This window comes from Marmota flaviventris, chromosome 8 (assembly GCF_047511675.1).
Source record: "Marmota flaviventris isolate mMarFla1 chromosome 8, mMarFla1.hap1, whole genome shotgun sequence".
Taxonomy (NCBI): Eukaryota; Metazoa; Chordata; class Mammalia; order Rodentia; family Sciuridae; genus Marmota; species Marmota flaviventris.
Genome location: NC_092505.1, coordinates 2,604,835 through 2,722,194, shown reverse-complemented (window position 1 = coordinate 2,722,194; position 117,360 = coordinate 2,604,835). Strand labels below are relative to the sequence as shown.

Here is a 117,360-nt window from a genome sequence, read left to right as displayed (position 1 = left end):
TTGGAAATATGTTGCAGATGCAGAAACTGTGTTCTTTGATGTCTCAGGACATCCAGTGGCAGATGCTCATTTCAGCATCATGAGGAGGACAGGCAAGAAGTAAAAACCCTTTTTTCAGTTTGATGCTCCCTTTTGGGCAGACTGTGCCATGCTGGGCCCAGGAAGGTGGTGGGCCAGTCACCTCCCTCTCCCCTCAGGGTGTTTACCCTCAGCCTCCCCAGATGTGCCACGGCAGTCTGAGCCCCTGGAAAGGTCAGCTCTGGGCAAGGAGGTGGGCAGGGCCTTCAGCCAGGCGGTCACTCTTCCTCCCCTCCCTTCGTCCCTCCCTCTCCGCTCCATTCTCCCCACTGATGGCCCAGGCTGAGAGGAGCCTGAGCTCCTCCAGCTAAGGGTGTCTGCACCTGGGGCTCTGTGCTGGCAGAAGAGCCATGGTCCCGGTGACACTGCTGTGGCCAGAGAGGAGAGGAAATGGGAATCTGAAAGCATCCTTCTGTGGCTGGTCCTCAGCTGCACCATCCTTCAAGAAAGTCTGAGGGAGAGTGGCCAGCCAGGACCATGGGCCTTCCAGGGTCTTCCTATGGTGGCCTTGACCATCCAGAGGTCCAGGGAGAATGTGCAACAGACCTGTGAAGCCTGTGCTGCTTATCACCCAAGGGCCCCGCAGAGAGAGCACTGGGCCCTGGATTCTGCAGAGAGACGGAACCACCAGGACAGATGGCTGCAGCTCTATGTCTGTCTCTATCTATGGAGAGAGACGGATTTTAAGGAATTGGGGACTGGCACGTCTGCAGTTTTGTAGGGAGGTTCAGACTTGCCCTGTGCAGTTTTGGAAACTAAAGTGTGCTGAATCAGATGGACACAGACTGTCAGCAGCAGGAAGGATTTCTGCACGTTCACCTGTGCACAGGAGCCTCACTGAGTAGTAAGCTCAAAGGAGGGCCAGGGGTGAAGACCAAGCACCCTCTTCATGGAGTTGGGAAAGGGGGGCCTGGAGGCCGTTTTAGAGGGCAATGCTTTTTTAGAGAAATCAGTGGGTCTGAAGGACAGCAGCCTGAGACAGCGTTCCTCTGGGAGAGGAGGTAGCAACAAGTAGGAAGGGGAGGTGAGACTGTGCTAGAACAAAGGTGCTCTCCTGCAGGAGGAGGACCTGTGTGTCCCCAGGGAGATGACCAGCACAGGACAAACTGGTGTGCACCTCCTAGCCTCCTTTGCTGGGAGTTCAGGGAGGGAACTAGCCAATCACACTTTTTTGGAAGACCTTTCTTCAGTCAGCAAAAGAGGCTTCATGGAGCCTTCCCCATCCCTGTGCCAGAGTGGGGAAGTCCCTGGTTTCCTCTAGTTCTAAATGTTCTGAAGCATCATTTTCCAAGTTTGGACACAGGGCAAGCTGCAGGCGGGAATTCTAGCAAGATGTGAGGTTGCAGCGGGAGACCCAGGGCAGTCGCGAGGCAGGAGCCCTTCCTTACTGGGCCCTGGGGCTCTTCTCTGAGGCCTTAACATATGAAAGAGACCCCTCAACGTTGTGGAGGGTCATCTCCTTCACTCAGATCTCCTTATCAAAGTGTCAGCCTTGCTGGGCATGGTGGTGCCCAGCTGTAAGTAAGCCAGCTACTTGGGTGGCTGGGCAGGAAGATCTTAAGTTTAAGGCCAGCCTAGAAAACTTAGCAAGACCCCGTCTCAAAACAAACAAACAAATGGCTGAAGGTGTATCTCAGTGGTAAGGTATCCCTGATTCAATCTCCTGTACCAAAAAATAAAATAATTGAATTTTTAAAGTTCAAAATATAAAATGTTAGTCTTATCTAAAACTGCTCCTTCACAGAAACGTCTCATCTACCTTTCACCATTTAATTGGGCACCACGGCTAGCCTTGTTGACACCCATAACCAACTATTGTTACAGGGCAGTGAAAGGACACTCCCAGAGTCCTCACAAAGTCCAAGGACCACACCACACACCGGAATCCTACGCAAGAGATTTACTGTCGGTAACAGGAGGCAAACCGACAAGGCCGTCCCTGGGAGGAGAGCAGCAGCCTGTGGCACTCACAGAGCAGCTCCATAGCCCGCAGGAGGAATCTCGTAAACTGCTTAGGAGCCTAAGCTGGGAGGGGTCGATCCTTTAGCAGGCACACGTCTTATGGGAATTTGGAAGTCATGCAGTTTTGCCTCAGAATCCAAACTTTGGAACCTCTAGGTAAAATGGCTCCCAACCTCAGATGGTGAATCTGATGCCAATAGCCAGGCTATATGGACAAGGACCAAACCAACTCCATTTTTCCCCGAGACTCCACGTCATGTAAGAAATGCTTCTGCCATGGAAAGCCCACCTCTGTGCCCACCAACAGTTGCTTGGCACAGCAAGGTTGGCAACAGAAAATGGCGATCCTTATACAATGTGGAAGTGTTCTCTCTTTGGTTTCTGCTTCTCTTGGACAATGTATCCAATCTCTGAGTGTCTACATGTTAGTAACCATTCTGTAACTTACACACAACTAGGGACGTTTTGGCCCACTCTCTTTTCTGCTTATGATTTTAGATCTCATGACATTTGTGCTTTTGAATCAGCAACAGCCACTTGTGCTTTAATATGGTTTTGGACTATAAAAGGTGTACTCAACAGGAGGGGGTCAAAGGATGTAGACTTGCAGCCTCCCTCTTAGCCCACCAGCTGATGGATCTGGACCGCCAACTGGTGAATAAATTTGTCTCCTGTTTTAAGATCGACTCGGTGATTTATTGCTATCTTGCCTTAACACTGTCATAGGCACCTGTCCTTATGTAGCAGAGACAGTGCCTGGTGGGTGCACTGGTGACTTTCACAGTGTTTTCTCAATGAGCTTGCTCCTGCTGTGGTCTGTTACCTTCCTGGAAACAGAAAGCACACTGGGCTCAGGCACAGTCCACTGTCTGTCCAGGAGCCCATTTTTGACTGTAATCCTAGGTTTCCAGGAGGCTGAAGCCAGAATGTTGCTTGAGTCCAAGAGTCTGGGGCCAGCCTGGACAATGTGATGAGAAAAAAATTTTTTTAATTGAGCAAAGCAGGCTTGTCACTTCAACCATGATGTCATTTGCCATGAGGGATAGAATCAATGCTTTCAAGCTGAAGTTAGAATTCTGGAGAGCTTATGTTTGTCATTATAAACTTGACCATGTTCCAATACTAACTGATTTTTTTTCTGTGTCTGTGTCAGTGTGTGTGTACACTAAGGATTGAATCCAGGGGTGCTCTACCACTGAGCTATACCCCCAGTGCTTTCTGTTTTTTTGAGAACTTGCCTTAAAAAAACCTGCAACCCTCCTGCCTCAGCCTCCCTAGTAGCACAGATATGTGCCAGCATGCCCAGCACTTACTGACTTGTCTGATGAGGCTGAAAGTAATATTTTTATTTATTTATTTTTATTTTATTTCATTTTTTTGAGTTGTTGATAGACCTTTTATTTTATTTTACGTGGTGCTGAGAATTGAACCCAGTGCTTCACAATGCCAGGCAAGTGTGATACCGCTGAACCCCAGCCCCAGCCTCTGAAAGTAATATTATCAACTGTGATTTTTAAATTTTGTTTGGAGAAATGGACCAACATTTGGAAGAGCCACATAACTCAGTGAATTAATATTTCCCAAAAGGTCATGTTACAAAATCACTTGTGGGTAGTGACCCATTAGATGTGCCAGGAAGAACAATGGCTTTCGGTCTAAGAGAGCAACAGTTCATTGATGTGGAACCTGCATCCACACCAACAGTCCTGTAAGAAGGTCCATGTGTCCAGCTTAGCTAAGTACCACGTTACCTGCAAAGGCTGCAGGAAAGCCCCTCTGTTCTCCAAGTATAAACCTCCGCAAGTTCAAATTTTCTTCACACAACCTTTCATGTTGGGCGCAATATCACATGCCTATAAACCCAGTATTCCGGAGGCTGAAGCAGGAGGATTACAAGTTCCAGGCCAGCCTCAGCAATTTAACAAGACCATCTCAGAAAAAATAAAAAGAGATGGGGGTTGTGGCTCAGTGGTAAAGCATCCCTGGGTTCAATCCCTGGAACACCCTCCCCCCCCAAAAAAAAAAAAAAAACCCACAAAAGAAACGTTACAAGTCACTGAATTCAGAGACAGACAAAAGCACTCTAGTGTTCTTTGGTCCAGTCAGACGTAAAGGAGATTCCCAAAAACATAAAACAGTAACTCCCTTTTCATTCTTTTCCCCTTTTTTCTTTTGGGAAATAGTTATTTTTCACAAAACATGTAGTTCAGGTCATCACAGAATAACATGGAATAGGCTTCGTTTTCATAGGTTGATAACCTTTTAGAAAAGCCACTTGAGTTAGCGTCTAGTGTCACGTGCTTTCATCAGCTCAAAGGCTCCTGTGAAGGGACACCTCTCAGCCTCTGGCCAGGAGAGTTTGGACTGGTGTGAGCGGACCCACCCCAAAGGCTCTGTGGAATCTACATTCAGTCTTCTTAGTTCCTTTACACAAGTTAAACTTCTTGCACATTTGAGAAGATGAGAGGGGAGAGAGAGGGCATTAGAGAGATTTGGTAACAAAGGGACCTTAAAAATCATGATACCACCCATACCCATTAGCACAGCTACAACCAGAAAGCCAGAAAATGGGAAGCGTTGGTGAGACTGGAGAGAGCAGAGCTCTCCTGCAGGGCTGATGGGAAGGCAGAAGGGGTGGCCTCACAGAGAGCAAGGGGCTTCTCCTCGTGACCCGCAGCCCCTCCTAGGACTATGCCCCAAGCACTGAGAGCAGGGTCTGCAAGAGGTACCTGCACATCATGATCATAACAGCCTGTTTACAGCAGCACACAGAAGGACCCGCCCAAGCGTCCATCGACAGAAGAGGACAAGTACCAGGTGGCCATCTGTACCATGGAATTTTGGTCAACCTTGAAAAGAAGGACCTTTTGGCACCTGCTCCAACAGGAACCTAAGCCTGGGGCTCTGAGGAATGGTTAAAATGGATCAGAATTCATAGCAAACACAGACAGAAGCTCGACTACTTACTGATTCTGTTTCTCAGACCAGTGAGCCGGCCCACCAGGCTGCAGGCTGCAAGCAGAGGGTGACTTTGACCACCCTGACACTGGTGGCGGGAAACAGAGCAAAGTCTTGGTGGCCCTGTGAGCTGTGATTTCCATGAGAAAAACATCATCCACAATCTCCTTGACTATAGATCTAATTTAGAAATGGGCCCAGTCTTAAAAGAAATTGAAGCTACGGCCTGTTTCCCAAGGTTGCTGCTTTCTAGAAAGCAGAGGGGGCCCTTGGCAGTGGCCTGGGGAGACCTGCCCTGTCTGGCCCCAAATAAATCTCCACTCCTGCCTCACTTTCTCCACCAAGCATCAGAATGTCACAGCCCAGTTCCGGAGTCTGTCCTCTAGGGGAGGTTTGGACAGCCATGGTGGGTGTGATCTGGGGTTGAGGCCAGCAAGGTATGGGAGACCCAGAGAAGTTTCCAGCATCAGCGCAGATGTTCCAGGACAACAGTGGGACAAGGGCCTGGAAAGCTGTCCAAAGCCTCATGTCATCAAGGAAACACAGGGACTATAGAAGCAGAGCCATGTGTTGTCTGTGTGACTGGTTAAAATTCCAGGTAGGTAGGCCCTGAGACTAGTGGCCACCACAGGACTCTCGCCAGGGTGGACTTTCTGCACACTTTTAAGTGATGAACAGATTTTATGTAACCCACCAAGATGGGAAGGCATGCCCATGAGTAAGAAGTGTCACTGTGGTGCCAGGGTTGGAGCTCAATGTATGGTGGACCTTTGATGTGGACAGGTGTGATCAATTATGGCTGTGTGGTGTCCAGCCATGAAACAGGTGATGGGATCCTGCTGACCCATCAATAGTGAAGGGACGGGATGAGAACCTCACAGAGCAGGGTCTTGGTGCCACTGATGCAGCAGTCAGCGCTCAGGTCCCAGCCTCCCAACAGCTCTGCCTGGACAGGTTTGCAGGTTGGGGTTTCCTGATGGTGGGTGACATGTCCCGAGGAGAAAGAGCAGCACACAGCCACTGTTTGTCCTACCACACATGCTGGAAGCAGAGCACTTCCATGACCTTGCAAGTGGACTCTTCTCAGACAGCAGATCCCTGGTGGACAACTTAGCTTGGTTTTGACACTGTCCACCTGGAGACAGTATCAGATCCTATAAGTCAAGGGCTCAGTCCCTGAGACAACCCCTCCTCCGACACCAGTCTCAAGTTGATTGGGATCTGTGCTTCTGACTGACCTTCTGTGAACTGGAGTTTCCCCCATACCCCACCCACCTGCCCCAGACCAGGTTTGACCGTTTGTTAGCAAGACTCACAGAACTCTGAAAGACTCACAGAAACACTGTCCTCATGTTTACCCACTTTTATGAAGGGTACAACTTGGGTTGTGGCCAGCCCCCATCCAGGAGCCCACCAGGAACCACCTCACTGGGACAAAAGATGATCCTGTCACTCTGGAAACTCCCAGGGATTAGGCACTCTGGACTGAACAAGGGTCAAAGGACAAATATTAAGACAAAAGATGTTACCAACACCCCTATTGCTCAGGAAATAGCAAGGATTTTAAGGAGTTCGGTGCCAGTCACCAAAGACAAAGATCAAAGTGTATATTTTTTACTATGAATCACAATTTCACAAATTATGTCCCCCCCCAAATTCATAGGTTGATGTCCTAATCCGTGGTACCTGAGAATGTGTCCTCACTTGTAGATTTTTAAATTTACCAAGTTAAAATGAGGTTTTAGGTTGGGCTCTAATCCAACATGACAAAAATTGATACATATTTATGGGACACACAGACACAGGTGCAGGGAGAGGACTGTGTGACTGCACAGGGTAAGATTGTGGTGATACTTCTACAAACAAAGGGACATCAGAGATGGTCAACAAGCTACCAGAAGCTAGGTAATGCCAAATTCTGCCTCACAGTCTCTAGGGAATGTGGCACATCTTGAGACTGGACTTCTGGCCTCTTGCACTGTAAGAGAAAACATGTTTTGTCTGTTATTTAAGCCACTCAGTTTGCAGTACTTGGTGACAGCAGCCCTATGAAATGGACACTCCTGGTGTAAAGAGACTTGGAATCAGCAAAAGTAAAAAAATAACTAACCCCACTGGGAAACTACACATTCTGTCTAGCTCTCCCTTCTGGGTTACCCCAGGCTAGTTTTTTATTGCCTTTGGACGATTTTCAAGTTTGAGTTTTAGATGAGAAATGATAATAGAAATGACTTTTTTTTTTCCTTTGGTACTAGAGATTGAACCCAGGGGTTAAACTCTGAGCCATATCCCCATCCCTTTTTATATTTCAGAGACAGGGTCTTGCTGATTTGCTTAGGGCCTTGCTATGTTGCTTGGGCTGGCTTTGAACTCACAATCCTCCCTCCTCAGCCTCCTGAACTGCTGGGATTACAAGTGTGCACCACTGCACACCACTGGAAATGATTTTTGTCTGTGTACAAGCTAATGCATTCTGTGTAGTGGAGGGACAACCTTGAGTCCCCCAAACTGTTCCACTCAAAAGCACAATTTTGCACAATTTAAAGCTCATTTAAATATACCTAAACATTAAATGTGTATGTTCTTCATATTCTCCTTTGAACTGCTTCTAACATCTTACCAGTTCCCTATTCAATTAACAAATTCAAAAGCATATTTGCCACATGCCAGGGCATAGCTATATGACAATATGGTTCTTCTCCTTTTTTTGGTCAAAATTATTATTTTTTTTAACATTGGAAAGCCTCAAATTGGGCTGTGGCTGGCATTTCTCTGCTGCATTTTGCTGGGATCTTTGTGGGGGAAGCGAGTGGTGGGGACAGCAGCCCTACCCTGATCTCTTTAGGACTTCATTGTTGGAATTGCTTTCTTGAGAAAATGTGAGGCTTGGGAATGGAGAACTGAGGGTCCTCAGAGCCCCACTGCTCTTCATTCTTCTCAGCTCAGAGGCCTTACGATGCAGGAGGTGCTGGTTTCCTCTTCTGCACTCCAAGAGAGATCCACTGTTGTCCTGCTGGAAGATAGAGGGAACTGGTTCCCAGAAGTGGTTCACCCCGTTTAAACCACAAGGCAAGTGGCAAAGCCACTGAGCATCCAGGACTCCAAGGATAACACTATTCCTGCCTCCTGTGGGCAGGCCTGAGATCGTCTCCAAAGATCCCCTCTCCCCTTGAGTGTGGGCAGGACTTCAACTTGCTTCTGTTCTGCCAAGGGGATGGGATGTCACCATTTTCACGATTACATAAGATTGTAAGTTCTGTCTTCCAAGCAGAAGTTTTGACACCCCAGCTGCCATGGGTGAGCTGCCTATGGCAAGATCCACATGGCCAGAAATCAGGGGAACTCTAGCCAACACTCAGCAAGGAGCTGAGGCCTTCAGTCCATCCATCCACACAGAAGAACTTCAGCCTGCCAACATCCAGACCCTTCCCCAAGGGACCTTCAGATGAGACCCTGCCCTGGCTGATACTCCCACTGCAGAGAGAGGCAAGGAAGCAGAGGACACACTGTGCCATGCCCAGACTCCCGACTCACAGAAATGGAGAACATGATGGGCGCTGTTTTAAGCCACTATGTTTGAAATGATTTCTAGGCCAGCAGTAGATAGTGAAGCAGCATGCTCTAGAAACATTCACCCACCATTCACCATCTCAGGTGCGCGATGCACATCTATCTGTAAAAGAAATAGAGCAAAATTCCTGCTCTGATGGATCATGGATTCTAGAGTTGGATGTGTGTGTGTTAGGCAACAGACGTAAGAAATAAGTGATACAGGGCATTAGCCAGGGTTCTCCCCAGAGACAGAACCAACAGGCTACCCGGCTGGAGACAGGATGCACAGAGTGAATGTACTGGCTTGCATGAGTATGGCAGCAGTGAGAGCCTCACAGCAGGCTGAGTACAGGCTGGTGACTCTGGGATGGCTCCTCCATCCTCGTCCTAAGGCCTCCAAACCAGGGAAGCTGATGGTGTAATTTCCAGTTAAAGGACGAAGACCTGGGAACCTGGAGAAGGGCAAACCTGGAATTCTGGTGCCCAAGCAGGAGGTGGGCATGTCCCAGCTCTGTGGGGTGAGGGGACTCCATTTCGCCTTCTGTGTTTGTTCTCCTTGAGGGCCCTCGGCTGATTGGGTGGTGCTCACCCTGGTCCACATGCTAAACTCTGGAAACACCCCAGCATCCACACCCAAAGTAATGCCTTGCCAGATTTCTGGGGATTCCTTTGTCCAGCCAAGGTGGCATGTAAAATTGGCCATTACAAGTGTCCTAGTCTGTTCAGGCTGTTAGAATACCGCAGACCAGTGGCGTATCAACTCATTTTTTCCCTCATAGTTTTGGAGGTTGAGAGTCTGACATAAGCTGGCCAGCGTGGCTGGGTCCCTGGCGAGGGCTCTTCTGATCTGGGGATGGCTGCCTCCATGCTGTGTCCTCACATGGTGGCAACAGGGTGCTCTGGTTCCTTCCTCTCCTTGCAAGGGCACTAATCCCATCATGGGGCACACCCATGATCTCATCTAAGCCTAATCACCTTGGAGGCTGCATGTTGGTAGCAGGCCCGCCCTGGCCCCTGGGGACTCAACCCCCTGTTCTTTGTTATGCACGTCAATGTGGCCAGCTCACAAGGCTGTGACACGGGCTTGCGGTTCCCTGTTTATCTGCCTGGAGCACATGTGTCTCTCGGGAACATCTTGACCTGTTCGAGCCTCCTGATAGGGGACGGTGACGTGACGGTAACCCAAGGACGCAGTTATTACTCTTCCCTCCTCACTTTTGAGTAATTTCCCGCAGCTGTTAAAAAGATATACAAGGGGAACAAATTTGGCAATAAAGTGCGCACATGCTCACTCCTGGATGAAAAACCTTGGTGTCCTGTGTATTTTTAACCCCGCCGTCCCTCGCCGGACTCAGCTCTGTTAGCCGGACGCGGCATCTGGAGGTTCGCACCGAGATCCGGAAAGTAGGGGTAAGCGTACGGGGCTCACCTTCTAAAGGTAGAAGGGGGAGGATTGGTTTAAAGATAATTTAAAGAGACAGGGTACGTACCATGGGTAACTCAACAGCGAAGGTTCGTCTGGCCAACGAACTAAAAGAGCTGTTAAACACACAAGGAACAGGAATAAAAACTAAGACTGCAACCGAATTCGTTGAAGTTATCTCCCAGGCTTGTCCTTGGTTTCTGACAGGAGGCTTTCTCAATAACAATGATTGGGATTTAGTTTGGCAACAGCTTCCCAGGGCTGTGTTGTCCAGAGGGGATTTTTTGTTGTGGAAAAGTGAAAATCAAGAGAGGTGTCGCGAGCTAGCCCAAGTCAATCAGGACGCCGGCTTCCCACGGCGTAACCTCGAAATGTTAACAGGCTCGGGACAATATGCTGTCATAAATCAGCAAATTAATTATGATCCTGGGGCCTATGCTCAGATAGCCACAGCAGCCGTTCAGGCCTGGAAGGCTCTACCTGTTTCAAATGCTGAAACAAAAATTTCAAAAATTGCTCAAGGACCCTCTGAGCCTTATTCTGACTTCATAGCCCGATTGATGCAGATAGCGGGAAAGATATTCCCTAACTTGGAACAAGCCATGCCGGTCATTAAACAATTTGGAGCAGCAAGTGCCGTTCCAAGTTTGATGCTCAGGGACGCCCACTACAGCCGGGAAACGGGAACAGGGGCCCACCCCGGGCCCCGGAAGCCAAGGTGTATGGGGCAATCCAGGGACGGAATGGTGCCCCGGGGAGTGGGCAACTTCATCATCTTCCTCAGACCAACCCCTTTCTATCTGGGAGCTCCCAAGGGGAACGCCGGGAAGTGCAGGATTGGACCTCAGTTCCACCTCCCGAGCAGTACTGACTCTGCAGATGGGTCCCCAGACCCTGCCGACTGGAGCCTTTGGCCCTTTTGCCGGAGGGAATTGTGGGACTGATACTGGGAAGAGGCAGCACTCTACATAAAGGGCTCAGAATTCTTACAGGTGTGGTTGATGGTGATTACCACGGGGAGTTAAAAATTGTTGCCAAGGCTACCCAAGGGATCGTTATTATTCCTCCCGGAGAACGCATAGCACAATTATTGCTGCTGCCGGCGGCGTCCCTACCCAGCCGCGCCCTACAGGCAGCCCCGGGTAATGGCAGTTTTGGTTCCACCAGCACCCCTCAAACCTTTTGGGTAGCACACTTGGACTCCCGACCACAGTTAACCATTAAAATACAGGATAAAATCTTCAAGGGGATATTAGATTCAGGAGCTGATGTCTCTGTTATCTCTAAGAAACAATGGCCATCTGCTTGGCCTCTCCAAGATCCCTCAGCTGTATTACAGGGGATTGGGCAGACGAGACCAGAAAAAAAGTGCCTCCTTTCTAAAATGGAGAGATGAGGAAGGACACAGTGGTTATTTTCAGCCTTACGTAGTGGCTGGACTCCCCACAAATCTTTGGGGAAGGGACCTACTTCAACAAATGGGAGCTATCCTCACCACTCAGACCCTAAAAGGGAGTAATAAATTTGTCAATGACATGATGTTAGATATGGGATGGCTTCCCGGAAATGGACTGGGGAAAAGACATGAGGGAAGGGCAACGCCTGTGGACCCTACAGAAGAAATTACCAGAAGTGGAGGAGATCGGAGGGGGCTAGGAAATTTATCCTAGGGGCCACTGAAATGCGGCCACGTCCTCTATCTATTACTTGGTTATCAGATGACCCTGTGTGGATAGAACAGTGGCCCCTAACTAAGGACAAATTGCAGGCCGCGACCCTTCTGGTTCAGGAACAGCTTAGGGTGGGGCATATAGTGCCTTCCGCTTCCCCCTGGAACACTCCTATTTTTGTCATAAGAAAGGGGTCTGGAAAATGGAGGCTTCTCCAAGACCTGTGGGCTATTAATAATACCATGCAGCCCATGGGACCTTTACAGCCAGGACTACCCTTCCCCACGGCTATCCCTAAAGATTGGCATCTTATTATTTTGGACCTAAAAGATTGCTTCTTTTCTATTCCCCTGGCCCCCCAGGATTGTAAACGTTTTGCTTTCTCTTTACCTTCAATAAATTTTAGGGAACCCTATCAGCGGTTTGAATGGACTGTCTTACCTCAAGGAATGGCCAATAGCCCTACTATGTGTCAGTGCTTTATAGCAAAAATTCTGCAACCCTTTAGGCAACAATTCCCAAACTTTTACCTCATCCATTATATGGATGATATATTGTTGGCAGGCCCTGATAGGAAAGCACTTTTCCGGTCTTATGAAGTCCTCCAGTCCCTGTTAAAGGGGGCCCGGACTGATTATAGCCCCAGAGAAGGTGCAGATTCAGTATCCTTATAACTACCTAGGATATACTATTAACAAGGTAGGGATCACTCCCCAGAGGCCTCAATTTCAGGTTAACCAGCTCAAAACCCTGCACCAATGGCAGACATTTCTGGGGGAAATCCAATGGCTGTGGCCTTCCCTCCATGTCCCTACTGGTGAACTTAAACCCCTGTATGACCTTTTGAGAGGAGACCCCTCACCCATCTCCCCGCGAAAACCTACTCCAGAAGCCTTGAAGGCGCTTAGATTGATAGAGACAGCCTTAGGAGAGATGCAGGTGATGCAGGTGGACTACTCCCAGTCCTTGTTATTCATTGTTCTGCCATCAAAACTCACCCCGACTGGAGTCCTTTGGCAGACTGGTCCTATTTATTGGGTTCACTTACCTGCATCCCCCTCCCAGGTCTTGATACCTTTCCATGATCTGGTAATACAATTAGTTTGGAAAGCAAAATATCTAGGAGATGCCTTGTTTGGGAAAACCTTTGATGTTCTCATATTACCATATAATCAAGACATTCTTTCTAAATTAAGACAGGAACATGATCTCTGGTGTCTTTTCTTCTGTAGTTTCATGGGACAGGTTGACAATCACTACCCTAAAAGCAGGCTCCTTGAAAGTCTAAAGACATGTCCAATAATTTTCCCAAAGATCCTAAAAAAGGATCCTCTCCCGGGGGCACAAACCGTCTTCACTGACGGGGCCAAAAATGGGTTTGCTGTCGTTTCAGATGGGACCCAAGTCATCCGCAAGAGAGTGGCCGATTGTTCGGCCCAAAAAGCGGAGGTTGCAGCCTTAATATTGGCCTTACAGACCTATAGCTCGGTGCCCCTTAATGTTTTCACAGACAGTCTCTATATCGCCAGGCTTGCCTCCGCGATTGAGACGGCACCTTATATTGGAAAACAATCCACTATCATGGATCAACTACAAACAGTGCAGCTTCTTATATGGGCTAGGGCAGACCCCCTCTTCATAGGTCACATTAGAAGTCATTCCGGACTTCCAGGTCCTCTGGCGGTGGGCAACGCCATGGCAGACACTGCCACACATGCCACTAATTTTATATACAATAACTGAGTATGATAAGGCCCTACAACTTCATAATAAATTTCACCTAAACGCACAAACTTTGCGCTTCCGCTCAGGATGTTCCCGGGATCAAGCTTTAAAAATTGTCTCCCTATGTCCTACTTGTGCACCTTTTATCCATTCCCCTTCTCTGGGAGTCAACCCAAGGGGCCTTCAGCCAAACGACATCTGGCAAACTGATGTAACTCATATTCCTAGTTTTGGAAAACTGTCTTTTGTGCATGTCAGTATAGACACGTTCTCTGGTTTTATCTCCGCTACTTTACATTCAAGAGAAAAGGCTAAGGACGTGATACAGCACTATGTTAAAACCTTTTCCTTTATGGGAACCCCTCGATGTATAAAAACAGATAATGGCCCAGCTTATATTAGTCAAACCTTCCAAAAATTTTGCTCACAGTGGGATATTATACACAAAACAGGAATCCCATATAACCCCCAAGGACAGGCCATTGTTGAACGGGCCCATCAACATCTTAAAACCTATTTGCAAAAAACAAAAAGAGGGGGAGATATACCAGAATTGTCAGGGACCACATGCACTATTAAACATAACTCTATTCACTTTAAATTTTTTGCTCACTGAAGCCGAAGGCCGTACAGCGGCGCAGCGTCACTTTTCCCCTCCCACCATACAAAAAGCACAGATAAGATGAAAGGATCTGGCTACAGGGAAGTGGCAACCCCCTGCTCCACCCTTGGCTAGAGTGAGAGGAGCTGTATGTGTCTTCCCTCCAGGGACGGAAAAACCCATTTGGATCCCAGAGCGCTGCACCAGACCGGTGAATGAAAATTCAAGACAAAATGAAGTTCCCAAGATGGCTGATCCTGCCGCTGTTGTTCTCACCCCTTCAAGTGAGTGCCGAGACATACCTCATGAGCTGGACATCTCTTGTGGCATTCCTTCTGGACAGCCAATACAGGTTCACTACCAACGCCTGGAGATGGACGACTCCGCCCACGAGGTGTACTTACGACCCATCCAGAGATGAGATGTAACTGGACAGGAGCCAATACCCGAGCCCTCCTATGTATGCCTGCTTTTGCCCAGGTCCCTAATTACCCTGCCGACTTGGTGCCATCATCCCAGACCCTTACGTTCAGAAAGCTCCCTGGTCATAGCTATCCTACTGGCAAAGATGATGACTGGGATCCGCAGTTGTGTCCTGCTGGCCATGACATCCTAACTGAAAAGTGTCCGTTTACGTAGGACAAGAGCTGATCTTGTAGTACCCAGTGACGGGCAACTTCCATGCTTGCACTGCAACCTAAGCCAGGGGAATGGGGCCTCCCCAGAGACGGGTAAGCAGTGCAGGGGCGGTGGACGACCTAAGACAGGGGCTACTTGATTCCCATTGACATGCAAAAAACAAAAAAGGGGGACTTGCTGGTAGCAGGCCCGCCCTGGCCCCTGGGGACTCAACCCCCTGTTCTTTGTTATGCATGTCAATGTGGCCAGCTCACAAGGCCGTGACACGGGCTTGCGGTTCCCTGTTTATCTGCCTGGAGCACATGTGTCTCTCGGGAACATCTTGACCTGTTCGAGCCTCCTGATAGGGGACGGTGACATGACGGTAACCCAAGGACGCAGTTATTACTCTTCCCTCCTCACTTTTGAGTAATTTCCCGCAGCTGTTAAAAAGATATATAAGGGGAACAAATTTGGCAATAAAGGGCGCACATGCTCCCTCCTGGATGAAGAACCTTGGTGTCCTGTGTATTTTTAACCCCGCCGTCCCTCGCCGGACTCGGCTCTGTTAGCCGGACGCGGCAGCTGCACATTGGGGATTAGGGCTCAATATCACCAGTGCTACTTAACATAGCACATGCTATTGTTCAATGGTTACAAAGTGTGTTAGAAGTGCCTACACAACACAGGAAGGCAGTGTGAGGAAGGTGGGGAGTGGGCTGGGTGGGAGTCTGCTATTTTAAGCCTCTCCTGGGAGAGTGATTGGAGCAAAGACTGCAAGAGGGAGATGGCCATGCAGATACATTGGGGAGGAGCACTTCACGCAGAGGAACACTTCATACAAAGGCCCTGAGACTGACTCACCCCTGGAGTGACAGAGGAGAAGCCAGAGGCCCTGACTAGAGCAGATGAAGGGCAGGGTGGGTGGAGTGCAGGTCAGAGGTACAGGGGCAGAGGGAAGATCTTGCACGTCCTCAGGGGTCACTGCAAGAACTTTGCTTTTACCCTTGAAGGAGTGGCATGCTCTAACCACTAAATGCTGGTCACTTCACCTCCTGCCCACTCTTGCAAATTGGAGAATTTATAAATCAGCCAAACTGGGCACCTTAATAAGCAAGATACCTGCCCTGTTCTGAGATAGTTTGTTGATGAAGACTTTCCAGAATCCTAGACATCCTTTGAGGACACCCAAAGCCCTGCCTTCTCCCACCTCTTTTGGCTGTATTCTCAGATCCCAGCAGAGTGGGCTGCATCCATCTGGCTTTGTGCCCTGGGCAGGAAGATGTGCTGGGCAGGGCCTACATCCTACCTTTCTGTTAGGTCCCCTGCTGGTGTGTGCCCAGGAGCTCTCTCCTTCTGGCTTCTCAGCTTCTCTGTTTTGGCAGAGTTCTGCCATTCCTGTGGCTTTCCACCAAGTGCTGCTCCACCAGCCTGCCCTGCAGCTACCATACCTTTTCCTTGCTGCTCCAAGGAGCACAGTCCATGCTCAGTGCCTGTGACCATCTGGCCCTCCCCTTCCCTGTTTCCCCAATGGGGTTTATATATGCTGCAGCCATCAACACTCCAAGGATTAAAATGCCCTATTAATGAGAATGATAGATGAATTTTAAGGAAAGCAATGAGTAAGGGTGTTGGTTTTCTAAATAAGTTCATGTCCAAGTGAAAAAGAGAAAAGCAGATTGCATATTTAAATTCCAGTGTTCTTTTAACATTACAAGTTTTACCCAGTGTCCCTGGCAGTACAAGTGACCCAGTGTTGTGTTTCTATAAAGAATAACTGTATATGTGACTTTTAATTTTATATACCTAAACAATATCTTTCGAAAAATAGTAACAAATCTTTGGGAAACATACATAAATTCAGATTCTTTTCCTTAAGGAAGGTCTCCTAATGTATGAGTCTCAAGGCCCCTGATGTGTGGGCCCTCTTTGGAGGTGATAAGAGATGGAGATGAATTGGTGGCAGATCCCAGCAGGAAAGGAACAGTGGGACAGACAAAGAAGGCTCAGCTGCTGAGACCGGTTGGAAGGTGGGCAGGCCTCTCAGCTGCTTCTGGACTTTGGGACAGCAGCTTGTACTAGGGGGTGCCAGGTGACTCCTGTTGCCTCTCAGACTGGATGGGACCAAATGAAAGCTTCAGACAGAGGCCCAGTCTAGGTGAGGGTAGGAAGGCCGGGGGCCCTTCATGGGTGTGAACCAGTGTCAATTTCAGGGCCTGCTTAGAAGACCCAGTCTTGGTTCACTTTCTGCTGGTGTTGCCCAGGAAATTCTTGATAATTTTTAAGACCTTACACTTCCATTCTGCACTAGGCCCTGCAAATTTTGTAGTGGTCTTCATTACTGAACTTTCTGTGTCCCCTTGTAATTCTGCCAAGGCAAAAATACACTGGCCTCCCCCTAGTGCCTGCTGGAAGCCTTTCCACCCCAACTACCCTCCAGCCCTGAGTTCTGGCCCTAGGTCTGGTTTCCTCCTGGGGGAGCTTGGGGTCAGCAAAGCTGCCCTCCTTCAAGCTGTGTGTGGACTCAGAGCCCTGACCTCACGGGGTAAGCCACTGCATAAGTGAATGTCAGCAACTGCGTGTGACCTGTCAGACCAACCACGCGTTTCCTTGAGCGCTGTTCCTACATCTTTGAGTGAAACCACGGGTGGGACTCGTGGGTATACTGCGACAGATGATCTGATTAGGACGATTTTCTTAAGTGCAGCATGAAATGGAGACAATGTCCAACCCTCCTTAGGCTGACATTTCCTGGAGCTGGGGTCACCTGGGCAGGAGGGTGCACTCCAGGGGGACCAGGCGGACTAAAAGGCAGCCCACAGTCACAAGTGAACTTCACGCTTGGGGCGCGCCTTGGTGTGGAGTCCTCATACCAAGGGGAGAGAGGGCGCACGGGATTAGGTCCATGGGCAGAGACCCGGGCTTGGGGCACACCCGCCGCCGAAGATTGTTGTGCACATTTGCATCCCCGGCACTGCCCTAGCCCGCACCCACCTGGGCAGCAGAACTCCGGCAACAAGGCGGCGGGAAGGGCGGGAGTCTGCACCCAAAGAGCGTCTAACCGCGCGCGGATAGTCTGCGCCTGACGCCCTGCGCGGCCGGGGCCTCAGATGGTACATTCCTCATCCCCTGCCTAGACCACAGATGGTTCCGACCGGTTCCGCGCGCTTCTCCCCGGCCGCCGCGGAGCGCGCAGAGGGACGTGGCCACGCCTCGCTGAATAGTCATGAGGTGGGAAGCTCGGCCTCCGGGGCGGGGCAGGCCACTCCTCGCGCCCCTACGCGACCGGCCGGGGCGGGGCCCGGCTGCGGACGCGAGGGGCGGGGCCGGGGTCCGCTCCGCCCCCGCGCAGGCCCCACCCCGCGCCCGCCGCCGCGCAGGGCGGGGGCGGGGCCCGTCGCCAGCAGGCCCCGCCCCCGCGGTGAATATTGATGCGGCGCGCGTCGGCGTCGCCCTCCTCCCATTGAGCGAGGCTGTGTCGCGTGGCCCGGCGTCGGCGTGACGGTTGGACGCGGGCGCGGCACTGCGGGTCCCGATTGCTGCAGCCGCTTGTCAGTGTGATGAAGATTGGCACCCAGGTAAGCTGTCACTCAACCGCTCCGCCGCCGCCGCCGCCGCTCTCGCCGCCGCCGTCCCTATCAATCACACCGGCCGCGGCGGCCGCTGCCGCACCGCTGCGCCGCCTCGGGTCGGGCGGGCGGCGCCCGGGGCCCGCACTTGCCCCGCCGCCCGGGGCTGGGGGCGGGCGCGGGGGAGGGGAGCGCGGCGGGGGAGGGGGCGCCGTCCGCCCGCGGCGCGGGGGCGCGCCCGGCCTGTTTTCCTGTGTGGGCTCAGGGACGCGGAAATTTCTGGAAGGCGCCGCGGCCGCCGCGCAGGGCCCGCTCGAGGCGCGCGCTGCTAACCGTCCCTTTCGGAGTGCGGCGCGCGCCCCTGCGCGGGCGGCGGGGGTGGCGGGGGCGCGCCGAGCCGCGGGCGGGGTGCGGGCGGGGGCGCGCGGACCGGGCCGGGGCGGGCCGAGGGTCGGAGCGGGTGCGGCGGGCCGGACCTGGCCCGGGGACGCGGCGGAAGATGGCGGCGGGGTCCCGGCGCGGTGCGGGGTCCCGGCGCGGTGCGGGGTCCCGTTGCGGGGTCCCGGTGCGGGGTCCCGGTGCGGTGCGGGGTGTCGCGGCGAGGTCCCGGGCCGGTGCTGGGTGGCGGGGCCCGGGTCGCGGTGTCGGGCGGCGCGGGTGCCGGGCGCGGCGGAGGGGTCCCGCGGGCCGCCGGTGGGGTTCCGGGAGGGGTTCCAGTGTGCGCTTGACCCAGCCGGTCCGAGTAGCTCCTGGGGAAGAGTTTGGCACGGGTGCCCCCGCGGTGGACCGCACGTTCCTTGTGAGAGAACTCGCCTGCTTGGTTCCGCGGTGCCCTGCGATGCCCGGCTTGGAGAGTGGCCCCGGAGCGACCGCCGGGCCCCGCCTAGGACGCTCGGATCCTCTACCCCGTAGACGGTGCTGCGCGTCGAGCGGTACGAGCCCGGGAGCGGCGCCTGCACTTCGCTAAATTTGATCGCAGACTTGCAGCCGTTCAAGATGGATTTGTCATAGACCAGGGGCTCTAACGTCATCATTTAGGTAGCTTGTGAGAGTGGCTTATTGTAAAAGTAACCGATTTTTTCCTGAAGATGTTGGTACTTTTCGTCAAAGGATAGAAGAAGACCCCAGCTTTAGGCCTCATCTCATGATACTGAAAACAGGAGTGTTCGGTTGGTATTATAAAGATGAATTTAAGTGAACTGCCAACGTGTTCGCCAGTACGATTACTGGTGATGCAGTCGAACCTGGTTGACTTGGAAGGTGGCACACTGCCTCTCATCTTCTTCATCTCTTGTTCTTTAATGTATTTAGGGTGGAGAGTGATGTGTGGATCATCTCGCTGCAATAGTTGATGGATCTAAAATGTACCCTTGTGTTAGGGACCACTGCTCACAATTCCTATGGATGCACTGCTTTCTTAGTGGGCCAGTTGGAGTTGAAGTATTTAAGAGTTAAGTGTGCTTTAGAATTGAGTAAACTTGTCCCGTGGAGGATGGCCAGCTCTAAAAATTAACAATCTCTGTTTATAATTTTAAGTGTCAGCAAGTTACCTGGTTAATGATCTGAGGTTCCTGTTCTCTAGCTTACATTTAGTTACATTTCTGTGACAGTGTAACCTAATTTTAGGGAAGTCCTAATTGTGAATAGCAGAAATGGTCGTTACTTGAGTAGTAACATTCTGTTTACAATTTTCATTTTTGTTTCTAATTGTTAACTGCCTGAAACTTTAAAAGAAAAGCCTGAAGGTGAGAAAGTGATGCAGAGTGTAGACCTCAGGGACCTTGACTCTCCCAGGCCAAAATAAAAATTTCAAGAATAGAACCAATGATTTTGAAATAGTCATCAAAACATCGAACCAAATTATTGATAGAGTCCAATCTGAGCCTTCTGTTAACACAGTACATCACCCGTCAGTGGCTCTGGTAAGTCTTTGGAGTAGTAGTGAGATTTCCCTGATAACCTGTGCTTTGTGAACATGTCTGTCACTGACCTGCTGAAACTCCAGGGCTTATTATCTGCTTTCATCATTGAAGAAGTGCTAAATTTCAGCTAGAAGTTATTGCAGATAAATATTTTTTTTCCCTTAGGTTCACATAGCAAGTTCTTCAATAGAAGTTCATGTACGCTGAGCCCCTCCTTTATTAGGAATATGGATGGATGTGTTCTTTTTCCCACTTCCTGACACAGTTTTGTTGATGGCAGAGGTGACTAGGAATTCAAATAGCAGGACAAGGGAAACAGCTTAGCTGTGTAGGCTCATGGTGAGGCAAGTCTGTGAGGGTGAGAGAAGAAGCCACAGCTGCAGGAAAGGCTGTCTCCCACTGGTTGTACTGACTGAGCAGCTGTTATGGGTCTGTCCTCAGCTGTTTAAGAAGAAATGTAAAGTGGATGTATGGTGTGCAAAAAGTTCAGTCTGGAGATGGATGAACATTTGAGGACTAGAAGGCATGGTCATTTGTTGAGAAGTGTCTGTAGGCCTGGCCACCAAAGGTGGCCAAGTGTCCTGCAGATGCGAGTGAGTGCCAGTTACCTAGCTTGCTGCCTGCTCTCTGCAGGTGGGTGTCAGTCGCTGCCAGTTTATTGTTTCTGAAAAATTCACACAGAGAGCAAGCAGTGTGATATTATAGCAAATAAGTTGTTAAACCTGTATTTAAAAACTGTTGTTCCTTTGATGCCTTAGGGACTTGCGAAGAGGATGGAGCAGCCTCTTAATTCTAAGAAATTTTTGGGATAAAGGTCTACAGCTTAATCTTGAAAACTGCCAATCTGCCAGGTTGAGAGACTGAGGGTCTGTGAACTAGTACAGCATTTGGATTTATTGTGCCTGGGGTGTTGCTTGGTGGCAGAGTGCATGCTCAGCAGGCGCAAAGCCCCAGGTTTGATCCCACATACATACTCAAATGGGATTCATTTTACCATCTGAGGCCTTTCCCTAAAATGATGTGGGGTGATCATGCTGACAGGTCAAGCCATGAGGCTGTACCTTTCTTCCCTCCTTGGGTTAAGCTGCTCAGCATGAATTGTTAGTGTCCCTGCCTGAGGGAGATTATTTGTGCCCAGGGTGATATTGCTATTCTAAAGGTCTGTGTTCCTTAGCTTATCCTCTAGCAAGCATAAAGCTGTCTCTAGGTGAGGCTGCAGAGGGAGGTCTGCTGTGGTCACCAGGAGTAAGCATAAAGAAACCTAGTGGGACCCCTGGAATCAACATATTGCTGAATGTCTGGGCAAGTGGAGCCATGGTTCAGCTCTGTGTTAGCTTTTCATCACTGTGACCAAAATACCTTACGACAACTTAGAGGTGGAAAAGTATTTGGGGCTCACAGTTTCAGAGGTTTAGTCCATGGTTGGCAGATTCCTTTGTCCCGGACCTGAGGTGAGGCAGACCTTATGGTGAAAGAGTGTGGGAGGCAAGCTGCTTAACTCTTGACAGCCAGGAAACAGAGTTGTGGGGTGGGGAGAAGATATGCTAGGGACAAAATATAAACCCCAAAGGCACACCCCTACTTCCTCAAGCCATGTACCACCTATCTATAGTTGCCACCCTATTAGTCCATTCAAATTATTAATCCACCAGATAGATTAATCCACCAAAAGGATTAATCCACTGTTAGATTACAGCTTTCATAATTTAATCATTTCTCTGCTGAACATTCCTGCATTAACACAGCAGGAGCTTTGGGGAACACCTTATACAAGTCATAATAGGCTCTGATGGGATCCACCTGCCCACCAGGGATCTTGGCAGCCTTCAGGAAATTAGACTATTACTCTCAGCTCTGTCCTCCTTTCTGCACACTTGACTTCCTCTAGCTTGGGCCCCACCTAGCTCTACCTTGCAGCCTCTCAGTCCCCAGTGCTACCTGCCTGATCCTCTTCCCTTTCCCAGCACACCTCAGAGAGAGACTGACCAAGCTCTTTTCTCTAACATCCCACACTCAGGCGCTGACCTGTGAGCAGGGGGCTGCCTGGTGCAGTGAGGAATGTTGGGCTTCTGCATCTGCACAGTGCCCCTCCTTACAACAGGGCCTACAGTTGGGGTGGGTCGCTCAGGTTGTGGATTGCTAGGTACCATGATTGCAATTTCTAAAACAGTCTGATCAGATTTGTGCAAAAACAATGCCTTTATGAGAGCTTAGTAGACTCTCAATATATTTAGTTATATGTTCTCCAAGATGTTTTATTAAGATTTGCATTTTTGTGTGTGTGCTAGAATAAATTAAGGTTATAACTATAGGAAAAAGGAAAATTATAAACATTAAATTGTCAAACTTCACATTTAAAAAAATTCAGTTATATGTTTATGGGTACTTTCCCCAAACTTCTATTGTAGAGCTCTCTCTATTTGTATAGTTATATATACAGATTTTACTGTCTTAATTAATTTTAAGTGCACGGCTCAGTGGCATTTAGTTCATTCATGTTCTGCATCCATCTACCTCCAGAACTGTTTTCGTCTTCTTAAACTGAAACTCCTCATGGTTAAACAAACTCCTCTTTCACCCTCTCCCCAGCCCCTTGGCAACCACCATTCTACTGTCTCTCGGAATTTGCCTGTTGTAGGTACTTCAGATAAGTGTAATCACATAATACTTGTCTTTTTGTGAGTAACTGTTTCACTTAGCAAATGTTCATCCATATTTCAGCATGTGTCAGAATTTCCACATTTTAAAAAGCTGACCAATCTTCCATTATATGTACCACATTTTGTTTATTCATCCATTGTCTGGGTACTTGAGTTCTTCCACTGTTTGGTTATTGTGAATAATGTGGCTACAAACACAGGTGTGCAAATAACTAAGTTCCTCTGGGTGTAGATTAAGAATTAGAATTCTATATCATATATTAGTTATATGTTTAACTTATTCCCCGCCACGCCCTCCCCACACCCTCCCACCCCCAGTACTGGGGATTGAACCCAGGGTGTTCTACCACTGAGCTCCATCCCCACCCCTTTTTATTTTATTTCAAGACTGGGTCTTGCTAAGTTGCTGGGGCTGGCCTTGAACTTGGCTTTCTTACCTCAGTCTCCTGAGTTGCCAGAATTACAGGTATGTGCGACTACACATTGCTCTATTTAATTTTTTGAGGAACTACCATACTGTTTTCCTATAGTGTTTGTTCCATTTTATATTCTTATCAACAATGCATAGAGGTTCCAGTTTGTTCAGATCCTTGACATCACCATCACCCATCATCATCATTATTATTTATGGTGCTAGTGGTCAAACCTAGGTCTCCCGCAGTCTAAAGGCAGGTGATCTACTATTGAGCTACATCCCCAGCTCCAATTTTCTATTTTTTGATAGTAGCCACTAGTGGGTGTGAAATTGTTTTGATTTGCATTTCCCTATGATCAGTGTGATGTTGAGCATCAAGTCCTTTGTCCATTTTTGAAGCCAGTGGTTTATGTGCATACATTTTGCAAATTGATCTGTTAAGGTATTTCATGTTGTATTACTAGCCCACATTATGTTTTTCTGTGTATATTTACATAAATATTTCTCATTAAACATTTAAGATCTTAACAATTTTGCAATTGTTTTTATGTATGTGTATACACACACATATTTTATTTATAGTCATGTCCAGTATGTCAAAGTCTTTAGCATTCTCTGTTTTGCCGTCTGAAAGCTGACTTGCTGGTAGTCAGGTTGAAAGGGAGTGTGGATCTGAAGGGCAGCAACTGCTGGAAAGAGGGCCCGATAGGGCCATTTCTATACTACTGCATCCCTGAGCACAGGCAATGCAATGGGAGAAAGACTGCCTTTGAAGGGTTAAGGTTCCTATTTTCTTTCCTTTTTGGTGGTGGGGATTGAACTTAGGGCTTCATGCCTGCTAAGCACATGCTCTACCACTGAGCCATATCCCCAGCTCCCTAGTTCTCATAAAAAACTCATGCATTGATCCTTAATAATTAGGACGTATGAAAGTGTTGCATGTCAGTTTGTAATGATGTGAGAGTCAAAAGTTTTGATGTGAATGTAAATTTACCGTAATAGGTGTCATCTAAAACAAATTATAAAACCAATAAAATGTTTTTATTAAATTTTGCTTTGTCTTCACTGGACATATATGGACTTTTGGATTAGAGATACTTTTTTTGTGCAAGTTTTCAAACAATTTAATATCTGTGATTTTATTTGGTGTTAAATTTCAGGTGGGACCTCTCCAAGCCTTGTTTGAAAAATAAAGTGATTTCTTGGCAAATGTTTTTCCTTGAATGAATTATTTGATTGAACATCTCTCTGGGGTGGGAAATGAAGGGCTTTTGTGTTTTGAACCCTGATTGGCTAAAACTTGTGAAAGACATGAAAACTCCCTGAACTGTATGATGGATAATTAATGTCCCGAAAGGGAGGTTAGAGAAGGTGTCCTTTATGAGTATGGAATTTGGGCAATTTTCTTGGTGCCTTGATAGTTTCTGTAGGTTTGTTAATAGACAGGTTTAGTTTGGAAAAAGATCATCAATTAAGTGTTTTAGGGAAAAATAATGAGAAAAAAATCTAGAGAGGTAGCCCCAGAACTCTTGTCCTTGTTTCTAGTCCTTTTCTGGTTCCATAACTATCTGACTTAATAATCTCTGCAGATACTAGAACTGAGCTTACCCTAGAATCTCCAGTTCTTCTGTGTTGGGATTTTGCCTGCGGGCTTTCAACAGCAGCAGGGAGGTGCACTGCTAGAGTGGTAGTCCTTCCCTGGGTGTGGCAGCTGGAGAGGGGCACAGATGCTTGGACTTATCAGGTGGCAATGCTGACTATTGCAGTGCATGAGATATGTCATCAGAATGAGTCGAGAGCCTTTCCAAAGGGCTGAAAGAAGTCCATTTGATGGTTTGTTTTTGTTTTTTGTTTTTTTTAAAGACCTGTTTTTAAATAGCCATACTTGAGGCCAGGGATTGGCAGATGGCAGGCCTGTGGATTCAATCTCAGTGCTCTCTGGTTTTATATGCTTACAGCTGAGAATGGCTCATATGTTTTTAAAGAGCTATAAAGAAAGAGAAAGAGTATTTAATAGAAGTAGTATGTGGTCCACAGACTTACAATACTTACTGTCTAGCCCTAGTTCACAGGACTACTCCATGCCCCACCCCTACCCTGGCCATAGATCTCAATGGAAATACATCAAAGTTGTCTGGATCAAAATGAAATCAAATAGCATTATTGTTGGGGAAATATGAATTAACAAATGAGGAATAGGCAAGATGTTTCCCCTCACTGGACTCCTGACTTGATATGGTGGGTTTATAGGTCATCTGTAAAAAGAGAGCATAAAGAAATAGCCCTTAATTCATTTAGGATCATAAAAGTACATGTTACTAGGTGCTAGGACTTGACTCCAGAACTCTGCCTTAGTGACCAATTCCCTTTGAGCATGGAACACTTTGCTTATGTGTAGTTGATGATACACAGTTATGGAAACCAGTTGGGATGGGGTGTTCCTGTTGATTTGGGGTGGTATGAAAGTAGCTACTAGATGCCTGAAGATCGGATGTGTAACTCCCAAAGTGCAGAGGGGGAAAATACAACAAAGAAAAACCTTAACAAAAGATACTAAAGGGAAAAATCCCAAGAAAGCATGCTTGGGATATTTTTTAGAAAACAAAACTAAGATGATGTGAATATGCCAGATATATCAGGAACCACACCTAATGTTGAAAGGGTAAATCTCAGGTGATAAAATTCCAGATTTAGTACAAAAAAGATATCTAGCCAAGTTTTCTACATAAGTCAGACATCTAAAACTAACAAGTAGAAGAGAAATAAGGGATGGAGATGTATCAGTGCAATGAGAAAAGGAGTAGAGCACTGTCACCATCAGATGAGGCTAAGGTATGCACAGGAGAGAGGAGCAGTCGAGGGTTATTAACATCATAACAGAGACCTCACTGCACAGTTGATCCTGATGGGATGGGGGCTTGACAGCTCTGCACACAGGGAGGGACTTCTGTAACCCAGGGTTGAAATGGAGTTCTCAGCCTGGCACCAGGAACATGGGCCAGATCACGCTCCATCGAGATCACCCTCAGTAATCTCCAGAAATTCCTCCATCTGAGAACTGCTGATATGAGGGATTTAAGTAATATTAATATGGTGGCTGTGTGGAACTAATGGACATATGCAGAAATTTGTGCCCAGTAAACATAAAATGTCGATTCTCATCAGTCTCATAAGACACTGAACAAAATCGGCTGTATTTTAGACCATAAAGAAAAATTATCCCAAGTTTTCAAAAGTAAATCCTAGGTCAGAATCTCAGACTGCAGTGACACAAGCTGCTTGGAATTTCAGAGTAAAAGGATAGCTTGCAGCGTGCGGTGGCCATGCCTATTAAGAGACTCGGAGTCTGAGGCAGGCTGGCAACTTAGCAAGATCCTGTCTCAATAATTAAAAAGGGGCTGAGGATGTAGCCCAGTGGTAGAGCACACCTGGCTTCAATCCCCAGTACCACAAAGAGTGAACAGACATCTAAAGGTGTCTATTCTACCTGGACATTTTAAGATCGATCTATAGATTAAAGGGGGAACTATCACAAACTGTTTTCTGACTATAAGTGGATGACAGTAAAGGTTTTATATCCTGACCAGTGGGGTGAGGCACAAACGGCTTTCAGGGAAAGAAACTCTGGAGCCTAGAGTGCATTTATTAGAGAACAAGAAAGTAAGTGAATTTTTGAGTGTTCAGCATAAAACACTAGAAAAATAAAATCACCCCCCAAAGAAGACAGGCAAATAGATGAAGAAGGAGCAAGGACACAGTATTTTTAAAGGAATGTAATGGCAGATTGAAAGGTACACGTAAGAAGGTGCCGTGTATGGGCTGGGGCTGGGGCTCAGCAGTAGACCGTTCACCTAGCACCACATAAAAATAAAATAAAGGTATTGTGTCCAGTTAAAAATCAAAATATATAAAAAAGAAGTGCCTTGTACAGTTTGATGACTTAAGGAGTTCTGGGTAGTTTATGACTGGGCTATAATTAGTCAGAGTTGACCTTGAGGTAGAACACCTGTATAGACCAGAAGTTTGAGACAGAATTGAGAAGGGGGTCAAGACGTAGCTCCTCCAGAAGTCTCTAGGCACAGATGGGTGAGTGAGATTGAATTTTCATGAAACAGGCAATTCCTGTGTTGTACAGATTGTAGCAAGGATTTGCTAAACCAAAAATCTTGAGCACCTGCTAAATTTGAGCACCCCACATTGTGATAGTGGCTGGGTACAATGGTAAACAAAAACAGGGATAAGGTTTCTGCCTGGTCAGTGGTAGTAAAGGGCTCTCAGAGACCCCTCAGAACAATGGTTGTTCACAGCTGTGCTGAGGACTGAAAGGGAGGCCAGTTTGCAGTGAGCTGTGGGTCAGAGGTCAAGGATATTTCCTCCTTGGGATGGGGGGGAGTGAAGCCATTCCAGAGAGAGGTGGGAGCTGGAGCTCAGAGGGACCCCAAGAGGCTGGTGTGACTATGGTGCCGCAAGGGGCTGCTATTCCTGCATAGGGGACTGGCTAGGTAGACAGTGGTCAGTTTAGGTGCAGCTGAGCTCGCTGCAGCTCTAAGCAGGTGTGAAGGTGATCTCCACCTGCCAAGAGGCATCCATAGGCCAAGTGAGGAGATCAAGGCTCAGGGTGTAGGACTATGCCCTTTACCTAGAGGCCCCAGGCCAGTCAACACAAGGTCCTTGCAGAGGAGGCAGCTGGTGCTGGTTTTCCTCCTTCCCACTGTAGGATTATTGCTGGGTCCCCTGGAATCAAGAATAGCAAGAAAAAGGCACACAGTTTATTTGATCTAAGTTTTGTGTGACATGGGAACCTTCTCAAGGAAATGAAGACCCGGCGGAGTGTTTAAAACTGAGTGTTTTGGGCTAAGTTTGATTAAGAGTGGGAAGCTGTGGAGAAACACGAGAGGACCAAGGGACTAAATTGTGATCCACTGGGGGAACTGAGCAGGGGCGGTGTACCCAGGTTCCTCTCTGTGTCCCTGCTGTGGGGATAAGGCTGTGCTCTTCCTTCAGTATAGGCAGGGCACCACTCACTGCCCTAGGGGAGACGTGGGGAGGACAGTCAGTAGATTCCCTTACGTGCATTTTCTCAAAATTGCTCAGCTTAAAATAGTCAATATGCCAGGGTGCCACATTTAGGATAGCATAGTATGTCCTGAGCTCTATCAAAGCCATATGATATTTATGTATGGTTCTTTTTTAAAATATTTATTTATTTATTTTTAGATGTAGTTGGACACAATACTTTTATTTTATTTATTTTTATGTGGTGCTGAGAATCGAACCCAGGGCCTTGCACATGCTAGGTGAGCACTCTATCTCTGAGCCACAACTCCAGCCCTATGTATGTATGGTTCTTTAAAAGTTAGAACAAAAAGAACCTAGGCAGTTTTTTAGTACTTACATTTTTAGTAATAATGTTTGTTTTACTTTGAAATTATATATCATACGATAAATCATTATATTGCTGTCATTAGGAAATAAGAGTTCAAGGGTGGGAGAAAAGACATACAGATATGAAGTTGAAGCAAGAAAATAAATACCCTGTAATCCCAAGTTTGAATTGGAGATATCAGTGTTAACTAATTTTAAAGAATTTTTTATGAGAAATATTTTCTGTCTCTGTTCACTAGAAGCTACTCTAAAGGGGGATATGCTTGGGAATAGTGGCCACCCAGTAGCAAGGAGCACACACAGATGTGGATTGTGCTCTCTGTCTCACCCTGAGGAGTCAGCCTCTGGGGTCAGTGACAGCATCTAAGTTTGGTGCAAGATAAGCCTGGATTATCTCATTTATCTGAAAGCAAGAAAGTTATTAATTACTAGGATTGTGTTAAAGGCTATAGAGGCTGGCTGAAGGGGCTTGTGTTGGCTGTGAGGGGATAATTTGTAGGATTAAAAATTATGTATGTAGCTATGATCTCAGCCACTTGGGAGGCTGAAGCAGGAGGATCCCCAGTTTTAGGCCAGCCTGGGCAACTTGGCAAGATCCTGTCTCAAAATAAAATTAAAAGGGCTGAGGATGTAGCTCAGTGATAAGCACTTGCCTAACATGTATGTGAGGCCCTGAGTTCATCCCCAATACAAAAAGAAAAAAAGAAGAATGTATATATTAAGAAGTTCTATTCATTTAACAAAATGTTCAAAAACCATGAGATCATAACGTGCTAAAAACAGCCTCACTTGTCACTATTTGGAAACATAGGGAACCAGTATATTGTTCTGAAAATCAAAGGGAAATAAACAAGCATTTAAAGACTCCAGTATTGCTGGGCATGGTGGTGCAGGCCTGTAACACCAGCAATGTGGGAGGCTCAGTCATGAGGATTCCAAGTTCAAGACCAGCATCAGCAACTTAGTGAGACTCTGTCTCAAAAAATAGGAAGGGCTGGAGATGTAGCTCAGTGGTAGAGTGCCTCTGGGTTCAATCCCCAGTATTGAAACAAAAGGAACAAACGATCCAAGAAGTCCATTGTTGAGGCTGCCAAGTGGAGAATGGCCTTAGGGGTTGGTGGAGTGGCATGGAAGAAAGGCCAGCAGCTGATCTGGTGTTCAGAGATGGAGAGGTGGTGGGGAGCCTCACCTGCTCTGCAGTGAAGTGATGGGGTGACCAGTAAACTTGGTTATCAAGTCACAGCTGACTCTTCTCTAGAGTGTGAATCTAGAGAATACCCTGTAATTGCAGTCAGGGTCTTGGTCATCCAGAGCAAGCCTTTCTCTTCTCGTGAGCAGTGTCCAGTGTCCTTCGTGGCCATTGGTATTTGGTGCTGCACCTGTGTTTATTATGTGAGCGGGTTAGGTGGAAGGAATGCCCCTTCCTTTTCAGGAACTGTGTTCGGCTGTGGAGATGCCCTACCTCCCGGTTCCAACAGATGAGCCTGTTATTCTCCTCGGAGCAGAATCCCATGTGGGTGCAGCGCTGAAAATTCGTCCCGGTCCTGATGGAATCTGAGTCATGTTGTTTACCTGATGGGTCACCTTTAGCTGCTCCCTGTTTATAGATGGAACAGAAGTCAACAGGCACCGAAGTTGTGCTGATAGTTGAATATGCTCCTGATTTTCCCATGAGTCCCACATACTCTTAGAAGCAAGTCCATCTTATTCTCTGACACAGTGTCGTGTAGGAAAAAGACAGGGCTTTGGTGCTGGCAACCTGAGCTGAGACATCGCTCAGCCTTGGCGCCACTCTCCTCAGCAAAGTGAGTGTGTCTCGGAGCACCTTCTAGAGGGCCCGGTCCTTCCCACTGTGAAACCAATAACCCCATCAGTGGCATAAAACAGCCCTTTTATCTTGTGTGCCTGGAGAAAGGAAAGGATATGAGGAAGTAGCCTTTCTCTCCTCCACCATGTTTGGTTCCTTGGCTGGGAAGACAGGGGCCAGGGTGGCTTGAGGACTGAGGGACAGAATCTTTTTAATTTTTTTTTTTTTGTAGATGAACACAATGCCTTCATTTTATTTACTTATTTTTATGTGGTGGTAAGGATCGAACCCTGCCAGGCAAGCGCTCTGTGCCTGAGCTACAATGGAGCCCCGGGAGATTAAACCCAGGGGTGTTTAAGCACTAAGCCACATCCCCAGCCCTTTTTATTTCTTATTTTGAGACAGGGTCTTGGTAAGTTGTTTAGGGCCTTGCTAAGTTGCTGAGGCTGGCCTTGTACTTGAGATCGTCCTGCCTCACCCTCCTGAGATGCTAGGATTACAGGTGTGGGCCACTGTGCCCAACAAGGGACAGAATCTTTAACAGGCATTTTCTCAAGTTTGGCAGTTGATGGCTATAAGCTGGAAGATGAGTGGGCATGTTGAACAGAGCAACTACTTGTAGATGTTCCACGCGACTTGAGTTTCTCACAGCCTTGGGATCCTCCTTAAGCATTTGGGTATTCCTCAGGGCTTGGGGTCTCCCTCACAGCCTTGGGGGTCTGCTTCATAGCCTGGGGATCTCCCTCACAGCCAAGGGGGTCTCCCTCACAGCCTGGGGGTCTCCCTCATAGCCTGGGGGTCTCCCTTACAGCCTGGGGGGTCTCCTTCACAGCCTGGGGGGTCTCCCTCACAGCCTGGGGGTCTCCCTCACTGCCTGGGGATCTTCCTCATAGTCAAGGGCTCTCCCTTACAGCCTGGGGGTCTCCCTTACAGTCTGGGGGTCTCCCTTACAGCCTGGGGGTCTCCCTTACAGTCTGGGGGTCTCCCTCACAGCCTGGCGGTCTCCCTCACAGTCTGGGCGTCTCCCTCACAGCCTGGGGGTCTCCCTCACAGCCTGGGGGTCTCCCTCACAGCCTGGCGGTCTCCCTCACAGCCTGGGGGTCTCCCTCACAGCCTGGTGGGTCTCCCTCACAGCCTAGGGGTCTTCCTTACAGCCTAGTGGGTCTTCCTCACAGCCTGGGGGTCTCCCTCACAGCCTGGGGGTCTCTCTCCACAGCCTGGGGGTCTCTCTCACAGCCTGGGGGTCTCCCTCACAGCCTGGGGGTCTCTCTCACAGCCTGGGGGTCTTCCTTACAACCCTGTCTCCCTCACAGCATTCTGGGCGTCCTGGCAACTCGATGCCCTCCTCACACTGTACGGCCTGCGTGTGGTCAGCCTTCTTTCCAGGGGTCAAGAAGTGAGTCCTCTTGGTAATAAGGAGCTGCCTCCCCATGTGGCCCAGGTTGGAGTCTCGGCTTGGCCTGGCTTCTGCCGTAGCTGAGTGCCACTGAGCTGGTTTGGAGGAGTGATGTCCTCCAGGGTCCCACATTGACGACTTGGTGCTCAGTGCGTCTGGGCTCCTGGTGAGTCTTTGGGAATCATTGGATTGTGTGGATTCTGATCCCCTCGATGGAGTGCCGGAGAAAGGGGGCCTATACAGTAGGCACTCCAACACAGCTCTCCTCATGCTCCCTCCTCCACTCCCTTCACTAAGCCCCCTTCTCCTGACACAGGACACGAAGATGTGGCCTCTTGGGAAACTCCTCTCTGAGTCTGTCATCCACATGAGCTGTGTCACCAAGATTGTGCTGGAGGCCTTTGAGACACGTTCCTTCCGAGCCTCAGGAGTTCACTTCTCGGGCGCCTGTGCTGTGCACAGCCGAGGCCAGGACATGGCCGGTATCCATGATTAAAGAGAGGAAGTGGGCCTGGCCTGCTTGGTGCAGGTGCAGACAGCACCAGACCTGTCTCACCAGAGCCTTAGTTGTGCTGGAGTTGGTTGCATTCAATGGGATTTTTTCTAGGGGATGGGGTAGATTGGGGATTGAACTCAGGGCACTTGACCACTGAGCCCCATACCAGCCCTGTTTTGTATTTTATTTACAGACAGGGTCTCACTGAGTTGCTTACTGCCTTGGCATTGCTGAGGCTGGCTTTGAACTTGTGATCCTCCTGCCTCAGCCTACCAAGCTGCTGGGTCAATGGGATTTTTTATAAAAACAAAAATTTCAAAGTTGTGTGTATCTTAAATACTTATAAAAACTCTCCCAAGTCCAGTGTCTCATTTCTTCAGTTCTCTTGACTTTTTCTCTGTTCTTATGCTATTACTCTTTTTTGTTGTTACTATGGTCTTATGTTTTGAAATCTGGTATTTTTAAACTTCTTTTTTTAGCAATTTAGCTACTCATGGATCTTTGCTCTGTTTACATTTGAGAATAGTTGGAGTTTGTCAAATACAACAGGATTTTTGGGGTGGGGGAGCAGTGCTAGGATGGAGCCAGGGTCCTGGGCATCTTAGGCCAGCACTCTTAGCTCTGAGCTAGGCCCTGAGCCCAGCAGCAGGAGTGTTGATGGGAATCACATCTGCGTGACTTACAGATGATGATATCTACTGAGAAAAACCAGCGGAATGTGCACCTACTGTTAGAATTAAAGGAGAGTCCAAGTGCATTGTCCATCTGCCAAAAAGTGACTATCTCATTAGTAACCCACCAAAAAGTGTGATCTCACTGAGGTACTTAAGACAGCCACAAGAAAACTCATAGGTGTTGAGGGACTGAGCATCTCGAAGGCCTCCCTACAGAAGACCTTGGACTTCACAGTGGGGAGGTGGTGGCCCTGAGTAACAGAGAGGACTCTGCGCTCTTGGGGAAGATGACTGGGGTCAAAGACGCCTCTTCTCCCCATGACCCATAAGTAAGTCTCGCAGTGATGCTGTTTCTTGACAGCAGGGACTGCGTCTGTCTGCTGCTCCACGTCAGCACTAGGATGGACCCTGGCAAGGAGAGAGCTGCAAGAGAGCGGTGGCGTTGACGAGGGCACAGACATGCTCGTGGGGCTACGCACCTGCCTTTCACTTGCAGGCCACCACTTGCTTCTCGGTGCCGCCTGCGGGTCTGGCCCTTGCGTGTCATGATGGCGTGAAGATGGTCATTGCCGACTTCACTGTTCCCCCGAGGAGGAGGGTCTACAGGCTCTGGTTCCATTCTTTATTACTGTGAATTAAAAGATATCTGGCATCCAGCTTTTCTTGTCATGGTGTTTCTTGTTTTGCTTTTGGTGCTAAGGGTGGACCCCAGGGCTTCCAGTGAGCTAAGCACATGCTCTACCACCGAGCTCCATCCCAGCCTCTTGCCATGATTTTTAAATGCCCTTTGGAATGAGGCTTTTAAGCACAGAAAAGATTGCTCTACTTTCAAATCAGTATTTCTTAAGGGTACACTTACAGGCCTGGTTTTTCCCTATGTTTTTATGTAGGTTTTATAAATTTTATAATTTTTGCAAATTCAATAAGTTTGAACTTTTAAGATGACCTTTGAATAACTCAAGTTGATCATATTAGATACTCTCTTTAGAGTATCATTAGAAAATGATCAGTTCCCTTTGCAACTTGAACTTTACACATTTTTTTAATAGAGATTGAGAATTTTTTAATATTTATTTTTTTCTTAGTTTTTGGCGGACACAACATCTTTTTTTTTTGTATGTGGTGCTGAGGATCGAACCCCGACCGTATGCATACCAGGCGAGTGCGCTACTGCTTGAGCCACATCCCCAGCCTGAACTTTACACGTTTTGAACTATAGTTTTTTTTTGTTGTTGTTGTTTTGGTATCAGGAATTGAATTCAGGGGCACTTGACCACTGAGCCACATCCCCAGCCCTATTCTGTATTTTATTTAGAGACAGGGTCTCACTGAGTTGCTTAGTGCCTCGCCATTGCTGAGGCTGGTTTTGAATTCGCGATCCTCCTGCCTCAGGCTTCCCAAGCCACTGGGATTGTGCACCATGGTGCCCATCTTGAACTATAGTTTTAAGTTTAGTAGGCCTAATTGTTTAAAAAAAAAACACCTTAGTATCTGACTAAAGAAAAGTAGATATAATAATTTGGAAATACACGTACAGTGGATCTCAATTCTCAGACTTTGTAAACCCATTTACCAGAAAGTGAGCTCTGTAGAGCCACTTCCTGGCCCTGCCCACTGGGCACCCCCAAGAGAGGAGTGCTTGTCAGTCTTATCAGCTTGGAAAAGTGAGGGGAAGTAAGCAGTCTTAGTAAGTTTCTCTCAAATCTTTTGACTGAAAAAGCTAATTTCTAAAATTTAGTAATACAAGTTCTCTTAGTCTTTTTTTCTATTGCTAAAACAAAGTGCCTGAGATCAGGTAATTTATGAAGAATAGAGGGGTTTCTTTGCTTACAGTTCTGAAGGTTAGGAAGTCCAGAGTGTGGCACCTGCCTCAGCTGGGCACTGGCGGGCCCTTCTTGCTGCATCATGACATGGCAGAGGGCGTCACATGGGAGATAGCAGGTGTGCCAACTTGGGTCTCTTCCTCTTCCTATAGAGTCACTGACGACATTATGGTGCCACCTTCATGACCTCATCTAATCCTAATGGCCTCCCAAATTCCCTCTCCATATACCATGAAAATATGGATTAGGGATTACTTATAATACATGGACTTTGGGGGAACACATTCAAACCGGAGTGTACCTGCAATACCAAATACATTGACTATTCTGAAACTAAAGACTAAAATGTTAAAATTGAAACCTTCCATCAGAGTTAAAGACACCACTAAGATAATTACTAAATCATTCAGACAAGTAGAGGTTCCCCTCTGAGACTCCCAGCAGGCCCCGTGGTGTAGGGATGAGCAGGGATGGGGCACTGCCACGTCCAGCCTTCCCACCCGTGTTGGGCTTCATCTATCTGGGACTTTATTGCCGGACTTTATTGAGTCAAACCTGAGCAAAGGGTGGACCTCGTGGCTGGACTAAATCAGTCTGGTCACATTTCAGTTCTGGAAAACTTGCTGTGTGCTTCCAGTTGGCCAGACTAGCATGCTTAAAAACAGTAAATGGCAGCCTGCTAGAGCCGGCCCGCATTCCACGTTTCTGTCAGCCTTGAAGGTCACGACCCCAGAGCTCTGTTCTTGGGTGGATTATGAGACGTGCAACATTTTCCATGGCTAAGCATGTAGGTGGTCAGTCTGCTTTCCAAACCAGTGCACCATATGACCTGGGGCCAACTCCCTTGAGTTCCAGGTTTTACTTCAACTTTGCTTTAAGCATATTAATTGGCAGATGAAAAAGGACATGTCTGTATCTATATCTATAGCACTCTTCCACTGAACTGTATCCCCAGTCCCCAACTCATTCATATTATTCTCTTTCTCTTTTGGGGTACTGGGGATTGAACCCAGGGATGCTTCACCATTGAGCTTCATCCCTAGTCCTGTTTTTTGAGTCTGGGTCTCTCTAAGTTGCTGAGATCCTCCAGTCTCCCAAATCTCTGAGATTACAGATGTGTACCCCTGCACCTGGCCTCGATTGTCTCTTAATCTGAAATCAGCATTGAGTTTGTTTTTTTAAATAAACATGAGATACTCTTTATATATGTGGTGCTGAGGATCTAACCCAGCGCCTCATACATGCTAGGCAAGTGCGCTACAACTGAGCCACAACCCCAGCCCAGCATTGGGTTTTGACGTAATGCCTGATAGAATAGTTTTTGGTGAAGGTGAGCTGGCTTACCACCTTTGTAGGTTGAATGCTTTTAGTCCTTTCCCAGTTAATGATAGGTTTCACTTCATGACTCGGGTTCTGTGTTGGGCCCTGCCCTGAGTTGATGGACAGAGGTGATGGCCTGAGCTTAATTAAGATCACGGCCTCTTACAGACTAAGAAGGGGAGCTGCAGCAAGAACTGGGATTCTGCGGGAGCTGTTGGCGCCCGATTGGAGGATGGAGGAACAGGCAGCACTGCTACCAAAAGGTGGTGTGTCATTCTGCTGGGGAGTGGGGTTTAGTGAGCAGTTCCACAAATGATGAACAACTTTGCAAATGGCTTTTATGAGTGGGGCCATCTTGAGTGGGAGGTGCCATCTGCAGGCCCTTTCTCTCTGGCTTCCTTTCTTGGTGTCTAGCAGGAGTGTTGTCCATCTTCGTACTCTGCTCCTCTGTATTTACTCACAATATTTGTTATAAGGAGTTGCCTTTAAAAAAAAATTCTTTGCATGGTCTTCTGATGTAGGGAGAACACATACTTTCAGAGCTTTTGACACAAATTTCAAAATTTTGCTTTAGAATATTTTAATAACTATATCAAATTTAGAAGATTTTTTAAATATTTATTTTTTAGTTATAGTTGGACACAACATCTTTATTTTATTTATTTACTTTTATGTGGTGCTGAGAATTGAACCCAGGGCCTTGTACATGCTAGGCAAGCACTCTACCACTAAGCTACAATCCCAGCCCCAAATTTAGAAATTTTTAACCAGTTTTAAAAGAGAGGATCACAAATATTTAAGCTTTAGAAATAAAATTCTGACTTTCCCTTAATATTTAATATGAACATTTGGAAACAAAACGTTGAAAGAGAATAAGTGTGATTCCCTGCCGCCTGGAGCCCACCGTGGTTGATGACTGGCCCAAGTGTACTCAGTTATGTGTGTATTTTTGTTGACCCAGTTGAAATAAGTTGTGGCTATCATAACCTAAGTCGACATGCCCAGCCCAACCCCTCAGAGTTAGAGGATCATGCAGTGAATACACAGCATTATCAAACTGTCAAGGTAACACTCACTAATACCGACTTTATTTCATATCTCCCCAAATGTCCTTAAATTGTCTTTTACAGTATTTTCCTCTCCTTTCTTTTATTTTGTTATGGTGGGTTGTATGTTTTTGGATTTTTGAGACAGGGTCTTATTATGTTGCCCAGACTGTTGTCCAACTTCTGGACTCAAGTGATCCTCCTCCCTCGGCCTCCTGAGTAGCTGGGACAGGAGGCATGCACCACTGTTTCTGGTCAGCTTTTGTTTTGTTTCTTTAGTTTCTTTTAACCCCAGACACTTCCCATACCTTTTACAGAATTCTAAACTTTAAAAAGCTCTGTTTTGAATTTCAGACACACAAAGAAGTCGCAGAAATCATACAAAGATTTCCTGTATGCTTTCTCCAAATTGCAGCGTTACCAAACTCTGGCTTTATTGTGCTTGCTTTCTCCATCTCTGATATTCTCTCTCTCTGTATAAACACACTTTGTCTCTCCCTCTCCAACATTTGAGAAGGTGAGGCACAGGCATAATGCCCCTCTTGGCTACATACTTGACCATGCATCCCAAAACCAGAAGACTCCACTAACTGACTCTAGTACAGTGGTCAGGTAAGGAAAATAGCACTAATACAGTACTAAAATCCACTCTGACTTTGTTTGGGGATTCTGCCATTTGTTTTACTAATGAGCTTTACAGAAAGAAAAGGACATTGGGGGCCCAGACCCAGTTCAGAGTCACACTGTGGTGGTGTTTCTCTCTGACCTTTTGTGATCTTGACACTTCTCGGGCCACTGGCTGTCTACTTTGTAAAATGCCCTTGCTTTCATCAGCTTCTTCACTGCCACGACCAAGAGACCTGACAAGAACAGTTTTAAGGAGGAAAAGTACTTGGGGCCTGAGGTGGTGAGATGGATGTGGTGGAGGAAGGCAGTGAAGACAGGGTGCTGGGAGGAAGAGAGACTAAGCTCAGCTCGCACAGTCGTGCCCAAAGGCACACCCCCAGTGACCCACTCCTCTAGGCACATCCCACCTGTCTGCAGCCACCTGTCAGTAACCCTGTCCTGCAGCTTGGGGTCCCAGGTGATGAGGGTCTCAGGGGTGACGCTGGGCTGGAGTCCACAGGGGTCAGAGGGGCAGGTGGAAGTGAAATTGGAGAGAAGACAGGATTTGAAGGAGGGCCAAGTTTTGATCAAGGAGAAACCGGTAAGAGACACTCAGGGACAAGTTTGCACATGTGTGGTGTCTCTGCCCTGAGAGTGGGATTGAGGGTGGGTGGAGCACAGCGTGGTGACCACACAGTCCGTGGTGCATGAGCCTTTCCCTGTGTCTTCACCGTTACACACACTGCTCCCTAGTGTGAGCGGCTCTTGCTGTTGGTAGGGTTGTTCCCAGGGGCAGAGTTTCAGGTGACAGCGCTTCTTCCCGTCCTGCTCCCGGGGGCTTTGCACTCACCAGCTGTGGTGCTCAGCCACCTTCTCCTTGACCCTCAGCTGTTCTTTGTGTGATTGGTACCCCGCCTCCATGGCTTCAGTGGCGCTGCCTAGTTCTTCTCTTGTCCCACTGGCTGCTGCTCCTCGTCCTCTGCTGCGTCCCGTCTTCCTGACCTCCAGACTGACCTGGCACAGCTGCCTGCTGACTCTTCCTGGTGGTCTTCTCTAGTCTGGGGGCTTTACACACTGCATTTGTTGGCAAGGGCAGCTGTGACAAACTGCCACAAACTGGAAGGCTGAGAGCAGTGTGCTCTCCTGGCAAATGTGAGGCCTCGGATGCCATCCCAGACCCTGTGAAACCAAACCAAACCAACCCAGGATACAGTTCTGGAGACCGGAAGTCAGGGCTTTGCTGCCCCTGCAGTCTCCAAGGGAGGGTCCTTCCTTCCCTCTTTGACCTTCTGGTGGCGCCAGTCATCTTTACGCTCGTGTTGCTTGCAGATGTCACCTCAGTCCCTGCTTCTGTCTTCTGTGGGGTCCCTGGGTGCCTCAGATCTCCTCCTCTCTTCTAAGGACGGCCAGTCCCTGGACTCTAAACCTGGGATGCTCTCACCTCGAGACCCAAAGTCATCCCATTTGTAGTTCATCTCTTTTTTTTAAATGTTTATTTTTTAGTTTTAGGTGGACACAATGTCTTTATTTTATTTTTATGTGGTGCTGAGGATCAAACCTAGTGCCTCACGCATGCCAGACGAATGCGCTACCACTTGAGCCACATCCCCAGCCCCCTATAGTTCATTTCTAAATCAGGTCCCACATGCAGTTCCTGGGCGTAGGGAGTTAGACATGTCCACACCTACTAGCTGTACTCTGATGGTGATGAAGTGTGTTTCCAGCCCAGATGCCTGTGTGGTTCTGAGAATCCTCTCCAACCTGAAATGTCTCATCTTGTTTTCCTTCCCAGGCTAAGAAGCTGCTCTTTACCTGTCTACTTGTCCTGGGACCTACATCTCTGCTCCTCCAGGTGCTCAGGTGGGAAGCTCAGCCTGTTCTGGTCCCTTCCTTCCACACTCCGGACTGCCCACAGCCCCCTTGGCTCACCTCTGTCTGGATTCCCAGTGCCTACACCCCAACCCCAGCTCTCCTGGGCTCCAAAGGTACACAGTCTGTTTTGCTCATGAAGTCAGAGCTTGAGTCACATCATCAGCTGTGTTTTCCATCCTGTGTGGGGCACCGGCATCCTCACTGTGGCCATAGTCACCTCTCATGCACCTCCCTGCTTCCTCCTCTGCTCTGTCCAGTCACCCTGTTTCCTGCCTTCCTTTGGCCCCGTCACTTCCTGAGTGTGCTTGCGTGCACATCAAGGCCTGTCTTGCCATCAGTTTGTGCCTGTGCCCCTGCCTGTGTCTTGTTGGCCTCTTTGTTTCTGTGCCCCAGTGCCCAGAACTGCCCAACACAACAAGCATTTGCTGAAGGAGGGAAGGAGTGGCCTCATGTGCCTCGTGGTTTTCATGAAGTCATGTCTTAGCCCTTCCACCCCCTAGCTCCTTAGCCTGGGACAAGCCCTGTCCCTGTGACAGCTGCAGTGCCATGCTGCTGAGGTTGAGACCAGCAAACCCGTGGCTAGCTCTGTGGGCCTGGCCACATTACTCGGCTGCTCAGCTGTAAGTGGGCATTATGTGAAGAATCCCTCCTGGGGTAGCATGTCAGGAGCTGGCCTGGCTGCAGCGTTAGTGGTCAGGAGACAGAGACACCTGTCAACTGTCTCCATTAAGGCTGCTGCTGATTCCTTCCCTGGCTTGCTTGGCTCACACTTAGCACCGTCCCTGGAGTGCTGCTGGACTTCCCCTGGTGACTTTGTGGTCCTGCTAGTGCAAGACAAGTGGCATGAGTATGCTTGACTTGTGTGTGGCCTTCTTGGCAAGCCCCAGCCCACCCGACTCTCAGTGGCCACACTGTACCCGAGCAGGTCTCACTGGCTGGTTGGACCCACACTCCTGCGCAGCTCTGCAGTGCCTCTCGCAGCCCCACTGCAGGTGTTCCTTACAGCCACACATCCTTCCAGCTCATCAGGGTGGAGGTTTTATGTATCTTGAGGCAAGTGGCCATTATTTAAATATTTGTGTTACATGTGCAGCTTTATAGCAGTGCCATTTTGGCCACCTTCATCCTGTCCTTTCATTCCTTGTTCACTTTCCTCCCTTTCTCGGTATATCAGGGCTGGTTTAAATGGCCTTCCCTGGGGCCTGCATGAGCACATGGCTGTGAGCCACTCCCTCCTCTGTGCTTCACCCTGTGCCCACGTGTTCTTGCTGCCCTCCTGTTGCTCTTCTCCTCCACACCTGTCTACTCCCAGAAGATAAGGGCTCTCGAGCCAACTTGCTCCTTGCTGCATCTCAGGCATCCTGTGTTAGTTGGCTTTTGGTCACTGTGACTGAAATACCTGATTAGGACAACTTAGAGGAGGAAACTTTATTTTGGCTCCCAGTTTCAGAGGTTCGCTCCTTAGCTCTGGACTCAAGATGAGGTAGCACATCATGACGGAAGGGCATGGTAGAGAAAAGCAACCCAGGACAGGGCGACCAAGAGGGAAGAGAGAGAGAGGGAGAAAGAAGGTGGGTGGGGGGAGGAGGGAGAAGAGAGAGAGACAGGGAGATTATAAACCCAAAGATATATCCCCAGGCTCTACCTGCCTACAGTTACTGCCCAGTTAATCTATCAGTGGATCAATCCTCTGATTAGGTCAAGCATCTCATAATCTAAGCATTTCACTTCTGAAAATTCCTGCATTATCTCACACATGAGCTTTTGGGGGACACCTCATATCTAAACCATAATAGCCCCCAACACTTGTGTTGCACACAAGGCAAGTGCTGTTATCTTTGGGTGGTGGGCCAGCTAGTTGACAATGCAAGGGCAAATCAGGGACCAGTGCAGGTGGTTGATGGCTCAGCAAGTGAAGTGCTATCCAGGAGGGTCTTGGTCATAGCAGGGTGTCAGGGTCAGGGTATTTTTTCTATATAAAAATACGTGTGCACAGGTGGTGTAGAATAAAGAATATTAGCTGAGTGTAGTGGCACATGCCTGAAATCCTAGCAGCTTTGGAGGCTGAGGCAGGAGGATCACAAGTTCAAAGCCAGCCTCAGCAAAAGTGAGGTGCTAAGCAACTCAGTGAGACCTTATTTCTAAATAAAATACAAAATAGAGCTGGGGATATGGCTCAGTGACCAACTGCCCCTGAGTTCAATCAATCCCTGGTACCAAAATCAAAAACAAAAACAAAAAAACATGTTGCATAACTGTTAATGCTCTTCTAATGCTCTTCTCCTTTTGTTTTCCCAGATATCATTTGCTTCTGTCTCAAGATGATTTGATGTCTTAAATAAAACTCTTTTGTCAACCATGATGGCCACACAGACGTTGAGTATAGACAGCTATCAAGATGGGCAGCAAGTGAGAGCTTGAGCTTCATTCTGCATTCTGATTGTTGCCAGTCATTCAGTTTCTGTGAGGTTGCACATTCAATCTTAAATATATTATGCATTTATTATGTATTGGTGTTCAGAAAGATAAGCCATAGAATTATTCACATTATATCCTTAAGTGATACATTTGGAGTCTCCCTCCATCATATGAATTCTTTGGGAATTTACTTTTTTAAGGTCAGAGTTAATTAGTTATGTGACTTTTAAAGAAAAGCTGGGTGCTTGCCTAGCATACGTGAGGCCTCCACTAGCTCCACAAAAATAAAAAGAGAGCTGGATGTGCTGGCATGTGCCTATAATCCCAGCCACTCAGGAGGCTGAGGTAGGAGGATTCCAAGTTCCAGGCCAGCTTCAGCAACTTAATGAGGCTGTGAGCAACTTAGTGAGACTCTGTCTCAAAATATATTAAAATAAAAGGGTGGGCTGGGGATGTGGCTCAAGCGGTAGCACGATCACCTGGCATGTGTGCGGGCCCGGGTTCGATCCTCAGCACCACATACAAAGATGTTGTGTCTGCAAAAAACTAGAAATAAATATTAAAAATTCTCTCTCTCTCTCTCTCAAAAAAAAAAAAAAAAAAAAGCCTATGGCTTAAGACTTTAAAAAATAAAATAAAATAAAAGGGCTAGAGATATGGCTCAGTGGCAAAATGCCCCTGGCTTCAATCCCTGGTACCAAAAAATAAAATAATATTAATTAAATAAAAAGAAAAAAGAAAACCCAGGTGTTTTTTTGTTGTTGTTTGTTTATAATTCTGGGGATCAAACCCAGGGTCTTCTGAATGTTAGGCAGCTGCTCTGCCATCAAGCTACAGATCCGTTTTGACAGCCAGATTCCTACATTGACAGTCACTAATCTGAGTCTCACTGGATTAACTTCCCTAGTTTCATCTCCCCACTTACAAGTATGGGAGGGCACTGACCCAGTAACCAGCCCTCCCAGCAGAGCTTCAGAGCAGACCCGTTTATCTGGTGCATGCTGCCACGGGCGCTTCTTGACTGTCCTCCCAGTTGGAGGAGTCTTCCCCCTTGGAGCTGCAGTATATGTGTTTGTGTATCTGGTGGTGTGTGCTCTGTGACCAGCAAGGGTTGGGGAGGGGAAGGAGGGCAGCTGAGGCATCGGCTGAGAACTTCCCAAGTGCCCTGCATGCTCCGCATCCTGCTGGGGTTTGGCGCATTCTCCATTGTGTTCCTGCCCATCAGAGGGGAAATGGAATACACGCCCTGGATGCCCCTGCTCCCGACTCCATGCAGCTGGGGAGGCTTCTGGTGGTGAGGCGAGTCGTGCCTCCCTTACCCTGGTGGCCAGTTTTGTACCATTCTTATTTGGTTCCTGTTGCAGAGACTTTTTTTTTTTTTTTTAAAGAGAGAGAATTTTTTAATATTTATTTTTCAGTTTTCGGTGGACACAACATCTTTATTTTATTTTATGTGGTGCTGAGGATCAAACCCAGTGCCCCGTGCACGCCAGGCGAGCTCGTTACCGCCTGAGCCACATCCCCAGCCCAAGAGACTTTGTTTTTTGTTGCATGTTTTTGCATCTTGCAGGCATCAAGAGAGGGTCATCCTGGATAGAGTTTCAGCCTGCTTAATCTTGACCTGGAAGTCCTTGGATATTTCCACTTGATTTTTTTCCCCCCTGAAGTGCAAATCTGACAATATGCCCCCTTCTTAACCCCTCCAGGGACTCCCCATGGATTTTAGGTAAAGTCCAAGCTGCCCCCGACCCACATGGCCTGGTTTCCGTGGACCCTCAGGTCACCCTCAGCCCCCCCTCAGCCCCTCATCCACACTCACCTCTGCCAGGCCCACCTTGGCACCTCTTGCCGGCTGGGGGGCTGGCCCTGGCTATTCCTGGCAGTCTTCCCCTCTCATTCTTCAGTTTGGGCTCAGATGAGCCTTGCCACCTGCCTCCCATTGTGTGTTCTGTCAGAAGGAGCAGTGATGGTCCCCTGACCTGGCCTGGGCACCCTGCTCCATCCTGCCACCACGTGTGGTGCTCTTTCAGTAGCTGAAAGTATCCCCAGGACTTGAAGGGCCTGTCATGAGCATTATTTTAAATAAACATTTCATTGTTTCTAGTATAGACATATTATAATTACTTAGCCATTTCTTTAAGGTCAAACTCTCAGATTTCTCTTTTTTCATTCATTAATAAGAAAATACTGAGGGCTGGGGTTGTGGTTTAGTGGTAGAGCACTTGCCCAGCATGTGTTGAGTGCTGGGTTTGATCCTCAGCACCACATAAAAATAAATAAATAAAATAAAGGTACTGTGTCCAACTACAACTAAAAAAAAAAAAAAAAAAGGGCTGGGGCTGGGGCTCAGTGGAATTGCACTTGCCTGGCATGTGTGAGGTTCCGGGTCTGATTCTCAGCACCAGTGTAAATAATAAAGGTCTATCAACAACTAAAAAAATTTAAAAAAAGAAAAAAATATTGAAATAAACCTTTTAAGGCTTTTTATACTACTGTGAGATTGCCCTCCAGAAGGATTGTATTTGATTGTACTTTAGTTGCTTTTTTTTTTTTTTTTTTAAGAGAGAAAAATACATTCTCAAGATGTAAACTTATCTTAAAGGCAGCAGAATGGACATCCTAGAGCACCTTTCTGGACTGAGAGAAGAGAGCAAAGGGCCAAAGGGAATTCCAAGGGGGTGGGCATGCCTGGCCACCTTGGAGGGGCAGAAGCCTGGCAGGCTCCTCAGAATTTCTCAGACCCCTGGTCCTGAAGAAGCTAGGTTGGGTAGTCCAAAGTTTACTGCAGCAATTTTGTTTTTTTGTAACGTGGAATTCTTTGAGGATTTAACTATATTTTACACAAGTGACAAACACATGGCTTGTCTAAAGCAATCTATGTCTCTAAGCTTTCAGTAAGCATGGCTGGTCTTTACTTTCTAAATGCATGACATTTTATAAATTTGCATCGTATGTGTGCGTGCGTGTGTGTGTGTGTGTGCGTGTGTATGTGTACGTACATACGTACGTGCTCAGGGATCAAGCATGTGCTCTACCACGGAGCTATACCCAGAGCTTGGGTTAAATTTTCATAGCTTATATATTCCTGAGGGATAGGGTGGACATGAGAAAATTTAGTCCTTTCACAAATATGTAGCATATTGAGTCTGAGTCATTCTTGTGAGAAGATAAGAACTTGTACTATTTGTTTATCCCTCTCATTATTTTACTAAATATGGAGATATATATAGTAAGAAGTTACAGAAGAGTAAGGTTGCATATGTACAATTACTTCAATTGTACATGGTCATTATGATTTTTTTAAATCCTAAGCTTTTCACAGATTTAGAAAATCTCAGTTCTTAGGCACTTTGGAAATTTGGCTTTTTATGTTATTCACTTTTAAAGCACTTTAAATTAAAAGGAGTTTTCTTGATGGTATTCTTTATGTATAATTTACCAGTCTGAAAGCATTCCTGTTTGACAATAGAATACTTGGTAGCAGTGTGTTTTGTGTTTGATAACAAAATTCTCCTTTTATAGATGCAAGTGGTAACAGAATTAAAAACGGAGCAAGATCCAAACTGCTCTGAACCCGATGCAGAAGGAGTGAGCCCTCCTCCTGTAGAGTCGCAGACCCCAATGGACGCAGACAAGCAGGCCATTTACAGGTAGCACCTGGGCGTGGAGGGGTAGGTTTCCAGAGGACTGAGAGAACACAAACCTGTGAGGTGGAACACCAGAAGTGGTAGCTGGGCAAAGTGGGGGGCTCCATCCTGATGCTATCACTGCATCAGGAGTGAAATCTTTTGAGTTTAAGATGTCATTTCTTAAAAGAGAACATTTTGTACTATAAATCATTTGGGGTAATCTTGCAAAAAGAAATCTTCAAGCCCAGATGATTTTTGGTAGTCTGTATATACCATATGTTGTTTATCTGTCAGTGGATATCTGGGTTGCACCTGTAGTTTGACTGTTATTTGGGGAGATTTTTGTTCTTTTATGGTGCTTGGGATGGAACCTAGAGCCTTACATGCCAGGCAAGCACTGTACCACTGAGCACATCCCCAGTTGCTAAACATAGGTGTACAAATAGCTGTTCAACTCTATGCTGATGTAAATAAGAGTCTTTATTCACAATTGTCAGAAACTATAAACAGCCTAGGAGTTTCTTGGCTGATGAACTGATAGACACACAATGATATATCCATACCATGGAATGTTATTGCAACTGGAAGGAAGGGATATGGGTATTGAACAGCTAAGTCAGTCTAGCTGCAGTGTGCTGAGTGAATGAAGCGTCAGAAGGTCACATACTGTATGATTTCATTTGCTTTTATATGGATATAACACTGGTGATGATGACCAGATCAGTCATCTGGGGGTAGGGGCTGGGCTGAATAAAATTATGTAACAGCCAGGTGTGGAGGATCACAGGGTTGAGTCCAGCCTCAGCAACTTAGCAAGACCCTGTCTCAAAAAATAAAAAGGTCTAGGGATGGGGATGTACCTCAGTGGTAGAGCATTCCTGAGTTCAATCCTTAGTATTCAAAAAAGAAAGAAAGAAGTAAATAAGAAGTTTGGAGAAAACGTAGAAAGGTATGGAGTAACCTTCAGTCCAGGATACCTTCTTAAATAAACACAAACTCAGAAGACACAGCAAAAAAGACTAATAAATTTAATCACCACAAATCAAACCCTGTATGTGAACAAAGATGGCATAATAAATAAGAAAAAGACAAACAACCGAAAGTAAAAATGACAAAGTAGGCAGATTCATAAAGGGGTCAGCAGATGATGAATGTGAAAACAGCCCAACAGTGAGATTTGTCTTTTGGCTCTTGGGTTTACAAATGAAAAGCTGAGTAGCCAGTGGTGACAGCAGGTCTGGGGCGCTGATGATGCCTTGTCACCCCTAGTGAGCAGGTAATTAGGATACTCCTTTTTGGAAGTTAGTTGGCCCTTGAATAACTTCTTTTTATGGTTAATTACTGACTTGACTTTTTAAGATTGTAGTTAAAAAAGAAACCAAATACATAACATACAATTCATTTGTTTTTTTGTGTGTGGTGCTGGGAATTGGACTCATACCAAGCACATGCTCTACCACTGAGCTTCGTCCTAAGCCCCTACAGTTTATTTATCATCTTAATTTTTAAGTGTATGGTTTGGTAGTGTGAAGTATATTTGCATTGTTGGGAAACAGATCTTCAGAAGTTTTTCATCTTCCAAATCTGAGACTCTACCCATTAAATAACAAATCATCTTTCCCCTGTCTTTGCTTTCAGTCTAGTGATCACCATTCTCCTTTGTTTTTATGAATTTACTTTTGTAAATAACTTACATAATGCTTGGTAAATAACTTACATAATGATGGTAATAGTAACTTTCACAGTGTTAGTGCAGTTCCATTCTAGGCAGCTTCCTAACAGGTGAATGCAAGTGTACCTTAAGGCTCTCCTACACTGCAGATACTGTCAACTGCAAACAACCTAAATGGCCAACTGGCGAGTGGCCACCCTGTTGAGATTTCATATTACAGGTTACCATCTATAATTTAAAGAATAACAAGATTACCATACACTGACATGGATGGTATCTCTTTTAATTTAATTTTAAAATTATTACTATTATTATTACTTTTTTGCAGGACTAGGAATGAAACCCAGGGCCTTGTTCACACTAGACAAGCACTCCACCACTGAGCTACATTCCCAGCCCAGTCCATGGACAGTCTCTTAAGCAACATTGGCTGCATAATTTTTGAGGCTCAGTAAAAAAGAAAACACAGGGCTCCTTGTGTTGGTCATCTTTTTGTCACTAATTGTAACACCTGACAAGGACAATTTAGATAGGAAGATTTATTTTGGCTCATAGTTTCAGAGGTTCAGTACATGGTGGGAAAACCTATTATTCTGGACCCAGGTGAGACAGAACATCATGGTGGAAGGTGTAGCGGAGGAGCCTTTCTCTATTCATGGTGGCCAGGAAGCAGAGAGAGACAGACAGACAGATGGCAAGAGGCCACAGGGAAGATGTGCCCTTCCAGGGTATGCCTGCAGTGATCCAGCCATGCCCCAACTACCTGTAGTTACCACCCTGTTAGCCCAGTGAAATCAGAAGGCACTGATCAGGCTACATCTCTCATAATCTCATAGTTCCACCTCGGTAGATTCCTGCGTTAACATAGGAGTTAGGGGGGCACCTCATATCCAAACCACAGCATTCCTTGTTCCAAACTAAGAGTTTTAATCTAGCACTAGCAGGGCATTGAACTAATGGGGCCCTGGGCAGCTGTCCAAACCATATACCCTTGTATCATTTCTGTTTGTATGACAGATTTCAGAGGTCAAAGCAAGTTCCGGAACCAGGTGAGGGTACAGTGTACTCTAAAGAAGGGTACACACCAAAATATCAACACCTTTGGGGAGAGCAAGGAAGGATCACAGTGTCGTATCCCAGAGGGCTACGGTTGATCAGGTGGTCTGAATTTTTTCCAATGGGTTGTATTTATTTATTTATTTAACTGGTATTTATTCAGTTATTATGTGATTAAAAATAAATACCAGAGATACACACTTTGCACCCATTAGGATGACTATGATTAAAAAGAAAAACAGAAACTAGAAGATGTTGATGAGAAGGTAGAGAAATTAGAATCCTCTTACGTTGCTGTCATGTATGGGATGCAGCCGCTTTGGAAAACTTCGGCAATTCCTCAGAATGTTGAACATAGAGTTCCATTTGACCCAGAAATTTCACTCCTGTGCATATACCCAAGAGAAATGACAGTGTATGTTCCCACAAAAACCTGTACATGAATGTTCATGGCAGCATTATCCATAATAGTCAAAAGGAAGAAACAACCAGATGTCCATCAGCTGGAAAAACTAAGTGTGGTATCACCTTACAATGGGATACTATTCAGCCGTGAAGGAATGAAGGACCGATACTTGTTACAACATTGGTAAGTCCTTGAAACATGCTAAGTGACAGATACCAGAGACTTCATGAGTCCCTTTATGTGAAATGTCTAGAATAATCATAGAGATAGAAAGTAGGTTTGTGGTGGGCTGAGGTTTGTAGAAATGGAGCGACTGCTAGTGGGCATCAGATTTCTTTTGGGGATGATGATGCTCTAAAATTGTGGTGATGGTTGTCCTACTCTAGAATATACTAAACCCCACTGAATGGTACACTTTAAATAGCAACTTCTGTGGCGTGTGGATTAGGCTCCCCAGAGTCACTCTCTGAGGCTGTGCACCCTGAGAGCCCGAGCATTCTTGTGGAGATGGAGAACGTACCTGTATTCTTTGTTCTTTTCTCCCCTAGGCATCCACTGTTTCCATTATTAGCTTTGTTGTTTGAAAAATGTGAGCAGTCCACACAGGGCTCAGAAGGCACAACTTCTGCCAGTTTTGATGTGGACATTGAGAACTTCGTCAGAAAGCAAGAGAAGGAAGGGAAACCCTTCTTTTGTGAAGATCCAGAAACTGACAACTTAGTAAGTAAAGTGACTGCTTTTTTAAAATTTATTTTTAATAATTTAAAATCAGATCATGAAGTTTTTAACTTATTATAGCTTTAAGCTGCTTGTGGTTCCGCTAAAGGGGAGAATGGTGTAACTGTGAGGTAGCTTGTCTTCCAGTGTGTGTAACTTGAATGTCCCCAGGTCTTCCCCTCTAGTTACATTTCCTTTAACAAGCCAGTGAAGCAATCCCTGCCTCTGTCCTAAATGCCTGGGGGCCTGTTCTCTCCTGAAGGTCTAAAGGCTCTCCAGAGCTAGGGTGTTCCCTGACATGTCTGTGCCCAACTTCGATTCTTGGCATACTCCTAATCATGGATACAGGACTTGGACTATATCCTTAAGACAACTTTGAGTCTTGAGGCTCATGCCAACTTCCTCCTGTTTCCAGGGCTCCAAAATCCAGGGATTTCCGTACTCTGTAGAGGAAGTGAAGAAGTTCTTGTGGCTAATGTCCCTGGTGCACCCACAGCCAGCCATCCCTTACAGGATTTGGGTGGTACTGGCAGTCTTTGTTAGGCTCTTGCTCCCTTTGCCTTCTCACCTTAGCATGCTACTTGTTTTCATCCCTCCCAGATTCAGATTGACATGGATCTGGCATCAGGGTACCATTGCTGGGTCACAGATGCCTTCTAGGACCTGTATCAAACCTTAGTCAGGCTCTGAGCATAGAAGGGTCTTTGGAAAACTGCTTCTTTCCTGGGTAAATTGCCCATTCATAGCTTTCCTAAGGTTTTCATTGTGTGTTTCCTCTTTACCACCTCATAGATTCTGTAAGTGGTCAGGCTTTGACCTTTGACCCTGCCTGCTCAACTCTGAAAGGAGACCCATGCCCTTATGGGTAAGGGTCACAGCTCTCTCTGCTCCTGGGACTGGGATGCAGTCATCTCTCTGGCCTGGCTCAGTGAGTGGGGAGTGGGCATCCTCCACACCCCCCTGGCTGCAGGGAACACAGTTTCCCACCCTGTCTTTAGCACTCGCAGAGCTTGTTGCTTGGTAATTACTGGTATTAGTTGATTGATTCTTTTGTTCCATGAATATGTATGAATTATTTTATGTTAGCTTAGCACTGAACTTTGGAGTTGTTGATTCACAGGCAGATAGTACTAATGAAAACAGATTCATTATTGGCATTAATGATCTATTGTTTTGGGGCAGATCCCCTCAAAACTTAGTGACTTCATATAAAACTACAAAACTCTTGGAAAAGTCACAAGAGGAAATCTTTGGGATTTAGGGCTAGGAAAGCATTCTTAGACTTGACCCCAGAAATATGATCCAGAAAAGATGGAGTTGATAAGTCTAACTTCAACAAAATTAAAAACTGCTGCTGGGTGTGGTGGCACATGTCTGTAACCCCAGTGACTCAGGAGGCTCAGGCAAGAGGATTGCAAGTTCAAGCCCAGCCTTGGTAACTTAGCAAGACCTTAAGCAACTTTATGAGACCCTGTCTTAAAATTGAAAAATAAGAAAGAAAAAGGGCTGGGGATGTGGCTCAGTGGTAAAGTGTCCCTGGGTTCAATCCCTAGTACCAAAAAAAGAAAAAGAAAAAAAATTAAGCCACCTGTATAGATTTGTCCCTACTTATAGAAATAGAGTGAGGGTAAGAAACCTCCTAGGCCACAGAGTGATCTGGTGGCTGTGAGACAGCCCAGCCATCTTCAGGCAGAGCTTCACTGCCAGCACAGCCTCACCAGCGCCGGTCCAGGGCTCCCTTGTCCCTATACACCAGGATGGCCAAAGCCCAGGTTAGCAGTGCTGTGGCAGTCACCTCTTTGTATGATTTCTGACGTCATTTCACTTCTCTTGCTGTCACTGAAGAGGTTTCTGATAACTAGGAACCAAATATGTATGATAATGATGACTATACTAGTACCTTTTTCTTATGTAAGTCTTCATTTTCTCTGTTTCTAGATGGTGAAAGCAATCCAGGTCTTGCGTATTCATCTTCTTGAGCTGGAAAAAGTTAATGAACTCTGCAAAGATTTCTGTAGTCGGTACATTGCTTGTTTGAAGACAAAAATGAACAGTGAGACTCTGTTGAGTGGAGAGCCTGGAAGTCCATACTCGCCCGTGCAATCCCAGGTACCTGCCTTTTGGGGGTCTTTATGCCTTTGGCATCAACCCCAAATCACCAACCCTTTCAGAATTGCTGGGGCTGTCTCGATGGCTGTCTTGCTTGAAGGACCTTCTAGGTCTCTGAAGCTGGCTTATTTTAGGAGTAAATTCAAGCCAGAGAAGAATCTTTCTGGACTTCATGTAGGGAATGGGTGAGTCCTCAGTCTGCATTCTGGCTCCCGCCAACCCCACCCCATGTTTATGGAGAGTAGAGTACCACTCATTCCTTTTTTTTTATTGGGGAAAAACACAGTATTTTTTTTTTTTTATAAGTTATAGATGGACACAATGCCTGTATTTTTGCTATATTTTGTTTTTATGTGGTACTGAGGATTGAACCCAGTGCCTCACATGTGCTAGGCAAGCTCTCTACCACTGAGCCACAACCCTAGCCCAACACATTCTTTTTTGGGGGGTGGGGATAACTGGAAATTGAACTCAGGGGCACTCGACCACTGAGTCATATCCCTAGCCCTATTTTGAATTAGTGACAGGGTCTCGCTGAGTTGCTTAGCACCTTGCTTTTGCTGAAGCTGGCTTTGAATTCACAACCCTCCTGTCTCAGCTTCCCGAGCCACTGGGATTATAGGCATGTACCACTGCACCTGGCTCAGCCCAATACACTTTTAAAAATTGAATAACGTATACATAAATTTTATCATCTTAACCATGTTTTTAATTGCAACCATTTTAAAATGCACATTACAGTGGTTTAGTTCATTCCATTGTTGTGCATCCCTCAGCACCATCCACCTCCAGAACTTCCTCATGTTCCCACCTGAGCTCTGTCCTCAGGAAACCTATCCCTCGTTCTCCTTCCTAGCCCTGGCACCCACCAGCCCACACTTTGTCTCCATGACTTAGACTCCTCTAGGGACCTTGTATCAGTAGAATCATGTAGTATTTTGTCCTTTGTGCCTGGCTCGTTCATTGGGCACAGTGCTCTGAAGGTCTGTTTGTGATGAAGCAGTGTTCTATTTCAGCCACTCTAATGACGTGTAGTGGTAATCCATTGGGGTTTTTATTTCGTGTCCCTGCTGACTAATGGTGTTGATCTGTGTATATCCACCACCTGTTTATCAGCTTTGGTGAAAATGTCTGTTCGTGTCTTTTGCCTATTTTCTAATTTGATTTTCTTTAAACTGCTGTGTTTTGAGAGTCCGGCCCTATTCTAGATACTAGTCCTTTTTTGGATATAGAGTTTGCAAATATATTTTCCAAATCTGTAGCTAAGTGTCCTCTTAACATCCTCTTAACATGTCTTTTGTAGAGCAAACATTTTTAATTTTGATGAAGTTTAATTTTTCAGTACTTCCTTGTATGGATTGTGCTTTGGGTATCAAGTCTAAGAACTCTGCCTACCTTTAGATCCCAAAGATGTTGTCTTTCTTTGTTTTTTTATTTCTGAATGTTTTGTAGTCTTATATTTTACATTTAAATTCATTATCAGTTTGGAGTTAGCTTGTGCAGAAAGTGGGAGATTTAATTGAGGTTTTTTTTGTCGATGATGTTTGTCGGCACCAGGACCTTTGGTTGTAAAGCTTTCCTACTTCCACTACATTGCTTTTTGCACCTGTGTCAAACATCAGTTGGGCATGTTGGGGGGCCTGTCTCCTGTGTTTTCTGTTCTGCTCCATTGATCTGTGTGTCAACTACTACATAGTTTTGATTGCCATATCATATGATAAATCTCCAACTTGAGTAGATAGTTTCCTTCCACTTCAGTGTTTCTTCTCAAGATTGTTTTAGTTGTTCTGGTTCCTTTGCCTTTTCATATAAACTTTAGAATGATTTTGTCTAGGTCCATTTTTTTAAAATCTTACTGGGATTTTGATAGGAATTTCATCAAATCTGTATATTGATTTGGGAAGAATTGACAGCTTTACTATGTTGAGTCCTCCAACCCACACATATGGTTATGTCTCTCCATTTATTTTACATCTTCTATTGTTGTTGGTTTTTTCCCACCAGTTTTCAAATACAGGTCTTGTGTGTGTGCTTTTGGAGTTACGTCTAAGTGTAACCATTTTTTGAGTGATTGTGAATAGATTATTTTTTTAGTTTTTGTTTCCATGTGTTTATTGCTGGTCTGCAGAAATACAGTTGATTTCTGTATGTTTATTGTATGTGCTGTGACCTTGCTGAACTCATTTATTAGTTCTAGGAGCTTTGCTTTTGTGGGCTATTTGGATTTTCTACCTGTTGAGCAAGTGGCACACCAGCGGGGACAGTGCTGTTTGCCTCCTTTCTGACCCCCTGCCTTTTACTTCCTGTTCTTGTGTCACTGCATTGACTGGACCATCCAGCGCTGTCTTTGGGAGTATGGAGAGCAGACTCCCCAGCCTTTCTCCAGCCTTAGGGAACCTGTCAGTCGGTACCTTGCTCATATTGGTTGAGGTATTTAAAGATGCTCTTACCTGTTGGAGGACACTCCCCTCTGAGAGTTGTTTGGCTTTTGTGGGGGATGGAATTCAGGGGAACTCGACCACTGAGCCACATCCCCAGTCCTATTTTATATTTTATTTAGAGACAGGATCTCACTGAGTTCCTTAGTGCCTCGCTGTACTGAGGCTGGCTTTGAACTCACGATCCTCCTGCCTCAGCCTCCCAAGCTGCTGGGATTTCAGGCGTGTACCACTATGCCTGGCTGTTTGTTTTTTTTTTTTCTTTCCCCAGTACTGGGGATTGAATCTAGGAGTGCTTAACCACTGAGCAACTTTCCCAGCCGTTTTTATTTTTTATTTTGAGACAGGGTCTTGCTAAGTTTCTTAAGGTCTCAGTAAGTTGCTGAGGATGTCTCCAACTTGTGATCCTCCTGCCTCAATCTCCTAAATTGCTGGAATTACAGGAATGTGCCACCTTGCCTGGCATTCTGAGAGTTTTTATTAGGTTGAACTTTGTCAGATGCTTTCTCTGTATCAGTTGGTATGGTCGTGTGGTTTTCCTTATTGGTCTTGTTGGGAGATTACATGGGTTGGTTTTTCTAATATTGAACAAGTCTTGCATTCTTGGAATAAATTCCATTGGCTGTGGCACATAATTATATATATTCCTCAATTGTGTTTGCTAGTATTTTGTAAAGCATTTTTGTGTCTATTCATAAGGGATTATGGTGTGAGTTTTGTTTCTGTGGTTTCTTTGGCTTTGGTGTCAGGAAAATACAGGGTTCATAAAATGGATTGGGGAGTGTTTGTGGCTCTTGTTTTCTGGGAGATTATAGAAGAGGTGTGGATTTTTCTTTAGATATTTGATAGATAAAAGTCCTTATTGAAAATGCACAAACCTCTAGAATTCTTTTCTGGGAGATTTAAATTACAAGTTTAGTTTCCTTAATAGGTGCAGGGCTGCTCAGAAGGTCCCATCCATGCTGGGTGAGCTGTGGTGGCTAAGCTTTGGGCTGCCGGTCTGCCTCCCTTGCACCAGGCTTAGGTGTGAGGCTGTGTTCACTTCTTCTGACCTCTGGCATCTGCAGGATTGTAGCTATCCCATCGTTGGGAATCTGGGTCTCCCCTCCCTTTCCCCCACCCCCTTCTCTCCTTCTCCCTCTCTCTTTTTGTGTCTTACTAAAGGTTTGTTTGCTCTTTTTAATAAGCAAGCATTTCATGTCTTTGATTTTTTTTTTTTTTTTTTTTTTTGGTGTAGGTGGGTGTCACGATGGCAAAAGGTGCAACTTACGCAGTCGAGGGGAGAGAGAAAGAATGTCTATGTGCTTCTGCCTTTGTCAATGCTCTATTCACTCAAATCACTCAATACAATTTCATTCTATAGGTTCTTAATCAAGAAAATGACAATCCTTAACTCTGGGCATGGCAATAGCCATAACCAGTTCACAGCAAACAATTCTGGATTAATTCCAAGCACTGCAAACACACTTAATCATGACAAGCTTATGACAGACATTCCCTCTGCATGCTAAGCTCCAGTGTCAGATCAGAAGTCTCAAGTCTTAGGCTCTGAGTCCAGCAGATGCACAGTCAGACCACGGTGATCAGGTCAGGCTTCTCCTGGGATGGAGCCAACTGCTGGTTAAGGAGAGGGTTGTGGGGAGAAGTTGTGTTCTCACAGGGTCAATATGTGGCTGTAGAGTTTGAGAGTGGTGAGGAAGATGCCGAGGATCAGGCAGATGGGAAGAGTTGGGATGTCAGTCCAGGTCCTTATCAGGCTCTCAGGCTTGTGTGCATCAGTGTCGACTGGCTGAATGTCTGTTCATCTGCTCCATCATTTATACTAAATTTGGGGGCTTTTGACCACCTTTCAGTCCCTATGAGCTGCTGCTCGGTTCTCAGTGAGGTCATTTACCCTGGGGTTAAAGCATCTGGTCTGGTGGTCCCCACCCTGATTTTTTTGCCTTTCCCCCTTATGGGGAGAGGTCAACATGCCAGAAACTTCACTCTGAGTTTGTCAGGGTGAGGAGAAGTGACTTGTTTGTGCCTGAGGGCCACAATGGAGGGCTCCACTAGGTGGTGAGACTGCAGGTTAAGGCCTAAGGCCATCCTTACAGGGGGGTGTGCCAGGGATTGAACTCAGGAGCACTCACCACTGAGCCACATCTCCAGCCCTATTTTGTGTTTTATTTAGAGATAGGATCTCACTGAGTTGCTTAGTGCCTCATTGTTGCTGAGGCTGGCCTTGAAATCTCGATCCTCCTGCCTCAGCCTCCTGAGCCTCTGGGATTACAGGTGTGTGCTATCTTGCCTGGTGGGAGCTTGGGTTATTGATTTTTTTTTTTTTTTAATATTTATTTGTTAGTTGTAGTTGGACACAATACCTTTATTTTATTTATTTTTAAGTGATGCTGAGGATTGAACCCAGGGCCTTACTCGTGCTAGACAAGTGCTCTACCGCTGAGCCACAACCCCAGCCCTTGTTTTTGTTTTTAATATTTATTTTTTAGTTTTTTAGGTGGATACAATATCTTTTTTTTTTTTTTTTAATGTGGTGCTGAGGATTGAACCCAGGGCCTCGCACGTGCTAGGCAAGCACTCTACCACTGAGCCACAACCCCAGCCCTAGGTTATTGATTTGGATGGCTTAACTTCTGTTATGACCAAATTAATGTGTCTAACTTTTAAATGTACCTACCAGTTGCTTCCAGTCACCTCTAAGCCCGTGGTATGATCTGATGTGTGCGTCCTGTCCAAGAGGCTTTAGTTTGTGGAGAACTCAGTTATCTTAGCAAGATCTAAGGAAAAAGGTGTGTGATTAGGTAGCAGGGTTTTCCTGGTCCCTCCTGGGGGAATTTAGGGAATGTAGATAAAGGTGATCTTTTGGAAAGCACATTGCTACCTAACGTCTCAGCCTCGGTCTTGTGTCCAACAGTCAGCCTTGCCTCTCTTGGTTTCTGTCTGTGAAAGCCTTGGCATCTGACTGTACTCTGGGCCCACCCTCCCTTTCCTTTCCCGAGATATCATCGTGCTGCTTGCTTTGAGGTTTTCACAGGGGTTCCCGTTTTCTAATAATTCCCACAACATGTGTGTTCTGATTTCAGCAGATTCAAAGTGCCATCACAGGCACACTCAGCCCACAGGGGATCGTGGTTCCTGCCTCCGCCCTGCAACAGGGAAATGTGACCATGGCGACGGTGGCAGGTAGGGCCATGGCAAAGCAGGTGCTTTCTACATGAGCTTGCGCAGAAAACAGGTCCTATTGTTTTAGAATGAGTATATAATTTTTGAATGTTTAATTTTGTTCTTGATCTCACAGTATTTTAACTAATGTTGGTTCCTGATTTGGTAGTGTCAGAATATAGAGCTTCTTGAATGCCTATTTCTTGTTAATTCTCCACAAATACATTATGCAAAATGTGCTTTGGAAAGGAAAAAGGTTTTATATCAGAGTTGGAAATATAAGGAAAAACCAATTATGATTTCCAGATAACATAGTTTTTAATTGTGCTTGTAGCAGCACCTGGAAAATCCTAAGTTATAGCATGAATTGATGACAGTCACGTGAAAATTTAGCCTTGATTCAGTATATTTGTATAACAAAAGCATTACAGGAGGGTGCAGATTCCAGCGTTCCCTGGTATGTGTAGGATATTAGAAAAACAAAACATCATAAACATGAAAAGGGCATATAGAAAGAGAGAGCATTGTACTCACAATGGCATTGTGAAAAACTTCACAGCGCCATTGGTGGGAACCTCCGGGGCAGAGCTAGGATGAAAATGTATTATCGGCACCTTTGGCCAAGTCCTTAATACGTGCAATTATAGGAGACGGCTGCCCGGCAGAGGGAAAGGGTGCCTAGCTGTTCGTCGGCCAGTGCTTCCCGACACTGCAGGACTCAAGGCACCTGAGTGTGGCCTGTCAGTGAACTTGGGTGATCATGTATAGTGACAAGTCAACTTGCAAAGTATTTTTGACTGTTTGGAATGATTACAACCTCCTCAAACTAAAGATTTTATTCCATAAGTTATATTCCATAAGCATATCAATAAAAATGTTTTAAATCCTTAAGACTTGAAAGTAGTTTAACTTTTAAATTTTCTTCTCCCTTTTGAGGAGGCACAGTGTACCAGCCTGTCACAGTCGTGACTCCACAAGGCCAAGTGGTCACACAGGCCTTGTCACCTGGGACAATTAGGATCCAGAACTCCCAGGTATGTCTGCCCTCCTCTGGAGGGTTTGGGGGTAGGTGCTGCCCTGTGTGCTGCATGGTACAGCAGGCTGCGCTGGCCCTTCTGGGTGAGCATCATCCTCCTGGAGCCCTCTCTAGTTGGTCTGCATGTCAGTGTTTCTTTTCATTCCTCATCTCCCTCAGAGGAAAATTTGCAGAACTCAGGAGTCTAAAGAAGCAAGAAAGTCATTCATGACCCCAGAAGCAGCCCGTGGCCCGTGCTGAGGCAGACTTGTGTGCGGGTTTACTTTGCATATCTATCTGGGGTCTGAGGCCCAGCAGGTGCATAAGAGCTGGGCAAGGTTTTCACCCCTACAGGGCGTGGCCTACACCTCCAGCAGGGGACCTCCAGTATGACGCTGCTCCTGTGGTCCCAAGCACAGGAGTTCTTCAGGCCTCCCTGTTGTACATCTTCAGTGTGTCTGATGAGAGATGGAGGGGGCTTCTCGGGTGGCTCTCAACCCCTGCTCTCTCAGGGCTCCTGCCTTCGGGTGTTCAGCTCCCAGAACACTGAAGGTGACTGTGCAAGCAGCGGGGTCAGAGCAGAGATGACTCTGACATAGTGTAACCTTGGGTCATGCTGCCTTTTCCTGTGCCTTTGTGGTAAAGTAAGGAGTTTAGATCTACTAGGCTGAAGTATCACTTTAAATTCTGCCGATGCATACACATTTTTTACTTTGATCAAGTTAGGTAATCAGAAAGGCCAAGTTTAATTTACAGTTCTGATTTTAAGAGCATTGATTCTTTTTTTGTGTTAGATCTTTGTCTGTGACCTGCATGGACATTTTCCACATCCTTGTTAAGAGCTATCTGTGTCTAGCCTTAGGGATGTTGGTGTTTTACTGAATGCACAAAAGCAAGTCCGAGCAGCCCTGGGCAGCACCCAGCAGCGTAGGCAGTCTGGGGCTGCCTTCTTGAACTTAACTGGTCTTGTTGGACAGAGTGGACTAGAGCCATAGGCCATGAGACAGGGACCACTGTGAGGCTGGGGGGCTTCAGGGACCATCTGGGCTGTGGGGGCTGCCCTGGCCCAGACCTGCCTAGGGGAGGAGCTAGATCCCACTGGGGCTGCTCCTTGATTCTCTGGCCAGTCCTCTTTCCCTCTGGTTTTCTTTAAGATGTCTGTGACAATAAAACTGTGTCTGTTTGCAGAATAGTTTCCTAGGATCACATTATTATTTTTTTTATTTGTAGATGGACACAATACCTTTATTTTATGTGTTTTTATGTGGTGCTGAGGATCAAACCCCGTGCCTCACACATGTTAAGCGAGCGCACTACCGTTGAGCCCCAGCCCCCTGGATCACATTATTTTTTAGAGGAAAACATTTCCAGGTCCAGTGCCTTGTCTTGTTATTTAAGAAGGATGTTTTCTATTTAACTGAGTTTTTTCAGCAACAATTTAAATAGCAAACTGCACAGTGTGTAGTGCTTCAGTAGAACTCTCCGATCTTTCAGCTAGACTTTGGGGACTGTGACTCCCTTTTAGTCCCAATTGCAGAGCCCCTCTGTCCATGACATTGCTTGTCCTCTACTTCTGCTTATACCCCCTTGTTAGTTTTCCACCACTGTGACCAAATACCCAATGAGATCAACTTGAAGGAGGAAAGGTTTATTTTGGTTCCTGGTTTCAGAGATTTTGGTCCATTGTTTGGGCCCCTCACTGAAGGGTTTGTGATGAGGCAGAACATCATGGCAGGGAGGGCGTTGAAGAGCTCAGCTGCTTATCTCCTGGCACAGGAAGTACAGAGAGAGACAGGAAGGGGCTGAGGACATAGCATAGTCATAAAAGGCGTGCCCCCCAGGACCCACTTCCTTCAGCTGGGCCCCGCCATCTGCCAGGAGTCCATTTGGTTACCAGTCCATCCATGGATTAATTCATTGATGAGCCTCAAGCCCTCATGATCCAGGCACTTCCCAAAAGCCCCACCTCTCAACATGGCTGCACTGGGGACTGGTCTTCAACATCTTTGGAGTCTTTGGGTTGGGGGACATTCCAGGTCAGAACTATAACATTCTAACCCTGACCCCAAGACTCATTCCTCTCATAATGCAGAATACATTTGATCCATCTCCAAGAGTCCTCAAGTCTCCAGAACAGTTCCAACATTTCTCAGAAAGTCCAAGTTTCAAATCTCCTCTAAGGCTTACAGCAACCTCTTAGCTGTGAACCCCTGTAAAAATCAAAAAGCCAGCTACATGCATCCAGTATACCATGTCACAGTGTAAACATTCTTATTCTGAAAAGTAGGAATAGAATACCTAGGAAACATCAGACCAAGGTAAGAGTGAAACGCAGCGGAACAAACATTAAATCCTCTAGTTCCATCCAGTAACCAGAGCATGTGTTGGTGTAATGTTCTCTCCAAAGGGCTTAGGTAGGCCTGCCCTGTGGACTTCCCTGGGCAGTTCACATGCTCTCTCTCTCTTGAATTGGGTCTGCTCACTGCCTGCCGCTTTCCTTGACAGATGCTGCATGCTCTTGGCGTTTTTTATCTTCTGGGGTCTCCATTGCAGCTCTGACTTTACTCTCATGGCTTTATGCACCATTCTCTCAGGAGCTTATTATAGGGATTCTTACCCTGCCACACATCACTTGTCCCCCAGACATCCCTTTAAAGTCTCAATGGAAGCCTCTGGGATCCCACAACTTGTATTTTATATGCCTGCAAATCCAGCACCACACGGACAGTGCCAAAGACTGCTGCCAGTGAGAGCAGTAGCCAGTCCCACTGGCCCGTAGCTGTAGTGGCCTCTGAGTGCCAGGATGGCTGAACAGAGGAGACAACTTCCTCTGTGGCTCTCTGAGAGCTGGATGCGTTGGCTGTCTCTTCTCAGAGGAAGGTCCTTCTGATCACTTTATACTTTCATGTCCTTTAGCCTGCAGTGGTTGGGGCCTGGCCAATTCTGAAATGCCTTCAAGGCTCTTTCCTACAGTCTCTGTGCACAGTACTTGATTTTTCTTTATGGTACTAATCTCTTTAATGGCAACCGCATCTTCCTTGGCTCCAATTTTTCATGGATTTTTTTTGGCTAAACTGTAAGTTTTCCACCTATTTCCACTCTGCTTCTTGTTCCTGATTCTTACTACAAACCTGGCTAAAAGCTGCCACCAATACATGTGCCACATCCTAGATGCTGTGCAGATGACCCTGGGACCCTCTTTCCACATTGCTGTCCACTGTCGTACAGGGCTCCCTGCCTGGGGCAGCATGTCCAAGCTTAGGTGGTCTAACATCCTTTGCTCATGTGAGGAGCTGGTGATGTGCGGTGCTGGTCCCCAGGAGGGAGTCATCGCCGTGCAGGACATGCTGGCCTGTTCACACAGGGCCTAGTAGGCAGGCTGCAGTGGATCTGTCCTTGGGTGGTGTGTTCACTGAAATCCTTCGATTATGCTGCTCACAAGGACCCACCTGAAGACATGCTTGATAAAGGGAGGAGTGGTCAGGATGAGGTTGTTGTCTGCCCTCCCTTTCTACCGCAGGGTTATTTGCACAGCTCCACTTATCTGCAGGGTTGCCCCTTGCCCTCTCGGTTACTTTCAGTGTTTCTGTGGGTCGCAGCTCAGGCCATCCACACCTGCCCCGTAGGTCACCTGCAAACCCTTTGTAGTTTCTTCTGCTGTTTTCTTCTGTTTCTAAGTAAAATCCTATCACGTAACATCCTTTCAAATGCCTGGCTTTGCCTTTCGTCCGGGAAGGGGGCCTCATTCTCATGCCCTCTTCCTCGCTCTGTCCTCGTGGTATTTGGCACTGTCCGTGTGGTGCTGGATTTGCAGGCATATAAAATACACGGTTGCCCAAGTCCATGTCAGGGTCAGTGTTGTCAGGAGTGGTCCTGCAGAGATAAGTTGGTGGCCATGGTCACAGTACTGCCATGGTCACAGGCTGTTTTGGTTTGTCCCATGAGTGTCTGGATCGGTGCTGCTAAGATCTCCCTGGAGCTCTCTGGCTGAGGGGCTGTCTTCCAGGCCTGGGCCTCTTCTGCCGTGTGGGCCATTGTGGCTCACCCTCTGCTCAGCCTGCACATTCCTCTCAAGTGGTGCTTTGTAGCATCCCTGTCCATTCTTATTGGTGGCCTGGAATCTCTCCTGGGCCAGGCAGTGGGGTGTTGTCGCTGTTCCCCTGCAGGAGGCACAGGTGGGAACAGGGGTTGGGTGTGGTAGCCCTGGGCTTCACCTACCTGAGGAACACTGGCTCAGGCTCGAAGGCCCCCTTAGCCTCTATCCCCTCTGCCTTCTCAGGCCAGGGGTCCCTGCTGAGCCGAGTCCCCACGTGGAGTGAGGATGTGGAGAACCACGTCCTGGAGACAGAGAAACCAGCTGCTTTCGCTCGGCACTCACACCACAGCAGTCGACAGAGAAGGTTCTGGGAGCTCGCAGCAGGGGGTCTTCTCCCCACCAGCAGGCAGTTGATGCCAGCTGGGCATCCTCTTATTCAGTGTAGCTCGGACACAGTCTACCTAGATAGTGGCATCAGATCCCACCGGTCCCCAAGATGGCCCCCACTTCGGAGGCCAGTCACAGGCCCCATGTTGTGACCTATGCTTCTGACCAAACAGCTGTAGATTGGGGTGCCCATGACCCCTCCTCAGATTGAATTACGTTGAGTGGCTCCCAGAACTCAGGGGAAAACCTGGGGGCTTATCAGATTATTATAAAGGCCATGAGGAGATGCCACAGATGAAGGCTTCCTGGTGCAGGCTGAGGGAGGGAGGAGCTCCCATGCCCTCTCGGGGTACAGCACCTTCCAGGAGCCTCCACACACCCAGCAACCTGGAAGGACGCAGAGCCCTGTCTTTGGGGTTTCTCGCAGGCCTCATTACATAGGCATAGTTGTTGAATCTCTGGCCATTGGCCATCAGCTTAACCTTCTGCCCAGCCCCTCCCCAGTGGTTGAGGCTGAAAGTCCCTGGGATCCTACCTTGGTCTTTCCCATGCCCTCCCCCATCCTGAAGTCCCCCAGGGGCTGCCAGCCAGCAGTCAGCTCACTAGTACACAGAAAGTCTTCACTTACCCCTTGGGAGATGCCAGGGAGGGAGATTACTTCACAACACCTCACAATCTCAGCGTGAATCCTGTTAGTGCGCCCCATCACACAACCTGGAAGACCTCAGCTGTCCCTCTAGCTGAAGTCATAGCGTAGCCTGCTTGCGTGTGTCATTGCTTGGTGTCTCTAACATCAGCTTTCAATTGTGCAAAAGCTTCAGTTACAGTTGAACCAAGACCTCAGCATCCTGCACCAAGATGATAGCTCATCCAAGAACAAGAGAGGTGTCCTGCCAAAGCACGCCACCAACGTGATGCGGTCCTGGCTCTTTCAGCACATAGGGGTAAGATCAGTGGGCTGGTGCTGTGGGCAGCTCTCTGAAGTCTTTCCTCCTGGCTGTGTGTCATGGAAAAATTCATGTATGTGTCTCGAAGGCCTGATCCTAAGTATTAGTGTTTTGTTGAGTGTCATAATGGGTTGAGCATAGGGCAGGGGGTTCCCAAAGGACAGGGGGTTCCCAAACAAATGGCTCCAAGAAACTTACAGTAAGGATCTCATAGGTGGACAGGAAGTCAAGTACACTTGGGCTGGTTATGTATGTGATATAGAACTCAACCCACGAGAGGGACGGAGGTGAATGGGTGGAGAAGTGGGCTGAGAAGAGATGCCAGTAGGCCAAACCTCTGGAAGTGGCAGTGCTTTTATGTTGGATTGGAAGGAGGGCAGACAAGGTTGAGGAGCACATGGGCTCCTACTAACAAGGCAGCAGCACACGGGCTCGTGTACCTGGATGTGAGTCTGACCCAGCAGGGAGCACAGCTTGTCCAGTGTTACGTGTGCACCTCATGGCCTCCGAGTCCCCAGGACATCTCAGGAAGCACAGTGACACACCTGTCCAGCTGGCAACATAGTGGGTTGTGGCCAGTCACCTAACCAGGGAGCAGCCAGAGTGACTCCCTGGTCGAGTGCCAGGGGCAGGAGTGATCAGGCTCGGCTCTCTGAGGAGAGTGCATGAGGCCCCCTGTCCTATGAGGGGTGCATATGGCCAGCGCACACAGGGAGGAGGGCCAGAGGCGCTGGACACATGGGGAACAGCAGCGAGTGAGGAAGCGCGCCCTGGGGTCCCCACAGCCAGGGTGCGGGCTTGCGACAGCAGCCACAGCTCGGCAGAAGTGGGGGTTGGCACCTTCTTTCCTCAGCACTTGCCCTGCTCCTGGGAGCCATTAGGGTGATGTTTTGGCTTGCACTGCCTTTCCTGTCCCTTGCCCCTGTTTCTATGGGACCCCTCCTCCCTTGAGCAGCAGCGGGTGCTGTTTGTTTATGGCTGTGTGCTCATGTTTTCTGCCTTATTTCTGTGTAATGAGCTTTTTAAAAACAGAAAGAATGTTTGTTTCCACAACCTTGAACTCAGAGCCACATACTCATCTGTTGAATCAGCTTGAATTATCCTACTGATCAGTTTCCCAGAAATAAGCTGGCTGCTGAGTGAGTCTGATGTGGATTCATTCCTACCTCAGTGTGCAGGGACTTTTGCAGATTTCATCAAGTGTTTAAAGTCAAACCACAGCAAATACCCGTCTCCTACTGTGAGTGCCATTCACGCCTGGGGACCCAGTGGTCCAAAATAAGGGATCTTTGCGTGCAGTTTTAGAAGAAAGTCTTCTTGGTCTCCATGCACAGACACCTATTGGCGAGAAGTACCAAAGGAGAGATTTTTCTCCTTTGGTACTTCTGGGAGTTCTGATATTTGCTCTGGTTTAACTCTGTTTTGTTTTGTCTAGTAAGTGGAGTGTTTCTATCATACCTAAGAGAGGGATGCTGCGTGCAGTGGACCCTCTCAGCCACAGCCCCAGATTTGGTTCTTCATGGACAGCATAGGTGTGTTAGTCAGCTTTCCCTCATTATAAAAGTATACCTGAGATAATCACCTTACAAAGAAGAAAAGGTTTATTCTGGCTCACAGAGGCAGAGGTTCTGAGGCACGACTGAGCAGACCAAGAGCTCTGGGTCTCTGGCAGGAGTGTTGGGTAGCAGACAAAGAATGACTGGCACAGCAAGTGCTCACCCCAGGGCCAGGAAGCAAAGAGAAAGAGCAGGGGGCCGAGGCCCCACAAGCCCCATAACCTTGAGGTTCTCTCCCAGAGGTCCAAAGACCTGCCAGGAGGCCCCATGTCCTGAAGGTTGCACCAGTTCCCAGTAGCACCAGCCTGCAACACACGGCCTTTGTCAACATAGTCTGTGGTGCCAGGTCAGTCCAGCAGGACTGGATCCTGAGAGAGCCTTAGATGACAGCACATCCCCAGTTCATTCTCCTGTCACCTGCCATGTGACAGGCCCTGGAGCAGCCTGCTTCCACCCATCCACAGCTGACGTGTGACAGTCTTTGTCTCAAAGGGTGCCGAGGGGCCTCCAGGAATGGCAGGGGACGTGCAGGGTCATAGAAGTGTGTGTGTGTGTGTGTGTGTGTGTGCTGTGGCAGGGGACTCATGGGCCCCACTGCCCACTCACCTCTTGTAGTGGATGTGGCTTATTGTTCATAAACAGAGCCTCAGTGGGCTCCCTGCAGGTCTGTGGCGGTGTCGTGTGCTCACCTGGGGTGGCACAGCACACCTCACAGCAGGGCTGCTGCTCCTGCTGCCTGGTCCTCCCCTGAGCACCCGAGGGCGTGTGGCTGGCCATATCTCCGGGCACTGACCAGCGTCTACAGCCCTGGATGTTCTTGAGCAGCAAGGAGAAATGATTCATTCTGTCCTGGGTTATTTCCAAAAAAAGTTATTTGTAAGTTAGGTTTTGGTTAAAAGCATTGTCAACACCATTTTTTTTTTTAAGAGAGAGAATTTTTTTATTTTTATTTTTTTTTTAGTTTTCAGTGGACACCAACATCTTTATTTTTATGTGGTGCTGAGGATCGAACCCAGCGCCCCGCTCATGCCAGGCGAGCACATTACCACTTGAGCCACATCCCCAGCCCGACCATTTTTTTTTTTAATACTTACTTGCATGCTTGTATTTTGCCTAGATAATCTTGGTTTCCTTTTCAAAAATCAAAGTCCATGGCAATCCTCTTTATTTTTAGCATCCTTACCCAACAGAAGATGAGAAGAAGCAGATTGCCGCTCAGACAAACTTGACACTACTCCAAGTCAACAACTGGTAAGACGCACCACTTTCTGAAATTGCCTTTACCACCAGAGGGCCTTGGAAGGGCTGGCACTGGTAAATGGGAAACTCTGCTGAACAAGTGTGCGTGCTCTTAACGGGCAGCAGTCTGTCAGCAGTGCTGCAGTCAGTGGCTGGTACCTGGGAATAAGCGAGCCCAGATTTCAACCCTGCTTGTAATTGTCACTTCTCACTGTGAGTACATCCCGCTCTCCTGATTAGAGGGTTTCTCTGTGGTGTTGCTGCCCAGCCCTACATTCCTTCAAAACTGGGATGTTTTAGTGGATGACTTCAATGGCAAGAGTGGTGACAGTGAGGTGTGCTAACCCTGGGGGACCCTCTGTTCTCCTTTTGGAAACTGCTGTCACTTTCCACCTGCAGCTTAAAGACACAGTCCCTCTGCTGTCTGTTCCTGCAGTTGTTCTACTGCACAGCAGAGCCTAGAGCTGTCCCCAGAGTCACACCCAGTGCAGGGTGGGATCTGTGTTAATGAAAGAAACGTCCCTTCTGATCCTGGGGTCACAGTTGTGGTGGGCAGTGGGGTCCTGGCCACGTTTCCCTCCACAAGAGCTGCCACTCATACCTCCAGGGCTCGCACAGGAGTGTCGCGCCACTCAGGGTCTACTCAGTGGTCTCATTTCTATTGTTCAGCTGTAGGAAGCCATGTCGGCCTCCTACATTTAACCCTATTGTAGCACAAGTGCTGCTTTTTAAAAAGTAGCAACACTACGATTTACTATTTACTTTATGCTGAAATGTAGACTTGTCTAAGTTCCAATATAAACAATTAAATTTTCCTGTTTGTACAATCATAGATGCAGAGGAATGCTTTGGTGTTGCGTTAAATATTTCTATTTTCTTGCGTTTGTGCTGTTGTTTTTATTTGAATAGTAATGTAGAACATACTGCTTGAGTCATTTCCTATGAAGTCTCTTAAACAGAGTGCTAACAAAACTGTAAAGGTTTCAAGTGTGTTATTGCTAAGACGCCTGTCACTCGCCAAGCCTGTCTTAGTCATGTCCACGCAGGCGTGCTGGAGTGTCAACCGTTGAGTCTTATCGCGGGTGATGGTAGGCAAACGATGCCAGAGGCACTGGGCCTGCCCTAGGGTATTCCCTGCTGTGTGCTCCCTGCTTTCACCCATTTGTGACTTTCTCATGTCCCCCAACATGCTACTGTTGAGTTCCAGGACTGTCCTATTTAGAAGGCCTTATATTAGCTTTTAGTTTTTAAAATTAGTAACATGACTTTTTTTAAATTCTAAAAATTCTAAAATCCTTTAATATTTGTAGCTATTTTTAGTTTCTGGAGCTTTCTTTCCTTTTATTTACAAAACTTACATTTTGAATGGATGGAACGTGGCCATTATTATCGTGGGCCTCTGCTAGTATCAGTATGAATAGGGAGACAGAAAGGAGGGCTGAGAAGCAACTGGGGGCCTTCCCGCCGAGGCAGGGTTCTAGGACCAAGTGGCACCCTTAGCCAGGTGCCACCCTCAAGTGCTGGTGATGCAGGGACCAGCCATTTCCCCGAGTGCAGTCCAACTCCTGGTGAGAGCATGTCCTCAGATCGTTTTGAGTTGTCCTCATCTTAAAGCCTCAAGTGGAGCAGCCTTGGAGCTGATGCTCTTCTGGCCCTGGTGTTTTACAGATGAGGGCATCTAAAGAGGGAAGCTGGGTCAAAAGCAGTGCTTTAGTTTCTGTGACACCTGCGAATGGCTGCCCCATCTATGACCAGGTCTAGCTCATAGAGGTGGCATGTGTGGATCTAGCAAGGGGTTAACTGCCTGTCCCTCATACCACTGAAACGGAAGCTCATTTACTTTAGCGTTTCTACATTAGATTAGAGACACTGTGTGAACCTGAAGTGCTGGGGAGTGACATTGGCCACATTGTAATTGTGTGCATGTATGAATGCGTAACAACAAATCCCATCATTACGTTCAATTATAATGCACCAATGAAAAAGTGGGGAAAAAAGAAATAGTGTGCGAACCTGAATAGGTTCCGTTTAATTGGGCGTCAATGGTTATCTTTACATTGCAGCTGGCTCTGTAGCCAAGCAGCTCTGTGAGCACTGGGAGCAGCACCAGGAGGGGGTTCAGGAAGGGTCATCTGTCCTCCTGCGCCAGCAGCCCAGGAGGAGGAGTGGTTTGGGGTGAGCTCCTTCTTGCCCTCCCCTTCTCAGATTTGAAGACATAGCTTGGTGCATTTGAGGATGCAGTGGGAAGCAGCAGCCCTTTCTCAGTCGTACTTGGCTTGAGGCCAGGCCCACTGCCTTGCCACCTTGTGGTTTTTGCTGAAGTCTCAGTGGGAGTCCAGCTCGGCTGTGAGGTCTGAGTCTTACAGAGCAGCCAGAGTCCATCAGGGATCGCCCCCCTACCCTGCACAGGTACCTGTCAGCTGGGGTTCAGGGTAGCTGATGAAGAGGGGCTCGTCATTTAGGGTCATTTAGAACGGGTCTTTTTGAGAAGATGAAGGTCTGACCTCAGGCTTCTGCTTTATGGACCAGGACACTTCCTGGAGGCTTGACTGGCGGCTGCCAGAGGTACCATGCTGGGAAGGGCAGGCAGATCAGGCTGCCTTGTAGCCTCAGGAGTAAGGAGATGTCAGTTCCTACTGCAGCCTGCAGCAGTCTTCCTCCTTAGAGAAAATAATGTCAATTATATCGGATTCACAGACACTAAGCAAAAAAACAAAAAAATGGCCTTCTTATTTAAATAAGAATAGTAATTTTTAAACCAGCAGGTTTTTTTTTTTTTTTCTGGAGATTTAAATAATGAATATGCTTGTCATTCCTCTGACATGTTTATTCAATTAGTGGGAGATTAGGAGTCAGTCTTTTTGGCATGGTTCATAAAGCTGTGTTTGATGTCAGGTGCAGAGGCCACACCTGTAATCCCAGTGACTTGGGAGGCTGAGGCAAGAGGATCACAGATTCAAGGCCAGTCTGTGCAACGTAGTGAGGCCCTAAGCAACTTAGATTCTGCCTCAAAATAAAAATATAAAAAGGGCTGTGGATGTAGCTGAGTGGTAAAGCAACCCGGGTTCAATCCTAGTACTCCCCACTCCCCAAAAGTACTTGTTGGTTCTGTACAGGTCTTTATAAAGGTCACTTTATCCTAAATTTCATTTTGTCTACACACAGGTTCATCAATGCCAGAAGACGAATTCTCCAGCCAATGTTGGATTCCAGTTGTTCAGAGACCCCCAAAACAAAGAAAAAAACTGCTCAGAACAGGCCAGTCCAAAGGTTCTGGCCCGACTCCATCGCGTCGGGAGTGGCACAGCCAGCGCCGAGCGAGCTCAGCATGTCAGAAGGTGGGCAGCGCCACGGGTAGAGTGAGAGTGCAGAGGGAGAGGCCGGGTGGGTGCCCTTGCTGTGAGGAGGCCACCACCCAGGGAGCTGCCTGCGGAGGTGTGAGGGAGCGGCTCCCGCAGGGCACTTTGGGACATTCGACTTACACATTTGAAACCATTGTGTCTCAAAGACACAGTCGTCGGCAAGGTGTCCTGTCCAAGACGCAGTCGGCAAGGTGCTCTGTCCTGTGCGTCCATCTTTGCTTCTCTTCTCAACTTCAGTGCAGATGGTGGAGTTGATCTTGTTCTCCTCACCAGCCATCTTACCTTTTAGGCCACGTGCCCACCTCTTGCTTCTGTTTATTCCCTTGGACCTCCATCCTCCTCTCCCTGTCACGGGCCACCATGCTCATGCATCATAATATCTTTCTGGTTACCTGAGCTCTTCAAGTTCAGAGTGCATTTATTATTATTATCATCATCGCTGTTTTCTTTCAGTATTGGGGATTGGACCCCGGTGCTGTACCCCTGAGCCACATCTTCAGCATCCCCGCTTCTTTTTTTTTTTTTTTTTCTTTTGAGTCAGAGACCCACTAAGTTGGTGAGGGTCTTCTTCAGTTGCTCACTTTGAACCTGAGATCCTCCCGCCTCAGCCTCTCAGATTGCTGGGACTACAGGTGTGCACTACCACCCTCAGCTCCATTTTTTCTTGAAGTATAAGAACATCAATTGCCCATGTATTAGGTAGTTTAAATTGATTCTCTCTTCAATTTCTTTATTTTATTTTGTACAGTTTTTACTGCTCTCCTTTTACTTCACTAATCTTTCTTCTCCAGTGCTTCATCTGACCTGAATCCCATACAGTTGGGTTATTAAGATGATGATGATGATCATCTTAGACACTGTACTTTTCATCTTTCCACAAGTTCTGCTTGAGCTTTGTGTGGTTTATGTGCCTCCTCACTTTTGAACACAGCACGCAGTTGTGGTGCGTGTCAGTGCCTGGTCTACTCCACGTCTGTCAGTTCTGGGTAAGTTTTCTGCCTGTCTGCCTGTCTGCCTCCTGCTCATCTCTCTGGGTCAGACATCATGCCTTGGTCTGTTTCCCTGTGAGTCTTCCTGAGCTTTGTTCTGGACTCCAGCTAGACTACTTGGGAACAGTTTGATCCTTCTGGGTCTGGCTCTCACGATTTCTATGGTGTCCACAGGAGTTCTCAGTGTAGGGCTGAGCTTCCGGAGTCTCCACCCAGGGCCTGTGGGTGGTTTTCCAGGCTGGGCTCTGTGAGCCCCAAGACTCTTTTCCAGTAATCCCTCAGGTGATTCTTCTGAGGAGTTCCCTGCTGAGTGCTCACAGGGGGTTCTGGTGGTGGTGTGCTAGTCCTGAGGTTAGGATTCCTAACATGTAAAGCTAAGTCTCCCAGATAAAGCTTTGGCTTCCTCATTTAGGTTTTCATGTATAGGAGTCTTATGTGCACACCTGAAGAATTTTCTATTTGCAGGTGGTTGTTTTTTTCGCCTTCAGCCCAGTAATTAGTTTGAAAGGTATTCTTGGACTAGTTAGCTTTCCATCACCATAATGAAGTACCTAAGGCAGTTAACTTACAAAGACAAAAAGTTGACATGGGTTCATGGTTCTACATCAGGTGGCCCCGTTGGTATAGCCTCTGGCAGTAGTGGCACATCATAGCAAGAGCATGTAATAGAGCCAACCACTGACAGCATGACCCAGGAATTGGAGAGAAAGGAAGAAGAAGAAGAGACCTGGGTCCCACAGTCCTTTTAAGGCATGCCCATGACGTCAGGACCTCCCACAAGGCCCCACCTGTCAAATGTTCTGCCACCTTCCAGTAGTGTCCCCTGGGGATCATTGAGCACATGGGCCTTTGGGGTGACTCAGCCACACCACAGCAATTATTATTTTTCTCCCCCTCCCCCCCCTCAGAAAAGGCAGCATCTGTCTACTGGGAAAGGCATTTAAATCAAGAATATCCAGTGAGGAGGAACCTCTTCCACCCTGGTGTCTGGTCTCCAGGATGGCCCGCCCTTCCCGTGCCCTCCAGTGCCTAGACAGGCAGGAACAGCACATCCTTACAGTGTCGCCCAGACATGGCGTAGCCATCTTGTCTTCTTTGTGTCGTTACTAGTACATCCTGGGTGCTCGCAGATCACTGAGTGGTGACTACTCGCAGCCCTGTGCCACGGCTGTGGGGCCAGGCGCCCCGGTTCCCTCTGCTGTGTTGGCTGCTTGGCGAGGATGTGCTTGTCCCAAGGTCCCTCCCTTCCCAGTCACCCTTTTGCTGCTCTGCTCTTCCCACTTGCCTCCTGTCTGTCGTCTCCTCTTGTACCTTTCTCCTCGTTTCCGGCTCCTGTTGCTCTCCTTCAATACATTTTTGCTGTGGAAATCTGCTCCCAATTGTCCTGAGCCCCACCGAGACCGTCTTCAGATCAACATCTTACTAGCAGCTGGGCATTAGTACTTGTAGATTCACTGTGGCATGGTTACCCACAGCCTCAGGTCCCACTGCTGAGTGTGTGTCATTTGGGTCCTATTCATGCATATTTGAGACTTGGGAGGCTAAGGCAGGAAGACCACCAGTTTGAGGCCAGCCTCAGCAACTTAGCGAGGCCCTAAGCAATTCAGCAAGACTTTGTCTCAAAATAAAAAAATAAATAAAAAGGGCTGGGGATGTGGCTCAGTGGTTAGGCATCCCCAGGTTCAATCCCTAGTACCAAAAAAAAAAAAAAAAAGGTTGTTCCTCCCCAGGTTTCTAAATTCCTGTGGAACTTTTCCTAAATATACATAGGTGTCTTAACTTTAGGTCATAAAGCTAGCAGCGCCCAACTAATTCATAAAGTGCTTCTCCCCGAGTGTGGGCTGGAACAGTGACACACTGTGCTCTGCCCCAGGTGCCGTTGTGACCATCACCACCCCTGTGAACATGAACGTGGACAGCCTCCAGTCCCTGTCCTCAGATGGGGCCACCCTGGCCGTGCAACAGGTCATGATGGCCGGGCAGAGTGAGGACGAGTCTGTGGACAGCACAGAGGACGACGGGGGTGCCCTGGCGCCCACCCACATCGGCGGGCTGGTGCTGGAGAACAGCGACTCCCTGCAGTAGGAGCAGGCGCACCAGCTGGGAGCCGGCACACCTGACTTTTTATAGTTTGCACAGCAAACATTTTACACAGTTTTATTCCTAATATGTTTTATATGTAGATATAGAAGAGTGCACTTTTGTATTTCATAGTAAGCTTAAAGAGCGTCTTTGCCAGTGCAGCGACTTCTTTCAGATGTGTGTGTGGGTTTTTAAAGAAATTCTTTAAAGGTTTAACGCTAGAAATGTGATGAATGACCCCCTGCCCCGAGTTTCTGATTAGATTAAGGAGTAGTGCTGCCATTTTCTAAAAGAATTCTTCAGTTGTAATTCCGTTCTGTGGTTAATAGCAGGTCTTGGGGGCTGCTCCGTTTGTGCAGCCCACGGACCTGAGAGAAGCTCTGCCTGAGACTGCCTTGTGCGGAGCAAGAACACTCAGCCGACTACGTGTGGTTTCATAGTGAGTGGATGGCAATTTCAGCAAGTTTAAGTTCTCTCATGGTCAGCGAGCCTGTTTCATTTGCTATATATAAAAAGAAACTCCTATTTTTACCTTGCTGGAATTATTGGATAAAAAGCTATTTTTATAAATTCGTTATGAATTGGATTATGACTATATTGAGGATAAAATTTCTAGAGAAGGAACAATATGTGATTATATTTCGATTTCGAATGTTCTGAATTGCCCAAATTTAATGACCTGCCCACAGCTAGCTACCGTTGCACGGTCTCCTGCTCCCCAGGGGGTTTACGTTTACTGCTGAAAAGAAACAGCTCTAGTGGGATTTTGATATCTCCAGATTTGTGCTGATATGTAATGCTCAGATTGCGTCTTACACTTGACCTACACAAGTGTCTAAAGGTGTGTGCTAAGTAGGACTTCAGGTAAGTGAGGTGGAGTGTAGCCCTAATCAGTTGAAAGCTCTCACCCACGTACTCCAGTCTGATTTGAATCTGACTTCAGTTACATGGTTCCTTTACTGTGTTAACTGTATTGTTTTAGAACTTTTTTAGTCAAAATATGTTATGCATAGAACGTGTAATGTAAACTAGTGTAAAAAGTGCTCGACCCCACGGCTCAGAGCTGGGGTGCATAGGAAACATCCAGGCCGCCTTATGCAATTGGCAACATCCGCAAAGCCATGCAGTGACCTGAATTGTGATGGGTCGGGACAGCGCACCCCGTGGCTCACACCTGTGGGCCTTGGTCCCTGTTGTTGGCATCCTGTCGTTGTGTGTTGCTTCAGAGTTCCCAGAGCCCTCCCACCTCACCTGATCACATGGGTGTGGGATGATTTGGGGACTTCCATTTCCTGGTGATGAGAAATTAAGAGTTGGTGGCTTTTGTTCTTTGGCATGATTTGGTTTGACTTAGAAATGGAGACTTTTCCTTAGAGAGAACCAGCCACCTGCTTCATGTAGTGTCTTCTTGTCATCCTAGATGGGTGCCCAGAGTGCATCTGCTGACCAGGGCAGCTGCAGCTGGCACCGCCTCCAGTTCTTGAGATCCAGCAATGTGATTGGTTAAGGACCAAGACTACACTGAGGACACTTTTAGCTAATGCAGATTTTCCTAGAACTGACCACCCCCACTCCGCCACCCAGTTGTGTTAGAGTCAGCCATGGGGGAGTATGTCCTGGACAACCTACGTCAGCAAGAAGCACAGAGGTTTCTTTAAAACTTAAAGAGCTTCAACTAAAAGAAAAACTTGATTATCAACTCTTTTGGGGAGAATAACATTTTAAAGCTGCCATGGAATTCTTTATTTTCCTTTTATAGTATTTTAAGTCAGGTCTGCACACACTTAGGAGATCATTTTAACTTTCCTTAAGTGCCAACTTTGTTGGACTTGGTACAACTTAGACCTGTGGGAACCACCAGCCTTTCTTCCTTCCTCCTGCCCTGACTCCCTGAGGCCCTCAGCTGCCCCGCTCTTTGGCAGAGCAGGGGACATATTCACAGAATGTGGACCCCTGCAGAGGGCATTGTTTCTTCCTCACAGAAATCATGGTCCCACACGTGGTGGGTTGTGTCTGGGGTGAGCCATGTCTGCGCGCGCGGAGGCCTCATGTCAGGCTGCTCTAGCTGAGGGCTGAATATCCCACTGAAGGACACCGTGTACATTCTGTCCAGCTGAAATTGGTTTTCTTAACCCCTAAGCTTCCACTTGCTAAGTTCAGAGGATTAGAAAGAGGGCACTTAAGGTTGTAACCTGGGTTTCCTTCACCCTTTTCATAAGAACTGAGGTTGTTTCGAGTAACTTCCACCTGGCAAGCTGTTCTGGTTCCTAAAATCACCACCCAGCTTTATGTGTTATCAGTTTGCACCTTAAAAACACTGGTTTCCTAGCCCTGGTTGGTGGAGAGTATCTGAAAGTGCATCCACTCGAGCTTTCATTTTAAATGGTCAGACTGGATCCCAACCTGGTTCTTGTTAAATTCCTCACTGTGGTGGAGCCTTTGGAATGTGCCCGAGACATGCAATAAGCCTGCCGATCCTGCTGTCGCTGCTGAGCAGAAGCTGGACTGGCTGCTGTACAGCAAGCTCCATCTGGCGGGCTCAGCGCTCCATTTTTAAGTCCCAGATGGTCAAATCAGTATGAGCACCTGTCCAGCACGCAGAGTGGCCATTATGGCCAAGGCCGCAGGGCGTTCTCTGGGTAACCCTGAGTGGGGGAGCAAGGGAGCTTCCTCCTATGGACAAGTGCGGCGTGCCAGCAGGTGTGCGCTGTCCCCAAGGACATCTCTGGCTGTCGGTGACACCACTAACTCAGCAACCTGCCTTTTTTAGTTATGTTCGGTCTTTGAAACTGACAATCTTTAAAATGTGAATACTGTAACAATATGTTTTCTTGGATTGTTGTCTTTAAAAAGGATTTTTGTGAAGCAATTGATTTATCAAAGCAAAAAATTAAAAATAGAAACATGCCTTATGGATGTTTTATTTTTATAGGGTTCATGTCACCAAGAGCTGCTTCTCACACATGGTCATGTGCTGTGTAGTGATGTTCAGGGTCCGTGGTGACGCCTGCACATCTTGAAACCCAGGCTGGCTCTGACGGCCCAGATCTGTTTACATTCGCAGGCATCTTTTCTCAAATTGCTTACTTCTGCCAACCATTGTTTTCCAGGAGAAAAGCAAATAGGTTTTTTGTTGTCATTTTCCAAATGCTATTTTGATGTTAATGAGGAGAAAATGATTTATCCAAGAGGCAGCATGTAGCCTTCAGTCACGCACGTTGTCAAACTTCACAGTGAGGCGGCTCCTGGCCACGTTCACAGGTGCGTAATGACACCTGATGGTTCTTCTCCCTTTTCCATAGTGTTGTGACTTCCAACAGCTGCTGTGCTTAGAAGCTAAAGCATGTCAGCAGATTGAGGGATTTTAAAAAGTGCATCCCCAATTGTGGTGTTGGTAGTGATCAAAGCAAGAGCTGAGTGTGTTGTTTCAGGAAATGTGTTGATGGATTTATAGGAAATGGAGGCACTGGGTGGCTCCGGCTCCCCAGGTGAGAGCAGGGGCATGACCACAGGCCAGCCCCACGCCCTCAGGCTGCACAGGCTTTGCTTATTAAGAAGGAGAGTTTGGCTTTTGAGGTTCATTGTAGCACTGAAATGATGTGGATGATTAATGAGACTCTGCCTGAGTAGACAGAGATGAGGAATGGTCTAGCAAATCCTAAGAATAAGAAATACATTTGGTTTAAAAGTTCAGTGCTTTGCATTTGGCTGCATTATGCAGACATCATAAACAACATATTAGGTTCAGCATGCGGCCCTTCTGTGTACTCCAAAGCACCTTTGCCCTCAGACAGTTAGGTCTTTCCGCCTGCACCAAGACCTGGGGTCAGTATGCCACCTATACTATGACATACACATCCACAGAGCGGGCACCCCGGCACTGTGCTGAGAGGAACATGCTGGCCTGAAGGCCAACTGCCCACTAGAGTCTAAGCTAATGTTTCTGCCTCCTCCACAGAGTGGCTCCAACTGCTCCTCCCGCCAGGCCTCTTCCAGCTCTGAGGGACAAGCTCAGCCTGGCTGTCCCCTGGTGAGTGCTTGGTGTACAGTGATCAGAATCTGTCCTCTGGCCATCATTACCACTCTCTGTCTTGTTCTTTGACTGGACCCAAGAATTCTGCCATGTACAAACCAACAGTGGCTTTAATATAAGTTAGAGATTCTTCCAGCATGTTTGGAGAGGACCATTTTAAGGGTAGTAATGGCTTTAATTGCTACTTTCAGAAAATGCTCATAGAAAAATCATGGTAATGGAAGAGGAACTTTACCATAGGTTGCTGGTGTTAACTCCGTTTTCTTCCGACCCAGAGATAAGCTGTGACCCTCTTCCTAGACTCTGCTGCCCCGTCTGTTAGTGGAGGCTGCCCTGTCAGTAGAGCTGGAGGAGGGCTCAGCTCGATTGTGCCCTGAAGCCAAGATAGGAGTGGCCCGCAGGAGGACCTGGGTACGGGCACTGTGCTGGGAGGCCAGAGAGGCGACTTAGGCTTAGGTCGAGCAGGTTCAGAGAAAGGGCTAGGGCAGAAGCCAGGTGCCATGGGTTCCCTGGGGAGTGACTGGAGCTAGTGGGAAATGATACGGGAGATCACCTCTGTTACCCAGGGCAAGGAAGACCTTCTTTAAGACCCCAGGTGCACATGTGCCAGGACAAGCCTTGGTAGTTGGGGCCAAATCAGATCTAAGGATTGTTCTGTGCACTGAAGGACTCCATGGGTTGACAGGTGAGAATCGAAAAAGGCATCTTTCTCTTCCTTCCTTTTTATTGTGCTTATTTTTTTTATTTGTTCTTTTTGGATCTCTTTCTTCCTTTTTTAATATGTAAATCTGGCAATTAGTTATGGGAGGATTCCCCCAAATCAATAAGCAGAAGATTAGAAATCGGTAGTAAAACAGCGGGCTGTTAATAGACGGCACTGAAGGGAAAGCGGATGGCAGCGTGCGGATGGCAGCGTGCAGAGTGCCCGTCCCCGCCAGCGCCCTGGACGCCCAGATGGGAACCACAGCACACCACGGCCTCTGTCAGGCAGCTTCTGGCCCAGCGCACGGGTGGAGCTTCGCCGAGGTGAGAACTGCAGCATGGGACAGCCAGAGGGGCTGCGCGCCGTGGTCCTAACCCTTGGCCGCGGTCATGCAGAGATCTGAGAGAGGCGCTGCTGCAGCCCTGGGTGACAGATGCGGCAGCCAGGCACCGTGCCCCACAGAGTGTAAGCAAAGTCGGTGCTGCTGCAGATGACCTTTGGCTTCTGGGTTGGGGCACCTGGGTGACAGGGCAGCTATTCTTGGGTCTAGTTCTGTTGGCGGCTCTATTCCTTGGTTGTGGGTCGACTTTTCTTTGTCACGTGCCTCATGCCTCTTGAGGGCTAGATATTTTTTTTTAGGATGGTGCAGAGACCAAGGTAAATGGTCCTCACGCCCAGCAGTGGTCACGCCCCTCTGGGCAGGCGCGAGTGGGTCTGTTTGCCGGTTGGTTGCTGGCTGTAGGTCTGGGTGTTGTTTTCCTCACTTGCAGCACCAGGTCCTCCAGTCCTCCAGCTGTGGCCACAACTGGCCTATGCTCAGTCTGGGGGCCCCAGGGGATTTTTCCATGTTGCTGCCCTGCTCCAGAAGGGCATACACGTGCCACCATGTGGCATCTCTGTTCTTGGCCCCACCCCAGCAGAAGGGTGACACAGTTCTGGGTTCTCTTTGGCCTCAGTCATAGACAGGCTTCGTCTCCGTGGGGGCGAAGCTCATGCCCACTCCTGCCTTTGCTCCCACAGCTTGCCTGACATCTGGGCAACACTAGAGCTGGGAAGTACCTGGGGCAGGACGGCCTGTGGGTCTGACAGGTGCTGTTCCTCCGGGGCGATGCACCCTGAGTGTTCCTGGGCCCCCGCGAGCTCCCCGCCTCACCCACAGCCACCACCACTCACTGTTGAGCATTTCTTGGTGTCTGAGGTGCCTGGGCTGTCTGCTGCCCAGCCCATGGCGCTGCCCCTTCCTCCCTTGTTCTGCCCTGCGGCAGCTGAGTCCCCTCTCTCCTAGGAGGAGCTCGTTCTCTCTGGGATTTAGTCCATCAGTGGTCTTGCAGCTGTGACTGGCCATGTCTGTCCTTGCTAAGGGGAGGTGGTGTTCTGGTGACCTTGTGCGTTACGGTGGAAGCGGAGCTGCAACAGTGGTAATTAGGTTTGAGCAGAGCAAAAAGCCGCAGGGACAGACAGCACCCTCCTGTGGAGCTGCCAAGGCTGGGCCAGCACAGGCTTCCTCCAGGATGCACAGAGCAGTGCAGGCTGGGGTCCCTGCAGGATGACTCTATAGTGGGGTGCAACCTTGGCCTGGACCCCAGGGCACACCTGGCTCTGTGCCTCATATCCAGGAACTGAGCCTCAGGAATGTGGAGGGCACAGGTGGGTTCAGAGGCCATTTTCCTCAGGAGGAGGGCAGTGCTCCCTGTCTCTGCCTGACGCCCAAGGCTGTGTGGTGAGTGCCTGCTGAGGTGGCATTCCCAGTGGTGGCCACAAACACAGCTCCAGCCCACACGCCCTTCAGGTGAAGCCCTGCTCTTGACCAGGGCCGTGGGCAGGACCAAGGAGCGTGTGCCCCTGTGGGACCGAGGGCTGAGGGATGCCCAAGCTCGGGCCCCAGCTGTCCAGCTGGCTTCCTTCTTGCTGGAAGGGAGCCCAGGCCAGGTAAGAGGCCGGGCCCCCCTGCCAGGCACACAGGAGTGAGCTTGCCGACCCTGGGTCTACAGCTGGCGGGAGTCGGGGTGGGGGTGGGGGTGGGGGTGGGGGTAAGCCGTTCAGAGATGGATGTGCCCTTCAGTTCTGGAAGAAAAAGCCTGATTACTGCTGAATCACAGAGGCCAGGTGGAGTCCTGAGAGGACTAACTCTCAAAAGACCCCAGCAGACTGGTGCTCTCATCAACGACCTTGGGAGCCAATTACAGACCAGAGTTCCCAAGGCCCCAGGTCTCCAGGGGCCTGATTTCAAGAAGGGCCCGTTTGTGGTGGTGGCCTGTGTGCCCTGCCGGGCTGCGCTGACACGTCTTCAAGGTCGTGGTGTCCGAGCAGGCTGTCGTGTTCTGGCACCACCGACTTCACTAGACCTGCGCTTGGCGGGCCTCTCATTTCTTTTTTAAACAAACAGCACAGATGCGGACCTTAGCTCAGCTCGTGCCATAACTGCTCATTCTGAACGTAGAGGAGTCGGTCTGGAGAAAGCAAACACAGTGCTAGACGGTGGCCCTGCAAAGCCCTGCCTTGTTTGACGTCACCCTTCCCTGGCTCCTGTCAACCCCAGGACCATTCCCAGGCTCAGAGGAGAGGCAGGGCCTCCCTGACATCTGAACTGGATAGTCCCCAGCTAGGGAGTGAGGCCTGGGTAATGGGGTGGGGTCCCACAGGACTGTGGGATCCTGCGCGATCCACAGCCCTCAGACCAAGGCAGGCAGTGCCCGGTGCCTCGCAGGCTGTCCTTGGTGTCTGTGGGCCTCTGAGTTTCTGGTCCTGCAGCATTGGCCCTCTGGATTCCAGCTGGCCTCCCGTCCTCCCCAGCGTGGAGGTGGGCAGTGTGTTGCTCCCTTTCCTGCTGCAGCTGCACGCCGTCCCTCTTTTATTCCTTCAGGTCAGGAACTACGGGTTCAGTAGAGCAGTGCTCCATCCTACCCACTAAGGCGGAAGACGCTGACCTGAGCCCAGTGCGGTGGCACACGCCTCAACGCCAGCTGCCGAAGCAGAAGGACCGCAGCTTAAGGCCAGCCTTGGCAACTTAGCCCCATCTTGTCTTGAAATAAAATGGTGGGCTGGGGACGCAGCTCCAGGGTAAAGTATCCTTGGGTTCCATCTCTAGTACTGCAACAAAACAAAGCAAAACTGACATGTATTTCTCTTTACATATTGCAGGGATTTTTACTTAATTCTAAAATTAAAAAATTAAAGAACTTAAAATAATCTTGAGGAAATAGCCAGCACCTAGCCCTCCACCCACTGTCCACCCTCCTGCAGTATTGGTCTCTGTAGGAGCTGGCCAGGTCCTGGGATGCCAGATGGGCTTGTGCACTGCAGGGCCCTGTTTGGCTACCTCCCAGGGAGCCTGGGGGTCCAGCAGTTCAGATAGAGCCTCCAGTTTTGATCCCATTTGAGACCAAACCTCCACCAGAGCTGGCTGTGTGCAGCCCCACCCTGCCTCCCGTAAGCCCTTCCAGAGCCAGGTACAGGCCTGACTCCTCCACTCCCAGCCCCCCACTGTCCTGGTCCCTGCTCTTGGGCACTGTCACAGAGTTGCTGCCAGTGTGCCTTTCTTCTCGGGATTTCAAGACTTGGTGACCCCATTCTGAAGGACCCTCGAAGCTCAGGAGATGGGTGTCCCTTCCCTCTTGATCAAGAGCCTGCCAACTGGTCCAGACCCCACTGGGCTGGCGTCTCTTTGGGAGGTATCCAGACTGGGTCCCTAGCTAGCAGCGTGCTCCTGCAGGGGCGCACCTAACTGAATGAGCACCTGCCCCTGGAAGGGATCGTCACCAGCCACAAGGATACTTACAGTGGATAAAGTGAAATTTAACTAGAGATTGGTCCTGAGGCTTCCTTCCCATGAACAATTGTTACGTTTTCTAAACCATCTAGTTATTACTTAACAGGGATACAGGAAGAGAGTGGTTTATTCAAGCCCAGATTTAAGTAAAGTCTCTGTTAACATTGGTTTTATGTTGTATTCAATAGGCATCAGGAGGCTTGTAGCAGAAATCCATAGAATGCTTTAATCTCCCACAAATTGAGAATTTAAATAAGTGACAGAAGTTTTATACTTTTGAATATACACCTGTGTAGCTTTTCTGCTTGGTTGAAAACAACAGCAAGGTGATTTCTGACTTGAAACATTGGACTTATTCCCTCATAGTTCATCAGCCCCAGTCTTTTCATGCAAAATAGCAAAGGGGGTGCTTCTAAAAAGTGGTGTCACTAAAAAATTTTCATTTCATTTTATTCATTCATTGATTGAGCCCAGGTTCTCATGCATGAGAGTTAAATGCTCTACCACTGAGCTCCAGGCCCAGCCCTATATATCTATTTTTAGATGGAATATCACCATTGTGGGGAGCCGCGCTGAAAGACCCCGCCTTCCAGCCCTAAGCACAAGGCTCTGACCAGTTACTACATTTCGTAGTGACTTGGGGCATTGTCCCCACTCGGATGACAGCAAGGCGTGTCTTCAGGTGTAGGCATCACTGCGGGGGGGGGGGGGGGGTGCTGAGCTACACTTATCTGTTCCTTTGTAACCCTACTTCTTTTCTCATTTGAATGACTTCTTCCCAGTAAAAGGGTTCAGCACGTGCACCTCTCTCTTTCCACGGACCCCTAAGGTCAGAGCAGCCGTTGTCACAGGACCCAAAGAAAAAGGTATTTCTCTGTCTCTGAGCGATTATTTTGTGCCAGCCCAGTTCACCTAGAGTGCCCTGAGTGTTTAGTCGTGGGACGCGACACACCGTGTTGCCCAGATTGGTCTCAAACTCTGGGGTACAAGTGATCTTCTTGCCTCAGTCTCCTGAGTAGCTAGACCTACCACCCAGCTCTAATTTTCATTTTCTTTTTCAGGGTGGTGCCAAAGGTCAATTATAGAGTTTTACAACCAGGTGGTGCAACGTAAGTAGTTGCAGAGGTTTGGGGAGGACACAGGCAGTGACCACCCTCCCCAATCGGGAATCAGCTGCTGTGAGTGGGTGGACAGGTTGTGGACTGCGCGATTCCATTCCTCCATGCCCATCAGAGTCCACACTTGGATGGGCACATGGATCGCCCTGTGGGAACTTTCTCGATTTCCCTTCACTTCAGTGTTCCCAGCTGACCAGGGCAAGCAGACCCTGCAGGCGGAGATCCTCCTCCCTGGGATCTGATGTTCCTGCTCCGCTCTGTACTCTTCACTTGGCCCCTGGGACTCCTTCCACCTGCCCTCCTGCCGTACTCCGGCCTAGGGCCTTTGCACAGCTGTGCCTTCAGCCTGGAACACGGCTAGCACTGGGCAGCTCCTGCTTCTGTCTGGTCTCTGCCCCAAGGTCGTTGTCTTGGTGAGCTCACCCTCACCTGCCTGAGGAAAACGGCTGCTCCACCCCCAGCACACATCCCCCTTTTATCTTATTTTGGGGATCTAACCCAGGGGTGTTTGTTCTTTTTAACCACTGAGCTACATCTCCAGTCCTTTGTTATTTTGTTTTGTTTTTTGAGATAGGGTCTTACTAAGTTGCTGAGGCTGGCCTCAAACTTGCCGTCCTACCGCCTCAGCTTCCCAAGTGGCTGGGATTACTGGCATGTGCCACTGCAGCCGGCAGCACTCAGCCATCTTCTAAGTGCACTGTTCAGCATTAAGTCATTCACGCTGTTGTGTGGCTGTCACCTCCAGCCAACTCCAGACCGTTCTCAGCTCCTCAGCCAAAGCTCTGTCCCTAAGCCCTGGCCCTCCGGCCCCTCCCCAGCCCTAGCTCCCACCTTCTACTTCTCGTCTCCATGCCTTGGCTACTCCAGGGACCTGGCAGCCTCTGTCTGGCTCATTTCACTCTGTGACCCTCGAGGTCCTCCATGTCAGGATCCCCTTCCTCCCCAGGGCTGAGCGACCCTGCTGTGGTCCTGCCCAGCGTCTTTTTCCTGCTGCCCCTTTGCCTTGCCTGCCAGCAGGCCACTCCACTTCCTGTTTTGCTCCACCCGCCTTTGTGGGTCTGTTCATCAGAGTACCAGGCCTGTCCCCAACGTGGCCTCAATGACTCGAGTGAGGGAGGAGTGCTTTAGGCCCTTTGTATGGCCAGACTTCCTTCCCCAAGGTGTGCCCACGTTCCTTTGCCAGGCTGAGGACAGCACTGGGGGATGCCTCCCAGGGCATGCGTGGTGTGGGTGCTCTCACTGCTGGGGGTCTCCTTCCTCCTCCTGGTCCTCATGCATGTGGTGGATAAGCAGCAGCTCGCTTTGGACTCGCGTGTCCTTGAGGACAGGTGTCAGGCAGCCTCCCAAGCAGTGAAGCTTTGCAAAGGCGCCTCAAGCCACGGCGGCAGTCGGCAGCCTGGGAGAGCTGTGGAGCAGGAGTCTTTCCAGCGTTTCCCCAGCTGCTGGTTCCCCTCCAGCAGACATGGCTCCTAGAAGACTGAGAACCTTCTGGAATCCCGGCTGCATTGGACTGTGACAGAGAATGGGGGAAGGGACTCAAAATGGTTGTCCAGACTATGTGGAGGAAGCGTGTCCACACTCCATCTGTGGCCCACTTTGCAATAATGGACCCTTGGGGAGGCCCTGGGGCAGACTGGATGGTCAGGGGACACCTAACCTGTGGTGGGGTCACCAGGAGGGGTGAAAGCCAGCTCTGCCATCAGCAGTGGACACAATAGTGCCACCTCTACGTGTGGTCCCTTCCTACAGAGACGTTGTCCATGTCGTCTTGGTGGCCAGGGTCTTTGGGGAGAGGGGAATGAGTGCCACCCAGACTGAGGTCGGGGTGACTCTCCCCCCAGGATGTGAACCAAGAGGTGAGGCACTCCCAACCTAGGGACAGTCCTCCCTACCGGGACCAGGGCCTACCCACCACCCCAGCTCAGAGGGAGGGCAACATCTGCCTGCTGTGTGGTCACCCCAGGCTGGACCTGAGGAGACCCCTGGCCTTCCCTGGGGATATTAGTCCTTAGCCACCTCCCTCGCTTGGGGTTGCATCAGGAAGGACGTCCGGGGCTGGTGGGCAGGCTGCCAGCAGAGCTTGGAACCAGCTCCTGAGTTAGGCTGGCTCCCAGCTTCTTGCAGCCGAGGGCATGTCCTGAGTTCAGGTGGAAGTGCTGGCGGCACCTGTGCCAAGTCTGGAAGTGGGTCTGGGAAGCGCAGGAAGCCAGACCTGAGCTCTGCTGGCCCCGCAGGTCCCTGACCCAGAGCTGCCCCTGGGGCCACCTGCAGGAGGGCAGCCGTGGCAAGCTGCACCAAGCCGGGGGCTCTCCTTCATACTCATGCAGAGACCCCCGGGGGCTGGCATCTGGGTCAGCCAGTGGGATCCTGAGTGACACCTGTGACTTCAGGAAGTGTCCACAGAGAAGGGGGCTCCTGTCCTTGATCCTGTCCTGTGTGGTGGAGGCCCTGCAGCTGGTCTCAACGCCCCCCCCCCCCCCATCACTGGTAGGATAGCTGTTGGAGGGAGAGATGGCCAGATAGAGAGGTGTCAGGTTTCTGCTGTGGTGGAGCTGCCTGTCGGCCTTGTCCTGCAGGCCTCTGGACTGTGACCAGAGAAATGCACTTCTCTAACAAAGGAAGTCCTTGCCCTCGGGGCCTTCTGTCACTTGCAGAGGAACCAAACAGTGTCCAGGCCAAGATGCTCTTGCACACTGAAGGCTCTGAGAGGTCCTGCAAGTAGGAGCCAAGGATGTTTCACCCAACTGGCAGAAGGAGTCGGCTAGACGGCCCACTGCACCGCTCTTTACTGCCTAGGGGGTCCCTTTGTTCAGAGGAGCAGTGTTGGGGGCAACAGCTTCACACAGAAGGAAATTGCTGCTCTTACCAATTATCACATCTCAAAGCACAATTTCTAAAGAACTTAGTTCATAATGGTTGATTGGAGATTTTCTGGCTTCCTAAACATATTAAATTGTCAGAAATAGATACTGTGAAATCTCACACCCAGTAGCTTTTTAGACAATCTACCTCAAATAGGAATGCTCCCTGCAGAGGTAAACTCTAGTCCAGTCGCAGGATGACTGTCCACGTGGTGCGTGGAGCCTGAGACGCTCGAACCCATGAGGAGGGGCAAGTAGGCAGAAACAGACGGCATGGCACTGCCAACTGAGGAACTGTCACAGGGCGGCTCCTGCTGTCCCTGTGGACATGGGAACTGGGGCAGCTTGCCTAAGAACCCCTGACTGTGGCCAAGGCAGGATTCAAATCCAGAGGAGACCGGGTCCGGAGTTGCAGCTTCTCTGGGCTATGCCCCAATGCTGGGGGTGGCACTGCTGAAGGAACTCAGATGCTGGGGTGGGCCTGGGGGTTGCTACTGGCTGAATTGTGCCCCTCAATTTGTATGTTGGATTACTAGCCCCGAGGACCTCAGAATGTGACTGACTCGGAGACAGGGTCTTGGGTGACTTGTGTTAACAGGCCGTCAAGAGTGGGTCCTGACAGTGAGCATCCTCGCCAAGAGGAGTAACTGGGACATGGTGGGAGCAGAGGGAGGTCCCCAGGTAAGACCAAAGCCAAGGTGGAGGAATGCCGGAGGCGGCCGGCAAGCCACCTGCAGCCGGGACAGGGTCTCCTGGCAGCCACAGGAGCCTGCCCTGCTCCCACCCGATGGTGGACTTCTTGGGATTCCTGTTGGCCGAGCCCCTGGGTTTGTGTGCGCTGCTGCTGCAGCAGCCCTAGCCAACTCGCGCGCAGAGAGCCCGCAGCGTGCTGGGGCAAGTGGAGAGCCTCCCCAGCCAGGGTCCTGTCTCTCACAGGCAAAGAGCTTTCCAAGGTAACCACAGGAATGGGACATGAGGCCCGGGGGGCCATTATCTGCAACCCCCACTGTTCTAATTGAATGCCCCACCCTCAGTCGAAGTGTCAAATAGCACCAATGAAACTGCACTTCTCAGGGGTTTTATACCCTTCTCCCCTCTCAGCAGGCCCTGGTTTGGGGTGAGGCCTGCTTTTTTCTGAGATCTGAAGAGCCTCTAGCCTTCAGGAGGCCAGGAACTGGGCAGGGACCTCTGCAACCCCCACAGCAGGTGGACACCAGGACCAGTGGGGCCTGCCCTGCCTGCAGGCCTCTGTTGAGACTGAGGGACAGCAGGGGCATGGCTGGTGCCAGGGAGTGGGAACGAAGTCATCAGGAAATGGCAGCGCTTCCTGGGTCTTGCTCTCATGAAGCAGATGAGACAGGAGACGGGAGAGAAGCCCAGGAACACGGTAGAGGCACGTGGTGACCCCAGGACCTGCACCATGGTCTGCCTAGCCAGGGGGCCTGTGGAGAGCCCCACTGTGTGCTGCCACAGGCTGTGGCCTCAGAGGTGGCGCTGTATGAATGAGGGCTTCCCAGGTCTGCAGCCTGCACGGGCAGAGGGGCAGCCCGTCCCCAAGATGCTCCAGGGCCCCAGGAAGGCTTGTCCTCCCAGCCTTCGTGTGCAAAACCTGAGGTGGAGCCCAGGCTCGGAGAGTGACTCTGGGTTGCCCGGTGACTACACCATCACGGGGACAGTGATCTCCACGGTGCCGAGGCTGGACCACAAAACTGTTAAGGATGTCAGATACCAGCATGACAGCCAGGCTGCTGGAGGTGCAGGACTGTGCGCTCCCAGGTCAGAGTGCTGCCACCACAGGGTCCTGTCCAGCCCCTGTCCCGTTTCCTCCATTTGGCCAGTGGCTCACGGGAACCTAATATCAATCCCTGAGCTTTCAAAAGTGTCACCAAGTCATTTCTACCCCATTCTCCATAGACTGTTTTACTGGGTTTGTGTAAACTACTACTTTCTTAGCTGTCAATGGGCCTTATTTACATGCAGTGCTGAGAACTGAACCCAGTGCCTCGTACATGCTGGGCCAGCGCTCCATCACTGATGCAAACTATTTTTAAAGATGGTCATACACAGTAGGTCGGAGTTCTAGATGGTCACAACACCACCCTCTGCCCCCGACTCTTCCTCCCAAAGGCAGCTCAGTCCTTCCAGCTGGATCTTGGGGAGTCTGCCCATATTTCCAAACACTTGCTTATGCTGCTTGTTTGAGGCACAGATGCGAAGGGGGCACACCCTTCCATGGGAGTGCAGATTCTCCCCCACGTGTAGGAATCCACTTCTACTCTGACCGCTCCAGTGTAGTAGCTTAAGCCAATCCTACAAGCTTGGGAAGCTGAGGCAGGAGGATTGTGAGTTCAAAGCCAGCCTCGCCAACTTAGCAAGGCCCTTAGCAAGTCTAAATAAAATATAAAAAAGGATGTGGCTCAGCGGTTAAGTGCCCCTGGGTTTAATCCCCAGTACCAAAAAAATATAATAATGTCCTGAGATAAATGGATCATCTTCAGAAGAATGATAACTCCCTCATTCTCTCATCTACAAAAGTAGATGGATCAGGGAGCTAAAGCCATAAAACTTGGTGAAAATTCACACCTGTTTTTTCCAAGAGTGACATCTTAGATGTCACAGTGTAACTCCAAAAGTAAGAGCAACAGGAAGAAACACCTTGGCTTTGCCAAAATTAAAAATCGTGCCTCAAAGAACTTCAGGAACTGTTTCAGTATTCAGAGTGTGTAAAGAATCTACAACTCAACAAAAAAGAAAACCGAGGTGCTAGAGCGCTTGCCTAATGGGTAAGGGCTTCCCAGAGCTGCCGGCTGACCAGCAAATACTGGACAGACGTCCAACGCCAGCAGTCATCAAATGCAGACCCAAACCAGTGAGGGGCTGGGGACGGATAGCATGGCTACGACTCAACTCGGCAGTGACAAGTGAAGACTACTGGCGCGGACCCTGCGCCCTGGGGGACAAGGAGCAGGGCGGCTCCTCCAGGTTAAGGCAAGGCTGCCCCACGACCCCACAGCTCTTCTCCTGGGCATGCACCCCAGAAAAGTGTGGGTGATGCTGGGACACGCACACCTGTGTCACAGGCGGAAACAAGCGTCCACGCCGTGTGGAGACCCATGCACACTGCTGGGGACTCGAGACACACCAGGAAGACAGGAGGCCAGACTGCAGTTCCACTTTTATGAATTGTCCAGACCAGGGGAATCTGCTTAGCATCTGGAAAAGCAGAGGGAGGGTGGGAGCAAGGCGCGGACTCGCAGGATCATTTCCCATCCTCCTCGCGAGCTGCCACGAAGTTCAACAGGTCAATGGCCGTGACAACCCCAAACACCATCTGCCGCTCGCTGGACTTGCCATTGCTGTGGTCTGGGGAAGAAGACAGGGCCCCTGGTCAGGAGGCACCTGGCACAAAGCGGATCTGAGGCAGCACGTCACCCCAGGGCTGCTGCAGGCCGGCCAGCAAGGAGGCTGTGCTAGCCCCTCCCCAGCCTCCTGTGCGTGGGGAGCACTGGGCAACCCAAACAGCCCAGGGCCACATTGTCTCCCTCCAACCGGAGCATGTGGGCAGAGCCAGGCTGCAGGCTGACCTAATCCAGGCCCCCAGAACGGATGGTCTGGGGGCAGCACTGTCTCACCACCTCAGGACAAGCCTTGGCCCTCTCTACGCCAAGGCACCCTAGCAGGAGGCTCAGGCCATTGGTGCCCTGAGCAACACCTGCTCAGCCTCTGCCTGATTCTGTCAGCAGACGCAGTCCTTTCTCTGGGGCTCAGTCTTCAAATCAGTGCCAGCTCAGCCCCACACCACAGAGCCAGCAGGCAGAGGGTGCTCCCGGTGGTTGGTGTTCATCATCGGCTTGGCTGGGTCCTCCGGAATCTCGAGGTCTGCCCAGATAGTACTGGGATGTGTCTGTGAGTGTTTTCGATGAGCTCAGCATCTGAGTTAAGAACCCTGGAGGGCAGATGCCCTAGCCGGTGTGGTGGGCCTTGTCCAGTAAGTGGAGGGTCTGGACCAGCAAGGCCCCATCTCCCAGAGGAAGGGGTCTCCTGATTTTGGACTTAACTGACACATCACCTCTCCTGGGCTCCAGGCTGCTCTGGGGATCGAAACCTCCAAGATCACAGGCCAGTTCCTCACGACTCCTCTCTTTCTACAGATACATGCCCTGTCAGCCCTGTTCTCTGGAGTCCCCTCATTCATTGGCAAGAGTCACCTCCAGGCACACAGAGGGCAGGCAGGGCAGAAGGGACGACTACCCAGACCCTGCTTCCTGCCTGCGGCAGTGCTGCCTCTTCTGTTTTCATGAGCAGAGACCCTCGGGACTAGAGAGGCCCACAGTGGGCAGGGACCTTGGTGCCCCAGTAGGAGCCTCAGAAAAATAGAATCCAGAACAGAACCGGTGACCTGTGCTGCCTTTGCCCTATGGACCCCCTAAAACCCGGCTCCACGGAGGACCAGTGGTCAGTATTTGAGGTCTGCAGATCATGCAGTCTATCAGAGCCATTCAACTCTTCCAATGTCACATGATGGAGCCCAGAATGGGGACAAGCAGGACAAGTTCCAACAAAGCCTTCTCTGTGGGGCTGGGGTGCGCTCAGTGCGGAACACTGGCTCCCATGCCCAAGGCCCTGGGTTCCAGCCCCAGCACCATAGGAAAAAATAAAAACACTTTGTGGACTCTGACGTTGGCACCCACTGTTTTCTGAGGTATTCAGATGTAAGTAAACGTGGGATCAGGGTGGGACCCTGGATGCCTGTTGCCTCAGGAGGCTCTGGTTCTGAGTGGAGGGCTATTTTTTCGAGGGGTGGGATGGACGTACATACCTGCAGGCCCCCCCACCACTCCTGACCAGGCCTGGTCCCGTGCTGCAGAGCCAAGGACGGGAGAGGGTTAGATTGTGGTCGCCCCAGGCCCTCACTGACCAGCCTTGGCTGGGCCCCAGGGCCCTCTGCTTCCCAGGCACTTAAATCCTGGGCTCTTAGAAGGCGAGGAGGACCCTGCTGGCCTTCCGATGCCCAGGAAGCAGCTGTGTGAGCAGGGACCACAGTGCCCCAGAGCTGGCTGGAAGCAGACACCAAGGTACGGCCACAAACAGTCCCTCAGGGCCAGCGCCCAAGGGCAGGAGGAGGCTGTCAGGTCAATGTGGCCTCTCCTGGGGACGCAGGACATTGCCAGCAGCCAAGATTGCAACTGTTCCAGGTTTTCCTGGGATTGTCCCTTACAGTCCCAGAGACAGGCTAGGTGTGGTGGCAGACCCCTGTAATCCTCACTACTCACAAGGTAAACTTGAGCTGGGGATGTGGCTCAGTGGTAGGGTCCTAGCATGAGGCCCTGGGCTCAATGGCCAGTACAGCAAAAAAACAAGCATCCCTGTGACTGCCTGCCACCTAGGGCCAAGGGCCCACTGAGCCTGAGCCCCTGCACTGCAGCAGAGGAGCCCCTGCCCAGGTGACAGCGGGGTTTGCCAAGCACCGCCTACCCTGCACATCCCTGGAGACAAGGCTGGGATCACGGGCTCCCATGGCCGAGAGCCTGGGGTGGGGAATACACAAGTCACTACCACCCACTCCCCGTCACCCGTGAAGGACGGGGTGTCTTCTGCACACAGCAGGACTGTGCACGTGGAGGCCCAGGCCAATCGGCACCCCACCCTGAGGACAGAGCGCTGTGTGGACCCACTTACACTGGATCTGCTCATGGACCACCAGGGCAAAGTGGTCAATCTCCAGGACGTGCGAGAGGGTGCCCAGCGTGTCCGTCAGGCGGATCTGGAAGGGAACCGTGGAGCACTCACTGGAGACAGAAGGCTGCTGCCTGCACCATAGCCACCCACAGTCCCTCCACGGAAAGGACGTGGGGTGGGGGGAGGGCTGGCAGGGCACTGCCACGCCAGTCAGAGGGTGGCACAGCACTCAAGAAACACACTCAGATGAGCTGCCAATCAGGGTAAGGGGGCCAGCAGATGCTGTTGGGAGGGGGTCAGCATGGCAGCCAGCTTTGTGAGCCCAGATCAGGGGTTGCGGGGCTGAGGAGGGAGGGATTGGTTCTGGGATTCCTAGGGCCATACACACTGGGGTCTGTGACACTGTGATGACTCCCACTGGAGGCAAGCTCACACCTTGGAGGCATCTGTGGGACACAGGTGCTGGGCCAGGAAGCCCCCTGTCCTCAGAAGGGCCCACCCTACAGCCCTCACACCCTTCCCAGGGCCTGGTGGGGAATTCTCATCTTTTCCCAGTCCCACAACACACTGGGCGCAGCCACCTGACCCCACCTCCAGTGGGAAAATGGGCAGCAGCCCAAACAGAGATGCAAGCCAGCCCGGGCGGAGGGCTAGCAGCAGAAGTGGCCCCCCTGCAGGCTGGAGAGCGCTCCCACGCCTGGCACAGACGAGAACATGCACAGGAGGCCAAAGAGCAATGGACACACTCCCCATGAGGAAGGAGTCGGAGGTTAGCGCGTGGCTTCCATGAACAGCCACAGGCAGGTCCGTCTTGCTGGTGGGGAGGCGAGTGGGGCAGGAAGAAGCGCTGGGGCTGATGGACGTGGGTGGGTGAGGGTTTCCCGGGGGCATTTTACATCAAATCATGGAACTACATGCTCAGCACCCACTGTGTGCAACCACACCTCACTTAGGAACAGAAGAGGTGTGAAGGAAGGAAACTTCCAGAACTAGTCGGCAATGGGGAAGGCTGATCAGGAGGTCAAAGCCAGCCTCCGCAACTTAGTGAGGCCGTGAACAACTCAGTGAGACCTTGTCTCCAAGTAAAATACCCCAGAGGGGCTGTGAATGTGGCTCGGTGGTTGAGTGCCCCGGGGCTCAGTCCACAGTGTTAAAAGAACAAGACAGACCAAGGCTGGGACAAACACCCACCCTCTGCAGAGGGGCCCGTGGTCAGGGAGGCCCAGGAGGCCATGTGAACAGCAGGAGAGCCAGGCTGGGAGGCCTCACCACGTGAGGGGACAGGGAGGGGCAGGGATTTCGGTTTTAACTCCAGGTAGGCTGGCTTTGTGGGGGTTAGAGGCCCAAGGGCCCTGTGAGGACCACAAAAGAGGCCGTGACAGGTGACGGGAAGGGGGAGGGCCGATCTGGCAGTGTCCGTGGGTATGCGAGACGCGGGAGAGGAGAGGTCAGGTCTGCGGCCTGCTCTGGGCGGAGCCCCTCAGCTCAGCAGCCTGCACAGCCAACACTCCCTGTTCCAGCTCATAGGGTCTGTGTGAGCCAGGCTCTGCCCGGGGCCAGCAGAAGCAACGCCAGGCGCTGCCCTGGCAGCCACGACCTGGCCAGCACAGGGCCTGCTCTGGCCTGTCCCTGAAGAGCTGGGTTCTTACGAGGGGACCAGGTACACTAGGTGTTCTCCCACGGAAGCAGACACAACAAAGATGAAGGGTTGAGAGAAAGACCACCTGCGGAGGCCCTTGGGACTGCATTGGTGGTCCCCAGGCTGCTGCTGACCCCAGGCCCCACCACACAGCACCTGAGGGGAAGCGACCCTGGCCAGAGCTGCCCTTCTTGGCTCTGCACTTGAACCCTGGGCTTTGATGGGGTACAGGTGGCACCTGAGTGTGGTTACAGCCAGGGACCTGGTCCCCTTCCCCAGGAAGCACTTGTGCCCTGCTCTGAGGACAAACCAAGGCTGGAATAAATACCCGCCCTCTGCAGGTGCCCTGGAGAGAGGCAGAGGGTCCTGTGGGCAGGGGCTGCTCTACTCAGGGCATACCAACCGGTTTGAACTGCTTGTAGAGGACTTTGCAGACTTGGTCTGACGGCTGCACCTTCCCAGCAAGCAGGGACGACAGCATGTTCCCAAGAGTCACCATCCCCAGGATGGCCCTGCAGGGGATAGAGAATGGGTGGGGGAAGGCAGGGGTCAGACTTGCCCACAGCTACACTGGGGGTCTCTGGCCTCCACCTGGCAGGAACACAGAGATCCCCCAGGACATGGTGAACTCAAGTCCTGGACTATTTCTGTTCTCACAGGTGTGGAGACTCCCAGGACTTTAAATGCTAGACGTGGGACAGCTGGTCACCTGGGCATAGCTGCCATGGACCTCTCCTGTGAGACACACCCCAAGGTGCCTGCCACCTGCCACCTGCCTCCTGGGCAGAGGCCCAGGGCAAAAGTGTGTACGTGAGCAATGAGGCAGGAGCTCGGAGGCCCCGGCCGGAAGAACCCCCCATCGCACCTGCTGCCGCTCCAGGGGCTGACCAGCGGGTAGCCAAGGTTCTGAACACGATGCACAGTGACCACACCCTAGCAGCATGGGCCTCAGCTACCTCGTCTGGTGACACCACACATAGGGGCCAGGGGCTGCTTGTAGGGCCCAGAGGACGGAGCTCTGCACTGGGGTGGGGGTGGGGGGAAGCGGGGACTGACCCCGACTCCTCAACCACAGGCGCCTGGTCGAAGCCCTTCTCGCGGAGGATGGTGATGGTGTGCTCACAGGTGACGGTGGGCAGCACAGTCAGCGGGGCCGACAGGCTCAGCTCCTGAACTCGCAGGTGCCACCACCTAGGGAAAGGGAAGGCCGGGGACCGGTGCTTCACAGCAGGCCTCACCGCAGGGGCTACGGGGACCATGCACCCTGCCCAGGCGCTGTGTCCCTGCTCAGGCGTCCTTACCACGGCCTCTTCACCAAGAGGTCCTCCTCCTTCAAAAAGCCCTTCTGCAGCATCCACTTGTCACTCAGGAACTTGGACCTGCAGGGATTGTGGTGTCACCAAGGCCAAGGCCCCCACCACAGCCTCTGCACACGCCAGGTGCACACCCTCTGCACTCAGGGACGTGGTTCCTGGACCTTACTAGTCCAGGGGACAGCGAGAGCCTGGCAGAAGGTCCAGGGTTCAGGAGGACCTGGGCCAGGAACTGCAGGAGGAAGGGGCATCTGGTCAGCCAGGGCACCATGCTTGGGCTGATGGGCTCAGAGCCTTGGGCGAGGCTGTTTTCTGGGGCCTCTGTGCTCACAGCCCCTCAGGGGCCCCTAGGTAGCCTCCTCCTTGGCCTCCAGGTCTGCCCCAACAGAGGAAGTCCACCCTGCTCAGTCAAAGGACAGCAGAGGAAGCCACACAGCTGCTGCCACCTCCTAAGAGGCAGCCAAGTACCACCACACACACACACACTGACCCCTCACACTTCCTGCCCCACGCACACACCGTTACCACTCTCACAGACCAGGCTGCTCGCCAGCTCACACGTAGGCACAGCAGCCCACCCAAGTGCTCAGGGAGACGCGCTGCCGGGGCAGGCAGGAGCCCTGCTTAGGGCAACCTGGCAGTGGGCACCCAGGTATGAATCATCCCACGTCTGGGAACCCACCTGGGGGTGCCCACCCACTATGCCTGCCCAGCAAGGGCAGCAGGGTCATGCAGAGGCTCAGGCCAGGAGGAAGCCCTGTGTATAAGAGAGGGAATGGGGGATGGACGGCCTGTCCCAGCCTTGCTGCTCCACTGATCACAAGGCCTGCTGCAGGGCAGCTTCCCCTGCTTCAGTGGGACCTGGGGTGAGGCACTGCCCCATCGAAAGGAGCTGGAAGCCGAATGGCCACTCAGGGGGGCCAGGTCTGTCCTGCAAGTCGAAGGCCATGGCAAGCCACAGCAAGTTCTCAGGCACCCCGCCAGGACTGGTCCTGCCCAGGCTCTCTCAGGTTCAGGTCAGCAGGCGCCTGGATGGCAGGGGCAGCAGGCTCTCCCTTAAGGACACTGGTGCCACACACTGGCCCATGGAGCTGAGGCCTTGAGCCGCGATAGGGACAGAGACGGGGCCCCAGAGCTCCTGGGGCCCGCCACCTCCAGGTTCCTGCCAGGTTCCTGCCGTCGGTTCCCTGGTGAGGCAGCAGGGCGGGGACAGCAGCCAGGTGGTGTCGAGGACAGGGGCAGGGCTGGAGGACAAGGGAGCAGGGCTCACATGTAGTTCCGCACAGAGTCGGGCAGGATGACCACACAGCGCTGACCCTCCTGCAGATCCTGGGCCGCCTTCACAGCCACAGCCATGGCGCTGCCGGAGCTGCCACCTGCCAAGGACCACGCAGCTGGCCATCTACACGCCTGGGTACGTGCACACCCACACGCATGCCCAGGTACCCTCAGAGGCCCTGTGGGACGCTGGCACCGTGTGTGTGCTCCCTGCCCGTGAGTGCCTGTAGCACACCTGACCTACTCTGGGCAGAGCTGTGGGCAGAGGAGCAGGGCCTGCAAGGACCCACACATGCTTCACATTCCCACTGAGGGCGAGTAAGAAGGCCCAGGAGGAGGTGAGACTTTCTGATCGGCCAGGGCAAGGCTGGTGACAGGGGATGCCCAAGGTGGGCTCTGGGTCCCATGCAAACACCCCTGGTCCCGTTTGAGTGCCAGGGATAGCCTGCCATCTCAGCGGCTGCTCATGGTCACCCCACGAGGAGGTGGGTGACACCAGGTCCTGCCAACTGTGCCAGACCCTAGGAGCCTGAATCCAGGGGCTGCACCTGCACCTCCAGCTGGGGCACATCTGGGCTGCGTCTGGACTTGGCTCTAAGTGGCCACAAGAGCGTGGCCTGCAGGGAGACCCTCCTCTCCAGGGAGGCAGAGGGCCTGCTGCCTGGCTCCCAGGGCCCAAGGCCAGGGAGCAAGTCGCCTTTCCCCAAAGCAGCGCTTGGCAGGTTCTTGTCATCAGCAGGGGCTTGGTCCCAGTCTTCAAGGTGGGACTGGGTGGCAGGGACTGGCTGCATGGAGGGCAGTTCCCACACATGGTGCTTCAAGTGGTAAACCCTGAGGTTTCACCAAACTGGCCCTGCTGTCCTGCATGGTATGGTCCCCAGTGCTGCTCTGTCCACCCTGAGCAGGCGGCCGAGGGCTCAGGTGAGGCTGGTGAGCCTAGTCCTGGACGGGCCTCTGGGCCACAGAGAAGGGAGCTGTCAAGAATCTCCATCTATTTTCTTTGGGGCCACAAAGGTGGAGGGAGACCCAGCCCAGCCTCTCCAGGGCCCTGGGGGCACCCTGTCCTGGCTCTGGACCCTGCTGATGAGGCGCCCAACCATAGACAGGGCTGGTCTTGACTGAGTACCCCGAGAGTTCTGCCAAGAGCCCTGCCCCGCCCACCCTCACCTGCGCAGGTGAGCATGAGCTACAGCAAGAGCAAGCAACTGCTGCAGAGGAAGGCCACGGCAGATGGCCCCCAAGCAGTGCACCACTGCGGGCACACTGCCCCAGAGAGCCTAGGAGCCGGCAGAGGGCATGGCCCCCACTGCGCCTGCCCCACCACCCCAGGGGCGCCGCCACTCACCACACAGCAGTCCTTCCTGTGCAATCAGCATGCGCGCAAAGGCGAAGGACTCCTCGTCGTTGCTCTTGAACCACTTGTCCACCACCTGTGGCCAGACGCCATGGACGTCAGCTGGGGCAGGGACCACCTAAGACTTCTCTGGGTGGCTGTGGCCCCCAAAGAACCCAGCACTCCCGCCTGCAAACCTGGCGCTCTCTGCCCTTCCTGTTCCAACACGCTTCTCAACTACAGCCTCCGCCAGGACCGGGGGCTGCTGCAGGGCCTGGCATCTTAATTGGCCTGTGCCCTCACCACCCAGCCGCAGTGAGCCGTGGAGGCAGTGCCAGGGCGTGAACTTGGATCTGGTAGTGCCCCTTCCCAGGAGTTAACCCTGAGGACACCTGCTTTCATTTATTTTTTTGAGTCGAGGTCTTACTAAGTTGCTGAGGCTGGCCTAGAACCTGCGACCCTCCTGCCCCAGCCTGCCGTCACTGACCCCGATACCAGAAGCCCTCAAACTCCCTATGCTGGTGCTTATTCTTCCGTCCCACTCAGTGGAAAGCCAGTGCCCAGGCACCAGGCTGCAGCTGCCTGGCCGTGCAGTGCTCTGGCCCAACCTACCGCCCTGTCCAGCACCGTGGGGATGAAGTCGTAGCCAATCCCTTCCACCTCGTAGAAGGTCTGGTCTGTCTGGTTCAGCTCTTCGGGCTCCGCAAGGATGGACCCTTCCGGGTCTACCCCGATGATCTGCAGAGTGGGTGGTTTCAGTGTTCAAGCTGGGGACCAAACCTCATCTGGACTTACTGGAGGAGCCACCCCCACTGCTAACACGTGACTCTTAATGACCCATCCACAGGGCACACATGCTGTCTGGGGCTCAGAGGCAGGAAGAATGTCCAGAACCAGGCCCAGAGTAGGAGCTGTGACAACCCATCTGAAGCAGTGTCCTGAGTAGGACCCTCAGAGGTGACCTCCCACGGTTCCTCTGGAAAGGACCCCCCCAGTACTGGGGCAGCCAGAGCCTTAAGGGACACAGGGAAGCTCTGGACATTGACCTCTTCCAGGTTGGTGGGCAATACCATCCAGAAAGAGTAGCCAGCCAGGTATTGCTGCAAGCCATCCTCAGACCAGCCCTGAACCCCAAATCCAGGTCCTGACTCAACTCCACCCCCAGGCTGACCCTCATCTCCACTTAGCACAGCAGACCCCGGGTCATGGCAGGAGGAGACCCCACCCCTGAAGCACACTTGACAAACATCCCCCGGGGTGCAGATGGCAGTGCTCTGCGGCCCACGCCCAGGAACAGCTCGGGGCCCGGTGAGAAAGGCCAGTGGACCAGGCCACAGGCCCAGCAGTGCCAACCCGCCCCTGGCGCTACTCACTCTGCACCCAGGACACTTCTCCTTCAGCTTCCTGGCGATGCCTGTGATCGTGCCCCCCGTGCCCACAGTAGCCACCAGCATGTCCAGCTTCCCTGGTGGAGGGAGAAGGTCTCAGGCCAGTGAGGCCAGCCCCCACTCCTTGCAATACCCAGAGCACACAGCCCAGTGATCAAGTGCCCCAAGGAAAGTCCAGCCTCAAGTGCAAACGGAGCTCACGGCCTTCACGGGTCCGAGCAAGAAGACAGGGATGATGGGTTTTGCCCTGGCTCTGCTCAGAGACCCTCGGCCCTCAAAGCCCCCCATGGATGAGTCTGGAGCTGATGCCCACTGGGTGCAGGTGGCAGGACCGTGTCCCTTGTTGGTGATGGGAATAGTCCACTGAATTTTAAAAGGAAACGGTGCAGACTGCTCAGGCTGGGCGCTGGCACGCCTGGGCCACCCCAGACCCTCCGGGCGAGTCTGAGCACAGGCAGGCCCAGGCGCCGGCCGCAACCCCCCGCCAGCCAGGCCTCTGTTGCCAAGTGAGAGGAGGCTGGCTCATAAAATGGGGCAAGCAAAGGCTTGGGCCAGCCTGTCACCTGGGCCAGTGCCAACGGGCGGCCGAGGCTCCCGCCTCCCAGCTCTTTCCCACAGGGATCTGCTGGCACAGCATCTCCCTGACCCCCAGGACTTGGCACTCGGGAGTGGACACGGTTCCAGGAGCCACATGCCTGTAGGGACAATAAGCTAATTGTGGCCCTCAGCACCCAGCCTGGAGGTGAGGGAACAAGGCTGAGTTCACTGCCCGCTGCAGCTCGCCCCGCTGCCCTGGAGGCCATTTTAGAGAGGAACATTTCAGAGGGCTTCTGCACGGTGAACAGGAGTTGGCCAGGAAGAGGACACGTGATCTGTACACTCCAGACAACCAGGGACAAAGGAAACCGAGGCCCACGGGGAGCACACACCATCACACTGCTGCAGGATCTCCTCCGCGGTGGCGTCGTAGTGGGCCAGGGGGTTGCTGGCATTGCGGTACTGTGCAGAGAGAGCCAAGGGCCAGGAGCGTGAAGGCCTCCGCCACACCAGCCACAGCCGGCTGGCCCCCAGCTCAGTGGAGGGCCAGGGAGGAGCCCAAGGCCCGGGGCAGAGGGCCCCCCAGAACACACAGCTCCTGTTCAGCCAGACACACGTCCAGGAGGAATCGAGTCTGCCGCCCGCAGAGCGCTCCGGGGCCTCGCTGAGCCGCAGCTGGCAGCACGCAGGGCCGCAGGCCTGTGGCTCCATGGGCAGGAGCACCGCAGGCCCAGCGGCAGGCCCAGCGCCCACCACACCGCCCGAAGCCCACAGAGCCCCGGGGATCTCTCGGATGGGCGCAGGACCAACCCCGGACGCCCGGGCTGCAGCACCTCACCTGGTCCAGGATGTGGGAATTGGGGATCTCGTTCTTCAGCCGCCACGCCACGCCCACATGGGACTCGGGGGAGTCGAACCTGGCGTTGGTGGGCGTCCTCACGATCTCCGCCCCCAGGGCCCGCAGGACATCCACCTGCAGGTGGAGAGCCACACCTCGTCCTACCGTCAGGCCTGAGCCGGGGCCCGCCGCGCCCCGCACCCAGCACCCACCTTCTCCATGCTCATCTTCTCGGGCATCACGATGATGCAGCGATAGCCCTTCACGGCCGCAGCCAGCGCCAGCCCGATCCCTGAGGGCAGCACGGAGGGTGTGAGGGGCCCGGGGGCTGGCCCTGCCCCTCCCTGTCAGGACACCAGGGACAAGCTCCAAGTCCAGCTGCCCTGCCAGGAAGGCCCTGGGCAGAGTACTGAGGATGTCCAAAACCCACCTCGGCACCTGCCACCCCCACGTGGGGCCAAGGGAACGCAGAGGCAGAACCACAGGCACCTCTGCTCACGAGGAAGAGCCCGGGGTCAGGATGGGATCCCAGCTGTGTTCACCCAAGAGATGCTGAGTGGGAAGGGTGGCCAGCACCGGCCACCCTCCTGCTGCTCCCTGCACCAACCTGTGTTCCCAGATGTCGGCTCAATGATCGTGTCCCCGGGTTTCAGGGTCCCATCGCGCTCGGCGTCCTCAATCATGCGCAGGCTGATGCGGTCCTTCACACTCCCGCCCGCGTTGAAGAACTCACACTTGGCCACTGGGAGCCAGAGATGGTTCAGGAGGGAGAAGACCCCGACCCCGATGGACTCCTGCTTACCCTCCGGTTACCAGACGCACCCCAGCGTGGCCCCAGGTTTGGGCTTACCCACTCTGGAAGTCGCCCCTCCACGCCCCTGCACCTGGGTGCTGGCGGATCAGGGCTTTCCCACTGCAGGCCACGCACACACCCCTACAGGGCACAGGGCGACTCTGCGAGAGCGAGGAAAAGACACCAAGGAGCCCCCACCAGGCGGACAGGCCACAGTGTGTCCCTCTGAGGCAGGCAGTCCCACTGCAGCATGTAGGACTGCAGCAGGGCTGGCTGTGAGTCCCACACCTGAGGCCAGCTGAACTGGCAGGCCCTGCTGACCATCACCTTGATTGTCCTCCAGCCACGGCTGGGGTCACTCCCCTGCCCGAAGCCCCTCCCAACTGCGCTCTGAGGCCAGGGGCCTAGCCTGGGCTCTTCTTCCTTTAGGGAAGGCCTCTCTCCCCAGCTCTCAAAGTATCTCGTTTTCCAAGGGGGTGGGTATTGGTCTGCACCAACACGGTTTGAAGGACCCTGGACTGACCTGTAACACCCACAGCCACCCCGCCTGACTCATCCGTGTTTCTGAAAACCACAACCAAACACTTCACCCCAGGACCAGGTGGAGGCGCTGTGGTTTGGGGTGGGGGTGGGGTGGGGTGACGTGTGGCCAAGAGGCCTGCATCCCAGAGAGTCACTGGAGGACGCCTCTCACAGCTGGGGACGGCCCTGCTTGGGAATCCAGCTGCGGGGCCAGGCTGGCCCACCTCGGAGGCCACTACCAAGTGCAGACGTGGTCTGAGCAGCTTGGCTGGTGCCCTAGCCACCTCTGTACCGCCTGACAAAGGGACACAGCCCTGGTCTCCTGAAGGGGGCTGTTCTGGAGCAGTCTAGGTGCCTGGCAGGGCTCAGGGAGCAGGTCCGCGTCTCTAGGGAACCCCACCCCTGGGGGGGGGGCAGGAGGCAGGCCCCCAGGCCCTCCACTCCCAGTGCCTCCTGCTGTCTCAGGACACTCCATGGCAGGGACATCTCCTCTCCATGCAGCAGGGACCTTGGAGTCACAAGCTAGACACCTGGTCCCCAGCCTGTCCCCAGGCTCCTGGCCCTTCCGGCTGCCCTACTGCTGGTTCCGACCCCAGACCCCGCTCCCTGGGGCTCAGGTGTGCAGGCCTCTCCCCCGGGAGGGTGCCCCTGCCCCTTCTGCTCTGGGAGCAGCTCCTTTACCCAGCAAAGGCTGAGGTAAGGTCCAGTGTTCACTGCGGCTGCTGACCCTCCCAGGCCCCTTCTGCCTCATCGGGGATTGGCTGAGCTCGGTCCCCACTATGGACACGGAAAAGGAAACACCCCAAACAGTGAGGCCTGGGAGAAAGAAATAGGAAGAGCCACACAGCGACAACTTTCTTCCCACCCAAGGTAAGTCCTTCCCAGATGCCAGCCACGGGGGGAGACAGTGTCCCCTCCAACCCACAAGTGACACTCTCTAGGAAACCCTGATCTCTTCCAAGGCAACTGCTCCCAGGCACTGGCCACCGGCCCCCTGCTCGCGGCCCCACTTTCCGAGTGCACAAAGCAACGTGTTTAGCGGCTCATTTTCCACCAGCGAAGTGGGCCCATTCCCGTGGGGTCCCATTCCTGAATAAAGGCTGAAATGACCTGTGACGTGTGTCTGGCCGTCTCTCTGTTCTAACACTCACGAGCCAGCTGGACACAGAGATGGACCCCTCCTGTCCACTGATGGCCACACCCCTACCTAGGACTTGCCCACTTCCCCTGAAGTGGCCCCAGGGAAGCCCTGGGCACAATCTGCTCCGCTCTGCCTTGGGGTCTTCACCTCACTCCTCACTCAAGGTCAGCTCCCCGCTGCCAGCAGCTCCGGGTGGCCCCCCTGCTCACCCTGACGAAACCCTACGGCACTTCCTTCTCGAACTTTACCGATATGACCTCCACCCAAGCCACCAGCAGGCTGCCTGCCCCACAGCCTGCGGCCCAGGGCCTCATCTGGGGTCCGTCCCAGGGTCGGGGAGCGCGGGGTCGGGGAGCGCGGGGCGGCACTCACAGAGCTCGCATTTGAGGCCAGCGCTCTTCCCGATCTTGTTGATCCTGACCATCGGGGTGTTCCCAATTTTCCTCAGAATATCTGGCAAGATTTTTGGAGAATTTGTCCTAAAACAAAGAGGGAGTCCACCATTACTCAGACGAACAAGACCAGACACCGACGGTACGGACAGTCCAGCTGCCCTCTTACAAAACGAACCAAGGACCTCGGGGCTGGCTGCGGGGAAGGGTCTAGACGGCCCACCAAGCCACAGGCAGGGAAAAATGACATCGCAACACACACACACACACACACACACACACACACGCCCTCCTAACACCTGCCAAGCCCAAACACGGTAATGCCCGTGGATTAGCCAAGGGCACTAGAATGTACCACATTTGTGTCCTGATCTGAACATGTCCTTTGGTCACCTAAGACCTTATCAGTGGTAATCTGGTGACAGGCGCAAAGAACCTTTATTATTTTTGCAACTTCTTGTGAGTCTTAAAATAATTTTCCAGTAAAAAAAAGTTAACAGCCAGGTGTGGTGGCACATGACTATAATCCCAGTGACCTGGGAGGCTGAGGCAGGAGGATAGCAAGTTTGAAGCCAGCCTCAGCAATTTAGAGAAACCCTGTCCCTCAAAATGAAAAGGGCTGAGGTGTAGTTCAGAGGAAGAGCACCTGCCCAGCGGGCACCAGGCTCTGGTTCCCACCCCATATCACAGGAGGGAAGATAGGTTAGAAACAACCTTGACTTTGAAACAACAGATCGGAGTCCCTGTTTCTAGGACCCCTCTGCTGGGAATTCCAATCCCCCATCCCAGGGTCTGACTGCTAGGGTAGCTCTACTCCTCAGACCTCTGGCCAGCTAGGAGGACTGCAGGACCACAAGAAATGCCAGGCTTCTACCTGCTCTGGGCCCAGGACAATGCCAGCAGTTCTACCTGACAAGATGGTGACAGGGACAGCTAGGCTGTGAGGCCAGCGGCTGTCCAGCAGCTCTGTGTGCACAAAGTGTGGCCCAGGCAGGTTCCCAAATGACCTTCCTGTGGCTCCCTCCACCCCAGGGAGGGGTGTGTCCCACCACCAGCCAAAACCTCCTGAGAAGACTCCACGGAGGGCCTGAGGGGGCCAGCTCCCGTCAGCGTAAGAGGGCAAGGAGCGCAGCACCCCAGTGGTCGGGCACAGCTGCCTGTCCTGCGGGCCGGAACCCAGGACGGGGAGTGGGCAGCCCCTGCAGGCCGGGGAAGGCGGTGCTTGGCTGGGCAGGATCAGGCTCGGCCCCCAGGGCAGGTGCTCACTCAGCAGGCCACAGTCTGCAGGTGACGGGGCTGAGAGGTCCTGATTCACCTTATCTGAAGGGCTTGTACTTTCAGCCAGGAGGCTGCGGGGCGTCCCAGACCTTAGCTCAGACCCCAACCTGTCACAGGGCCACCTGTCTGCCCTCCCCTGAGGCTCCCACAGGCCCTCTTCGTAAGCCCACACCATCTTGGAAACCTCTGCAACTGGCCCCAGGGACCTGACCCCACCTGCCTGCTCTGTCTCTGGCCCCATGGGTCTCCCTGCCATTACCCCAGGGACTGTGTCTCCCTCTAGCGGACCGGGGTCCAGTGGGGGCCTCTACCACAACTCCCTCCTGACTGTGGGGACTGGGGACAGGGCTATTTCAGGACAAGACTTCCCTGAGGCCAGTGTGCTCAAGCAGCAGCCAGGGACCTGCTCTCCCCCTCCCCCAGGCCCTGCAGCCACACCCAGCCTCCCCAGCCTGGCCCCACTGCTCTGGGCTGTCTGGGCAGCAAGGACTCATCCCTCTGGCCAGCTGGTGGCATCCTGGGCTCCCAGCACGAGGCTCCTGCAGAACCTGCAGGTGAGTGAATTTCGCTCTTCCTGTGGCCGCTGAGACCCCGCACACTCCTGCTGACTGTTCAATCTGTGACCACTGGTGCGGCACGCAGCGGGGGAGGACAGGCACTTTGGAAGCCCGCTCTCCATCGGGAGGACTGTGCACTAAGGTCACCTGCAGCCTCAAACAGCAAGCTTGGCGTGTCCTTGCCGGGACAGGGATCGCTGGTCTAGGCTGTCCTACCGCAGAGCACTGAGAACACCGCACCAGCGCAGGGCTGCAGAGCCCCCACCAGGCCGGGCGCAGGCGAGGCCGTCCTCCCAGCGAGTTCAAAGCCAGCCTCAGCAACTTAGCAAGGCACTAAGCAACTCAGGGAGACCCTGTCTCTAAACAAAACACGAAATAGGGCTGGGGTGTGGCTCAGCGGCCGAGTGCCCCTGGTTCAATCAACAGTACCAAAAAAAAAGGCCTCCACCGACCCTGGAACTCCATAAAAGGGGCCCACGACAGGAGCGTGGCAAGAGGCCCAGACACCTGGCGGGGACACCTCTCCCAGCTACTCCCAGCACCGACCTGGGCAGGCTGACCTAGGTGTGCTGACACATTTGTCCAGCTCAGCTGGGCGGCGGCCTGCCCAAACTCAGTGCTCCCCCCCAGCCCAGCCCTTTGTCACCCACCGTGATCACGAAGGGCACCCCCACCCCAGGTCCTCCTGGATGTAGCTTCCAGGTAACAAGCGGCTCCCGCCAGGGTAAGGGAGCACCCATCTGGTTGTCAGACACTCACAGAGCCTCCAGGTGAGAGGCGTGGTGGTGCGGGGAGTCCGTGGTGGGCCTGCCCAGCTGCCAGGTGCACCTGCTGGGGATGTCAGGCCGGGTCCACAGATGTTCCTTGGCCTCCTTGTCCCCTGGAGGCCCCCTCTCTGGGCTCCCTTTCCCCAGGTGGTGGGGGCACCCTGCAGACCCCTCTTTCACCTGGGGTGTCTCCGAAGGCATGCTGGGATCTGCAAGGGAAGGGAGAGACGTCAGTTCAGGCTCCAGTGCTGGGGCATTCCGGCAAATCGGGCGCCTCAGGGCCTTGGAGTCCACTCACATCAGTGCACCAAGAAGAGCGTAAAGCAAGGCTCCAGCTGCCACAGATGACACTCTGGCTCCTCAGAAAGTTAGACAGAACTACCATAGGACCAGCAATTCGATTCCCAGGCACCAATCCAGAAAATGGGAATAGGTGTTTGCACACCCGTGTGCACAGCAATGTTGTTTACAGGAGCTCCCAGGTGGGAGGAAGCTGCAAGAGTCCACCAACAGATGAACGGATAAAACACAATGGGGCCCATCCAGCAATGGAGTAGTATTCAGCCACAAAGAGGAAGGAATTCTGACCCCTGCTACGACATAGTGGACCCTGAAGATATCATGCGGAGTAAAAAGAAGCCAGATGAAGAGAAGACAGACACAGCTGATTCCACCACAAGGTCCCCCCACAAAGGCAATCCAGAGGGCAGAAGAGGCCAACAGAGCCATGGGAGGGAGGACTCATCACATGGTGAAGGAGGGGACACGTAGAAATGATCAGACAATAACCAGCCAGCCCTCGGGAAACCAACTGCAGAGTAAGAGCGCTCAGAGGACGGGGACGGGGAGTGGCTGGGGACAGAGCCTGTGCCCGGCACACTCCAGGCTGGCTCCACCTCCAGCACCAGAGAAAGGGGCAAATCAGGCAAAGCCGGGCGTGGGGGCACTTCCGGTCAGCACTGAAGAACACCCTGTGACAGCGACCTGCGGGACAGGTACGGGGCGTCACCGCCCACTGGAGATGACAGGCCACGGGAGGACGCAGGGCAGTGGGGGTCCGGGGAAGACGGAGGTGTGATGTGCGCCCCACCCGCCATTTACAGAAGGGTCAGCTCCCCAGGGCCCCTGCCCCTCCTGCAGAGATGACTCTGGGTTCCCGGGGCCAGGTGGGCACCCGGGGGCACCTGAGTGGCCCAGGGGACCCCACAAGCCCCTGCTGGTGCTCTGCCTTGCCCCTGGGGAAACTTCAGCCAACCACAACAAGCATCTTCAAGTAAATGAACCCAAACAAGAAAACGGGGAGGACCCAGCGCCCCGGTGAAGCCCTGCCGCTGCTGGCCACCTCCCGCCTCGGCATCCCCAGAAGGACCAGCCTGGACACACCTCTCCGCGGCCTCCTCCTCGACTGTCCCCAGGCCACAGCCAAGGCCAGCTCATGACTGCTCAAGTGACCACACTGAAGCTCTGAGCCCCTTCTCCTGGGACAGAGGCAGGGTGGGGGACCCTTTTGTAACAGACGCACCATGTTAATTTAAGACGTTGATAACTGGGAAACCGGGTGAGGGGAGGTAAGTGGGAACCTGTTCTGCTCAATTTTCCTCTCAATCTAAAGCTGTTTAAAAAAACAAAAAAGTCAGCCGTGGCGCCTGCCTATAAGCAGCGGCCCAGGAGGTGAGCAGGAGGGGGGCAAGGTCAACCGCCTCAGCAATGGCCAGGCGCTAAGCAGCTCAGCGAGACTCTGTTTCTAAATAAAATACAAAATAGGACTGGGGGTGGGGCTCAGTGGCCCAGTGCAACTGAGTTCAACCCCTGGTACCCCCCAATTGTATTATGGGTGTAAAACGCCCTTTAAGGAGCATGTGGCAGGGGCTGAGGCTCAGATGTCTCCCCCAGAACCCAGCCTGGCTCCTCCCCTGCTCCCCAGGCCATTTTGCCCTCAAGTCAGAACGGGGGAGGCCTCCTCACTCACTGTAATTGGAGGCTCCCCCCTTGCCCGGCCGTCTCCAGGGCAGAGGAAGCCCGGCTGCCCTTCCCCCAGCCCCGCACAGGCTGCGGCTGAGTCTCTCAGGAAAGCTGAGCCTGGGTTCAGAGGCTGGGCTCTCCCTTCCACCCGGGCCACCCGCGCTGTGCCACGTTCTTCCCAACATTGCAGAAAGACCCCACTCCGTACAGCATCGTCCCTTCAGGGGCCATCTGTGCCTACAGGCAGGTGATTCTCTCTCCTGGCCCAAGATCCCTGTTCTACACTGGTGTCCCCCACAGAGGCCAACAGCTGGCCTGGGGACCCCGGCTGTGGGACTAGCCACATGGCCCTGTAGACCAGGGCCCTGCCGAGGCACCATCCTGTGGGCAGAGTCCCCACAGAACCCAAAGCCACAGAAGTTGGCTCTGAGGAGCAGGTGGGACGCCCGGCTCCCACCTGCTTGGGTGTCACCTCCATGTGGCCAGATGCAGAAGCATCCTGGGGAGGAGGGCCATCCAGTTCCAGCCCCTGTGGACACCCTGCTGCAGCCCTGCTGGTACACACCAGCCAGTCCAGAGGGGCCCAGTTTGGGCCAAATGAGGGGACCACAGCAAAGCCCTCTTAATGTGGGAATTGTCAAGTGGGACCATGAGCCCTCAGGCCATGTGGCTTCCAGAAGGGGCCCTCAGGGGACAAGTTGTGGGAGTACTATACCCAGAAAATCCGAGGGACGTCCCGCTGCTTTCCCTTGGCATTGGGGGACTCAGCAATCCGCCTCGCCTGGGGTGAGGCCAAGGACAAGGCCCCAGGCCCTCTAACAGGGTCTACTTCACGCTCTGACTTGGCCCTTGCTGCTCAGCCACTGCAACTGGTTTTTAAATGCACAGGTTTCTTTCTCTTCCTCTCCTCCTCCTCCCAAATCTCCGGGGAAAGAGGGTCACCTTTGTTCCCCACCCTAGGCAGAGTTATCTGAGCACACGCCCTCCGTGGGGAGGGCACCAGAAGACCTCAGAAAGGACAATCCCAAATTAACAGGTGAGTTACAGCCCTGGATGAAGAGCGCCTGGAAGGTAGCCTAAGTCACCTCTTTAACAGCCCCTGCTCCTGCTGGGGGGCAGAATCACAGCCTCTGGGACAGGATCCCCTGTGTTTCTCCTTTGCTAGAAAAGCAATAAAACTTCTTTTTCCTTTTTCTCAAACTTGTGTCCTTGTTATCGGATTGGCATCAGGGACAAGGACTAGCTTTTGGTAACAAATGTAGTACCCCAGTGGCCCCTCTCCAGCTTTCCGGAGCAGGTCTGGCTCTCCAGGAAGCCACTCCCATGCCCAGGATGCCAGGTGGCGGGCACACGGTTGACGGCCAGTTGCAGGCGAGTTAGGAGACAGGAGAGTTGCCTGGGGTTGAGCCAGAGGAGCTGTTCCCATGAGTAAAGGGAGGGATTAAGGGACGTCCTAGCAGTCCTAAAGCTCCTTTTGCTTTGGGGACTCCTGCCTTCTCCCCCTGAGTAGTACAGGTGGCTCCATCATGGTCCAGTTTGAGAAAGAGGAAACTGAACTCAGGAAAGTCGAGACAGCCTTGGCATCTAGCAGGTCCCCGGGTGCACACAGTGAGACCCTTGATTCACATCTAGTCCCTCTTTCTGGGGACATCTGTGGGGCCATCGGTGTAGGAGTCCTGGTTAAGCAGGACTCTAGAACCTAGGGATATGTGCTCCCTTCTGATCTGTTCTAGGTTCTCATCGGTTTGTTGGCCTTGTCTTGGGAATTCCCTCCGGTTGCTGGTCTGTTTGCCTCTGTTACTGCCCTTTTAGACATGGCCAGAACTGCATCGATCCTGTAGGGAGCCTCTTGGGGAAGACCTTGGCAGGTCGATATGAAGGTGCCCGTCCATCAGCCGTGGTTTGGGGGCTCCTCTCTGGTTGTCTGTCTCTGTCTCTTTCTGTTCCATCGTCAAGTGAGCTGAAGAAAGGGTCAGCTCCAGTAGAAGCCTAAGGTTTTACTATAACGTCCGGCTGTTGGTTAGCATTCTGCATCATCGTACCCTCTTGCATTGGGGTTGGTCTCTCAGAGGTAAAGTGAGTGGAAGAAGTGTGTGCGTGGGTCTGCTGTCCGCAGGCGCAGGTCTGCTGTCCACAGGGGCAGGTCTGCCTGTCCGCAGGCTCTCGCCTGCCCGTCTGCAGGCTCCCGCCTGCCAGCCCTGGTCTCAGTGGTCCTCTCTGTCCTGTTACTGGCCCTTTAGTACACGGCCGCTGCCTCCATCTTTCTGGTAGTCTCTTGAGCACAGAGACCCTGGCTGCATGGGCCACCTTTAGGGATGAGCCTCTCTAAGAGAAAAAGGGTCCCTGTAACACAATCGGCCCGTCAAGGGTCTTTCTGGATTACTGAGGTTGGTCTTTCCGAGTAAAGTAGGAGAGAGACTCTGCACAGCCTTGATGGGGTGCAGGAGGGGTGGAGCCGCAGGAAGGGAGCCCAAGTGCCACAAGGCACTGCTCTGTGTGCAAGGACAGCAGGACACCAGAAGAATGGGTTAAAGGGATCTCAGTCTTTCAAACCCAGTGCTGCACCCCCAGCACCGCCGCTCAGCCTGGCCCCAGCAGCCAGCCAGAGATCATCTCAGTGTGGTCAAGGTCACCAGCCCTAAACTGGGAAAAAACAAAAACAGAACAGAAAACAGCAGCCAGGGCTGTGGAGAGGGGGACAGAACCTGCCCTGCCCCGCCTCCCAGCCCTGGGGGTGGGGGCTACTGGCCACAAGGGATGTGGCAGGAGGTTCCAGCTCTGTTAGCTTAGGACCTGGGGACAGAAGCTGGGTGTGGTGGGGCTCGCCTCTAATCCAGTGGCTCAGGAGGCTGAGGCAGGAGGATCTGAGTTCAAAGCCAGCCTCAGCAACAGTGAGGTGATAAGAAACTCAGTTGAGACCCTGTCTCTGAATGAAATGTAGAATAGGGCTGGGGATGGGGCTTGGTGGTTGAGTGCCCCTGAGTCCAATCCCTGGAACCCAACTCCCACCCCCAAAAACAGATCTGATAGGAGACCCTATTTGTTCATCACTGGGGCAAAGCAATTCTTGCTATGACAGTATCCCACCAAACTGAATGCCCGGGGAGACGGGCAGAATGAATAACTGCACCCAGAAAAGAAAAATAGAGAAACTAAGGCCGACCAATTTTGTTGGCAGCCTCTTCAAAGGGACCTTCAAGAAGCCTAAAGAAAAAGGGTGGAATGGCCTATCAATATGCTTAGTGTAAGGCCCCAAAGAAGCCTCGGGTACAACTGACAGCGGAGCTCACTTAGAGATGATGGCATGTGATAATAGGGAGACAGGTCAGGCTCCAATACATGCTGTGCTCCAACCCTTTGACTGCAACCTGGGAGAAAAAAGATTAAGGCACAGTAGCAGACTGTCCAACCCTCTCCTGAGATGAAATATGTGGTGTGTAAATCAAATGCACAAATAAAACGCAAAAGTATTGTTTCAGAATGAGTTGAAGAAAGAATCCAAAACTAGAAAATATATATTTTTTTAAAGTCATAGGCATGGAAATATATTTCAGTACAGAAAATTAGAAGATAAAAGGAATGTTTCTGGATGAGAAAATATTTTGTCTGGTAAAGTAATATTGTTGTGCTAAAGTCCAAGATGAAAGAGAACAAACTAAGGATACAAAGAAGTTGTGAATGTTTAGTAAGTTGTAGAAGGTAGATCTCAAAAAGTCTGTGTTTGTGATTATGTGGATATAATTAGTATTCATTCAAAATTATCTGAACTTTAAAGCACTGGTGTGGAGCAAAGCCTGAAACATTAATCTGTTTTTACCTATCAATATGATTTTCTTATATCCATTAGGTTTTAAGTCTTAAAGGAATTAGGGTTTGTACCTTTTAAAGTCTTTTTGGGTAGGGTAGTGGGAATTGAATCCGGGGAGCAATACTCCCAGCCCTTTTTAATATTTTATTTAGAGACAAGGTCTCGCTGAGTTTCTTAGGGCCTTGTTAAGTTCCTGAGGCTGGCGTTGAACTAAAAATCCTCCTGCCTCAGGCTCCCAAACTGCTGGGATTATAGGTATGTGCCACAGCACCCAGCTTAAAGTCTTAAATGATTACTTTGTACCTGGCTAAACCAACAACTATCATTTTAAGTTATAACAATATAGTTGACACCCTAAATAGGTGACTAGATATATGTATGCCTCTGAGAACTCTACCTGAGCCTTGTCTAAGTGTTATGTAAATGTTTACAAAATGAAGTTTATCTAGGTTTTCTGGCAAGGTAACCAATAAGCACTCTCTTTTTTGAACCTGAAATAGAAGGGCCACACTGTTCTTTGAAGACCTGTCTTATACCTATATGCTTTGAGTAAGTCAATTTGTGATCATTAATACTGTTTCCTAAATGGATGAGATTTAAGGCTATCTTTTGATTTTTGCTAGTACTGCTAACCCATTCAGATTATTGTTACCACACACTACAGATTCTAAGTTGTACTTTAAAAGTTAAGCTTAGGGGAGCACTTTACGAAGTTGGTGTTCTCTAATTATCTGTAATGCCGGGTATGGTGGCACATGCCTGTAATCCCAGGGGCTCAGGAGCATAGACAGGAGGATCTTGGGTTCAAAGCCAGCCTCAGCAACAGAGGTGCTAAGCAACTCATTGGGACCCTGTCTCTGAATAAAATACAAAATAGGGCTGGGTATGTGGCTCAGTGGTCAAGTGGCCCTGAGTTCAACCCTGGTACCAAAATAAAAAGATTACTGTGATCTCAAAATTAACAAGATACAATGCACAAGGCTTAAAATTATTAAAATCGTTTTTTTGGGCTCATAGCTATTACACAAACTGAATGTTTTTGCTTTGTCAATTTCATTTTTTATTTTCCTTGTAAACTTTATAACTGTTGCTGGTTAGTGCTTTGCAGAGATACTGCTTCTAATCAAACAACCTGGGCTGGTATTAGATAATAAGTCACCACCTACAGAGCAGAGTATATAATGCTGACTTGCAGACCAATACTGATCCTAATTAAATGAAGAGGGTGTCTGTAAAATCATATTGAAGTTATATCCTGTTACTCCCTTTTTAAGACTGGTGGAATTGGCTTGCTGGGTGTTTAAAATCAAAAACCTGGGAGACCCAAGTCAAGGGAGTGAAAGGGCCAAGGAAAAGCAGCCAACACTTTGGCCCTTGCCCTCTAAGGTCAGCCAGGACCCGAGAACGATAGGACCCCTCTCTGGGCCCTGCAACTCTAGTGAGTCACCTGATATGGGGATGGGGAGACCAAGAGGACCCAGAGAACAGGAAGCCAACCAGTGCACACTCGTAAAGAGGAGGGTTACTGGAGAGGGAAGTGTCCCTGATGCTTCCAAGAGAAGCCACTTGGGTCAACCAGACCTGGACCCATCCTGGCAAGTGGCACCACTTGGTAGAGGAAAGCTAAGGGAGCCAGGAGGCTTTATCACCAAGAGTGATCCCTGAGGCATCTCAGTGGACTCTTAAGAGTAGATAGGAACGGGGTCAGTTTTGGCAGGAGAGGCAGTATGGCCTAAAGCACAGTCCTACAGGGACTTTTAAAAGGAAAAACAATGTTTTGTTTTTAAATGTAACTTAAGATGGTGTCAGCCCTACCCAAAGTAAGTAAAGGTGTTGGCTATATAGGAAGGGTTCTGTGTGACAGTGCCCAAAAGTGATGTTCTAAAGGACTCTAGGCTGCAGTCTGTCCTGAGTTAATTTGGGCCTGCTGTCCTAGATCTACAAATCTTCCTAACCTCATTCATTGTAAACTGGATCTGTTTTTCACAGATACGATTATGAGTTACTGTCTTCACGGTTTTCAGAGACTGGTTGAAATACTAACTGTTTCTGCGCTAATTGTGTACAAAAAAGGAAAGCTTTGCTGTCTCTATTGCTGTCTTCAGACGACCCCCGCCCTGTGGATGCCTTGACTGCTCTGATGCTGAATGCCCTTCACTGTCCATGCCGCACCTGATAGAGAACAAAAACTTCCGGTTATTTCCCCCAATTTGCCCTCTTTCAACAGGTAATTGCTTGGAGATGTTGTCACCGATTTTTCCATTGAAATGAAGTGTAAAACTGTCAGTGGGGAAATGTAACAGTGTCCACTTTTTAGGCTTTGACTTGGCCCTTGCTGCTCTGCCACTGCAACTGATTTTTAAGATGGACCTGTTTCTTTCTTTCTTTCTTTTTTTTTTTTTTTTTTTTGGTGCTGGGGATTGAACCCATGGCCTTGTGCATGCAAGATAAGCACTCTACCAACAGAGCTATATCCCTTTCTCTTCCTCTCTCCCAGCTCCTCCCTAACCTCAGGGAAAAGAGAGTCACTTTTCCTCCCCACCCTAGGCAGAGGTGTCTGAGCACACACCCACCATGGGAATGAAGTGATCCTGACTTTGGGGAAGGAACAGAATATCTCAGAAATGATTATCCCCCAAATTAACAAGTGAATTGCAGCCCGGATGGAGAACACGTGGAAGGTAGCCTTTGAGTCTCGGCTTGAAAAGCCCTGGTCCCCTAATGGGCAGAATCTCAGCCTTTGGGACTGGAGTCTCCCGTGTTTCTCCTTTGCTGACAAAGCAATGAACATTCCTTTTCCTTTTTCTCAAAACTGTGTCCTTGTTATTGGACTGGCATACGGGATAAGAACCCCCAGTAACACGCCGTACTCCGCCAGCACCACCTCACATGCCCACCCCCCTGTACCTGCGGTAAGAGCAATTTGAGAAAGTCTTTTCCCACCCAAATGCACCTTCAAGTCAACCATCTACACCAACACAGTCTCCCCGACATTCCCGCGGTCCGGCTCCACGCTCTGGCGCGCCGGGCCAGCACGGTTCGCTCCGCAGACCCAAGGATTGGGGTGGGGGCCGGGCCAACTGGACACCTATTTCTGAGCTTCAGGGCCCTCTGGACTCGAGGAAAGGGAGGGCTGCCGGCGGCAGAGGGAAGGGCGCTGGAGGCGGGAAGGGACCCACCGCTCAGACCCGGAGCACGGCCGGGCACGTGGGATGGCCTGGCTCCGCGTGTCCCCGTGCAGATGATGCAACTCGGCGCCCACGGGTACGGGAGTGCGGGTGGGGCGATCGGACCCCTGCGAGGCCCTCGGTCCAAGGCGCCAAGGGTCTCTGCGAGCCGGAGCTCACCTGGATGCAGAAACGGGAAAGCGAGGCGGGCTGGGCGGTCCGGTCCGGTGCGCCTGGGTGAGCTGCAGCCCCGACGGCGGCGAGGAGGAGAAGACCCCGGGGGCTGGCGGGCCTCGGTGGACCCGGCGGCGGACAGTGGGCGGAGGCGATTGGCCCAGCGGCGGGGGCGGAGGGCCGGTGCCGGCCAATCCCTGGGCGCAGAGCGTCCGGCCCTCGCGCGCCGCTCGGCCCCGCCCCCTCCCACCGCCCTGCCCCCACCCCAGCCGGCCCGCCCTGGCCCGCCCTCCCCCATCTTACTCCCCCACCCCCACCTCCGGGCCCCGGCCTCCCGCCCCGCTCCGCCGCCCGCCCGCCCCCTCCCCTGGCCCAGCTCCCTGGACCCCCTCCGTCGGCGGGACAGCGGGTGGCGCTGCCTGAGTCCCCGGGTCCGGGTCTCACCTGGTGAACTTGTCGCACCTGGAGTCTGAGAAGGATTTGCGGCTGAGTTCGGGAAGCGAGCGGTGTCGAGAGTGGGGGTCCTGCTACCCCTGAGGCTGGATCCCAGGTTTGTCGCCGAGTCCACGTCGGCGCCCGGGGCCTAGGACGGTGTCCCCGCGGCGTCTTCCTGTGCCAGCGAGCTGCCGGAGGCCCCTCTGCAGAACGCCCCCTTCCCAGGCTCCGCGGTTCCCGGGCTCGGTGACCGCTCCCGCTGGACGTGGCCACCTGACGCTCGGAAGGCGCTTGACCAAAAGTCACAGGAGCGGTGTGGGACGGAAATGTCCCCGTAGCCCTCCTGGTACCAGGCTCCAGCGATGGCCGGCCCGGAGGGGGCGCTGATCGCGGTGCCCGAACGCTGCGCTCCGGCTGGGGAAGAGGCCGATCTCGGTGCCCCGTCCCCGTTGGCTCAACAGGTGTCCCCGACTGTTGAGTTATCCCGGGACCTAAGATGAGTGACGGGTCTAGGGAGGTGCCTGCAGGCGTTGCCAGGGGCGCCTGCGCTGGCCACCGGCGCCGGCATTGGTTCACCGGGCGCAGGAGCTCAGTCTGGGGAAGGGCGCCTGGTATGACCAGGAGCCCTGGGTGGAGAGCAAGGCGCAGGAATGTGGGAGCTCCCGTTGGACCAGAGGCAGGAGACGTCTCACTGCACAGGTGACGTCTGAGCCCGGAACGGAGGAGCCACATCTTGTTCTGGAGAAGAATGTTCCCGGCTGAAAACTGCACGGGTAATGCCTGGGGCGGGTCGGAGGACATGCTGAAGTCACAGGCCGCGGCTTCTGGGGGCCCTGTAGGGCAGAGGCCAGGGTCTGGATTTCAGCAAAGGGTGGTCTCTTAGAGCGTTTCAAGCTAGGAGGTTTTGAATGTGTTCTGATTTTTTTTTAATCTCAGCATTTCTTTTATCATAAAAGTGGCAAGAACAGCACAAAAATCCCGAAGCACCCCCTCCCAGTTTCCCCAATATTAGACTTCCTAACCCTGGGCCCTGTGAGCAAGGCCCTGGAAACAGCTCTGGGGTGGTGGAAGTGGAACCCGGAAACCCTTGTGGGGACTAAATCCCCTGTGACCCGAGTCTTGTGGAAAGAGAAGAATTTGGACACACACACACACACACACACACACACACGCAGGAGAAGGCCATGTAAAAACGTGGAGCTACCCGAGAAGGTGGCTGTGGTGGGAGCTGCCCTCTGGCCTCCCTCCACTCCAGCCTTCTGGCACTGCCAGACCTCATTTGCGCTTGGAACTGGGAGATGACACATTTATGTTTGTTTTAAGCCAAGTTTCTGGTAATTTGTTGTGGCAGACCAATTTTTTTTTAAAGTCCATATGTATAGATATTTCTGACTGTCAGAAAAGTGGCAAGAACAATACAAAGAATTACCAGAGCCCTTTTGCAAAACTTTCCAAATGTTGATGTTCTTACTAGTCTGCTGGCTCCCCTCCTCACACACACTGTCTGGCCACTGGGTAGTTGAGCGGAGTTGCAGACTGTGATGTCCCTGCTCCCCCTGGCTCTGGTGGCCCCCAGGCTTGCAGCAAGTGCCTGAGGGCAGTCTCTTCCACCTCTCCTTCTGTGGAGCAGTTTCTTGGTCACTCCTTGTGTCTCAGGAGGTGGCTTTTTCCTTTGTTGGCTCTGGGGATTGAGCCCAGGATGCTGGACTCCTGAGCCGCATCTCCAGCCCTTCCTGTTCTGGGGAGACTCCTGCCCAGCCAGGCCAGGAGCCTGCTGTCTTCCTGCCTGAGCCTCCGAGTTGCCAGGATCACAGGCTGGGCCTCGCCCAGGGAGGCAGGCAGAGTGTACAGAACAGACCTTTTGCAAGGTGTTTTGACTTGGATGTGCCTCATGTTTCTTTAGAGACCCAGGGGACAGCCACCTGGCTGAAGGCCATGGGTGGGATGTACGTCCTGATCCAGACTGGGTGCCAGGTCCTGCTGCCTCCTGTGGTGCTGACAGGGACCTGGGTAAGGAGCCTCCACAGGCTTCTCCACTGCGAAGCTACGGCCTTATCTTGGTCACTAATAAGTGTCTCTCGAGGCATGTTTTATAACGATGTGAATGTTCTGTGAGACTCAGCCATTCCCTAGTTTTAACACTTATTAATGGATTTCGTCTGAATCAGTTCTTATTAAAATATTTGCCAAACCCTGAGTCTTCTAGACTGTGTGTTGTCACTGGGCATCACATGTGTTAAGAGAATCGCCTCCTGCCTAATTCTCTCTTTTATTTAGATTAGTGTGGATGCATAGATTCATTTCTTTCCACACAGACATTTAGCTGGGTGTGAGGCTGCGGGCCTGCAGTGCAGCTGCACGGGAGCAGAGGCAGGGGCTGGCAACACGGGGAGACCCCATCTCAAAAGAAAAATGGGAGAAGAAAGCATGTTTTATTATTGAAAATGCACAATGGATTTTAAAATAAACACAAGTGTTTAGTAGTCAGAGTCGTGAAACTCACTACGATTTAATTTCAACATTTTTGTCACCCCCAAAAGAAATCTTGTACCCATTAACAGTCATCCCTGTTCCCCTTTCCCAATATTCCTTCCCTTACCTATACCTCCAGCTACAGGTAAGCCATCTCTTGCTAAAAAAAAAGAAAAGAAACTGCACGTAAGTGTATAATTTAAAAAATAGTTACAAAGGGGGCTGAATCTGGGTGCAGTAGTACACACCTATAATTCCAGCAACTCGGGAGGCTGAGACAGGAGGATTGCAAGTTAGAGGCCAGTATCAGCAACTTTGCAAGACTGTCTCAAAATAAAAAGGGGTAGGGTTGTAGCTCAGTGGAAGTGTGCCCCCGGCGGTTCAAACTCCAGGACCTGGGGATGTAACTTAATGGTGTAATGCTTGCCCAGCACAAAGCTGTGCGTTCCATCCCCAGCACAGACAAAAGAAAAAAAGAAAAATTCTTCCCAAAGATTTCTAAACTTCAGATGTTGTGCTTTGAAACCACAGCAAGATACACCTTCCATTGGGTGTGGGGATGATTCTTCCTCCGCCACATGCTCTCCACCTTGGGACTTTTTTCT

At 50.8% G+C, this 117,360-nt stretch overlaps 2 protein-coding genes and 1 long non-coding RNA gene across 13 annotated transcripts; 2 read left to right on the top strand and 1 right to left on the bottom strand.

The window, feature by feature from the left end:
• Positions 1-18,080: 18,080 nt before the first annotated feature.
• Positions 18,081-75,710, top strand: Pknox1 (PBX/knotted 1 homeobox 1). Of its 7 annotated transcripts, none has more exons than XM_027929053.2 (13): positions 18,081-18,165; positions 36,223-36,317; positions 39,499-39,566; positions 41,877-41,987; positions 45,519-45,646; positions 49,308-49,479; positions 51,415-51,585; positions 57,107-57,206; positions 58,122-58,219; positions 63,439-63,567; positions 66,301-66,377; positions 69,531-69,703; positions 72,590-75,710. In XM_027929053.2, exons 4-13 carry the CDS (start codon positions 41,937-41,939, stop codon positions 72,799-72,801), a joined length of 1,311 nt encoding a protein of 436 aa, XP_027784854.1. In that variant the 5' UTR covers positions 18,081-18,165; positions 36,223-36,317; positions 39,499-39,566; positions 41,877-41,936; the 3' UTR covers positions 72,802-75,710. The 7 variants fall into 7 exon arrangements, with proteins under 7 accessions (XP_027784854.1, XP_027784855.1, XP_027784850.1 ...); XM_027929054.2 differs by having other exon boundaries at positions 39,499-39,691; positions 57,110-57,206; XM_027929049.2 differs by having other exon boundaries at positions 39,499-39,691.
• A 686-nt stretch (positions 75,711-76,396) lies between these two features.
• LOC139706687 (uncharacterized) lies at positions 76,397-89,960 on the top strand. Of its 3 annotated transcripts, none has more exons than XR_011708271.1 (3): positions 76,397-76,828; positions 77,631-77,857; positions 80,398-89,960. It is a non-coding gene; the product is annotated as an uncharacterized lncRNA (long non-coding RNA). The 3 variants fall into 3 exon arrangements; XR_011708272.1 differs by lacking the exon at positions 76,397-76,828 and having other exon boundaries at positions 77,176-77,857; positions 80,398-82,169; positions 82,365-89,960; XR_011708270.1 differs by lacking the exon at positions 76,397-76,828 and having other exon boundaries at positions 77,176-77,857.
• Cbs (cystathionine beta-synthase) lies at positions 88,542-104,938 on the bottom strand. Of its 3 annotated transcripts, none has more exons than XM_027929261.3 (16): positions 104,730-104,938; positions 102,116-102,222; positions 99,895-100,029; positions 99,500-99,579; positions 99,288-99,422; positions 98,842-98,911; positions 97,898-97,989; positions 97,137-97,262; positions 96,537-96,621; positions 95,184-95,289; positions 93,902-93,979; positions 93,657-93,791; positions 93,004-93,112; positions 90,962-91,046; positions 90,102-90,143; positions 88,542-88,645 (listed from the first exon to the last, which is right to left on the bottom strand). In XM_027929261.3, exons 1-16 carry the CDS (start codon positions 104,936-104,938, stop codon positions 88,542-88,544), a joined length of 1,698 nt encoding a protein of 565 aa, XP_027785062.2. The 3 variants fall into 3 exon arrangements, with proteins under 3 accessions (XP_027785062.2, XP_027785064.2, XP_027785063.2); XM_027929263.3 differs by lacking the exon at positions 90,102-90,143 and adding an exon at positions 103,742-103,749 and having other exon boundaries at positions 104,750-104,938; XM_027929262.3 differs by lacking the exon at positions 90,102-90,143.
• Between the last annotated feature and the right edge of the window lie 12,422 nt (positions 104,939-117,360).

What these genes read in the sequence shown, in the direction of transcription:
- Pknox1 (XM_027929051.2), top strand. Translation starts at nt 41,937, where the DNA reads ATGATGGCCACACAGACGTTGAGTATAGACAGCTATCAAGATGGGCAG. An exon ending in GACAAGCAGGCCATTTACAG is followed by an intron (nt 45,647 to 49,307) that starts GTAGCACCTGGG and finishes TTTCTCCCCTAG; the next exon opens with GCATCCACTGTTTCCATTAT. An exon ending in ACTCGCCCGTGCAATCCCAG is followed by an intron (nt 51,586 to 57,106) that starts GTACCTGCCTTT and finishes TTCTGATTTCAG; the next exon opens with CAGATTCAAAGTGCCATCAC.
- Cbs (XM_027929261.3), bottom strand. Translation starts at nt 104,938, where the DNA reads ATGCCTTCGGAGACACCCCAGGTGAAAGAGGGGTCTGCAGGGTGCCCC. An exon ending in AGAAGTGTCCTGGGTGCAGA is followed by an intron (nt 97,263 to 97,897) that starts GTGAGTAGCGCC and finishes CCCACTCTGCAG; the next exon opens with ATCATCGGGGTAGACCCGGA. An exon ending in CTCTTGGTGAAGAGGCCGTG is followed by an intron (nt 93,792 to 93,901) that starts GTAAGGACGCCT and finishes CCCTTTCCCTAG; the next exon opens with GTGGTGGCACCTGCGAGTTC.